The sequence below is a fragment of the Callospermophilus lateralis genome, chromosome 10 (assembly GCF_048772815.1).
Source record: "Callospermophilus lateralis isolate mCalLat2 chromosome 10, mCalLat2.hap1, whole genome shotgun sequence".
Classification (NCBI taxonomy): domain Eukaryota; kingdom Metazoa; phylum Chordata; class Mammalia; order Rodentia; family Sciuridae; genus Callospermophilus; species Callospermophilus lateralis.
Genome location: NC_135314.1, coordinates 84,963,458 through 85,107,636, shown reverse-complemented (window position 1 = coordinate 85,107,636; position 144,179 = coordinate 84,963,458). Strand labels below are relative to the sequence as shown.

Below are 144,179 nucleotides of genomic sequence, written 5' to 3'. Positions count from 1 at the left end.
ATGGTGAATTGCATCCTCAGTGACTTATGATACCCTCCTCTGTCACAGATCCCAGTTCTTTCTCCATCTGGACCCTATCTTACTTTATTGTAATTGCTTGTTACCTTTGTTTCTTTCTTTCTTTCTTTCTTTCTTTGAAAGCAAGATTATACTCTTTAATCATAGAAATAATTTATATTTTAATAAGGACAAAGCAGCATTGATGACAATAAGTAACTAGTCAGTCACCTTTCTTGACTAATAAACTGAAAGCCCTTAGAGAACAGAAACCCTAGCCATTATTAACACCATTATATGCCACAAGTACTTGGCACAGTCTATCACACAACAGAAGTCTAATAAATTCTTATGTGGTGAATAAAGAGTCAAAATTAGAGTTCTTTCTCCTTTTCAAAACATTTTATTTTCAGTATTGAAGATTATTACTTAAAAAAAAAAAATAGAAGCTAAACACAGTAGCACGAGTGTACAGCCCCAGCTTGTGAGGAGGCTGAGGCAGCAGGATGGCAAGTTTGAGACCAGCGTCTGCAACATAGTGAGACCCTGTCTCAAAATAAAAGATAAAAAGGTCTGTGAATGTGGCCCAATGGTTAAGCTCCCTTGGGTTTAATCTCTGGTACCAATAAATAAGTAAATAGAATTTAAAAGAAGAGCTGAGGATATACCTCACAGATAGAACTCTCATGGGTTTGATCCCCAGTACCACAAAAATTAAACAAGCCAGGCAAGGTGGCACTCGCCTGTAATCCCAGCAACTTGAGAGTCTGAGGCAGGATGATTGCAAGTTCAAAGCCAGCTTCAGCAATGGTGAGGCACTAAACAACTCAATGAGACCCTGTCTCTAAATAAAATACAAAAAAGATGTGACCCAGTGGTCGAGTGCTCCTGAGTTCAATCCCTAGTACAAAAAATTTAAATAAATAAATAAATATTCTATCTATCCATGTCTTTTTGCTCTTTATTTTTTATTTTTATTTTTGAGAGAAAGAGAGAGAGAGAGAGAGAGAGAGAGAGAGAGAGAGAGAGAGAGAGAATTTTTTAATATTTATTTTTTAGTTTTCGGCGGACACAACATCTTTGTGTGTATGTGGTGTTGAGGATCCAACCCGGGTTACACACGTGCCAGGCGAGCGTGCTACCGCTTGAGCCACATCCCCAGCCCTCTTTTTGCTCTTTATATACTTTGCACTTATTAAATACTTAATATGTTGCATGCATTACAGAAATGCATTAATTGATGAGTGAATGAAAAACTGGCTTAATAAGAATTATTCTTAAATTTAGAATATCAACTAAAATTTTCAAAAAAATCTAAAAACAAGAGTTGAAAAGCTTTTCAGTCTTAGTCTGTATACAAATATGAATTTTGGTAACATTTTTTTATGTCAAATGGTGTATTTAATAATGTTTGGCAGAGCGGAGTACTCAGGCACACACCTGTAATCCCAGTTTCTTGGGAGGCTGAGACAGGAGGATTGCAAATTCAAAGTCAGCTTTGACAACTTAGTGAGGCCCTAAGCAACTTAGCAAAACCCAGATTCAAAATAAATATTGAAAAGGGTTGGGGATGTGGCTCTGTGGTTAAGCACCCCTGGAGTCAATCTCTGGTACAATAATGATGATGATGATTGGCAAAGGATAAAGAAGCTTATTTGTGCATAAGAGTCAAATTTTATTCAGTGGACTAAATTTGATATTTCTCTCCCTTTCCCTACTCTTGTTGTTTCTGGATAGCAATGTGTCATTATGATTGCTGCAATTTTTAAAATTCATTTGTTGATTTACACAGAATAGAATGAAAACTCACCCAAAAAAAGGGGGGGGGGGGCTAGGGATGTAGCTCAGTCGGTAGAGTGCTTGCCTCACATGCATTAGGCCCTAGAGTGCTTGCCTCACATGCATTAGACCCTAGGTTCAATCCCTAGCACCACTGGAAAAAAAAAAAAAAAAAAAGAAGAAGAAGAAACAAAACAGGTAAACCAGGTCAAATCTGAAAAAAAAAAAAAAAAAAAAAGAAAGAAAGAAAAATACTTACGTATTCTCAGTTGGAACAAATGTCTTCTCTCCATTATTGACCAAATGCATCTACCTGACCTAATGTTCTTTATATAGAAGTAGTCTCCTCTCAACATCACAAACTATATATTTAAAGCAAAACATTTTAATCAAATTCACATGCAGATTCCATGGGCTCTTGCCAGTTCCTCTTATGATAATCCACCAGAACTGTGGTACTGCCATGCTTTATAGACTTTTAGAATAATTTTCTTTGATGCACATTTCATATCATAATGAAATGACTTGGCCTGTTTACAAATGTGTTTTATAAAACCAATTCCCTCTCCTGCTTTATTAACTCTTGAAAGTATTGGACAGTAAAAATTTTGAAAGTTATTTATTTTCTGCCAGATATAGTGGTTTATACCTGTAATCCCAGTAACTAGGGAAGCTGAGACAGGAGGATGGTAATTTCAAGGCCAGTCTCAACAACTTAGCGAGACTCTGTCTCAAAAATAAAAAAAAGGATTAAGGATGTAGCTCAGTGGTGAAGTGCCCATGGGTTCAAACCCCAATACCAAAAATCAAAAAAGAAAGTTGTTTATTGTTTATCTTTTTGGTTTTGACTTTTTTATGTTGGGAATTGGGGAAAACACTGTTAAATTTCACCTGTTTTTTAAAGCACTTTTACTTCTTTTTTTAATATTTATTTTTTAGTTGTAGTTGGACATAAAACCTTTTATTTTATTTTATTTTTATGTGGTGCTGAGGATTGAACCCAACGCCTTAGCATGTGCTAAGCGAGCCCTCTACCACTGAGCCACAACCCCAGCCCTGACTTTTACTTCTTATTCCAAATATATTAAGCAAGTACTACGAAATTTTTATCGTATGTAGTTACTTTTCAAAATGGAGCAATCAAAATTAGTAAAGGCAATAAATGTCCAAAAACATAAAAATTTCTATTTAGAAAATTAGAAGTCTTTTTCTAATTTGCAAATCATCTTTAAAATTTTTAATTGTATAAGTGCACATCTAGTTTTTATAAGTGTATCATATGTTTACAAAGGTTTATAATCAGGTAGTATGGAAAACAAAAGGAATAAAATGTAATAAAATGAACCTAATAACCCATTAGCTCAAAATTTAAAACCTCAGTAGTATCAACTGGTGATGACAAGAGAATTACAAGTTTGAAGTCAGCTTGGGCAATTTAGTGAGGCCCTGAGTCAAAATAAAAAATAGAAAGGGCTGAGGCTGAGTGCCTGGGCACATACCTGTAATCCCAGCAATTTGAGAAGCTAAAGCAGGGGAGTCACAAGTTCAAGGCCAGCCTTGGCTATTTAGTGAGGCCCACAGCAACTTAAAAATAAAAAGGGCTGGAGATGTGGCTTATGGCAGAGCACCCAGAGTTCAATTCCCAGTCAGTACTGAAATAAAATAAAGCCTTACTAATATCTGAGAAGCCTTTTTTATGCTCTTCCCAGATTAAAAATCCCAGGAAGTAACAGCTATTTTTTAATGTCAATTATTCTCTTGGTTTTCTTTATATATATATTAGTTGTAGTTGGACACAATACCTTTATTTTACTTATTTATTTTTATGTGGTGCTGAGGATCGAACCAAGGGCCTTGCATGTGCTAGGCAAGCGATCTACTTTTGAGCCAACAACCCCAGCCCTTGATTTTCTTTATTGAGTGTTAGTGAGTGTCTCACCCATCTCTAAAAGCTTATTGTTTAGTTGAATTTAATTTATTTTTATTTAATTTATTTATTTATTTGCAGTATTGAGGATTGAACCACTGAATTATATCCCCAGCCCTTTTTATTTCATTTTTGAAACAGGTTCTTGTTAAATTGCTACCACTGGCCTGGAATTTACAATCCTCCTGCCTAAGCCTCTTAAGATTACAAGTGTGCACCACCATGCCTGGCTTTATTGTTCAGTTTCCATAAATGAGTAGCAAACCTAAACTTAGATGTACACAGAAAAGACTATATACTGCTACTGCTATATTCATAAGGAGAACACTAACTAAACAGAGTTCATATGTCACAATCTTGCTCCCCCAACAGTTTAAAAGAGCCTTTTTAAGAGAAGTCAGTGAAACCAGGCATGGTGATGTATGCCTATAATCCCAGAGGCTAGGGAGACTGAGACAGGAGGATAGCAAATTCAAGGCCAACCTCAGCAATTTAGCAAGGCCTCAGCAACTTAGTGAGACCCTGTCTCAAAATAAAAAGAGCTAGGGATGTGGCTCAGTGGTTAAGCCTCCCTGGGTTCAATCCTTGATATTAATTAATTAATAAATTAAAGTCAGTGAGCAAGGTCATGAATGAGAACACAAAACATCAGTTTAGACAGTAATGTGGATTAACTTAGAAGACAGAAAAATAATGCAAGGAGTACAGATTTACAAGAGATCACCACTCAATAATATTGTTAAATATAACAGAATATATACATTTTCACATATATATGTAAAATTCTATGAAATGTATTGGCTAAAGGGCATACATTGTATATTTACATATTTTAAAAATCAGAAAGTTTCTAGAAAAGTCTTTTATTTATAGCAATATGCTATAAATGGAAAGACTAAATGGAGAAGTTGAAAGATAAAGTTAGGGAAATCTTTAAAAAATAGAACAAATATATTTAAAAATGGACACTTACTAAATAAAAGAAAATTAGAATATTGGTCTAATAGACAAAATATTCAGATAGTGGATTATAAAAAGGTAACAGGGGCTGGGGATGTGGCTCAAGCAGTAGCGCGCTCACCTGGCATGCGTGGGGCCTGGGTTCGATCCTCAGCACCACATACAAAGATGTTGTGTCCGCCAAAAACTAAAAAATAAATATTAAAACTCTCTCTCTCTCTCCTCTCTCACTCTCTCTTTAAAAAAAAAAAAAAAAAAAGGTAACAAATTAGTAGGAGGAGAAATCATCAGTGAAATAGTTCAAGAACATTTCCCAGAAAAGAAAGACAGGTGGTGTCAATCAACCACCTCCTGCACTACCGCCATTGCTTCTGCCTCTGATTCCGCTGCTGCCAGCCTGAGATCTTTGGAGGTCTTCTTTCTGGGTGCTTCTGCCACAGAAGAGACCGCTGCCTTGGATGCAACTGAAGCCCACACTGCTGCTGACTCCCAGAGATCGCCTGGTGAGGCTGTCCTGACAGCTGCAATTGCAACTGCTGACTGCCTGCTGCTAACAACTATCACCACTACTGCTGCTATCACAGCCTAGAGGACTGCTTGGGGGTGACTCCAGGTTTGGTTGCACATGGCTGCATCCATTTTGAGACACCAGTCAGAGCCTGGAGCCTGGGTGCCAGCAGGTTTACCACCACAAGAGCTTCTGTCTGGGAACTCCAGCTGGGGCCTGCAGGTCCAGTGTGAGGGTGCCTTCAGGTTTGGAGGAGCCTGGGGTCTTCCTGCTGAGAGTGCTGGTGGCCCTTGTCTTGCTGCTGCATCTCGGGATTGCTCTTTTGCATGAGTGTATCGCTGATGGTCTCTCTGCAAGTAAGAGCAGCATTGAGATCTTGGGACTGCAGCGTGGCCAATCCTGAGGTATCTAAAGCTCAGATGGGTGGGATAGAGACTGGGTTTGCGAGAGCTGATCTGGGTTTGGTGATCCAAGCTGATCTGGGTTTGGTGAGAGACATCAGAGTCAGGGCTGAGAAACTGTTGAACACCGACAGAGACAATTCGACTTTCCAGCAAGATTTGTTTTATTTTATTTTTTGATTCACTGAACTCTGTACCATATTTGGAACAGGATGTTTTTTATGCATCAGTATATGGAGGTCGATGATGTATGAATGGTGTTTTGCATTTTTGTTGTATTCCTATGTCTTTAATTTTTTCTCTTTTGGTTGGCATTTTTTTCTCTCTCTTGTCTAGTTCCTTGGATTTTCTTTACAACTTTTCTCCAACCAACAGCCAATCTCTGTCGGCTCCTCTTCCACTCTTCCTGTGAATTTTTACTTCTAGATTCTCTCTTCCTCCCTAATCAATATTTCATACTACACTACCTCTGTTCTCTCATCTACCATTCGAAATTGTAAACTGTTTTAACAAATATTCTGTTTGTACTATAGATAGTTATTAAACTTATCATTTTGGCTTAATGTGAGAAAGCAGTAGACACCTTAGTGGGAGCTATTAGGTTTAAAGATATATATTGTGTACATAGGGTGCTATTGATATTGTTCTCACCAGTAAAGGTGAAGTGCTGGAAAACTTCAGGGACATTATAAGTCTTCAGGGTAGAATTTATCCTGCCTTAGATCCATACTTTTAGATGGGAAAACACACTAACAACATGAAAAAACAAGGGAATAAAGCACCCCAACAAACCAAGATGCTTCAACAACAGAAGCCACTGATGACACAGTAGAAGAAATACTCAAAAAGGAGTTCAGGTTGTATATAGTTAAATTGATATATAAAATAAAGGATAGTATAAGGTGTGAAATCAAAGAAAAAATACAGGAAGTGAAAGACCACTTCAATAAAGAGTTAGAGATGATGAGAAAAAAAAAAGCAGAAATCCTCAAAATGAAGTAATCAGTAAACCAAATTGAATAAATTCAATAGAAAGCATCACCAACAGACTAGACCACTTGGAAGACAGAACCTCAGACAATGAAGATAAAATATATAATCATAAAAGTAGAGTTGAACATGCAGAGAAGATGATAAGAAACCATGAATTATGGAATAACATGAAAAGACCAAATTTAAGAGTTATCGGAATAGATGAAGGAGCAGAGATACAAACCAAAAAAATGCACAATCTTTTCAATGTATAATAGCAGAAAATTTCCCAAACCTAAAGAATGGAATGGAATACCAAATACAAGAGGTTTACAGGACCCCAAAGGTACAAATTTACAGCAGACCCACACCAAGACACATTATAATGAGAATGACTAATACACAGAATAAAGATAAAATCTTAAAGACTGTGAGAAAAAAAAAATCAAATTATATACAGGGGGAAACCAATTCAGATCTCAACTGATTTCTCAGCCCAGGCCCTCAAGGTTAGGAGGTCCTGAAATAATAATTTCAATCTCTGAAAGAAAATGGATGCCAGCCAAGAATTTTATATCCAGCAAAATTAAGTTTCAGATTTGAAGATGAAATTAAAACATTCCATGATAAACAAAAATTAAAGCATTCACAACTAGAAAGCCTACACTACAGAGCATTCTCAACAAAATGTTCCATGAAGATGAAGTAAAAAAAAGTGAAAACCAGCAAAGGGAGGATCTACAATAAAGGGACATTCAACCAAAGGAGAAACTAAGACAAATCAAAAGCCAGAAATAAATCAAAATAACAGGGAATACGAATCATATCTCAATAATAACCTCGAATGTTCATGGCCTCAACTCATCAATCAAAAGATATAGATTGGCAGATTGGATTAAAAAGCAAGACCCAACAATATGCTATCTTCAAGAGACACCCCTCATGGGCAAAGACATCCACAGGCTAAAAGTGAAAGGATGGGAAAAAAACTTATCACTCCTGTGGATTGCGTAAACAAGCAGGGGTTTCCATTCTTGTTTCAGATGAAGTAGACTTCAAACCAAAATTAATTGAAGAAACAAAGATGGACATTTCATACTTCTTAAGGGAAGTATATATAAGCAGGACATAACAATTATAAATATTATGCCCCAAACAATGGAGCATCTATGTACATCAAACAAACCCTTCTCAATTTCAAGAGTCAAATTGACCACAACACAATAATACTGGGTGACTTTAGTACATCTCTCTCACTACTGAACAGATCTAATAAATGAATTCAGCAAAGTAGCAGGATATAAAATCAACACCCACAAATCAAACGCATTCCTATACATCAGCAATGAATCCACTGAAAGAGAAATTAGGAAAACTACTCCATTCACAATAGCCTCAAAAAAAAAAAAATACCTGGGAATCAATCTAACAAAAGAGGTGAAAACCTCTATAATGAAAACTACAGAACACTAAAGAAAAATTGAAGAAAACCTTAGAATATGGAAAGATCTCCCATGCTCCTGGATAGGCAGAATTAATACTGTCAAAATGGCCAGACCACCAAAAGCATTATATAGATTTAATGCAATTTCTATTAAAATCCCAATGAAGACTGACTTCAAAGAAATAGAAAAGGCATTCATGAAATTTATTTGGAAAAATAAAAGACCAAGAATATTGGTCTTTTAATTGCTTTAGCTAAAGCAATCCTTAGCAAGAAAAGTGAAGCAGGAGGCATCACAATACCAGACCTTAAACTGTACTACAGACCTGTAGTTACAAAAATGGCATGGTATTGGCACCAAAATAGACTTGCAGACCAAAGGTACAGAATAGAAGACACAGAGACAAACTCATATAAATATGGTTATCTTATACTAGGCAAGGGTGACAAAACCATTCACTGGAGACAAGAAAGCCTATTCAACAAATGGTGCTGGCAAAACTGGAAAATTGACAAAACTAAGCAAAATGAAATTAAACCTCTATCTCTCACCCTGTACAAAAATAAACTCAATGTGGATCAAAGACTTAGGCACTAGCACAGAGACCCTGCACCTAATAGAAGAAAAATTGGGCCAAAATATGCATCATGTCGGCCTAGGATCTGACTTCCTTAACAAGACTCCTAAAGCACAAGAAGTAAAATCAAGAATCAATAAATGGGATGAGTTCAAATTAAAAAGCTTCTTCTCAGCAAAGGAAACAATAACATGAGAGAACCTACAGATTGGGAGAAAATCTTTACCACATATACTTCCAATAAAGTATTAATCTCTAGGATATATAAAGAACTTAACAAACTTAACACCAAAAATAAATAAATAAATAAATAGCCCAATCAATCAATGGGCTAAGGAACTAAACAGACACTTCAAAGAAGAAGAAACACATTGATCAACAAATATATGAAAAAGTGTTCAACATCTCTAGCAATTAGAGAAATGCAAATCAAACCTACTCTAAGATTTTGTCTCCTACCAGAATGGTAATCATCAAGAATACAGGAAACAATAAATGTTGGCAAGGTTGTGGTGAAAAATGTACACTCATACATTACTGGTGGGACTGCAAATTGGTGCAACCACTATGGAAATCAGTATGGAGATGTCCTCAGAAAATTGGGAATGGAACCAGCATTTGATCCAGCTATCCCACTCCTTAGTTTATACCAAAAGGACTTAAAATCAGCATACTAAAGTGATGTAGCCACATCAATGTTTATAGCATCTCAATTCACAATAGCTAAGCTATGGAACCAACCTAGGTGTACTTCAATAGATGAATGATGAATGGATAAAGAAAATGCGATATGTATATATATACACAATGGAAAATTGCTCAGCTTTAAAGAATAGCAAAATTATGGCATTTGCCAGTAAATGGTCGGAGTTAGAGAATATAATGCTAAGCGAAATAAGCCAATCCCACAAAACCAAAGACCAAATGTTTTCTATAATATGCAGATGCTAATTCACAATAAGGTGGGGGGCACTGGGAAAGAATAATGTTACCTTAGATTAGGTAGAGGGAAGTGATGGGAGGAGAAGGAAGGGGATGTGGGGACAGGAAAGATAGTAGAATGAGACAGACATGTGACTATATGACCAATATGATTCTGCACACTCAGAAAAATGAGAAATTATATCCCATCTATGTATGTTATACCAAAGTGCACCAATGCGTTCTACTGTCATGTATAACTAATTAAAACAAAAAATTTTAAAATAAAAAAATAATAATTGCTGGTGAGGATGTGGGGAAAAGATATGCTTATACATCGTTGATGGGACTGAAAATAAATACAACCACTTTGGAACGCATATGGAGATTTCTTAAAAGACTATGATTGGAATGACCATCTTACCCAGCTATCCCACTCCTTGGTATTAATCTAAAATAATTAAAATTAGTATACTATAATGACATATACATACAAGTGCTTAGAGCAGCACAATTCATAACAGCCAAGTTATGAAACCAGCCTAGGTGCCTACCAACAGATAAATGGTTAAAGAAAACATGGTATATATACACTATGGAGTTCTACTCAACCATAAAGAACAAAATGTCATTTGTTGGTAAATGGATGGTACTGGAGAACATCATACTTCGTGAAATAAGCCAGACTCAGAAAGTCTAGGGACAAAACATGTATGTTTTCATTCATATGTTGAAGCTAGAGAGAGAAAAATGGAATAAAAAATGGGGAATCTCATGAAAATAAAAGGGAGATCAGTAGAATGTAAGCAAGGGTCAAAGGGAGGGGAAAGGAAAGGGAAAGCGGAAGAACTAGGGAATGAAGTTGAGCAAATCATGCCATGTGCAAGCATAAGTACTACACAATACATTCCAATTTTATATATTACTATAATGTACCAGTTAAAAATAAATATATAAATAAATAAAAGGAAAACCAATAGAGTAGAAGAATAAGATCAGGAAAGGGAGGGTGGATAGAAAAAGAAAGTACTGGGGATTGAAATGAAAGAACCTAGGTTATACACATTTATTTTAATTTTTAATTTATTTTTAAAAATATTTTTAGTTGCAGATGGACGCCATACCCTTATCTTGTTTATTTAGTTTTATGTGGTGCTAGGGAGTGAACCCAGTGCCTTGCATGTGCTAGGCACATGTTCTACCACTGAGCCACAAATTCAGCCCTGTTATATGCATTTATGAGTATTTAAAATTAACTCCACTATTATGCATAGCTATAATGCACTAAAAATAAAATAAATGTTAAAAAAAAAAGAAGCAGGACATGTGGCACTAGATTGATAGATTCCATTTAGTGCCGAAAAAATAGATACATCAGATACACACCAAAGCACATCATCAGGAAATTCCAGGACACTGGCTGGGTGTGGTAGTGCAGGTCTGTAATCTCAGCATTTCGGGAGTCTGAGGCAGAAGAATCACAAATTTGAGGTCAGCCTCAGAAATTTAGTGAGACCCTCAGCAACTTAGATAGACCGTGTCTCAAAAAAAAAAAAAAAAAAAGAAAAAGAAAAAGAGTAAAAAGAGCTGGGGGTGTAGCTCAGTGGTAAAGCACCACTTTATTCAATCCTCAGTATCAGGAAAGTAGTAACAACAACAACAACAAAAAATGCAGAGAGGGAATAAACAAATGTTTCTAACAGAGGAGAAATGAAGTCAGTAAGTTCCTGGGATGTTGGTTAAGGGAGATATCAGAATGATAGTTGAAATGGGTGTAATGAGACCAGTTTTGAGAAGGTAAAAAGTCTCTGGGAGAGTCAGGCATGGTGGCTCACAAAAATAATTCCAGTGACTTAGGAGGCTGAGACAGGAGGATCACAAGTTTAAGGTCAGCCTTGGCAATTTAGAGAGCCCCTGAGCAATTAAAGTGAAAGGGTTTAGGAATGGAGTTCAGTAGTAAAGCACCCCTCGGCTCAATCCTAGTAATAATAATAATAAATAACAACAATAATCTCTGGGATAGATTTTTTTTTCAATATAAACCCCTGATAGAATGCTTGCTGTGAATTTATTTTCTTTTCTTTTCTTTCTTTCTTTCTTTCTTTCTTTCTTTCTTTCTTTCTTTCTTTCTTTCTTTCTTTCTTTCTTTCTTTCTTTCCACTGGAGATTGGACCCAGGAGTGCTTAAGCCACATCCCAGTCCTTTTTATTTTATTTTTTTTATTTTGAGGCAGGGTCTCACTAATTTACTTAGGGCCTCACTAAATTGCAGAAGTTGGCTTTGAACTTGTGATCTTCCTGCCTCAGCCTCTGGAGACACTGGGATACTGGGATAACAGACAAGCGCCACCGCATCCAGCTATGGATGAATTTTTTAGTGACCCTTTAGACAATTAATAACTTAGGTTTGTATTACTGCTAAGCAGGTAGGACATTAACCAACTTAAAAAAGTCAAGTGAAAACTGTAGGAAAAATACAAATTCATTCTAGAGAAGTAATTCTCATTTATCTTATGGTTAAAATTTGAATTAATGAATATACTAAAATACTAATCTAGCTTAAATCCAATATGAGAGAAGTGTAGGAAGAGCAATAGCAAGGATGCATATGTAAATAGCAGCAGTAAGGGAAGAAACCGAAGGCCCCTTCTTCTACATTGGGGTGTCAATAGATAATGCCCACACATTATTTAGATATATGGAAGATAGCAAAAATAATAAGCTGAAAATGTAAAAATTTTCCTTTATTCTCTGGGAAAGGAAAAATGGTTATTTAGAGGAATGAGATCTTGAATTTTTCTAAAAATTTCTTGAAAACTAATTGATTCTTTAATAAGGTACAAAAATTAACACTGAAAAAGAAAGAAGTAACTTTTTCAGAAGAATGAGAATCTACCTGGTCTGCTCTGCAGAGAATCCAGGTCTGGGATGCATTGAACATAGAACTGGGAATCCGGGTTCTGGTAGCCCCAGTGGTGAGGAAGAGAAGTAGAGAAATGTTCAGGTGAAAGACATTTCTCAACTTCATATTACTATTCTAGGACCACACGATCAGGTAATTTTCGCACTCTGTGTGTGTGTGTGTGTGTGCGCGCGTGTATGTATGTATGTGTGTTATAGTTAAAGCATTGTTCGGGTTTCATAAATTGACTTCCAGACCACTCACATATAATCAAATCAAGCCTTTATTGAAGCACACAGCTGGCGACTAACCAGAACATAAAGCTGTTCCCCTGATCAGCCCCAAACAATAGCAAAGGCGCTCCTTATAAGCCTGAAAACTGCAAAAGGGAGTTTGGGGGTCTAGCCAATGCAAGCAAGCCAGGTTACAGAAGTGAGAGAGTGCAGTCAAGTGGAGGGAAGCCTAACCAATCACAGTTAGCCCGGTCACCCCAGTTACAGAAACAGAGCCCTGTTACCCTAGTTACAGAAACAATGCCCCATTAGGTAGTTCCGAGTTCTTAAAGGTTTCTATAGCAAAAGGAAAAGAAGATCTTGCCCTGGTCAGGACCCTTCTACTTGGCATGGTTGTTTTACAAAATGGAGTTACTAAACAAAATGGGGTCTCTTTGGCTTGACTATCACATGTGTATGTGTGTTAATAGAGGTGGAACCCAGGGGCACTCTACCAATGAACTATATACTCCAGCGCTTTTTAATTATTTTTCATTTTATTTACTTATTCATTTATTATTTGGGGTCAGGGTCTCACTAAGTCACTTTGGAACCAAGGAGCTTGCAATCCTCCTGTTTCAGCTTTCCTAGTTGCTGGGATTATAGGCATGCACTGGAATTATAGGCATGTGCCCCATGCCCAATCAACTTATTTATTTATTTATTTATATTTTTGAGACAGAGTCTCACTATGTTCCCCAGGCTGGCCTTGATTTGAGGTTAAAGGTATGTGCCACAATACCCAGCTTCTCCCCTTTCTTATCACATTGCTAGCTACTTGGCCTCATCTCTTCCATATTTTAAATATCTCCACTTCATCTTATCATCTAGTTCTCATCGTTGTTCTTGTATATATATTTTTTTCTTGTATATATTTTTTTCTTGTATGGTGATAGAGATTGAACCTTGGCATGGTTCATGCTAAGCGAGTGCTCCACCACTGAGCCATACCCACACTATTTCTTCAGTTTCTCCTCATTTCTTCTCAGTAAGTACAAATAGACTTTTAACCGGTTTCTGCCTTTTCCATTGTGATTTTTCAATCTTTATTTTTCTCTACAGATAAGAATTCTCTTTTTTAAACAACAATAACAACAACAACAACGAAAGAATTATTTTGTTAAGGGTGGGGATATAACTCAATGGTAGAGCACTTACCTAGCATGAACAAGGGCCCCTGGTTCAATCCCCAGTACCACAGACACACAAAATTCTTGTTAAACTCAACCATAATCACAGAGTCTCTCTATCTCCCCATCTCTAAACATGTGATGGCTTGTTCATTTACTGACTTTGTGAGAAATAGAAATTCCAGTGATCCAGGGGCTCAGGTTATGGTTTAGCGGGAGAGTGCTCACCTACCACATTCAGGGCCCTGGGTTCAATCCTCAGTACCACATAAAAATAAAATAAAGGTATTGTATCCAAATACAACTAAATAAACAAAATATTAAAAAAAAAAAGTAAAGAAATTTCAGTGGTCCGTTTTCAGAATACAGTATTTAGCTTAAAATGTAAAATTACTTGGGATATAAGAAAAGCAACTGGAGTGGAGAGCAGAGTAGGAAGGTATAAGCAGTTAACACTGGAGTGTAACAAATACATAGTCCCTTGAAAAACAGAAGGTAAAAGGGAAGGGGCCGGCCTGTCCAAAAAGATAAACTATACATGTTCCAAAATGCACTCACCCCAAGAAGGTCTTCCTGATGCAAGAGAATAGGGGAGGTAGGGACAACTAAAGGTGCATTTCTTTAAATAACCCAAGAGGAGACAGTAAAACCTAGGTGATGTTTGGGAAGATACTACACCCCATGTAGTCAGCCAATGAGGAATCAAGGGAGGAACTCTGTGCACTAGGGAATTAAATGCTGATGGTAACTGCTCTAGGTGTGCCGGCTCATCCAGACACTTGATCTTGCAAGACCATCACTAAAAGCCTTACTTTCTCTGTACCTTTTGTCTCTCAGTCCATTCTTTGGGTTTGGATAGTTGAGCTTGATTCTCACAATCATCATCACCATATTTAACATTTATTGAATACCTAATATGTGACACATTACTATAAGCACCTTATAAGTAGTTTTATTTAATCTTTACATCTGCTTATTTTGTAAAAAGTACTTATTTTCATCCCAGTTTCACAACTGTGAAGACCAGGGCACTGAGAGTTTAAATAATTTGCTCAAGTTTAGAGCTAGTAAGTGGAAGAGCCAGAGAGTTTGATTCTACAATCCTTGATTTTAGCCTTATATTCCAGCTGCCTTTTAGAAATACATTAATTTCAAATTTTTTAGAGTGACTTATTGTATTCTTCCCAAGTGGATCAAAAAATCTATCCATCCATTCACTAAATGTTATTCTACCAGAACATCATGTAAGTTTATTTCAGATGTAACAGCAATGTTAAAATAGATAAGCTTAATTCTTTTTTTTTTTTTTCTTTTTGGTACCAGGCATTGAGCCCAGGATTGCTTAACCACTGAGTCACATCCCCATGCCTTACTTATATTTGATTTAGAGACAGGGTCTCATGGAGTTGCATAGGGCCTCGCTAAATTGCTGAGGCTGGCTTTGAACTGGTGATCTTCCTGCCTCAGCCTCTCAAGCCACTAGGATTACAGATTTGTGCCACTATGCCTAGCAACAAGCTTAATTCCGTTTTTTTTTTTTGTGTGTGTGTGTGTGTGTTTTTCAAGCCAAACTGTATCCAGCTTTCTTAAAGGTATTTTTCATAAACAATCAGAGTATTTCAGACAAGACATGGGCAGACAATCATTAACAGTATACAACAACTTTCAAAATTCCTTCTTGGGTGGGCTACCAAAATCAGAAAGCCACTGAGTAAGCTCTGAGTAATGAAAGTTTAGAGTGAGGGTTGACATTTCACATTTACATGTTGTTTAGCAACTTTTCTTAAGTGACCCTGACTTTCTGAAAATGGCAGAATTATTAATCTGAAGATCCACAATGTAAAGGAACTGCTGCTCTTCTGAGGGACACTAACCATCTCAGTGATACCATGGAAAGTTCAGATTGCCCAACACACCAGTAAAGCCAATTTTGGAGAGTCAGGTCCTTACAGGTCTGAGTTTAGGGGAGTTAACTCTATGTGGATGGCAGAGGGGGAGAGAAGGACATAAAGATGAATTTGAGTTTTCCATATCACAGGCATTTGTGCCAAGGTTGCTATGTGTGACTAAATCAGGGAATGAGGAAGTCTCTCAAAACTAGCAGGGAAAGGTGTTTTTCCCCTCAGCAATCCAGCTTTGGAGCCATTCTACTAGTGTCATATTCTCCCCACACCTTCAAATAAGAACAAAGTATTTTGTGTGCTAACAACCAAGCTTAAAAAAAAAAAAAATCAAAAGCAAAATGAAATTCTGCATTTTTATAAAACTTGATACAAAATAGTACTTCAAACTGTACAGTCACCAGAAAGACACAGTTATCAAAAAGACACACTCGTTTTTACATCTGCAGCACCTCCAGCTTTCTGTGCCTGGTCTGTTTTGGCAACTCCATTTTCTACAGGGTTATTCTCATCCTTGCCAGAGCCAGCTTTTCCGTTTTTTCTTTTGAGTACCTTCTCTCCCTTCTTTGCAGGGGCCTTTTTAGGCTTGGGCTCTGGCTTTCGAGGAGCAGGTTTAGCAGACAACCTTGGGTCCTTCACCTTGGCTTTAATCTCCTGTAGCATCCACTTCAGTCTTTCTCTTGGGCATGGCTGGGGGAGGCAGGCGCTAGATGCCTTAGTTGTAGATGAACACAATACCATTGTTTATTTATTTATTTAAAATTTATTTTTAGTTTTAGATGGACACAATATCTTTATATTTATGTGGTGCTGAGGATCGAACCTTTTATGTGGTGCTGAGCCTTACACATGCTAGGCAAGTGCTCTACCATTGAACCACAACCCCAGCCCCCAAGCTTAATTGCATAATAAATATTTATGAAATACTAAATACAGTTAAATTTTTTTTTTAAAGGGAGCTGTGTTGTAGCATACTTGCCTAGCATATGCAAGGCCCTGGGTTCCATCCCAAGCAATGCAAAAACAAACAACTTCCAAGAGAATATGGGTTGCTGGAAAATATTATTAGTAAAAATGTTGTAAACAATTAAGTATATAAATCTGGTGTGGTGGCCCACACCTATAATTCCAGCTACTAAGAAGCCCTAAGTAGGATGATCACAAGTTTGAGGCCAGCCTCAAAACTTGGTGGGACCCTGTCTCCAAATAAAATAAAAAAGACTTGAGTTGTGGCTTTATGGTAGAGTACTACTACTACTGGTTTCAATTAACAACAACAACAATAATAACAACAATTAAGGATGATGTGGTGGTGTACACCTGTAATCCCAGTGACTTGTGAGGCTGAGGCAGGAGGATTACAAGTTCAAAGCCAGCTTCAGCAAAAGCGGGGCACTAAGCAACTCAGTGAGACCCTGTCTCTAATTAAATACAAAAGGGCTGGGGATGTGGCTCAGTGGTTGAGTGTCCCTGAGTTCAATCCCTGTATCCCCCCCCAAAAAATGTATATAATACAATGAAATAAAAATATTTCAATATTCTATGTGAAAGGAGTGAAAAGTTTCAACTGAACTAAGTTTTCCTTTTTCATTCTTGCAATAATTTTAATCTTCAAGATGCCATTAAATTGCCTTGTGCTCTATAGAAGCTCTTCTTTTTTTTAATACCAGGGATTGAACCCATGGGTACCTGATCAATGAGCCCTATACTGAGCCCTTTTTATTTTGAGACAGATTCTCTTGCTAAATTGCTTAGGATCTCACTAAACTGGTGAGGCTGCCTTGAACTTGCAATCCTTCTGCCTCAGCCTCTCAAATTGCTGGGATTACAGGTGTGTGCCACAACACCTGGCTCACCTGTTTTCTTTTCTAAAAAGTAAAGCCTTGGGGCTGGGGTTATGGCTCAGCGATAGAGTGCTCGCCTCGCAAGTGCAAGGTTCTGGGTTTGATCCTTAGCACCACATATAAATAAAATAAAGTTATTGTGTTCAACTACAACTACAAAAATAAATATTAAAAAAAAAAAAAAAGTAAAGCCTGCCTGGCTTAAGTCCATAGGATACAATACCTTCCTTAGCAAACAACTTGTTATCTGCAGGGTAAATGCAGTCCCCAAATACAGATAAGCAGAACACAAGCTACTCTGAAGCAGGACTTTAGTGACATTTACACAGACAGATCAGATCTCAGAACTCAGGAAGATAATGACAATTCCCCTCAACCATAAAATCAATTAAGAACAGCTTCCACTTAGAACTGGTCAGCTTGGGCCAAAGTGATCTAGCGTTGTCATGAACAATGGGAACTTGAAATTCGTCCATTGTCATCCAGCTGTAGTCTCTGGAAATGTCCTTGGGACACCCTAATGAAATTGGAGAGCGGAAGAGGCACATTGTCCCTTTCTCTGAGAGGACCCAATCTCACCTTTGAAAGTGTTCCCTTCTCCCCATTTCCTATCCCTTCTAATAAACTCATGCTTGTTATTATTCTGAGTGACTTGTGTGAAATTGTTCGCTCTGTTCAGGAGAATCAGTGTTTGAAGGGGGGCCGCTGAGCTGGCTTGGTTTTGTGGCAGTCCCTAGCCCTGTAACACCACCACTCACAGCTTGATCCTTTTACTTTTTTATTAATTATTTGTTTATTTTTTGTGGTACTGGGAATTGATGTGGCTGTGTCCCTGTAGTATGCGGTTTTAAGTCCTTTGTTTATAGACCGAGGGCCTTGCTCATTTTAGATGAGTGCTTTACCACTGAGCTACACTTCCAGCCCCATTATTAAGTTTGATCTCAGCTGTTTATGTGCTTTGTCCATTTTTCTATGGGATTATTTAGATCATTGGTACAAAACATAGCCTTTTTTCTTTCATATGTGTTCTATTTTGTCTCTAGATTATCTTTTTGTGACTGAAAGCTTGGTCCTTGTCCCTGATGCCAATCTAATAATGAGGACATGGTTTTGAGAAAAAGGAAAAAGGTTCATTGCTTTGCTAGCAAAGGAGAAACACAGGGGACTCCTGTCCCAAAGACTAATTCTATCTGTAGAGGTGATTCAGAGAAATGAGATTAGGGAGGAGAGATCAGGAAGGAGAAGATCAAAGAAAAGAAGATCAGGATGGAGAAGGTTAGAGAAAAGAAGATCAGGGAGAAGTTCAGGGAAAAGAAACACTTAAGTTTCAAAGCAGGGGCTGGGAATATAGCTCAGTGGTTGCCTTGCATGCACATGGCCCTGGGTTCAATCCCCAGCACCACAAAAAAAAAAAAAAAAAAAAAAGTCTTGGGGCTGGGGATGTGGCTCAAGTGGTAGCGCGCTTGCCTGGAATGCGTGCGGCCCGGGTTCGATCCTCAGTACCATATACAAAGATGTTGTGTCCGCCAAGAACTAAAAAATAAATATTAAGAAAAATTCTCTCTCTCTCTCTCTCTCTCTCTCTCTCTCTTTCTAAAAAAAAAAAAAAAAAAGTTTCAAAGCCACAAGGGATATAGTCAGAGTAACAAGTGAAGTCTGAGAATCAAACCCAGTGCCTCACACATACTAGGCAAGCACTCTGTCACTGAGCTAAAACACAGCACAAAGAGTTAGGTTACTTTAGCTGGGTGTGGTGGTACCCTTATAATCCCAGCAACTCAGGAGGCTGAGGCTGGAGGATTGAAGTTTTGAGGTCAGCCTCAGTGATTTAGTGAGACCCTGTCTCAGTATAAAAAATTAAAAAAGGGTTGGGGATATAGCTCAGTGGTAAAACACCCCACTGTACACACACAAAAAAAAAAAGTCTGAAAATACACACAAAATTAAAAAGTAATTTTCCTTAATATTGTAACCAAAAGCTTGGTTCTTGTCCTGGACACCAATCCAATAATGAAGGCAAGGTCTTAAAAAAAAAATAAAAAAAGTTTTATTGCTTTGCTAGAAAAGGAGAAACACAGGGGACTTCTATCCCAAAGGTTGTGATTCTGCCTATTCACAGGAACAGGGGGCTTTTACAGAGGTGATTCAGAGAAAATGAGATTAGGGAGGAAGGACTAGGAAGGAGAAATTCAGGGAAAAAAAGAAATTAAGGGAGGAGCAGTTTAGGGAAAAGCAAGATCTCAGAATATCAGGGCAAAGAAGGTCAGGGAGGAGAGGGTTAGGAAAAAGAAGACCAGGGAGGAAGAGGTTAGGGGAAAAGAAAAATATGTGTATGTTTCAAAGCCATATGTAGTCAAAGTATCAAGTGAATACCTGTTACAGTATTATTATTATTATTTGCAGTATTGGATATGGAACTCAAGGCCTTTGCTGAGCTAGTCCCCAACCTCAATATTAATTTCTTTTTCTTCTTCTTCTTCTTGTTTTTTTTTTTTTTTTTTTTTTTTTTTTTTTTTTTTTTTTTTGGTACCAGGGGAGCTTACCCATGGAGCTGCATCCCCAGCATTTTTTTTTAAATTTTGAAACAAGGTCTTGCTAAGTTACCTAAGTCCTCTTTAGGTCACTGAGGCTGGCTTTGAACTTATGATCCTCTTGTCTCAGCCTTCCGAGTTGTTGGGATTACAGGTATGTGCCACTGTGCCAGGCCTTGATACTAATTCTTATATTCCATAGCTAATAGCGTGCTATGATTAAAAATATCAAAGATGCCTATTCAGAATCTGAGTTTTTTTTTTCAATACTTGGGATTGAACCTAGGAGCCCTCTACCACTGAGTTACATCTCCAAGCCTTTTTATTTTTTATTTTAAGATAGGGTCTTGCTAAATTGCTGAGGCTGGACTCCAATTTGTGATCCTCCTTCCTCAGCCTCCTGAGTTGCTGGGATTACAGACATGTTCCACTGCACCTGGCTTGAAATATTTCAAATTATGTCTCTGGAATCAATCATTCATTAACTATTTAGAAAATCAGGCACAATTTATTCTAGGAACTGCCTTTTTGAAAATTTTAAAGTTATTTTAAAATTCTCAATTCTTGGTTTCTTGAAGGAGAACTCTGGTCTCAATTTAGACAAGTTAAAATTATTTTTCAAATATGCTACTTTGAGAATATTCAAAATAATGTTTTACAGATCAATACACCAAAAACAAAAACAAACACAAAGCTAGAATTACAAAAGCTAGTTTTAAGTTCTTAATTGACATTATTACTGATGTAAGTGAAAGGATTTAAGCAGCAGAAACTTCCACATCTTGATGTAACAGAGGTTACTTTATTTATGCATTGAATATAGCTCTTGCTACTCTGCAACTAAAACTTACTTTTTTTAAAATTTTATATTTTATGGTGCTTTTTTTAAATGGGTGTTCAAAACATTACAATGCTCTTGACATATCATATTTCATATATTTGATTCAAGTAAAAATTACTTTTAAAAAGGTCATGTTTCTTTTTCTTCCTCTCTCCCTGCTCCTCCCTATTCTCTCCCCTTCCCTAATTTCAGGGGAAATAGGATTACCTTTCTTCCCTATCCAAGGCAGATTTATCTGTCCTCCAACCACCATAGCAATGCAGTAATCTAGACTTTGAGGATGGTACCAGAATATCTCAGAAATGACTATCTCCCAAATTAGCAAGTGAATTACAACTCCAAGAGAGAACACTTGGAATGTAACCTTTGAGTCACAGCCTCTGGGACTGGAGTCCCCTGAGTTTCTCCATTGATAGCAAAGCAGTAAGCCTTCTTTTTTCTTAAAACTATGTCCTCATTATTGGATTAGCATCAAGGACAAGGACCAAGCTTTTGGTAACAGTGACATTGGTCTGTTTGGGTGTATGACCGTAATATGGGTGGCTCCATTTTGATTTTTAGTCTGGCCTGTTGCAGCAGCTTAGTCCAAAACTATGTCTTCTGTAATTTCTATTTAACAAAGTTTTCACTGCGTGCTTACTTTTATTGTTAAAACATATTTTTCTATTTAATTTATAATTTAAAAATTAACAATACTGGTTTTTATTTTTTATTAACTCTCTCTCTCTTTTTTTTTTTTTTTTTCAAAGGCATAGCAGAAGTTTATTTAGGAAAGAAGATACACATTCAAGGAAGAATGGGGGCAATCTCAAAAGGAGACACCTTTGGGGTAAAGCAAAGAATATGCAATCAAGGGAGAATGTGGACTATCTGCAGAGAGAGACATAGCTACTTTTTCTTTTTGAAATACTGCTTTTTAATACAGAAAACTTGGAAAACATAGAAAAGCTCAAAGAAAAATAATTCATAATGCTGCTGTCCTAAGAGAACCATAGTTAACATCTTGGTAAAGTCTCTCTCTCTTTTTTTTTTTCCTGAGCCAGGCTGGAAATCAACCAAAGACCTCACACATTAGTCAAGTAGTCTACCACTAAGCTATACAGTCAGGCCTGTAAAAGTCTTTATAATACATTTTCTATCTCTCTCTCTGAGATATTCCTTCTATAAATTAATCTCTACTGGCTGTTGATTATTCCATGGTATAGTTTTAAAAAAATGACATCTTAATTTCCAATGATTAAGTGATATGTTCATTACAAAAAATTTAGAAAGTGCAAAGAATTTGAAATTATATTTTTTTGTCAACCATGAATTCACTTAATGGAAATATCCATCATTAATATTAGGAATATTAACTTCCAGACTTTCCAGAATATTAACTTTCCAGACTGTATCTTTCTATAGACACAATTTTAAATGTGATTATGCATTCTGTTTTTGTTTTTGTTTTTTTTTTACTTCTTTTTCTTTTAATACTTTTAATGGTGAATATCTTCGTAAGATGATTTTAAAAAAAGATCTTCCCTCAGTGTGGTGGTACACATGTGTAATCCCAGTGGCTCAGGAGGTTGAGGCAGGAGGATTACAAATTCAAAGTCAGCTTCTGAAACTTAGTGTGGCCCTAAGCAACTTAGCAGGATCTGGTTTCAAAAAAAAAAAGTAGGGCTTGGAATATGGTTCAATGGTTAAGCACTCCTGGGTTTAACCAGTACCAAAAAAAATAAAAGGCATATACAAAAAATGTTTACAGGAATCTTCTTATTCCTAATAGCCAAAAAATGAAATTGACCCAAATTCCTGTAAACTGATGAATGAGTAAATAAAATGATGTAAGGAGCTGAGGCTGTAGCTCACCAGAGTTCATGGTTAGCACTTGGGCTTCTCTTGGGCTCCTATCCCCAGTATCAGTCTACCTCCTCTCCACAAATCACAATAAAATGATGGGTGCCCATTCAGTGGTATACTGTATTTGACAAAAAGGAATGAGTAGCAATGTGTGCTTCTACAGGATGAACCATGAAAACATGCTAAGTGAAAAGAGGTAGGCATAAAAGACCATATATTACACATTTCTATTTATGTGAAATAGCTAGATAGGTAATCTGTAGAGATAAAAAAACAGATTAATGGCTTCCTGGGGGGTTAGGGTGAAATGGGGAGTGAGTACACTTTCATCCCCCCGCCCTTTTTTTTTGGAGTAGTGAAAATGTTCTAAAATTGATTGTGAACCAGGTGCAGTGGCACATACCTGTAATCCCAGCAATTTGGGAGGCTGAGCCAGGAGGATTGCAAATTCTAAGCCAGCCTTAGCTACTTAGTGAGGCCTTAAGCAATTTAGCAAGACCCTGTCTCAAAACATAAGGGTTGGGGATGTGACTGAATGGTTAAGCACTCCTGGGTTCAATCCCTAGTGTATTTCTCTCTTTTTTTTTTCTCTCTCTCCATATATATCTGCAATTTAGCAGATCGTGACAAATAAAAAATAAATAGGGCTGGGGATGTAGTTTAGTGATAAAGCAACTACGGGTTCAACTCCCAGTACCCAAACCAACCAACCAACCAAACACAAACAAACAAATACAGCTGGTAGCGGTGGAGCACGCATATAATTACAGCGGCTGAGACAGGAGGATCAGTAGTTCAAAGCCAGCCTCCGCAAAAAGCGAGGCTCTAAACAACCCAGTGAGACCCTGTCTCTGAATAAAATACAAAATAGGGTTGGGGATGTGGCTCAGTGGTTGAGTACCCCTGAGTTCAATCCCCCTACCCCTCCAAAACAAAACAAAACAAAACAAATTACAAAAAGAATCAAAAACAGGAGAAGAGCAAACCAGCAAGTGTTTAAGAGGATATTTTTAAAAGAACATTTATAACAACACTGAGTACCTTTTGAGTCCCCATTTCCTTTGTGAACCTTTGGAGATGTTTTAAGTGCTAATCAAATGTGTACTTTATATATATATATATATATATATATATATATATATATATATATATATATATATATATATAAACTAGGGAGTGAACCCCAAGGCGCTTTACCACTATTACATCAGTGGTAAACCAGTATTAAACCAGTCCTTTAGCTTTGTTTCTTTGTTTTCCTTTTTGTTTTTCGAGGCAGGGTCTTGCAAAATTGCTGAGGCTGGCTTCGAACTCGCCATCCTCTTGCCTCAACTGCTGGAATCCGTGGGATTACAGGGGTGTGTGCCACCGCCCAGCTCAAATGCCAACATTTTTGAGGGGACTCCAAAAGCTAGGCTAGTGGGCATTCCGTTGGGAATACCCAGTACGAGCAAAGCATCATTTAAAAGTTTTTCTGTGAAAATGATAATTCTACTATAACATCACACATATAATAGAGTCCTACTAGTATTATTTCGTTAGGCATTCCTTTGGGAAAAAGTTGTTTTATTAAATTGCTAAAACAACCTTCAAAGGATCTGTGTCAGGATGCTTTCAGAGTGGGGGGTAGGTTCTGGTGGAATCATACAAGATGGTTCTACTTTTATCTTACTTGTGGAACTGCATGTGTTAGTAAGGGGAAAAGTGGCCTCCTGTTTTGTGAGGTTCTCTGAGTACTTCCAGTAATGAGTATTGACCCAAACTCTGCTCCAGGTTGTGAACACCGCTAAATTGCCCTGAATATACTTAAGTTAAAGTGGTAACAGGTGGGGAAGAAAGCTGGCTGAACTGTGATGGGGTGTGGAACTGTGGAATTTGAATATAATAAAGTCCTTATTAAAAAGGTGGGGGTTCAGAGCGCTGGGGTGGACCCGGTGATTTGCTTGGGTAACTTAGGGAAACCCTGTCTCAAAATGAAAAATAAAAAGGGTTGGCGTTGTAGCTCAGCGGTAGAGCGCCCTTGGGTTCAATCCCTAGTAAGGGGCGGAGTCGGGGGAGGGGAGGGACCGGAGAGGCGGGAGACCAAAAAACAAAAAAACCCAAAACAAAAAGCTAGGAACAAAAAACAGGGTGCAAAAATTTGGGGCATAATAGAATGCACGTTTATGCCTCAGCGGACAATTGTGGTCACCAAAGTTACTCTTCTGAAGGTGAGCAAGTCACTCCGGAGCTGCTAGCCCTTGAAGTTTAAGGGCAGGAGGCCGAACCCTCGTCTGCGAGTGCACAAGCCGGCGGCTGAAGGAGCCGACCGACTGAGCCGAGCAGGCAGCGGGCTCAGGGGGCGGGGACTCAGGGGCGGGTCAGCAAAGGTCGGGCGATTGTGTCGGGAGGCGAACTGGGCGTAGGCGGCGGCGGGCGGAGCCCACCGCGAGTGATGTAAGGAGCGGAGGGATCCCGCTGGGAGAGTCGGGGCGGTACATTGAGACCCCAGGGGTGCGGGGCGGGGGATCCCAATCTCCTCCCTGTTTTCCCCGCCCCTCCCCCCGCCTCCTTCACGCCCCTCCCCCCTCCTCCCCTCTGGTTGGAAAGTTTCTAGAATCTCTTCCCAGCGGCCTTTGCGGTTCCAACATGGCGGAGCTGACGGTGGAGGTTCGCGGCTCTAACGGGGCTTTCTACAAGGTATTGACCCTTTTGACGCTTTGTAGGGTCTTCTGGGGGCTGGAGCGAGTTTGAGGGAGGGTTGGTGATCCCACAGAGTGAAGTTTGGGGTCGGAAGGGCGGCCAGGCCAACGCCAGAGGCCGCAGGGTTCCTCGCTTCTCCCCCCTCCACCCGCGGTTTAACGGTCTTGGGGGCCCAGGCTCCGTTATGTTTAGAAACAACACGTCGGACACCTCTTGCTTTTTTCTGTTCATGAGCCTCCTTCTTGGATGCCGGTGAGGCCCTTGGCGGGCCGGCAAGGAGAAGCCCGGGGCTGCGGGGTGGCTCGGAGCTCCCTGGGAACAGGCCCGAGCCCCTGGAGGTGGGGAAGCCGTGAGAGGAGGCGGTGGGATTGTGTGCTTACACCCGCTCCCCCGCCCCTCGACCCGGCGGAGCGGGAGCGCTCTGCCCACCCCCTCGGGGGGTGCTTCGCGGAATCTCAGGAATTCACCTTTGTATTGTTAGGGTTTGGGGCTCTGGAGCCTTTAAGAGTCTGAAGGGGAAGCGGGGTAGCGACTTGGGGTCTGGTATCCCAGAGAGAAAAGTAGAAAACCTTGAATGTGGCGGGTCGAGCTATTTTTGCGGCCTGGGTAATTGGGCGGCGCCTTACTCTAGCCCCCTCTATTACGGAAGAAAAGAGAGTTGTGAAGATTTAAAACGTGAAATGAATTAGGGAGACAAGTGGAGAGGCGACTAGTTTCTTTATAGCAGTTTCTCTAAGGTGGTTATTTGTTTTGTTTTGTTTTCACGAGGTTCTTTTTGTTTCCTTTGAGAGAAAGGAGGTGTATAACCCTGGAATCCCGGCTGGGATACGGAAGAGGGAATCTGGAGTAATTTGTTAGGGGGCTTCCAGTGTGAAGAGGGAAAGGGGTCACGCAGCTGAAAATAAAATCCAGTTTATTTTTGCCTTAATAAACGGTTCCTTCCTTCGATTCTCCCTTTCTTCCAAAGCATGCCAGAATGTTACAAGATCAATACAAAATCTGCCCAGCTGTTGTCTGTCAATCTCACTAAGCCAGCATCTCAAATGTTTGAGAGTCTTGGCTATTTTTATGAAGGGCCTTCTTCTAACGCACGAGTGTTATACGTACGCAGAATAATTTCTCAACAGATTTTCATTTCAGTGTATCTTTTATCCCACGAGATTTTATATGGTGGCGGTGATTTATTATTTTCAGCGTTTCTTCTTAATCTTTCTTTGCTGATAAGCTCTATGGACTTGGCTTAACTGTCACGTAGTGGGGAATCTCAGTTTGCATCTTAAGGACTCTTCAAAAGTTTCTAGTTTTAAATGTCCTTCGATGGTCAACATAAAGTAAAAACTGCCTGTTGAAAGGTGTCTTCATTATGACCTATTGATGAGTAACTAGTTACATTAGTATTTCCTTCTCTGAAAGACAGCTGGGGCTCAAGGAATGGACTTAACCATACTGTTCTAGTTAAGGTGCATTATTATTGTGCATCATCATCCCCCACCCCTTGTAAAGTTGGAGTTCTATTTATACTGTTTTTGTGTAACCGGTATGCATTTTTCTTTGCATGTTGAAAAGCAAAGTGATTAGCAAATTATTTTGCATCATGTAGGAGAACACTTTTTAGCAGTAGTGGATAATCCGTACAATTTCTTCCCCCCCCCCCCTTTTATGAGATGATAAGTATATTGTTTATAGTCATGTTTTTTTTTCCAGTCAAGTCACAATCAAATTCCATATTGGAATTTGGAAGGATTTGTTATTGACCCTCCCTCAAACTCTAAAAATCTACAGCTTAGATCTGTTCAGATTTAATTCCTTACCCATTTTATCTCACCAACTGAGGAGGTAATGGTAAGCTTGGGAAGGACACATTTAGCCACATTTGTGTACTGTAAGTTTTCACTGAGACCTGTGGAGTTTTATTCTGTCATAATCCTCTTGTATGGAAACTGGAGTCTTTAAGAAATTCAAAAAGAGGGACAGGATTGTGGCTCAGTGGTAAAGTGCTTGCCTAGCATGTCTTGGGGCACTGGGTTTGATCCTCTGCACCACATAAAAATAAATAAGGGTATTGTGTCCATCTACAACTAAAAAAAAATTTAAAGAAAGAATTAAAAAAAAATCTGAAAGAATGAGAATGATGGAGTGGAGAGAACCCTGGATTTGAAGTAAACAGATGAGATTTCTGCATCTGCCCTTTAGCTTACTATTAACTAGCTCTGTACCCTGAGCAAATCTCCTAGTCTCTCTTTGTGTAGAACAGGGATTTGAAGTAGTTCACTGGCCCCCAATATTTTCAATGGCATTGAACTGCTCACTTGGAAAAAATTGCCTTAATACACAGCATTTTATTAATTTTAGCCACTTGAAGTTTTATTTTTTAACTATATTTTTTGTGGTGCTGGGGAAGTATCCCAAGGCCTCACAAAGTTAGACAGGCACTCTACATTGAGCTCCATCTCCACCCCCCCCCTCCTTTTTTTTTTTTTTTTAGTTTATGAGGCAGGGTCTGGATAAATTGCCCAGGCTGGCCTTGAACTTTTTTTTTTTTGTACTGGGGCTTGAATCCAGGGGTATTTTTACCACTGAATTACACCCCCAGAATTTATTTATGTGGATACTGGGGATTGAACTCAGGGGCACTGAGCCACAAGCCCAGCCCTATTTTGTATTTAGAGACAGGGCCTTATTGAGATGCTAAGTACCTTGCTTTTGCTGAGGCTGGCTTTGAACCTGCAATCCTCCTGCCTCAGCCTCCCCAGCTGCTGGGATTACTGGCATGTGCCACTGCGCCCAGCTTTTTTTTTTTTTTTTTTTTTAATTTTTATTTTTTGGTGCTGGGGATTAAGTCCAGGTGAACTTTGTTGAGCTACATCCCCAGACTTTTTTCCTATCAGGAATTGAAACTGGGTGTGTGTGTGTGTGTGTGTGTGGGGGGGGGGTGTTGATTAACCACTGAGCCTATCCTTAGCCCTTTCTGTTTTACTTTTGAGACAAGGAGGGTCAGCCTGAGTTACTGGAGGGGCCTCACTAAGTTGCTGAGGATGGCTTTGAATTTGTGATCCTCCTGCCTCAGCCTCCCAGGTAGCTGGGATTACAGGCATGTGCTACTGCATCTATGCTCCCCGCCCTTTGAGACAGGGTCTCTAAGTTTTTGAGTGCCTCATTACAATGTCCGGCACAAAGCCCTTTAATTTTTGAGACAGGTTCTCTCTAAGCTGCTTAAAGCCTGCCTAAGTTATTGAGGCTGGCTTCCAACTGTGATTTTTCTTTCTCAGCCTCCCAAAGTATTGAAGTTTTAAATTGAGGTTAATTTACTTTTTGAGAGAATGCTGGGGTTTGAACCTAGGTTCACTTTACCACTGAGCTATATCCCCAGTCTTTTAATTTTAATTTTAATTTTGACACAGGGTTTCACTAACCTAATGAGTATCTTAAGTTTCTGAGACTGGCTTTGTGATGTCCTTACTGCCTCACCTTCCCAAATTGCTGGGATTACAGGCATGCACCACCATGCCCAGCTGAATTTATTTTTTTTTACATACAGTACAACAACCTTCTTTCTAGTAGTATTTATTAGTGTGTGGTGGATACTGAATTTCCCACCTCCTTACCCTCCCCTTGCCCCCACATACATGGACATAACATATATGCTTGACTGTAAGTATAAATTGTAGTTGAAGAGTTTCAAAGAACAGGTGTAATCATGCCTTGAGGTATGTAGTCAGTGTAATGCCTTGTGTCAGTGCACTGCAGATTCTGATTACATGAATTGAGCTTGGGTCTGAGATTATAGCTTAGTGGTAGAACATTTGCCTAGCATACAGGGTCCTGGGTTCAATCTCAAGCATTACCCCACTCCCCAAATATTTCACAAAATAATTAGAACCAGTGATGAGATGGACCTTGAAGATTTTACACAAAATATGATGGGCTTTCCCTCCCCACAATATTTATACAAATGATAGCATGCTATCATTGTCCTGTATGTTGCATTTTTACTTATCGGAGGATCAATAGTTCTAGAAATATTTGTTTGCAGCCCTATAAATTTACTTTTGTATTGGGGATTGAAACTGGAAGCACTTGACCACTGAGCTACATCTCTAGTCCCTTTTTTTTTTTTTTTTTTGTGGTGCTGTGTATTGAACCCAGGGCCTTGTCATTTGAGGCAAGCACTCTACTAACTGAGCTATATCCCCCAGTCCTTTTTATTTTTGGACAGGGTCTTGCTAAATTACTTAAAAATTCATTAAGTTGCTGAGGTTGACCTTGAACTTGTGCTCCTGGCTCAGTTTTCAGAGTTACTGGGATTACTTTGTGCCGCAGCCTCGCTAGGCACAAACCATGAGCCACTCAAGCAGGAACAAACTTATTTCGGAACTCCCCCCAACACCACCCATGGCCCTTTCAGGAACCCCACACACCAACCAGAACTCCTCCACTGGAACTTCACCAACCAACACGGACTCCCCAGGAATCCCTGCGAGAACTCCAAAGAGCGGGCACCCAAGTGGACAGCAGGGGTCTATATACAATTGAATATATAGCCTGTCTCAATTCATGATCATCCAGTCACAGCAGTTATACACAGCTTAACTTAATTATCATCATCTTAATGGCTCGCCTCTCAACCATTACTTCTGGCAAAATGCCAGCGGCCATTCTGCTGTGGTTCTCAACAACTTTGCGCTACCACTCCCAGCTAGCCCTAGTCCATTAAATCTATAGGAATGGAAAACAGTGGTGATATATAATTTTAAAGAATATAACTACTTTTGTAACTTTCCTAGCTGAGAGCAGCATGTTAGGGTTTATTATTGAAGATTTAAAACATCTTTTTTGAAAGCTTTATTGTGGTAGAATGTATATGCTGTACTTGATCTTAGGGAAAAGGTTATGAGACATTGTGAAAATGTATGTTATATAAAATTCACTTGTATAATCAAATGCTGATTAAGTGTATTTACAGTTGTACAACCATTGCCACAATCTTATTTTAGAACATTATCAATAAAAAACCTTGTGTTCATTTCATCTTAACATGTTTTTTAAAAATATATATGTATATTTACAATACCTTTATTTTATTTATTTGTATGTGGTGCTGAGGATTGAACCCAGTGCCTCATATGTGCCAGGCAAGTGCTCCATTGATGAGTTGTAACCCTAGCCCTTAACATGCTTTTTAGCTGATGCATATGATGTTAAGCTCTGTGTGTGAGGTGGAGGGAGGAAGGGGTGTGTGTGTGTGTGTGTGTGTGTGTGTGTATACGTGTGTGTGTATATATATATATATATATATATATGGAGAGAGAGAGAGACAGACAGACCGACAGACAGATAGATAATGGGGTCTCACCATGTTGTCCAGGCTGTTCTGGAATTCTTAGGATCCAGCGGTCCTTATGCCTCTTGGGTAGCTGGAACTACAAGTGCTACAAGTACATGCTACTATGTCCTGTGATTCTAAACTTTGTAATAACATTGCATGGTATAGTCTTAGACTGAATATAATTTACTTTTTTGGGGGTGCTGGTGATTGAACCCAGGACTTTGCACATGCCAAGCACATGGTCTATTTCTGAGGTACATCCCCATTCCTGCATATAATTTTAAATAAATATTAAAGTCACACCAGGCTCTGTGACTTGGGAGGCTGAGACTGGAAAATTGCAAGTTCAAAGCCAGCTTCAGCAATTTAGTGAACCCCTAAGCAATTCAGTGAGACTGTCTCTATATAAAACACACAAATGATCTCATGATGTGTGGCTCAGTGGTAAAGTGTCTTTGGGTGCAAACCTGAGTACCAAAAAAAGTCACTTAGTTTCTGACTCATGTAAAGTTAACATGGTATTCCAAGAAAATGTGTAATCTCCAAGATAAATTAAATTTCTTCACTTCTCTGTAGAAGATAGAATTAATTACTTCAGAGCTCTGGGATTTCTGCTTTAACTGTATAATTGACTTACTACAAAACAAATCTCAAAGTATTATGTGCATAATTAATTTCCTTATTTTTATTTATTTATTTATATATTTTTGGTTTTCAGTGGACACAACATCTTTGTGGTGCTGAGGATTGAACCCGGGCCGCACACATGCTAGGCGAGCGCGCTACCGCTTGAGCCACATTCCCAGCCCCAATTTCCTTATTCTTTTAGTTATTTTAATATTGAGTGCAATTTGAGAGTAATAGCTGAATTATGCTGGAGGTATATTATCTCTACTAATGAAGGCTAGAAGTATAGTAGAGGAGTTGTGTTTTGAGTATATACTGGCTTTTCAGGTAGAACAAAATATTTTTGCCTGGCATGATGGTGCATGCTTGAAATCCTAGTGACTTGGGCATGAGGATTAAAAATTTAAGGCCAGCTTCAGCAACTTAGTGTGGGGGTGTGTGCTGAACAAATTAGCAAGACCCTCTCTCAAAATAAGAAAAAGGACTGGGAATGTAGCTCATTGGAAAGCATTCCTGGGTTAAAGCCCCAGTACCCCTACCCCCCAAAAAAGGGGGGCACAAAAATCTTGTTGGTTGATTGTTTTGGGGATATTAATAATTGAAGAAAAGATAGGGGGTGTCTTTTTTTGTGGGGGGTACTGGGGATTGAACTCAGGGGCACTCGATCATTGAGCCACATTCTTAGCTCTGTTTTGCATTTTATTAGAGACAGTCTCACTGAGATGCTTAGCACCTCAATAAAGTGCTGAGGCTGGCTTTGAACTCTAGATCCTCCTGCCTCCACCACCGGAACCACTGGGATTACAGGCAGGTGTGGCAATAGGGGCTATCTTAATGTAAGGGTTCTCTGTTAAATAAGAAATGTCAGATATATGAGTGATTTTAAGTTGTACAAATATAAAATAATGTTTTTTATAAGTGTTAAGGAACTAAGATTTTCCTAAGTGAAATTAAATGATCACAGCCGTTTTTATTTTTATTCATGAGTGCAGCAGCATGTTGTTCTTCGTTGGGGTAGGGGGATAGAAGCCTGGTATCTTCACCACTTAGCTGGTGTTGACCACAATTTTTAAAAGTTAAATGTTTTGAGTTTCTTGTAAAGCTGTTTACATAAGTTCTATACATAATTATGGAACAGTTTGAAAACAAAAGTTAAAAGAAAACCTACCCATATCTGTGATGAGATGTATCATCAAGGGCTCTCTATATGACCAGAAAACAGTTTTTTTCATATTTGTATTTAATGCGCCTGTGTATTTTCTGTGTCATGTATTTGTGTGCCTTTTATAAATAGTTTAAGGAGAGGACATGTTACTTATACCAGATACTGTATATACATTTCACGTGCATTTCCTGCATATTCAGAACTCCATGAGGTATGTCTTGATCCTATTTTACACATTAGGAAACTCAAAAGTGAGGAAGTAACCTATCCAAAATTACACTGTAACTGAAATGGCATTTAACTTTAAGTCTTTCACCTTTTTCTTTTGTACCCAACTTTTTGAACCCAGGGGCACTTAACCAGTGGGCCACTTTGCCATCTCCTTTTTTTGTATTTTCTCTAGAGACAGGGTCTTATTGAGTTGCTTAGGGCCTTGCTAAGTTGCTGAGGCTGGCCTTGAATTTGCTATCCTCCTGTCGCAGCCTTCTGAGCCACTGGAATTACGCGTGTGTGCCGTTGTGCCTGGTTAAGGTTTTCACTTCTGAAGTTCTTTAAAGGAAATCTTAGGTAGTAAACATAATATTTTAAGAAGATAAGGGCAGACAATTGACTTGATTTTATAACTTGAGTTCTCTAGCACAGTGGTAAGAATATAGCAAATTAGCTGGACAGGGTGGTGTAGCACACCTGTAATCTCAACCAGTTAGGAGGCTGAGTGAGGGAGGAGAACTGAAAATTCAAGGCCAGCCTGGGCAACTTAGTTGTCTCAAAAAGTAAAACTAAATAAAGGACGGGGATGTAGCTCAGTGGTGAAACATCCCTGGGTTCAATCCCAATCACCCTACCTCCCAAATGTAGCAAATTAGTCCCTCCCCCAAAGGGCAATATGCATTCCATGATTGAACCCTAATTTTTGTAATTGCTAGTTGTGAGACCTTGAGTTTTTCATCTGCAGTATGAAGCAGAACATTAAGAGCTGTTTATCAAGCCACCCAGACTACTTGTTAGACTATGTGTAAGTACATGTGCATTTCTTATTTAGTTCATTCATCTACAGTTATTTAGTTCTAGTTATAGTCATTTGAGGGTATTGAGGCTGAGTCCAGCTCCATAATATCAAACTCTGATCCTTAACTCCACAGATTATCTCCTTAACCATTAGGATGTGATTCTTTTTGAAGTACATATATGTGGTTTGCTAAATTGTTACTAATTAATGTAGCAGGAGTTAGGATTGAATTGAGATGATTCCCCAAGAATAATTTAAGGTATTGTCGGTTTACAGGAATGTGCTTTTTCTTTTATGATAACCGATAGACACTGAGCCGAAATATGCTACTCTGAATTGATGTAATTGGAAAAATAATATAAAATATCTCAGACATTTTAGTTTCAGTGATATGGTTGAGCCCAAGGCCAACCTGTATCATACACCCAGTCCCTTAATAATTTTTAAATACTGATATATTATACTATTTTAGATATATTAGGTTAAAATATATTAAAATTAATTTTAGCTTTGTTATATAAATGCTCTACTACTGAGCTTCACCCCTGCTTTCAAGTAATTTTGGCTGGGAGGAGGATTTAACCATTGAGCTACATTCTCAGCCCTTTTTTGAGACAAGGTCTCATTTGCTTAGCACCTCTGCAGTTGTCCTGCTTCAGCCTTTGGAGTCCCTTGGTTTGTAGGTATGTGCCATGGCACTTGGCCTCAAGTAATTTTTTTAATGTCATGTCTGTCTCCACCCCCTCCCCCCTTGTGCTGGAAATTGAACCCAGGCCCTTATCCATGCCAGGCAAACGCTGTACCACTGAGCCACATACCCAGCCCAGTGAGGTGTCATCTCTCAATAATTTTGCCACTTAGTATTTTTGAATAACAAAAGGATTGAGAAGAGTTTTTCCTTTAAGGTTGGCTAATAAATAGGAAGATTGTTACTGATGGCTTCTCTGGGACCAAATTTTGAAAAGAGTAGCTGGAACAAAGCAAAATTAATATGAGCCAGACATTGCTTTGTTAATCTGAACATTAGATGTATACCTACCTATGTAATATACATAGGTTCATGTATAACATGTACACGTATAGCAGTTTCATCATATTTGTCCTTAAAGAAGCTTAAAGACATAGTAAAATTAAATCTCAAGCTTATTTAATAGCAGATTTCTGTCCCCATTTCTCATTGTTTAAAACAAGATAACTTGTATCAATTGTTTTAGCTTATCTCATTATCTAGCCTCAGCATTTTTCACTCATCTATTTTGGGAGGATGAGTAAAGAAGTCTCCCTGATGAAGTAAGTAGTTATTGTTGGCAAAAAGAATATGTGTACTTGTTCAATATATTTTAAGGATCAGGCTGGGCATGGTGGTGTATGACTGTAATCCCAGCTACTCAGGAGGAGACTGAGGAAGGAGTATTGTAGGTTCATGTCCAGCTTCAGCAACTTAGTGAGACCCTGTCTCAAAAAAAAAAAAAAAAAAAAATGGGAACTTAACTCAGTGATAAAGCACCCCTTGATTCAATCCTCAGTTCCTGGGAGGGGGTGGGGATGGGGAGATAATTTTAATTTTAAGGATCATGGGGCATATTACTCACGTTTCCATCCACCCCCTTTCTTAATCTGGCTGATTAATCATAAATAAATTGTTTTTCCCTTTTTAACTTTGTTATAGTATTTCACATTATTTTAAAGATTTAAGTTTTGTAATAACTTGTGTTCATTTAGCACAAAGTAGCCTTTGTGCTAAATGAACACAAGTTCATTTATATATTTGAATGAACAAATGAATTAATCTTAGCTCTGGACACTAATTGTTGTGTGATCTTAGTAACCTTATGTATGCACAAAACTATATCCTCAACAATTTTGGCTCAAACTGAACTTAAATAGCTTTTTTAGGGGTACTGATCCTGGTCACTTTCAGATGTTTGTTACAGAACTTTATACACACTTGGAGACTAAGTAAATGGAACCTCAACTCTTTGCAACTGTAATGTTGTAATAGCTATGGGTGGCCATTTGGAAACAAAATTATTCCATTTTAAAGAAGAAATGTTAGAGTAAATATGGTGGTGTACATGTCTATAATCCCAGTGATGGGGGAGGCTGAGACGGGAGGATCCCAAGTTTGAGGCCAACTCAGTAATTTAGCAAGATGTTCAGTAATTTAGACTCTGTCTTAAAAAAATAAAAAGGTCTGGGATGTAACTCAGTGGTAAACTGGCCCTAGGTTCAGTCTTCAGTACCAAAACAAAAAAGAACTGTTAAATAGTTTGTTATTAAGTCAAGAACATTACTAGTATGAAGAAGTAGTAGATATTATGTATTATGCAATCTTCACATTCTTATTGCCCTCTGTTCTTCTATTCAGAATAGTTCAAAACTCAGTGTTAATGAATGCTAACGGCTTGTTTGCAATAATTTTTTCTGTATTAGAACTTAGTCCATAAGGATGCAGTAATTTTGTAATTTATAATATAGTTAGTAAATTTGCAGACTACTTGTAGAACATGTGTTCATCAGAATAAATGTCCATTGATTTGAAATAATTTTTGTTTTGTAGATTTAGCTATATAATTGTTTAAAAATATGTTTCTGATGGGTGTGGTGACCCACACCTGTAATCCCAGGGGTTTGGGAACCTGAAGCAGTAGAATTGCAAGTTCACAGTCAACCTTAGCAATTTAATGAGGCCCTAAGCAGCAGACTCTGTCTCAATATTTATAAATGGGCTGGGGATGTGACTCAGTGGTAAAGCACCCCTGGGCTCAATTCATGGTATGAAAAAAATAAAAAATGTTAACCAAAAAAATGTTCTTTATAGTTGAATGGGGGGTGGGTTACCTGGCATTGAAGTCAGGGACCTTCATTTTTTTAATTTTTAAAAATTTTATTTTTAGTATTGGGGATTGAACCCAAGGGCTCTTAACACTGCACTACATCCCCAACCCTTTTTATTTTGTATTTTGAGGCAGGGCCTCGTTAAGTTGCCAAGGGTGGCTTTGAACTTTTTATGATCCTCCTGCCTCAACCTCCTGAGTCACAGGGTTAACAGGTGTGTGCTACCTTGGCAAGGACCCCTCCCCCCATGGGACTGCCATATTGCCCAGTCTTGTCTTGAACACTGGGCTCAATGATTGATTCTCCTGCCTCAGCCTCTCGATCAGCTGGAACTGGAAGCATGCCTTTGCCTGAATGAGAGATTTTTTGTGTGTGTGTGTGTGTGTGTGTGTGTGTATGTGTATGTGTGTATGTGTGTTGCTGGGGATTGAACCCAGAGCCTTGGTACATGTGAGGCAAGCATTCTACCAACTGAACTATATCTCCAGCCCTAAGAAATTTTTTTCATTGCAGTAATAGTCAGTAATAAATGGTGCTTTTTATTGGTTTTGAATTGCAATGAAGATCTTTTAGTAATGGGCATGGTGGTGCACACCTGTAATCCCAGCAACTCGGGAGGCTGTGGCAGGAGGATCCAGAGATCAAACCCAGTCTCAGCAACTCAGTGAGACCCTGTCTTTAATAAAATATAAAAAAAGGGGCTGGGGATGTGGCTTGGTGGTTAAGCATTCCTACATTCAATCTCTGGTACCAAAAAAAAAAAAAAAAAAAGTCTTGTGAACATGTAAAAGGTTTCTTAATAAAATTGTAGATATGAGATCATTAGAGGTATAAAACTTGTAATCCAGAGTGTCGTGATGTATGTGTATACATATGTGCTATATGGAACAAGTGCTGGTTGACAAAAAGTATTAAAGATACGTCTCTTTTTAAACTGTATGCATGTTGTCAGGCTCAAGGGCCTACCTCTCATCCTTTTCAAGGGGACTATGGGGACTGTTAAATTCCTCACCTTTAGTGTCTCACTAGGGTTTGAACTTGCTGTCCTCCCACTTCAGCCTCCTGAGCCTCTGGGATTACAGACACATGCCACCAAGCTCGGCTAACATTCTCAACTGTTTCTAAAAAAAAAAAAAAAAATTTATGTATTCACAAATACATTGATTTTTATAGACATACATAGGTATGATACATAAGCTCAATTTTCCCCTCACCCCACCCACCCCACTATCCGTGGCTTGATCTCTCTCCCTTCAGTTTCAGGTACTCTTTGTTTTATACCCCAGTACACGTTATTTCAGATTTCTCTCCATGTTCATAGACTCTAATATGTTCAGATACAAATGTATGCCAGGTGTGGTGGCACACATATGATCCCAGTGGCTCAGGAATCTGAAGCAGTAGGATAGCAAGTTCAAAAACAGTTTCAGCAACTTAATGAGGCCCTAAGCTACTTGGGGAGACCCTTTCTCAAATTAAAAAATAAAAAGGGCTGGCGATGTTATCGCTCAGTTGTTAAGCCCCCCCCCCCCCCCGCCTGGGTTTAACCCCTAGTACAGCCCCATAATACAACTTTTCAGCATGTTCCATAAAAATGGAGTAATTTGCAAATTATTTTCATGTGTAGTGTGATTTATTTGTAGTTGTTACATAATTTTCATAAGAATATCAAATTCAACCATTCCCAAGTTTATAGTAATTTCATTGTCTTTTTTTTGGTCACTCTGCATATCTGTTTCCATTAGATTTCAAAGAATAGGAAAGCTTGGTGGAGAACTTAAAAAACCACTACTAGTAAATGTTGACAAACTACTTTTGCCTATTTTTCTGTTGAGGTACCCTTTTGTCATTTTTTGAGATCCTTTTGTATATTGGACATTAAGCCTTTGACTTAACCTGTGACTTAATTCTGGTGTCCCCTTTCCGGTCTTCTTGATGGAATTCCTGGACATAGAAAAGTTTTTATTTTTTTTTATGTTTTTCTCCCTTTAAAGCAATCCTAGTTAAAACAGCTTGTGCACTGATTATACATAGAATTTCTTAGTTATACATAGAATTTCTTAGGTTATTTTGTAGTGTTTTAATTATTTTTACATTGAAATATTTACTACATCAAGAAATATTTTTGCTAGGTACAGTGTGGTACTTGTGTGTTATCTTGGTGACTCTGGAGGCTGAGGCAGAAGAACTATAAGTTCAAAGCTAGCCTGGACAACTTTGTAAGACCCTGTCTCAAAAAATAAAAAAGATCTGGGGATATATAGCTGGTAGAACACTTGCCTGGCATGCACAAGGCCCTGGGTTCAGTTCCCAGTTCTTAAAGAAAGGGAGGGGAGTGGGGGTGTAGCTCAATGATAAAACATTCCTGGTCCCTGGGTTCAATCCTTAGCACTGCAAAGAACAAAAACTGTTTTTGAGTATTCATATAGATAGATGGGCAGTTGTGCTAGCACCAAGTATTAAATAGTAATTCACCTATGAAAAGTTTCTTTTGGGGGCGGGTTGATGCACATGTAAGAATTGAATTAGGTACTTCCTTCTTTACTCATCTATCCCTAACTTCTACAATCAGGATGAAAGGATGACATCTGGCATCCAGGGGGGCTGATTCCATTCTGTATTGATAAACCCTGCTGAGAATTGCTCCAGAGAGTTCTGGGGATGCTCTGAGAAGACTATCATAGAGACCTTAAAGAGGGAACATTGTGATTTGCCTTTTGACAAATAAACTAGTTAGGAGTCTTATTTACTTTATTGCTTTGAGTCTTATTTTATCTACCACATATTAAGTAATGGATATGAGACTTAAATCTTATCAGTGAAACTGCTATATTTTGATGTCATCATTTGGTGAAGTGTTTTTCCCTTGCTCTTATAAGGACTATTTTTATTTTTTGTATTTAACTGTGCAAACAGTCCAGGAACATAAAATATTTACTTTATTATGAATTATTTCAATTACTTAACATAAAAGAGTTAAGGGAGATAATCTCTCAAGATATTTTAAGGAAAGAGGGAGTAGTATTAAGTATTCTTGGCATACTTTTGAGTACATAAGAGTACCACAGCTTAAGCAGCTTCAACTGAAGTTGCCTGGATAATAATGATTACCCAGATCTTGGAGACAGTAAGACTTTTTCAGTCTTGAGTTTTCTCAGACTGAATTATAAAACACCAGAAACAATATTTTCTAAATTCTCTCAACCTTGGCACAGAGGTAATACCATGCATGAGAGAGAAATTAACTCATTATACAATAGTGGATGCCTTATTATATTGTGCTGTATTAGAACCCTGGTTATAAAAGATTGCAGCTGGACATGGTGGCACAAGCCTGTAATTTTAGTGACTCAGGAGGTTTGGGCAGAAGGATCACAAGTTCAAGGCCAACCCTAGTAATTTAGACATTGTCTCAGAGTAAAATAAATTTAAAAAAAGGGGAGCTGGGGATCTAGCTCAGTGATAGAGCACCCATGTGTTCAAAATAAATATAAATAATAGATTGCAAAAATAATATAGACTTTTGCTGTATTCAGATTTTTTTTTTTTAATTGGGGTACTGGGGATTGAACCCAGGGGCACTTAATCACTGAACCACACCCCCAACCCTTTTTATATTTTATTTAGAGACAGGGTCTCATTAGGTTGCTTAGGACTTTGCTAAAATGCTGAGGCTGGGACCATACGTGTAAGGGTATAAAACTGGGAAACGTGATGTTCTGATGGTGGACACATTGATGTGAGGTGTCAGTAAACCAAAGCTAGAGATGTTTAAATTGTTGGAAGTTGAGTTAGAGTCCAGGTAATAAATTTTTCCTGCATAAATATTTGGAAAATTAGTGATAGATCTATGCAGCTTCTTTGTACCTAAAATGTCATCAGTTGTAAGAGGCACTGTTGCTAATTAATGAGTTATGATTTTATATTTTAATTTTTTTTTTGGTGGGTATAGCTATTTAACCCAGGGGTGCTTTACCACTGAGCCACATCATAGCCCTTTTTATTTTGAGACAGAGTCTAAGATGCTTCTGTCTCAGCCTCCCAAGTTGCTGGATTACAGGCATGCACTACTGAACCCAGGACTCTCTTAGTATTATTATGTATACTTTAGAGGTCTCCTTTAAACACTTGCATGCATAAAATGGGAAATGGATGGAAAATAAAATTGGTCAAGCTGGGCACGGTGGAACACGATTGTAATCCCAGTAGCTCTGGAGGCTGAGGCAGGATGATTGGGAGTTCAAGGCCAGCCTCAGCGATGCAAAGTGCTGAGCAACAGTGAGAACCCTGTCTGTAAATAAAATACAAAATAGGGCTAGAGATGTGGCCAGTGGTCATGTCCCTGGGTTCATTTCCTGGTATATCCCCTCAACCAAAGGGAAAAAAAAAATGGTCAAAACATCTTCACATTAAGATGTTTGTTCTCAGCATATCTTTCTGAGTGTCATGGAGTGGATTGATGCTGCAAAGCATACTTTAAAAGTGCTCTCTCCTCATTGGGCACAGTGGCGCCTGCCAAAATCCCAGTGACTCCGGAAGCTGAGACAGGATCACAAGTTTGAGGGCAGTATCAGCAATTTAGTTTAGACCTTAAGTAACTTACTGATCCTCTCTCAAAAAGGGTTGGGGTATTGCTCAGTGGTTAAGCATCCCCTGGATTCTACTACCTTGTAAACCCCCTCCCCCGAAACAAAACAAAACTCGTGGATTTCCAGGGTTTGTTTTTTTCCAAGAATTGACATCTACACTGTAAGGTATCAGAAGGTGTTAACAGACCCACCTTCTTGATAAGAAATGCCAGTCCTTCCTAAAATGATTCTTCATTGGTTTATTGACTGAAGTCAAGGGGTTTTCATCAAGTATTACAGAAAAATTGCATGCAAACAAAGTTTGAGCATATCCTGACTGCCATGTGGATATCAGCTATTCTAAAATTGCCCTCAACTGTAAGAAGCATCCTGATTTCTGAGATTTTAATCATTAGAATTTGAGCTGGGAAGGTAGACTGGGCCAGAGAATGAACCAGTAAGTAAAATGATAATCAGGGGATAGCAAGTGATAATCGTTGTGACAGTTGTTGAAAAACAGAAACCTGAGGTGGTAAATTTTGTGTTAAACATGCCAGTAACTTCCTTTTTCCTAGGCTGTATCTTTTTAATGAGATTTATTCTCAACAATAATCTTCAACTTATGTGTTGGGGGAGAACGAATAGAAGAAAGGCTCTATATCTATAGCATCTAACAAACTGAGCCCAGTGTCTCTAGTAGAGCAGAATTTAATAAGAGTTTATTTTCAGAAATACAGTTTTTTATCTCAAGTTTGCTTTAGGAACTAAACTATCAACTGCTACTTATTTTTGGTTGTTTGTGATGGGGTGTTAATATGAATTCAAGATCTCGCCCAGGTGAATATGTTTTTCTACTGAGCTGCACCCCAGCCATTTATTTATTTGTTTGTTTGTTTGTTTATATATATTTTTGAAACAGGGTCTTGCTAAAGAGTCAAGGTTGGCCTCAGATTTTGGATCCTCTTGCCTCAGCCTATTGAGTTGTTGGGATTTCAGGCAATACTAAGCAACATTTTTAACACTTTGGAGAAAGAATAAAAAGTGTGAAATTATTTTTGACTGTGGTGTCAAATCTTAGAGAAAAATGTTTCTTTAATTCCAGTAATCCATGGCAAAAAACAAAAGAGAAAAATTTTGATACAACTCTTAAAACTAGTATTACTTGAATTGTACCATAAGAATTCTTTGTCAAGTGTGAAGGAAGCAGTATTGTGAATCTGATAGTTTCTTTGCTTGTTCAGGAGAATAAGTGTGAACTGGAGGCTTAGATCCTTGACATCTCTTTTTTTTACCATGAAAAAAATTGTTTTTAAATCATGATAAAAAAATTCTTTTTAAACCATGAAAATTTTTAATAGGTTTTATTTACTCTATTTTATTTATATAGAGACAGGATGGATCTCAGGAAGTTACTTAGAGCCTTGCCAAATTGTAGAGGCTGGCTTTGTACTTGGGATCCTCCTGTCTGACCCTCCCAAGATGCCGGGAATTTCAGGAATGTGCTACTCCACTCCTCTCGGTTTTACTTTTGTGAGTGGAATTATCAAAAAGTTAATGACTGCACTGAGGAATGGTTCCTGACCTCCATTTAGAAAGATGCTACTGTTTCTCCTAGCTTTTCTTTTGCTGTTAGTAGTTTGTTTTGCAATCTGTTTCTCTGACAATTTTGAAATTTAAGCACACTGGGTGCTAGAGTGCATGGGGGCCTGGTTTTGGCTCCCAGGTCTGTTTGGGGGAAAAAAAAATGAAATATAGCATTTGACACTTTGGACTACAAATCTTGTATTTTTGGTTCTGGACTTTGCTTTTCATTCTAAGTTTCACTGTGTGGATTCAAGCTCTTGAGATCTTGATTACAGTTTATGGTCATTTGCGGAGTATTCAGGTTTTTAAGTTTGTTTTCCTTTTATAAGGAGTTTAGTGTTGTAAATTGTGTAATAGGAATGCATTGGTGGTTTTTATTCTTTTCCCCTTTTTCTTTTGCAGTGGTGGTTAATATTCAAAGGAATTTTTCTGGGTGAGGATGATGTTTGTAATGGGTTTAGTAGAATGGTCTCCAAAGGATTTATGGATCTCTGCTTAAGATTTCTTAAGCCATTACTAAAGGCCTCTGATGTTGTTGTGTTTTTTAAGCAATAACTTTCTTTTAAACTAAAGCCCATGTCTTGGACATAACTGATTTTCCAGTTGGGAACTAGATTTTGACGTTTTGTTCTGGAACTATAAAAGGTACCAGTTTTCTCCTGATGAATATTGCTTCCAGAGTAAATCTTTTTTTTTTTTTTTCCTTTTTAATATTATATTGAGATTGGATCTCCCTAGGTTGCCCACGCTAGCCTTGAATTTGGAATCCACTTTCCTTAGTCTCCCCAAGCTGGAATCAGAAGTATGTGTCACTACTACCTCCACTGCTGGACTTAAATCTTGTCATCTGGTTCATAATGATGGAAAGAGCTGCAGAAAGATGAGATTTTTGAACTGGTATTTATAAACTGGGGTATGAAATATAGGGGTTATGTAGATACCCATGTTGTAATTTTTCTTTTCTTGAAAATAAGGGGCTTGGAAGGTTCATAAGTAAAAATTTGTCTATCATAATATAGTGTCATTAGGTAACTTTCAGTCAGGTCCATAATTTATTTTTTTCTGATTTTGGCCACATTTAAAATATCAATCTTTCAACTTTTTTTTTTGACAGGGAATATTGGCAGTTTATTCCATGGAGTGCTTTTACCACTGAACTCCATCTCAGTCCTTGTTATTTTTTGAGACAGTCTTGATAAGTTGATGAGGGTCTCCTAAGTTGCTGAAGCTGATCTCCAGATCCTCCTGCCTTTAGCTTCTCCAGTTGCTGGGATTACAGTTGTGCACCACAGAGCTTGGGCCAGTGCAGTCTTTCAGCACGTTTTTTTCCCCCTTCCCGGCCTGGACTGGAGATTGAACCCAGGGGCACTCTACCACCAACCTACATTCTTAGCCCTTTTTATTTTATTTTATTTTGAAAAAGGTCTTATGAAATTGCTAAGGCTAGCCTTGAATTTTTGATACTCTTCTCTCAGTCTTTTGAGTAGCTGGGATTACAGGTGCATGCCACTGTAAGGCTCTCATCTTCCTACTCTCAACCACATCGCCAGCCAGTCCTTTTTAAATTTTGAGACGGGGTCTTGCTAAATTGCTTAGGGCCTCACCAAGTTAGTTGCTGAGGCTGGCTTTGAATTTGTTTGCAATGCTTGTGCCTCAGCCTCCTGAATAGCTGGGATTACAGGTGAGTGTCACAAAACCTGGTAATTATTGTAGTATTAAAGTAAGCATTTGTGCTTGATATGTACCTGCCTTTCGTTTCCAATTTCAGTGCCTTTAAAATAACAAGGTAGATTTTACTTTATTTTTCTCTAGAATACATACACTCCCCTAACAGAGTGCATATGCTCCCTTAACATTTTAGTGGGATTCCATGGAAATTATAGGTTAAGTTTAGGTGCATTTGGAAACTTACATTATCAAAACTTATATAAGAAGATGGTGCTTTGTTTTTCTAAATTTTCATTTATAATCACAAGTGTTTCAAAGATTTCTTCACATAGGTCCTGTACTTCCCTTAACATGATGATATCCCATTCCAATTTTTATTGAGGGCCTTAGTAAGATTTACTCAGTGAGTAAATTTTTGGTGTGAATAGAATACCTTTTTTCTTTTATTTTTTCAGCTTACTGTTTAAAACTTTTTTTTACATCTGTAAGTGTATTGATTTTTGATTAATTTTCTGCCTCACTGTATCAATAAGGAATGTTTTCCTTTAATTTCTGTTTTAGGGTAGATTGCATTTGAAAAGCTTCACTTAGAGTTCCCCACTGCTCAGGGATTCCTGCTACTTTGTCCAACTGCCCTCTTCAGTGTACATTTCAATTCATGGTATTCCTTTGTGTGAAGTCCTGTTTGCTTTTGTTTGTTCAATCAGACATGGGGATAAAATTTTTAAGATTTTGATCACCCTTCAGATGTGTTATATTGCCTTATTAATTAAGTTATAGTTAAGAGTATCCATTCTAACCAGATATTGGGCTAAATAAGTGACTAAAGTGAACATTTCATAATGATGCTTTGGAACCTTTCCCGTTTGTATATGTATGGGAAGAAAAAAACGTGAAAAGTTTTGAGAAACACAGTAGTCTTATTATCATGATGTATGATCAGAGTTCCCCATTGGATACCTGAAACTGGATAGTATTATTATTTTTTTATATAGATACCTTTTCAAGAAAGTGAATTCAAAATTTATTGCTTATTTCTGGAATTTTCCATTTAAGAGTTTTGGATTATAATCGACAGTTGGGTAAGTAAAATTGTAGAAAGTGAAACTGATGATAAGGAGGGGTCTATCGAGTTCTGGGCCAGATGAAAGGCTTAAAGCCTTTCTGTGCCATGTGCAGACAAATGTGGCTATTGTTAACGGTGCATTTTGACAGTGATTTTTGCTAAAGACCCAACCCTGACTTTTTTGGGTCTATTGTACAGATGACAACCTAGCATTGTTCTGGTGGCTTGGAGAACACCAAAGCACCTTAAAAAATAGTGCCTGTGTGTGTGTACGGCGGGGGCGCTGGGGGCTGGGGTTTTGGCTTAGTGGTGGAGTGCTCCCTTAGCATGCACAAGGCACTGGGTTCTATCCTCAGTACCACATAAATATAAAATTAAGATATTGTGTCCACCTAAAAACCTAAAAAATAGATAGTGCCTGTATTATTTAAATGGACTAAGTGTTAGAGATCTGGTCGTTAGAAGTACTTAGGTCTGGGACTGTGTGTGTAGCACAGTCATAGAGCAATTGCCTAGATTGTAGGGGACCTTAGGATTCAATCCCCCAACTCTGTGGGCAGTGGGGACATAGTAAATATCTTATGCCTATGAATTAGGATTTGACGAGTAGAACATAAGGAATTTTTCATTATATTATAAATGTTTTTTTCCCTCTCAGAACAGGGGATTGAGCCCATGGGTGTTGTATCATTGAGCTACATTCCCAGCCCCTTTTTCTTTTTTAAGACTGATCTCCTTGAGTTGCTGAGGCTGGTCTTGAACTTTGAATCCTCCTGCTTCAGCCTCCAAAGTTGTTGCCTACTAGTAAAAATGTCTTAAGATACTTAAATACTAGGTATTGGGTCTTTTATTTGGGTGAGGGGGCATATTCCAAGCAATTTTAAGTTATAATTAGTACATATTAATTATACTAATTAATGAGTTTCATTATGGCATATCCACTCTCCCTATGGCTTACCCCTCCTTTGACAATTCCCCTGCTTCCTTCCTAACCATTACCCCTTCTTTCCCTTGGTCCCCTTTCTCTCCCCCTTCTACTTTTATGTCATTATTTACTCAAAGCATTTTTTTTCTGGATTTCACATGAGAGCAAACTTGCAATACTGCTTTGTGTCTGGCCTATTTCACTTTAAGTGATGATCTCCACTTTCATCTATTTTCTTGCAAACGACATTGTTTCATTCATCATTGTGGTTGAATAATACTATATTGTATATAAACCACATTCATCTGTTGCATTTAAACTGATTCCATAACTTGGCTGTTGTGAATAGTGCTCTGTAAATATGGTATGTAGGCCTTTTTTGTAGGAGTGGTATAGTTGGATAATACAGTAGGTCATTTTCGTTTTTCTTTTTTAAAGGAATCTTCATGCTTTTTCATAGTGGATGTGTAGTAATTTATATTCCCATCGACAGTGTATATGTTAAGATCCTCCTGCTCTTGTCTGTGCATCCTTACTAGTATTGCTATTTTTACCAGTATTTAAAAAATGTTTATTCCTGATAAGTCATTCTGACTAAACTGAGATGGAATCTCAGCTTTATTTTTTTGAGGGTATAGGGGATTTAACCCAGGAGGATTTTACCACTGAGTTACATCTCCAGCCCTTTTTTATTTTTTGAGACAGGATCTCACTAAGCTGCTGAGGCTGGCTATGAATTTGTGATCTTCCTACCTGATCCTCAGCTTCCCAAGATGCCGGGATTACAGGTGTGCACCATCTTGCCTGGCCTCAGTGTAGTTTTGATTTGCATTTCCCTGATGGCTAAAGATGTTGAGTATTTTTCATTTATTTATTTATTGTTTACATTTTTATTTTGAGAATGGTCTGTTTACCTTAATCTATTGTTTCTTACTGTGGAAAGAAGTTACCAATAAGGATGGATTTCTAAAGGTTTGTTTATAGTTTGTATAAATGTGCGAAATTGACACATTCAGGGGTGTAAAATATTTGTGGGGGAGTGATTAAGCATGGTCTTCCTTCCTTCCTTCCCTCTGTCCCCCTCCCCCGTGTCCCCATACACAAACACACCTACACACCTACACACACACCAAGGTTTGAACCCAGAGGTGCTTAACCACTGAGCCAAGTCCTTATCCCTTTTCATTTTTTTTTTTTTTGAGAAAGGGGTCTCCCTAACTTGCTGAGGCTGACCTTGAACTTGAAATCTTCCTACCTCATCCTTAGAGATTGTAGGCCTGCCCCACCACGATGGGCTAAGCATGGATTTTTAGATTGATTTAAAAAAAATTTATTATGATTACCAGAATTTTCTGTTGGTTTGGAATTCTGATTTGTATTCTATTATACAGACACTAGAAAGATAAGATTCACTGTCCAAACTCAAGTTTCTTTTTGAAGGATTGGAAGTGTTAGTGAGAGTTGAAAATATGACTAGAATCTGATGGTAAGAGATGATTTACTAATTAATATTTATGAACTTGGAAAATTTCAGTTCCTGAAATATTTCTTAAAAATTGAGAATCCCAGTTACATGGGAGGATGAGGCAGGAGGAGTGCACAATTGAGGCTAGCCTAGCAATTTAGCAAAAAAACTGTCTGAAGATCAGAACTGGAGCCATGATCTTACTGAGTTGCTTAAGGGCCTTGCTGAATTGCTGAGGCTGGCTTTGAACTCATGGCCATCCTGTCTCAGCCTCCCATGTAGCTGGGATTCCAGGCCTGTGCCACCACCTGGTGGTTATTAGCACTCTTGAAACGGGAGGTAATCCTGAGTTTTAGGACTCCTGAAGCTATTTGCATGGAAATATGCTGTAGCACAAAGCAGATAAGATAAAAGGTTTGGGACTGTAGAAGAGAAAAGGGAGAAATTACAAAGATAATTCAGTTGAGTAGCAAATATGACAGGACGGAACTAGGAGATTACTTACATTTCTGCCCCTGGTCATATTAAGTTATTAAAATAGTGATAATCGCAACTGTTATTTATGTTCTCTTAGACTTCCTTCAGTTTCAAAGATTTTCTGGGGTTGATCTGCTTTTGGGTTTTTAATCACTGACAGATTGTTTCATGTACATATATACATATATATACATGCATACGTATGTGTAAATATGTTTGCATGTTTTTTCTTTTTGTACTAGAAAAGACCCTTTTTTTTTTTTTTTTTTTTTTTTTTTTTTAAGAGAGAGAGAATTTTTCAATATTTATTTTTCAGGTTTTGGCGGACACAACATCTTTTTATTTTATCTTACGTGGTGCTGAGGATGGAACCCAGTGCCCCGTGCATGCCAGGCGAGCGCGTTACCACTTGAGCCATATCCCCAGCCCCAGACCAATCTTTTTGTGCTTTTTGAACCCAGGGGCACTTTACCACTGAGCCAAATTCCCAGTTTTTTTTTTTTTTTTTTTTTTTTTTAAATAGGATCTTGGTAAGTTGCTTAAGGCCTCACTGAATTGCTGAGGCTGGCTTTGTACTTGGGGTCTTCCTGCCTCAGCCTCCAGAAATTCTAGGATTACAGAGGTATCATCATGCTTGTCATTGTTTTGTAATTTAATTTGCTCAGAATAGTGTCTGAAATATAATAGATATTTAAATATTAGTTAAATATTTAAATTGTTTTTCATTATTTTTTTCTTTTGGTTCTGGAGATTAAATCCAGGGACTCTTGACCATAGAGCTGTGTCCCCAGTCCTTTTGTTTTAAAATTTGAGACAGGGTCTCACTAAGTTGCTGGCTGGCCTTGAACTTGAAGTCCTTGGGTAAGCTATCATGCTGGGCTTTAACAGTTTTTTTTTTTTTTAAAGGAAAGGGAAAAGAGAGTAGATAGAAAAGATACTGTTAAAGCTACTATTCAGAATGCCTTTATACTTTAGGTGGCTACAATTTAATATTTATGACATAATTTAATTGTTCTTACTCTGTCACTTGTTGTGTTGGATATTTATTTAATTTATAGTTTTATGAGGTAAGATACCTAATTAACTATTAAACTGTGCCCAAGAATATGCAAGTGTTAGAACTGAGGTAAATTCTGGCACCAGATTACAGACCTTGACTCTTAGACATAATTCAAAACACTGTACTCTAGTCACAGCACTAAATTCTGACTTATTGAGTCAGAACATATAATCCAAGGATGAACATGTATTTTTTGCTGAATTCAAGATAGGTGGTACTATATTAAAAGTGTGGTTCAGAGAATTTAAGTACTTAAACATCATACATTGCACAAAAGGAGATGAAACTGAAACCCATACCTGCCTAAATTGAAAACCCTATGTTCTTTTAAGAATTTTACATTGTCTTCATAGCTAATTGTAGCTTTATAGGATTATGTAATGTTTAACAATAATGATGAGATTTTAATGTTTTGTTTCTCTGCAGGGATTTATCAAAGATGTTCATGAAGATTCCCTAACAGTTGTTTTTGAAAATAAGTAAGTTTTTTTTTCAACAAAGATTAATTTTATAGAGTGGAAGTACTAATCTGTGTTTGCATGTTCCTACTGCCAGTAAGCCAAATGATTTTGTTTTTAAGTGGAAGTGCATTGGGTGCTTGATCACCTTATGAGTTCAAATAAGCCCAATTTTAGTAACCTTTCACTCCTTTTTCTGCTCCTAGTTTTGTTTTTTTTTTGTTCTCCCCCCCCCCACACACCAAGTCCTTTGTCTTTGCAAAACATGTATGGATTTGATTCAGTAAGTTGTTTTTGTAGAAAATAAATGCAACATCAAGTGATATTGTAATACGCTTAAATTGTAATCCCAGAATTTTGAAATGATACTGTAAAAGTCCTTCCAAATGACTAATATTAGAGAAAATATCAGACCACTTTAACTGCTTGGTTTTAATCAATATGAACTAATTCTACAAATATTATAAGGGCTAGGCAGTCTAAAGTGAGTAAGACAGTAAGCTAGGCTTGGTTGAGAAGACTTATAAAAGAGCACAATTTAATTGACAGTGAAAGAACTGTTCAAATTCCACTTTTAAGCTGCTTCTGGTACTGCCTGAAAAGGTCTTTGCTTGAAGCTGGGGGATTTTGCACACTGGTAGAGTGCTTGTTACAGGAGGTCCTGGGTTCAATTCCCCAAGCACTATGCACACAATATAATAATAATAAAAGATGTTTGTCTACCAGCTGCTTCATATAGAAAGCAGTATTGAGATGATGTCTCTCTTTGAGCATCTACCATTTTGACAAAACTGGAGTGTACTTCCTTTGAAAAGGAAGTACACTCCAGTTTTGTATTTGGCAACTGTTGCTTTACCCAGCTTTGGCAGATAAAGGCCTTAGAACATTTTTATATGCTGGTATACATTCCAGGCATATAACCTGTGAGAATTTAAGAGTAGGGAAAAATGTTTATAGCTTTATCAGTTCATCTTAAAATACAACAGAACCTATCAAGTGAACAACAGCTAAATGAGTAATTTAGTATATTCGTATTTGTTATAAAGAAAGACCACATTTTTCCTAGGTCCTAATTATAATGTATGTATCCATTATACAAAAGATAAATTGAAAAGGACAATATGAAATGTTTTGTAATTCAACTATTCAAAAAATTGCCTTTAAAATTTTGGTTTTTTTTGAATGCTGTGGATCAAGCCCAGCGTTGTGTGCATGATAGGCACACACTTTATTCCTGAGCTAAATGTCCCACCTAAATTGCTGTTTTTTTTTTTTTTTTTGGTACTTGTGAGCATGTGCATGTAGTTTTTATTTTGTAAACCTACTGTGAAACTTTATAATTTTTGACAAATCACATAGTTGTGTTTGAAATAAATTAATCCCACCATTTTTTTGGCAGCTGTGTAAATGTTACATTATTTCAAACCTTAGTGGTTACTCTAAACTTCGTCTCTTATTTGCAGAATAAAGCCGTAAACCATTCTTAACAATGAGTAATTTGGAAAGTAATACACTATTATCAATGTTGATTATTTATAAATTTCATTGAGTCATGTAAAATCTGTTCTACCTCAATGAAATTATTTAAGAAATTATAGTATTAATATGTTTTTTTCCTCTTTAGGGAAAATTAAATGAAAAGCTAACCTGGAAATATATGGCATTAAATATAGACTATATAGCTTCCATTTTAGATGCTGTTAGAATATGTATTTTAAAATTCATTCCTTTTCTAATCCTTCAGTTGGCAACCAGAACGCCAGGTTCCATTTAATGAAGTTAGATTACCACCACCTCCTGATATAAAAAAAGAAATTAGTGAAGGAGATGAAGTAGAGGTATGTGTATTTAAATTTCTTTTCTTGTGGTGCCAACTTTTTGTTTTTAAAAAAATATTTTCTTAGGAAAATGTTTTTAGCTGATAGAATACAAATCTAATTCCTTTCTCTTGGAAATGTAGTGATACTTGAGACTTGGAGTCAGAATTGGATTCGTATCTTGGCTCTGTTGTTTTTAGCTGTGTGAGCTTGATCAGGTTTCTTTTATCACTAAAATTAAAATAATTTGAACATTAAGGATTATAGTGCATTTGAATCGATTTTAAAACAGTCTGGCACAGAACTATGTGGTGTTATTATAGTTTTTGTTTTTCTGCCTTTTTTTTTTTTTTGGTACCAGGGAGTGAACCCAGGGGTGCTTAACCTCTGAGCCACATCCACAACCCATTTAATTTTATTTTTTTGGGGACAGATTCTTACAAAATTATTGGAACCTTGCTACATTAATGGGGCTCTTGCCCCAGACTCCTGACTTGTTGGTATTATAGGCATGCACCACCATGCCTGGCTGTTTTGCTTCTTTTGATTGTTGCTTCAGTATCTTAAAATTTTTGTAGTTATCCTTTATTAATTATGATTGTTAATATAGTTTGTATGTAATCTGAAATGTAATTATTTGAACTGCCTTGTGGAGTATTTTCAATGTCTGGATAAAATTTTTGAAAGTTCAGAAAAAGAAAGGAAATCACATCTAATAGAAAAAATACTGTCCATGTTTTACATTTTCTTCCCCTCCCAAATAGGTCTCATTTGTACATTTTTTTTTTTTTTGTATTAGGAATTGAACACAGGTATACTTAACTATTGAGCCACATCCTCAGCCATTTTTATTTTTTATTTTTATTTTGAGACAGGGTTTTGTTGAGTTGCTGAGGCAGACCTTGAACTTATGATCCTTTTGTCTCAGCCTCCCAAGTTGCTGGAATTACAGATGTGGGCTTATAGTGTCCCCTTTGTTTCTTTCTTCCTTTTTTTTTTTTTTTTTAACATTGTTAGAAATAATGAGGTATTGTAAGAAATCAGTCACATGCTTGAAAGTGGGTGGGCAAGGCAAACTTTTACTTCTTAATAGAACCTGGCTAGCAAGCTTACCTGGTGGAATGTTCCCTGGTTAATATACCTAACATAGTGATGTCTTTCGCCTTGATTGGAGGACTCAGATATAGTCTATGCAGTTGGCTAATTTTAAAATTGAGGCAGTCAAAGGGAATGGCTGTAATTAAAATGGCTACATTTGGATCCAGTTAAGGCTGAATACTATATTTTGAAAATGGCCCACCTGACCTGCTATTTCTCACAGCACTTTAATAGATTTTGAATAGCTTTCTCTCTGCTCACTCTTTGGGTTTGTTTGTTTGTTTGTTTTTTGGGTGCTGGCGATTGATCCCAGCAGTACTTAACCATTGAGCAACATTTCATTCCTTTTTAAGTTTTTATTTTGAGAATGGGGGTCTTGGCCTTGAACTTGTGATCCTCTCTCCTCAGCTTCCAGCTTTATTGGTTATATGCATTACTTTGGCACCTGGCTCAGTGTTCAGTGATCTTGATAAGTATGCCATGTCTGCTGTTACCTAATAAAGAAAGTTGAAAACGAAACTCTAGACATGGTGTCCCACGCCTGTAATCTCAATTACTAGGAAGCCTGAGGCAGAAGGATCACAAATTTGAGGCCAGACTGAGCAACTTAGGGAGACCCTGTCTCAAAATAAAAAAGGCTGGGAATATAGCTCTGTGGTATAATGCTTTGTTCATAATCCCCAGTACTACCCCCTCCCCTCGCTCTTGTCCCCCAGGGGACAAAAAAGTGCAATGATGAGTGTAATGGATATTGAAGATTCAGTTTTTTGGTTTAATTTGTGATATTCCTCATAGATACTTAAATTTGCTAAGTTTTTCCCCCAAGAAGTTAGCTTGATAGTATTGAAGTCATTCTGAAGTTTCTTCTGTGCTTAGTTGATGTAGAATTAAGAAGGTGAACTGGTAGGGTAAGAATTCTTTTAACTTATGAAATGTTTGTTAGGTGAGCTGGTAGGGTAAGAATTCTTTTAACTAATTAAATGTTTGTTTCTGGTAATGAGAGCTAAACCCAGGGCCTTTGTGCATGCTAGTAGGCAAGCACTCTAGTGAGCTGCATTCCCCTTCCTATCTCAATTTGTGTGTGTGTGTGTGGGGGGGGGTGTGTGGGGGGATGGGTGGGTGGGTGTGGGGTATACTAGGGATTGAACTAAGGGGTGCTTAAACACTGAGCTACATCCCCAAGCCCTTTGTATTTTTTGAGACAGGGTTTTCTTAAGTTGTAGAGGCTGGCTTTGAACTTCCATCCTCCTATATCACCCACTTTCTAGGATTGTAGTGTGTGCTGCCATGCTTGGCCTGTCTCAGTGGCTCTATAAACACAATACTTTCTCAGCTGCATAATTCTAAGCACTTTTTTTTTTTTTTTTAACCCAGATATTGGGGATTGAACCCAGGGACACTTTACCACTAGATTATATCCCTAGCCATTTTTTAAATTTTGAAATAGTCTTGCTAAGGTTTTTTTTTTTTTTTTTGGAGGTGGTAGTACTAGGGATTGAACCAAGGGCCTAGTGCATGCTAGGCAAGCATTCTACCAGCTGAGCTATATCCCCAGCCTAAGTCTTGCTAAGTTGCTGAGGCTGGCCTCCAGTTTGTGATCCTCTGGAGTCCCTGGTTTTTATTTCAGGGTATGCCAGTGAGCCTGGCTCTAAGTACTTTTATCTGCCATTATCATTCTTCTTCTTTTTTAGTGATAAATTTCCTTTGAGCCTCTCATAAATCTAGTTATTATACCAGGAAACCAAAATTATAGTGATTAAACCCCTGACAACCTAAAACCTAAATTCCTGGCCATTTTAAAATTCAGCCTTGATTTTAATTATTCTAAGTTCAATGTGTGTTTTTTTTAGCTTTTGCTAATTCAAAATTATTTATGTTTTAATTGTGTCAGGGTACTAAGAACTTTGTTTTGTAAGTAGACCTGTAAATGTAGTCTGGTTGTATTAGTGTTCTTGAGGGAAATGACACTGTGCTGTGGAGAGACACAAGGAAATAGTGGTGAAGTAACTGTTGCAAATGAAGGAACCTGAGGTAGGTACTTGATGGGCACTAAGGATTATGGCAGTGATGTAGCAGATTATTGTACCCTGTTCATTTGGAGTTAGACTGTAATGAAAAAATTTTCTCTATTGTATCTTTAAAAGTATGGAAGAGGCTTGATTTCTTTATTTTTCAAACATTTTTATGAAATTTTTTTCCTGGAATTACAGAATAAAAAATGAGAGATCAAGTGAGGAATGTCTTAGTTATTTTGGAAGTTTCTAGAATTAGAAATGTGTGGAGGTAAATTTTGAGATAGTGTTTTTTATACTTTTTGGTTGTTGTCCAGACACTTATTAGTAGGGAAGGTCTTAAATAAAAAAGCTAGTCTTAATGAGGTACTGAGGATATCAGTATCTCATCCTAGTTCAAATCCGTGGAAGCCTGTTCTTGTTCCTATTATCTTATGTGACCTTCCTCCCCAAACTATGAGCAAAAAACAGGGGTATTGGAGATTGAATAGTTTAGAAATGAAGAATCCTAGATTCTTTCTTTTTACTTTGGTTTTTTATTTTTTAAAATTTTAAAAATAATTTGGCTCCGATAAAATTTGCTACTTTTGTGAATCATGACAAAAAATTCAAGATTTTTTTCTTCACTTAGGAAAATATAAGGAAAAAAAAATTTAAGCCACATGTTAGTTATCATCCATGTTTGCTTGTTTTTTTTCCCACCATTTGTTAGGAATCTATTTAATGTCCTGGGCCATTTAGAAATTCTGGTTGTTTGTTGAACAAGGTAGCTTTTTGAAAACTTACTACCCCTCCCTTTAAATTCAGAGTAGTAAAGCTTAATATATAAAACATGAAATGACAATTATATAAAGCAGAAATCGAATCTATCCAATTTGTGTAGGTGTGCTTGTCACCTGAGTTTAAATCTCATTTTTTAGCTTTTATTGCAGTCACAGTTTTTCCTTTGCATGTGCAGAGTGTATAATTTTTTCAGTTGTGAAAAATTGGACAGTTAGACATTGGAACTACTATTTTTTATTTCAGTATGAACAAAATAGTTCATATTTTGGGATTTTTAGTATTGATCCTTACAAGTTCAGTCGCTGGATCAAAAGCCATGCATATTGAAGTTTTTGGTTGATAGTCTTCTCATTTTTTTGGTGTTGGGAATCAAACCAGGGCCTCATGCTTGCTGGGCATGAGCCTCAGCTCTTTATTTTTCAAGCATGAGGAATTGGGTCCTGCTGTGTTGTTATTCAGGCTGGCCCCATCCTCCTTTAGTCAGGCAATCCCTGTGAGCATCTGAAGAAGATAGGATTTATGGTGCATCCCACTGCACTTGTCCATGAAGTTTTTGTTGTTATTTTTTAATTTAAAGGAAGAGAGCAGGAATTTTATTAAAAGGGAAAGAAAAGGACTTGGAATCCTTCTGGCTCCTGGCACTGGGAGAGGGGCAAGAGTACTCCTGTGGGTTTTTTTTTAAATGGTGCTAGGGAGTGAACTGGGGCGGCGGGGGGGGGGGGTGGGGTGGGGGGGGGTGGGGGGGTGGGGTGTGGGGGGGTGGGGTGGGGTGTGGGGGGGTGGTACTTGACCACTGAGCCACATCCCTGGCCCTAGAGCACCTCACCATTGCTGAGGCTGGTCTTGAACTCCTGATTCTCCTCTCCTAGCCTCCTGAGCCACTGGGATTAAAGGTGTGTGCTCACCATGCGGGGCCCCATGTAGTTTTCTTTTTGAGAGAGAACTTTTCAACATCTTTGTTTATATGTGGTGCTGAGGATCAAACTCTGGCCGCACGTATGCCAGGCAAGTGCGCTACTGCTTGAGCCACATCCCCAGCCCCCCATGTAGTTTACTATATAGGAAATCTTTTTGAAAATTTTCCCTCTGTGGTACTGAGGATTGAATGGGGGTGGAGTGAGAGCCTGCCACTGACCTACATTTCCAGCCCTTTTTGTTTGTTTACTTTTGGTACCTTGACTCAAACCAAGGGATGCTTTTGCTACATTCACAGGTCTCTATTTTTTATCATGAATCCGGGTCTTACAATGTTGCTTATGGCCTCACTATGTTACTGAGGCTGGCCTCAAACTTGTAGTCCAGTCCTCCTGTCTCAGCATCCTGGGTTGTTTGGATTACAAGTGTTTGCCACTGTGACTGGTTTATTTTTGTTTTGAGAAAGAGCTTGTTAAGTTGAACTTGTGATCTTCTTGCTGAACCTCCCAAGTTGCTGTGGGTACAGGTACGCACCACTGAGCCCAGCTCCCTTTCTCTTGTATATATCTTAGAATTTTGCTACTATTATTATACCAGTTTACCACTTTTTCTTTTTTTTTGCCCACTTCCCTCATCAGTCCAGGATAACATTGAAAGCACTAGAAGACAAAAATAGATTTATATAGGTAACACAAATTTCTATTTGAGAGTCTTGATTATATACACAGTAGTTTTTTTAATCCTTCTGGAATTTTGTTCAATAGCAGAGGTAAGCTGATATGTAGAAGAGATACATAAGGCTGAGTGGTGGGGAGGCACCCAGCAAGCAGAGTTTTCATGCTTTTCTTTTGATGTACATCAGTACATCAGTGTGTACTAACCTGGAAGCTCCACCAATGTGGTGTTTTTTTTTTTTTTTTTTTTTGGTAGAAGGATTGAACCCAGGGGTGCTTAACCACTGAGTCACACCCTCAGCCCTTTTTATTTTCCATTTTGAGAAAGGGTCTCGCTTAGTTGCTTAGGGCCTTGCTTAGTTGCTTAGGCTGGTTTTTAATTTGTGATTCTCCTGTCTCAGCCTCCCAAGAAGCTGGGATTACAAGCCTGTGCCACTTTGCCTGGCTCCTCCACTAACTGCTTTTTAAGCAGATTATTTCTGGCTAACATAATAGTCTGTATTCTCTTCTAAATTCTGAATACGTCATTGGTTGTAGTATTTCCTATGAACCTCCTAATCTGGGCATGCTTCAAGTCTCAATTAAACTATCAAAAGTTTTTGCATGTACCTGAACAGCATTTTGTATATTTTAAATCATTTCTAGTATGGCAGAAGTGTAAATATTTGTTATACTGTGTTTAGTGGATGATAAAGAATGACTTATTTTTCTGAATACTTCTGCAACTTTTGGTAGCTTGAATCCTCAGATATCAAGTATTGACTATATTAGCTAATGTTAAATATATTGAAGGTATGGAAGTTGAAACCCAATTTAAGTTTCAAATATTATTTTCTAATATTTGCTATGTTGTTTGGCCATTTGGCCAGTTTCATGATGAGCTCACAGCTTTTTCTTTTGCAGCTCTAGAAATCCTTCTTCTCCACGAAGGGATAAATGCCTTTGATTTGGCTGTTAGTAATAAATTTTAGGACAAAAATGATCCAGGAGACCTCTTTCTTTTCCCTGCCTCCCCTCTTTTGTTTTCTTTCCTTTTGGTGGTGGGGCTTGAAGCCAGGGACTCTTTACCCCACTAAGTTATATTCCCAGCCCTTTTTATTTTTACTTTTTTTTTTTTTTTTTTTGGTACGGGAGATGGAACTCAGGGGTGCTTAGCTACAGAGCCAGCCACCATCTCCCACCCCTGCTTTTTTACTCGGGGGCACTTAACGAATGAGCTATATCCCAGCTGAAGCTTGCCTGGAACTTGTGTCCTCCTGCCTCAGCTTCCCAAGTCATTGGGATTATAGGGGTGTGTGCCATTGAACCTCGCTGGAGAGCTTTCTTTTGAGTTCTCCAGGAGTTGCTTGAGTTGTCTGTTCGTGAATATTGATCATTTCATATGATTTACTCCAAAGTACTTAAAAAATAGGTTGGCTGCTTGAACACTAGGTCTTGTCTCTCTGTGGCCCTTTATGAAACTTATATGAAGTTAGAGCATGTTAAATCAGTGTCATGGTCTGCTAGTGACATAAATAATGTTCACTCTGTTTCATAGTAGAAAGTTGATTTTCCTGGAGCCAGATTGACCAAACTGTATTTTTCTATTGTGTATTGCTAGGAACATGTAACAATGAATGACTTATGTCTTAAATTATGATGTACCAATTAAAAATTGATTTCTTAAAGGTCTAAAATGCAAATGTTTCTTTTAAAATCTAATTAATACCTTTTTATTTGACTTCAAAATGGGAGCATGTTTTTTAAAAAAATCTTTATTATAAACATTTAATGTGTTATTAAATTTTTAACTATTGGTTCAGTGATTGTTTTTAAATTTTTTTTTGGTACCAGGGATTGAACCCAGGGGTGCTTAACCACTGGGCCACCTCCCCAGCCCTTTTATTTTTTAGTTTTAGACACGGTCTCAACTAAGTTGCTAAAGCTGACTTTGAACTTGTGATCCTCATGCCTCAGCCTCCCAAGTTCCTGGGAATATACTAGTGCACCACTGTGCCTGACTTAGTGATTGATTTTTGTTGACCAATGATAGCTGAGAAAATATGTGCAGTTTATAAAATTGAAGTACTGGGAAAATGAAGAGTTCTTTTGATATTCTCTCTCTCTCTCTCTCTCTCTCTCATATATATATATAGTGTTGGAAGGATGGTCAAATCCCTCCTCTTCACATGACTTCACATGTGACATGTTTTGCTTTTTATTGTAGATACCTGTCTTGTTCAGCAAGTAACACAACAGATAACGTTACATACTAAGACTTACATCTCAAGTTGTATATTATTTTATAAGGTTTTCTATTTTAGGTTTAGCATATTTTAAATTAAAAATAATTTGGTTTTTAATTTTAAGGTTTTCTGATTTAGTACAATAATGGGCTTATTATTATGTATGACATGCCTTTCTACTTTCAGCTGTGGTAGATTGTGAGGCATTAAGGTCAGACATATTTTCATTAAAAAGGTGTCTTGTGACATTAAGATAATCTTGAAATTAGATAAAAACAGGAATGAAAATCATTTAATGTGGGTGTGGTGGTGTATGTTTGTAATCCCTGTGGCTGGGGAGGCTGAGGCAGGAAATAGCAAATTCAAAGCCAGCTTCAGTAACTTAGAACCTTAAGCAACTTGGCAAGACTTTGTTTCAGTTAAAAAAAAAATCTTAAAATAGGACATAGCTGTATCATAACTTTTTAAATGTTTTATTTATACAAAAATAAAATGTAAATGTATGGTATACTATCAAAAGATAGGGAGTTTGATTTTTGTAGCCAACATGAAGTTGTTAGCTGTTTTAATTTATTCTTCATAATACCAAGGCCATTGTTAGCCTTACTGCTTGGCAGATGCTCACACTTGGAGGAAGAGCATATATATTGATTATTTTTCTGTTTTGACATACTACCAGTTTCTGGGGGCATAATATTGTCAAGAAAGTTGGTATGAAACTTATTTTTTAAAAACATATCAGCCGTAATGTCAATGAGTTACTGTCATGTAGGTAGATAAATTGATAATCGTATATTCTGAATATTATTAAGCTTGCTGTTTTTTTTTTTTTTTTCCTTTTCCCCCTGCTACTGGGGTTTGAAGCCAGGGCTTATAATATGGTAGGTAAGTGCTCTATCACGGAGCTATATCCCCAGCCCTTTTTATTTTATTTTGAGACAGGGTCTCGCTAAGTTGCCCAGGCTGGCCTTGAACTTGTGATCCTCCTGCCTCAGCCTCCTGAGTCGCTGGGATTACAGGCGAGTTGCTGGATTACAGGCATGTACCACCATGCCTGGCCTAAGCTTGCTTTTCTTATGTGCATTTTCTAGTTCTTTGTGGATTGTTGTAATGATTTAAAATGGCAGATACATAGGAACAGTACTCATGTATTTCATATGTTGGAAAATGGGTCTTTGTGATGAAGCATTCAGTTTTATAGTTTATTATTATTTGTAAAATTTCTTTAGGAAGTCTGTTTTAGAATAAAGTGTATATAAAGTTAGGGTATGGGAAAATGTTAAAAATTATGGTGTTCTATATTTGGTATTTCAAAAGGCACAGTCAAACTTGAATGAAAAATTAACTTTAGGGATTCAGATTGGAGTACCAAAATCAATAATGGTTGCATGCTTGAATTTAGAGATTATTTTATAACAAAGTTGGAAGAACTAGGGCTCATTTAGTGAAAAGATCCTAAAACTAGTGTTTTGAGATTTCATCCTTCCCATTTCTGTCTTTCAATAATGAAACATGGTAGTCTTTACTGAGTTCTATTTGGTTTTAGGTTTCTTAGTCACTCCTTTATTTCTGTTCCGTTTTAAACACTTTCGGTTTGAAGAGACTTTAGGATGTTAGAAGTGATGGGAATTGCTTTCAAGGGTTAGTTTGAGTTAAGTGAAATCTGAGAATGGGAATTTCTATTCCTGTTCACAAATCTATTCAGTAATCAATATTAGTGACATAGTACAGTAGGCTACAATTTAATGTTGGGTTATTAAAGAGATTTTTCTTTTTGGGGGAGGAGTACTGAGGAATGAATTCAGGAGCACTCAGTTACACTTGATTTATATCTCCAGTGATTTGATTCCATACTACTAAATTGGAGCCAAATCAATAGTGGTGTTACTTAGGTTCAGGGACGTAGATTTTGTTGCCTTTATCTTTCAGAACTAAAGTTATTAATGATGCTTACAGAATACATAAATTAGGTAGAAAACTGAATCCAGGTCCCCTTCCCCCTTTTAAATTTTAAGGTGGTGCTGGGATTGATTCCAGGGATTTCATGCCCATTAGGCAAGGGCATGTCCATGGAGCTGCACCCCTAACTTGGTGAATACATCATTTTAATATTTAGTGAGAATTAAAGCCACCAGCCACTTGAAAATAGTTTCTCTTCTGCAAACATGCTACCTATGAATTAAGTTTCTAGAAGGTTAAGCTTTGATGGAAAGAGAATAAAAGAGGTTTAAGTAATTTAATATTATCCTTTTAGCAAATCAAGCTTGAGGTGCCCAACCACTGAAGTATAGTGAAGTTCATATTAATAAAATATAAAATGTAATTCTGTTTTTGATTCCATATTCCTTGTTTTGATGATACGTAAACCTAAAATGGATAAAGTTCTCTAAGTATAGCTAAGTATAGCTATTTGTGATTCTAAAACTCAGTACGTCTGGTAAATATTGATATCACATTTTAAATATTTTTCTGAAAAGATCTGTTGTTGTTGGGCACTGTCTGTATGCCTGTAATCCTAGTGACTATAGGAAGGCTGAGGCAATAGTGTCTCTCAAGGTCAAGGCCATCCTCATCAACTTGGAACCTGTGAGACCCTCTCTCAGATTTAAAAAGGGTGGGGGTATGTGGCTCAGTGGTAGAGTGCTCCTGAGTTTAAGCCTCAGTAGTACAAGGGAAAGTACTATAATAAAGATCTATTGTTGTTACTTCTCATTTTCTAGTTCATTTTACATTCAGATTATCAGAATGCAATACTTGAAAAATAGTTTGAAACAGTGTGGGTTCAAATTTTATCAAAGATTACGACCATTTTTTTTGTGCTTATAATTATGGCATATTTTTGTATTTAGCCAATTGGATTGACTAAGCCTTTAAAAATTTTATATTCAGCATCTGTCATTCTAGTCAACTTTAAAGACTGCCTTTGGCATTTTTCTACTTAAGAAGTAATTTTTGGTGCACAAGAATACTATCCTGTTTTCTGGAAAACAGCATGTTCCAACTCCTTATCAGATAAATATTTCACGTGATGAAGTTCCAGTTGAGTGTTTAAATGAATGAGAATATTACCTTTCTTTTTTTGTTCCTAGAAATAAGTTGTTTGAGGACATTTATCTAGGATGCTGTCATGTGAAGGCTTCATAGTCTGTGACATTTGCTTTATAATTTCACGTTCATCAATAGAATGTAGAGTGCTGCTGTTTTTTTGCCTTCTGGTTCCTGTAGTAATTGTGTCTTCCTGTGTAATTTTTTTTTTAACTGTGGATAGAAAATAATAAATTCCAAATTCTCTACTATTCACAAATAATAGAAAGCAGCAAAAAAAGATGGTATAGTCAGTGTTTTGGTGCTTTCTTAAAAGATGGGATACTTGAGGCTATGCAATCAGGAAAACTGATAGATGGTGTGATATCCTTTTAGGTATTGCCATCATTCTTAAGAAATCTTTAAAATAAAAAAACTGGGGTCCAACTTGGTAGTGTACTAGCTTAGCAGGCCCAAGCACCAATAAATAATAAAAGCTGAGACTAATCAATGATGATGAAAAAATAAAATATTTCAAGATAGAGGGAAACTAAGATTGTTAGATTTATTCATTTTTGGGGGGATGGGGCACCAATGATTGAACCCAGGAGTGCTTAACCAGTGAGTCAATCCCCAAACTATTTTTTTTTTTGAGATAGCCCCAGCAACTTAGCAAGGCCCCATCTTTGAACTTGTGATCCTCCTGACTCAGTCTTCTGATCTGCTGGGTTTACAGGTGTGCATCACCATACCTGGCTCTACTTAGATTTATTGTAAAAGGGTCCAGTATATAACATCAAATTAGAAGGTAGAATGAGTTTTATTCAGTTAAAATTTGTGGAAGATCTCTAAGAAACAGTAAAAGTGATGAAATATAGAATAATTAGATCTTCTCAAGATAAATTAATGTGCTAAAATTGAGTTTACAGATCCTGATTGTAACATTGGTCTTCCTGTTTTTTTCACCCCATAGTTGCCTCGCCACCCTCTCCCATCATGTGATACAATAAAAGTTGATCTTTAAGAGTCAATCTTTACTAGGAATTGAACCTGGGGTGGCCTACTCCTCAGCCACCATATTTCAAGACAGAATCCTTCTAAGTTGCTGAGGCTAGCCTGGATCTTGATCCTCCTTCCTGAGCCTTCTCAATTACTGGAATTACAGACTAGAGCCACCAGTTCCCAACTGATTGTTATTAGACTTTGTTTTATTCATTTTCTATTCTAGTATTCCCACTACTTCAAGGTGTCTTTTTTTAATTGAGGCTATAACCCAGGGCCACTTTATCATTGAACTACAAACCTCAAATTTGTAATTCTCCTGCTTTGAGTTATGTGGATTACAGGTTGTGCACCACCACACCCAACTGATCATTATTAGGTTTTGTCTTAATTCATTTACTGTGCCATTATTCCCACTATTTAAACTATTTTTAAAATGATGTTGATAGGATTTCAGGCTTTCCATAATGTTTATTTGCATGTTTGGGTATTGATACCATTTGTAGACTTCCCTAACAACTTCTGCATAGGCAGTCCTAGGTCCTGTAATCAAGATATTTGTGGCACACTGCTTTGTTTCTTTCCAGCCAACCACTTGTGTATATTAAAATACATTATGCAAGGTTCTGTATCATAAGGAAAATGATAAGCTACTGATTTGCAGAAGAGATATTTCTATTGTATGTTGTTTATAAGAATAACAGGCAATGTTGCTGGGTGGGACTGCTTTCAGTCCTAGTACTGTCAAAAAACCAAAACAATAAACAGAAAATGTCTGTGCACGCAAAGATGTGGGGCACGTGTGCGCACACACACACATACACACACACGCACACGCGTGCACACACAACCAAAAATAACCTAAAAAACCCCACAATACCAAAACTGCTGATGTTAACATTTAACATTTATAAAGAATATAATATCTATATAGTTGGCTAAATGGACTAAAAGAGTAATTTTTTGTATTTCAGCTCATCATTTTAATATGTTTGGTTTGGGTTCAAAGGATCTAAATGTCATGTAAATAAATTTAAAATGGGGTTTATCATTTCTGAAAACAGCTTTTCATTTTAATGAATAATGGTGACACAGACTGTAGTACCTGTAATTTTCTTTCTACCTTGTAAGAAGCATTTATTTAAAGTAATGTTTATATTTAGTAAGTCCAAGAAACCAGATTACCCAAAAAAGTATTCAGGCTTATTTTTGAAGCAAAATTTAAGTGTACTTAATACTTTTTTAAAGTTCATTTAGTATGCCAGTTTCGATGACATTTTCTTTGTTTTAGTATTTGGCATATATAACAAGCCATTTTATAATGTTGAAATCTTTTGGGATGAATGGATAAACACATTTCCCCCACTATACTTCTCAGGTATATTCAAGAGCAAATGACCAAGAACCATGTGGATGGTGGTTGGCTAAAGTTCGGATGATGAAAGGAGAAGTAAGTGATGTTGACACTTGTTTCTTGATTGTTTTCAAGGAAATATCTCAGCTCTTGATTTCTGTAAATTTTATTCTAGCATTCAATTTTTGTTAATATTAATTTTTTTGGTTGTAGGTGCATACAGTACCTTTATTTTATTTATTTTTATGTGGTGCTGAGGATCAAACCCAGGGCCTCACACGTGCTAGGCAATCGCTCTACCACTGAGCCACAACCCGAGCCCTCCAGCATTCAGTTTTATGCCTAAAAGCCTACCTTAAATATAGTTGATCTGACATTTCAAAAATTCATTAGACAGTGAATTTTTTGTTTGTGTTCTATGTTGGCAAACACCAAAGCTGCAGAGGCACACCTCAAGCCTGTAAAGAACACCAAAGTTCTTATTTGTAAAAATTTATAATCTAGTTAAGGCAAGTTAGATTGATACAACTAAAATGGGCTTAGTATTTATGCTAGAAGGAGAAGAGTTTACTGGTTAAGCTGAGCAAGGTAATTATAATTTCATTTAAAGTTCATTATTTTTGTTCAGAAGGGATTTTTAAAGTATTTTGATGTCTTTTAGTTTTATGTCATTGAATATGCTGCTTGTGATGCCACTTACAATGAAATAGTGACATTTGAACGTCTTCGGCCTGTCAATCAGAATAAAACTGTCAAAAAAAATACGTTCTTCAAGTGCACAGTTGATGTTCCTGAGGATTTGAGAGAGGCGTGAGTAATTTTACTATTGGACTGCTTTGTGAGGTTTTTTTTTTTTTTTTCCCCCTGCAGAACAGTATTTTTTTTTTCCTCAAACAGTCAAAACCTTCTGATGGGAAGCCTTTTTAATAAACAAGATTTTAATGGGAGATGTCAAAATGAAATATTAAATTTACATTATAACCCTTCCCTAAATTTAATCTGTTAATGAAATCTTAATATCTGAATTAATTTCTCTCTAGGTGTGCTAATGAAAATGCACATAAAGATTTTAAAAAAGCAGTAGGAGCATGCAGAATTTTTTACCATCCAGAAACCACGCAGCTAATGATACTGGTAAGATAATAGCATATTTTAAGGTAGCTAATTAATGACTTGCATAGATCTTAATAATTAGATATTTCGAAAATAAAAGCTTAAGGTAAACATGTATAGTGAATTTATTAAAACAGTGTAAGAATTTTGGCAGCTATAAAGTGTTAATTCCTTTTGATCTTTTCTGGTGTCAGGGAAACATAAAATTGATAATATGACATTTTAAAAATTGTAAAATTTTTAATGTGTGTTATATTCTGGATTTCCCTCCTACCCAAACTTACTCTGATAGCAGATAATTTAGAAAGGAAAGTAAGATTATTTAAGAAAAGGGGAATGTTACCTAACTTAGGGGAAGAAGGAGTGTCAAAAGTATAATAGATGAAATTAAAGAAGATAGTATGTGTAGATTTGTGTTTGCGTTATCTTGAAAAACATTTAAACTTTTGAGTGATTAATTTGTTTATAGTCCGCCAGTGAAGCAACTGTGAAGAGAGTAAATATTTTAAGTGACATGCATCTGCGAAGTATTCGTACAAAGTTGATGCTAATGTCCAGAAATGAAGAGGCCACTAAGCATTTAGAAGTAAGTGAGTTTCTGATTCATTGTGGGGTAGGGAGGGGAGCATGGGAGGAATGGAGGAACTCTAGATAGGCAGAGGGATAGGAGGGGAAGGGAGGGGGGCGTGTGGGGTTAGAAATGATGGCGGAATGTGATGGATATTATTATCCAAAGCGCATGTATAAAGACACGAATTGGTGTGAATATACTTTGTATACAACCTGAGATAGGAAAAATTGTGCTTTATTTGTGTAATAATTGTAATGCATTCTGCTGACACGTAAATAAAAAATTAATAAAAAAAATAAATTTTTCACTATTGTTTATAAAGTAGAAGTATGTTTATTTTTGTGTACCTTTATTTTTATAAGTATGCTTTTCATCTTCTGTGGCCTGTTTTATGGCTAATATCTGGAGGTCATAGAAGAAGGACTATATATTTTATCAGACTTCCTTTTGCTAAATGCCTCTTGATTATTTTGTTGTGGCTGAGATACTAGTTGTCAAAAGAGCTTAGAGACTAAACTAGGGTTGCTGAATTACTATATACTGCTAGTTCTCTACTCTGTGTTTACCCCTACTACTTTTTTTTTTCTTTTAAACTACCCCTTCCCTGTCAGTCATGTCACACTTGTTGAGTAACTTAGATAACTCATGTAGGATATGAAGATTAGGTGAGGGAAATTACATTACTTGCAGTATCCTCCTTCCCCATAGGCATGCAATTTATTAATATTAAGCCTGTTGTGTCTGTGCTATCTCTTTTCTCATTTTTTTTTCCACTACTATTCTTGCTCTTCCCCTTGCCCTCACCCTTCCTACCTCTGAACACTTGTACATACAAACATTACCCCCCCACACACACTCCGAATTGAACCCAGTAATAAAGTTGGAGGCTAATCTCAACAACTTAGTGGGACCCTGACTCAAATTGAATAATAGAAGGGTTTGGGGATGTAGGTCAGTGGTAATGTGCACCTGGCTTGAGTTTCTGGTACTATAAATAAATAGTGTACAAATAGTCTAGTCAAAACATGTTTTTGCTTCCATTTTTTTGTGACACCAAATGAGTTTCTTTTAAGCAATTGAAATTTGGCCTTAGTTTTTTTTTGGTTTTGTTTTCAGTTAAAGAAACTAGTAAAATACATGAGAAAATTTACTGTCTCAACTTTTAAAATTTATGGTTCCGCAGTGTTAAATGTATTTATATTCTTAAAAAGCCCATCTTTAGAACTTTTTATATTATAAAGCTGAAATTGTCCCATTTTCACAATAACTTTGTATTTTGTCTTCTCTCCAGGCTCTTATAACCAACCAACCTTCTTCTTCCCTCCTTCCAGTCTATTTATTTTTTGCTTAGTGTTTTTTTTTTTTTTTTTTTTTTTTTAATAGAGGTCTTACTAAGTTACTTAATGGCTTGGCTAATTTGCTGAGGCTGTCCTTGAACTTGACTTATTTCACTTATCAAAGTAATGTTCTTAAAGTTCATCCTTGTGTATGTCAGAATTTCTTTTCTTTTAAGGTTAAATGGTACTGTATTTTATGTATCTGTGACATTTTGTTTATCCATATTGGTTGTTTTCCACCTCCTGACTATTTTGAATAATGCTGTGAGCCTGAGTGTATAAAAACTGTTTTGTGTTTGATTTCTTGTAAGAAATTCTATTTTTTTTTTGTTTTTACTAGTGCACAAAACAACTTGCAGCAGCATTTCATGAAGAATTTGTTGTGAGAGAAGATTTAATGGGACTGGCAATAGGTACACATGGTAGTAATATACAACAAGCTAGGAAGGTTCCTGGAGTTACCGCCATTGAACTAGATGAAGATACTGGAACATTTAGAATCTATGGAGAAGTAAGTTATCTCTTCCTGCGTGAGCTTTTACTTTATAGCATATTGTTTATATAAATAAGTTGTTGATGGACCTTTTATTATTTATTTATTTGTATGTGGTGCTGAGAATCAAACCCAGTGTCTCACATATGCCAGACAAGTGCTCTACCACTGAGCCACAACTTTAGCCCTGTTTAATTATATTTTATCTGTACTTTTCATCTGTCAAAGCACTTTTTAAGGTTAAATTTATGCATTTAGAAGCAATTACTATAGTAGTCATTATTTAAGAAGGTGAATTGAGGGGGCTTGCCAAGAATTGTGATTCATAGGGTTTGATCCCCAGCACCACATAAAATGAAGGTATTCTGTTTATCTACAATTCAAAAAATTTTTTAAAAAATTGAAGTTGATTTTATAAGAATTATTGGATAATAAATGAGTAGCATTTTCAGGTTTTCCTTAACTGCTTTTCAGTTTCTTTTTTATGCTCATTACAAATAATTTATCAAAAAAAAAAAAAAATTCTTTTGGGGAGGTGCTTGGGATCAAGCCCAGGGCCTTGTCTTAGGCAAGCACATTACCATTGAGTTGTTTCCCTAGCTCAGACATTCAAATACTGTTTTCAGCGCTTTCTGTATGTCAGGCACTGGTAATATTAAATAGCATATGATACAAATATCATTATATAACTTGAATTTAGATATTAATTTGTCACTTGTTAACTGTGACATTTAAAAGGATAGAAATTAGTAGATATTTAAAAATATGTACCTAATAGAATCAAAACCAGTGTCTCACAGTGAGATTATTTTTAAAATTTGAATAAATGGATTTTTTTAATTGATGAAATTTCAAGCCTTTCATTTCACCTCATTTTGTATAATTCTGACAAAATGCTTTGTTTTTATTTCTGAAATCTTTGAAAATGAATAGTGTGACATAGTCATTAAGATAGGCTTTAGAGCCATACTCTGTGGGTTGGAATCCTGTCTTTACCATTTAGAATGGGCTTAAGACAAGTCACTTAAGTTCCTCGAATAAGTGTCTCTTTATAAAATGATGATGATGATGATATATAATGCTATTTACCTTTGTAATTTGCTTTGGTGCTGCTGGGAATTGAGCCCAGGACCTTCAGTGCTAGTTAAGCACTCTACCACTGTGCAACATTCCTGTTTTTTTTTTTTTTTTTTAATGTTTAATTTTGTTTTGGTACTAGGAATTGAACCCAGGGGCACTTAACCACAGAACTACGTCCTAGCCCTTTTTATTTTGAAATAGGGTTTGGGTAAACTGCTGAGGCTGGTCTTGAACTTGGAATCTTGCCTCAGTTTCCTGAGTCACCTGGATTACCCAGTGTGTCCCACTATGCCTGGCTTCATATGGTTTATTTTATTTTATTATTGTGTTTGGTATCAGGGATTGAATCCAAGTGGCTTAACCCCTAAGCCACATTTTGAGTAAGTTTTGTTTTTTATTTTGTGTCAGGGTCTCTTGTAAATGGGATTGTAGATATGCACCACTATGTCTCACTGCATTTAGTTGATGATGGAGTGAGCACACAATATATTTGAGCTGGGGTCATTAAAAAACAAATATTAAAAGAGGAAGTAACTACAAAAAATAGAGGTGCATACCTATAATTCTAGGGATTTAGGAGGGTGAGGCAGGATTACAAGTTTGAGGCCAGTTTTAGTAACTTAGCAAGGTTATAAACAACTTAATGAGATCCTGTCTCAAAAAAATGAAGAGGCTTTGCATGTAGTCCAGTGGTAAAGCTCCTGGATTCAATTCCTAGTATTCCCAGACAAGGAGGAAGTAACTTTTATTGAAATCTGTGAAATCTCTTAAAGACATCTTCCCTTCCAGTTTATTAAAATTACACCCATTAAAAACTTAGAGGGTTTTGTAATCTTATTATTAGGTACTTCTTTAAATGTGTCTCTCCAAAAACTTAAAATCACATACCCTCCCTGCTCCTGGTACTAGGGATTGAATCCAGTGGCGCTCTGTGCCACTGAATTACATCTCTTTAAATATTGAGGCGCAGGGTCTGTATAAGTTGAGTAGGCTGGCCTTGACCTTGTCATTCTGCTGCCTCCAGCCTTCCCAGTCACCAGGATTACAGGTGTGCATCATACCTGGATTAAGATTATTTCTAATGTTGAACCTAAACAAAAAATAGAGAGTCTTAGAAAAATTAAAACATTATTATTTTAAACACACACCTGGAGAAATGCATCATGTAAGTAGGTTATGATTGGGTTAAAGTTTGGCTGCTCAGTAGCTGTACAATAGAAGTAATTTGAACTATTGTTAATATTGTCAACATATAAAATGGGACCTTAGAAATGCCTGCCCTTTTTAGGTTTTAGTAGTATGTCGGGTTTTTTTTTTTTTTTTTTAAGTACTTTGTGTAAATTACTTACACACTTCAGTGGCCTCACCAGAATTTCTTAAGTACAGCATAATTCAGAATTTTCTTTTTGTCTTATTTTTGTTTAGGATTATGTGCTGCTTCAAGACCCTAACAAAACTTTATTTTTCCCACATTTAGAGTGCTGATGCTGTTAAAAAGGCTAGAGGTTTCTTGGAATTTGTGGAGGATTTTATTCAGGTTCCTAGGAATCTTGTTGGTAGGTACTTCTAATAAATGTTAAAAAGTTAAATATTACTTACAGTGAATTAATTGAAATCATTCTTGTAGTCTGATTACTATTCTATTTATTGCAATGTGGAATAACTAGATAGCAAAATTTATTTAATTATTGATCGATTGTTTTGTTTCTTGTCATTGTCATATGTTAAAAAGTAAAAATGTCTTTTTTCTCTACAGTGTGACCCGATAATAGTTCCCACAATTTTTGATAAACAGTTTGTCATTATAGTTTTTTTGTTCATCCTTGGGGCTCTTTCCTATTCTTGATTTCATGTGTTTTTATCATTCATATGTGCACCAGAATGGTTACATTACTTTTTGAGAATTGGTTGCGACTGATTTTTTTGTTTAGTACAGAAGAAAAAAGTAACTGTGGAATAAGAGTAGAGTAATAAACTTATTCACAGTAGGTCCTGAATTTAATAATAATAAGTTAAGTTAAAGGCATATGTTGAGTCATGGACAGGAGAGAAAGGTGATGATGATATGAAGGGAGGTTTCACTATTAAGTATTTATCACCTTTAATGAAAATTATTTTACCCATGTTTATAAGTTAAAGTGACAAAATATTTGGGTTTAAAGTTATGGATAAATTAGCAGGGGGAAGTTAGTAAATGGCTCTGATTAATATGTCATTGGTTTTTGCTATGTCTTTTTAAGTGCCATTTTATGGCAAATGGGATGGATTTGGTTATGTGTTAAGTACTTAGGGATTTTCCTAAATAATGTAAAATGAAGCACCAACATAATGTGGAATAAGTTAGTGGTAAGGAAATGTTTTATTTCTTCATTGTCTGTATACTTTTGACCATAACAAATTAGTTTTAGCCTTTTGTGCTCTGTTTACATGATGACTCCTATTCAGTCATTAGGAATTTCTTAGCTTTAGTTATTTTGTTAAATTCTGTAGTACAATCAAAAATAGTAAGAATTTTAAAACACTTTTAGACTTAAATGTTATTTTTGTCCATTATACTTACTCAAGAACCAATATACTGCAGAAAAATAGTTTATAACATAGAATTTGTTTTTTGTTTCAACAATTAGTTATGTAAGAAGATTTTTAATTCTGCTTAATGTCAAACGTTTGAAATAGGTATGTCGTAATGCCACTTGATAAGCTCTGCTTAAGCAATTCTTGGAGTACCAGTGGTTATTAAAGACTGAAAAGCTGGAGAGATGAGATACTAAAATTGAATAAAAGCTTGAAGAACTTTGTATGATTTTAATAAATATTGATACAAAATGTTATCAAATGATAATTGTTGAATGAAATCACCCTGGCAAACTGCTTTTGAAAAGCTTATGTACTTTTTTAGTCATTTAAATCACACTAAATCATGAAATTATTGGTATTTTTTGGGTGCTAACATTATGATAGCTTCTTTGTAAGACATGATGATTTAACTATAGAAAGGTTTTCTCATTTGTAAAAACAAATTAATGGTAGAGGTTGGGAAAGGGAATCAGTTTTTTTTTCCCCCAATTCAATTCTGAGATAGTCTTGGTCCAATAAAGTTTGTGGTATTGGTAATTATGAATATAAATTCTTAGTATTTCAAAAATAAGGAAATGGGATATATTTGTGATGCTCTAATTCTTTTCTTTATTCATATATCAGTGAAGTTACGTTAGTTTATTATGTCTCTGTTTTCTTCCCCTATCCTGTCTTGGTTAGCTCCAGTTATGTATGAATTGTGTTTTCTTAAGGACATACATATTAATTACAACTTCCTTCATAGGAAGTGCAAATGGGGATTTGCATTTGTTCCCATTGGTGAAACACTGAAGAATAGTATAAAAATTTCTGTTGGTTGTCATGTATAATACTACTATCATTCCCTCAAGTATTTTATGGGTGAAACAGTCTTGAAAAAATAGTGCATTCTTTGAAAAAAAATATAGAGCATTCTTTGTCCAAGTAAATAGAAAAAGAGGACCACTTGGTGGATAAGTTCCAGAGAGGATTCCTTTACCCATTTAGGTTCCCAGAATTCTAGAATTTGACTCCCCCTACCCCCAGTTCCTAAACCAAAACAAAATATTGTGTCCATATTGGACCGGAAGCCCTTTACTTCTTAGAAGCCTTCCTTTAATCACTTTACTCTATCCCTTTGAACATTTATATTCAATGCTCAATTTATACTACAGGTCTGCTTCAGTTTGTCAATTTGCTCTGGAATTATATTATGGAAATGATCATTTAAAATATTGACAGTCTCTGGTGGGACTATATAAAACTTGCAGGTAGGTCCCTGCCAAGGACCCCAGAAGAATGATGAATGTTTACTCACCACTGGTATAGTTCATAAGAAGGAAGAACAAAGATTTTGATTCTGGGGGGTAGGATAATGTTCTTTTAACCTGGTTTTTGTTTTTCGAACAGATAATTTGCTTATTTTTAGCAGGGTCAAGGATGAAGTTGCTGCTTGAGCCTCACTGTTTTAACATGAAGGTTGCTTTTATGTGCTACTGCTAGGGCTTCTCTGAAGACTTAAATTATGTGAATTCCCTATCCTATTCTCTCTCTCTCTCTCTCTCTCTCTCTCTCACTTTTTTTTTTAAATCTGTTGCTGCTGCTGTTAATTTTAGGGTTACTGGGAAGAAAGTTAAGAGTAGGGAAAAGAGCGAAAAAATCCATTATAGTTAAGCTTTTCCTGTGTTGACCAGTTTGTTTTCATTGTTCCTCATTCGTTCTTCAGTGGAAATTGTTCTTTCAAGGATGCAATGGGAAAACTTACATTTTAACTTCTTTCTGCCAAAATGCAGCTAAGATTTTTTGTGAAAATAATTTGTTAAAAAATATAAATGGGGATGTGCATTGATTAAAAAATATGGGGTTGCTCTTAACTTTATATGGGATATACATCTGTTCCATATAGTGAAGGTTACCAAAATATTTACTTTTTACTAGGTAAATACTACCTGGTGTTGCTTTATTATTATTATTATTATTATTTTTGTGTTAATCTTTATAACTAGATAGTAAGTTCTTGGGGAAGGAGTCTTCACATCCCCGTTTGTTTCTCATGTCATTATTGTATGTTCAATAATTGCTGGTTGACAGACTGATAATGATAAGTCAACTATGGAAAAGGTAAATAATTTGAATTTTATGTCATTTTACTATATTTCATACCTAGCAAGGTAGCAGGAATATTGTATACATGTTATGTATTTTTATAAAACTATGAAGTACTCGATTTAAAATGTAGTACTTGTTAAATGTGAACATTTTATGGAAGAGAATGTTCATTTTAAAGCGATATTCGAGGCAGCTATGTTGTGGACAAACAGAACCTTAAAAATAAAGGCAAAATTTCATAATTTGATAGTTTTGAACAAACTAATATGCTTAATGCCAAATTAAAATAGTTTTATCTTTGCTTTTATGTAAGTTTTGAAATGGGTTAGAGATGATTGATATTTTTGAGAGTGAAAAATGATATTATTTTAAAAAGTCTGAAAATTGCTTACGCATGACCAGCATTGTCAATCTCAGTTAAAATGCATTGACATACTGAAGAGAAAGAAATTTCAGAGCGAGGATAAAATTTATTGGTAGTCTGTAGGTGAGTTAGTTGCAGGTAGAAAGATGGATCTTGTTGGTGAAAATTTGATAGCAAGTTAGATGTTACTTGGGCTTATGTTAAATGGATATCTAATGTTTTTTAACTTGTATTTGTTTTGTCTTACTAAAGGAAAGGTAATTGGAAAAAATGGCAAAGTTATTCAAGAAATAGTGGACAAATCTGGTGTGGTTCGGGTGAGAATTGAAGGAGATAATGAAAATAAACTACCTAGAGAAGATGTAAGTACAGTTGTATTCATGTTCTTTTCTTGGATGACTTAGCATGTTATATTTTGAAAATCATTATGGAAACAAGTTACATCTGTTGAGCTACTTAACTCTAGTTACATCACTGATTATAGGAGCCTTGGGTTTGTCAATACTATTTTAAAAAAATTCTTTTTAGTTGTTGATGTACCTTTATTTCATTAATTTATATGTGGTGCTGAGAATCGAACCTAGAGCCTCACACATGCTAGGCAAGTGCTTTATTCCTGAGCCACAACCCCAGCCCAATACTTTTTTTAAAAGCCATTTATTAATACAAACATTTTAGTTGGATCATATTAATTTTTTTATGTTTTTTATTGTTTTGTTCATTTTTTGTTGGTGCTAGGGATTGAACCTGGAGTCTTTACATAAGGGAGTCAAGCAGTCTACTACTAAGCCACATCCTCAGCGCTCTTTTTTATTCTTAGGGTGCAAAGTTATAGTATTTGATTCTCAACAAAACAGTCTGTTGTAAAGGAATTTTTGATTAAATTCTCCTTGTTCTTTTTGTAGAACCTGAAAATGTTCATCATTTTTAATTGAATTTTTCATGCTTTTATGTTATTAATTCTGATACCATCTTTCTCAAATTTCTTTTTCCATCTGTCTTCTCACATGGTGATGTTTTTCCCACAATTGTTGTTGACTCTTTTGTACATTACTTCATATTTGTAGATTCAATGGCCAAACTTATACACTTGACTTAAGCATTGGTATCCTTGAATATAAACTAAGGATTTTCTCCAAAATTATTTCCCAGAAAGAATACGCTTATAGTTTCTTAGTTTTGCACAATAGAGTACTATTTGGGGTGGTTGTTAACTGTTGGATAGAATCTGTCCAATTAGTACTGGGGATTGTATCCAGGGGACCTTTACCATTGAGCTACATCCCCAGTCCTTTTTATTTTTTTATCTTTGAGACAGGGTCTCACTAAGTTGCTGGCCTTGAACTTGGGATATTCCTGCCTCATTCTCCCGTGTTGCTGGGATTACAGTTAATCATTGTACATGATTAAACAGTTGGGATGTATAAAATAGGTATGGATGAGGAAATGCCTTTCTGTATTAGAAGCTTATGGTGCTAAGATCCAGCCTGGTTATGGTGTTGGAATGCATGATGTGTAACTTCTGATGTTTTTATATATTCTTTGAAAATTTTTGCAATCCTGGGAATTGAACCCTGGGCTTTCTAGGTGTTAGGCAAGTCCTTTATCACTGAACTACATACCTAGTTAACAATATGGCTTTTAAAAAAATTGTGGGAGTTTCAGAGAATTTATGTATGCCAGGCAAGCATGCTGCCAATGAGTTACCTATCTGTCTAGCACTCTAGCCTTCTGATATTTTTAGGAGAAGAAGGAAATATATGATGCACAACATTGTTATTTTTAAAATGAAATTTGAATGTTGTTATCGGGGATAACATTTTATAACTTAACATTTTTAAACTGGAGACTCAGTTTATAACTAGTTAACTGTGAAGCCCTACTTGTCCCCTGCTTATATACCATAGTAATAATGCTTATTGGTATAATTGGGCATTTAATATATATATATATATATTTTTTTTTTTTTGGTAATGGGGATTGAACTCAGGGGTGCTTTAGAAATAAGCTATACACCTAGCTCTCCCCCCACACCTCCCCTTTAATTTTTGAGACGGTCTCACCAGGATGGTTTGTTCAAATTGCTGAGGGTGATCTTGAATTTGGGATTATCATGCCCAGTTAAGTGCATTTTTTTTTTTTTTTAAAGAAGAAAGTTTTTAACCCCCAAATGTATTTCTCTGTTATTTTTAAAAATCTTTCTGTTCTGAAATTCATTCTCATAAACAAAAGCCTGGGTTAGTCCTTGGGTTCAGTTTAGTATCTGGGATTAAGTATCTTTTTTTCCTCCTTTTACCAGGGATTAGACTCAGGGACACTGAGTCTAATCTGCCAATAAGCCACATCCCCAGTCCCCTTTTGTATTTTATTTAGGGACAGGGTCTCATGGAGTTGCTTAGCGCCTCACTGTTGCAGAGACTGGCTGCGAACTTTGAATTCTCCTGTCTTAGCCTCCTGAGCTACTAGAATTACAGGCATGTGTGTCTGTCAGACTCTTTCTTGTAGTGTTTTTTGGTATCAGGTATTGAACCCAGTGGCCATCAACCACTGAGCCACATCCTCAGCCCTTTTTTGTATTATTTAGAGACACAGGGTCTTGCTGAATTGCTTAGAGTCTTCCAGGTTGCTGAGGCTCACTTTAAACTCACGATCCTCCTGCCTCATTGAGCCACGGGGATTATAGGCATGCACCATCATGCCCAGCTGTTTTTTATTTATTTATTTAAAGTGAAAAAGATTTTTTATTACAATTTTGACATCCTGGAAAGGGCAAAATAGAAAGGAATTAATTCAGTGGTTGATAAAAGAACCTGTTCTTAATAGTAATTCCTTTGTTTATACATTGTGTAAGTATTTACACTCTGTAGGTAATATATTCTTTTTTTTCCTAAATAATTTTTTTAATTGTACATGGACACAAGATCTTTATTTATTTTTATGTGGTGCTGAGGATCTAACTCAGTGCCTCATGCATGCAAATCAAGAATTGGGCTACCACTCCAGCCGTAAGTTATACATTCTTAATGTCAGGAATCCCTTCCTGTAATATGTTGATACCTGAAGAGCTTATCTGAGCATATGCTATTAGGGACAAGTTGGTCAAATTTTTAAACTCATTTTCATAGTGTACATCATGTAAGGTTCAGCATCACCCCCACAAATATCTTTCAAAAGATAGACTTTTATGATATAAATGTCTCCATCTTCCTTGGAACAGAGGCATATCCCTATAATATTCCCAGTGCCTTGGGTGGTAGAGCATCTTTTGGGTGGGAGTATTCTTTGAGTTCAATCCCAGCAGCAATTAAAAAACAAAACAAAACAAAACAAAACAAACACCTTATTGTTATCCTACCCACCCAAACAGCATCCTATGCAGTTTAGTGAGATATTGTCAAGAAATAAAAGTTAAAAAAAAAAAAACTGAGAATGTAGCTCACTGGTAAAATAGCCCTGAGATCAATTTTGCATTAATGAACAAATACAAAACTCTACTCAGTTTCTACTTAGGTTTGTCTGTTTCCTTTTTCTATTTCCTTTTTCTTTAAAAAGAAAAAAAAAAAAACTCATATTGATTCTAGGAGTGTTTAACTACTTAGCCACATCCTTATTACTTTTATATCTGTTTATTTATTTTTTGATATAGGGTCTTGCTAAATTGCTTCGGATCCCACAGAGTTTCTTAGTCTGCCTTTGAATTTAGGATCCCCTTACCTTAACGTCCCAATAGTTTTATCTACTATAGCGCTTGTTTTCCTCTAATTCTGAGTATCAGTGGATTTTAAAAGTCATGAGTAATCATTATAACACTTTTACAATTTTCAACCAGTGTGTTTTACTTGTTTTTGGTATTGGAGATTAAACCCAGGGGCCTATGTTGCACGTTTATAATCTCAGCTTCTCTGGAGGTGGACACAAGGAAGATCATGAGTTCAAAGCCAGCCTCAGCAAAAGTGAGGCACTAAGCAACTCAGTGAGACCCTGTCTTTAAATAAAACACAAAATAGGGCTGGGAGTGCGACTCAGTGGTTGAGTGTCTGTAACTAAGTTCAGTCCCCCATTACTCCAGCCACCAAAAAGAGAAAGAGAAAAGGGGGGAGAGATTGAGATTGAACCCAAGGACTTCTACCCTTGAGTTACATATTCAGTCCTTTTTTAGAGATGTGGTCTTGCTGAGTTGCTTATTTACTGAAGCTGGCTTTGTATTTGGGATTCTCTTGCCTCCGCCTCCCGAGCTGCTGGGATTACAGGCAGGGAACACTGAGCCCAGTTACCCTCAGTCCTTTTTATGTTTTATTTTGAAATGGTCTCATAAATTTGCTCAGACTGGCCATGAATTTTGGTATCCTGTTTTTTCAGTTTCCAAGTAGCTGGGATTACATGAATATGCCACCCCATCCAGCTACTTTATAAACATTTTATGCTTACATTTATTCTCTGTCTGGTGTGAAAGTTCATGGTCAGATTGATGTCAGATTTTTAGCTTAATATAAAATGGATAGTTAGAAAATCAGATTAAATTAGAACTCAGAACCTGACATGATTTTTTAAAAAGTGATTTCTTAAATTCTTAGCACATACATGCTGAATTATGACAAAATAACAAGGTGTTGAAAATCTTGAATATTTCAAATTATGATTTTTTTTGCCATGGTACCCACAAATGTTGACATTTAGTAGATGGTTGTAAATTGCTGTGTGTTTTTGAAAAGTTGAAGAAATTGTTTTTCTTTGATTTTTCTTTAAATATTACATACTGAGGACATTGTTTTTTCCTTTTTATTTTTTTTAATAGGGTATGGTTCCATTTGTATTTGTTGGCACTAAAGAAAGCATTGGAAATGTACAAGTCCTTTTAGAATATCATATTGCTTATCTCAAGGTTTGTATATTTGCTCATATTTTTATATATATCCTTGCTGCATTTAGTATGCAAATGTGTCTTTACCATAAACAAATATAACATCTGCCCATTAAACAATTTCTATTTCTTTATACTGTTTCAAGTCTTTATATTCACCATTAGTGTTGCTCAGTTTTTATTACATGAGAATTTAAGAATAAAAATACCTTCTCCATAATAAAATGGCTTTATGTGCATTGCTTTTCCTCTTCTGAGCTTTTAAATTTCTTTGCTTATTTTTTATTCATTTTATTGGTTGTTCAAAACATTACAAAGTCTTTGCTTATTTTTTAAAGAAATGGTCACTTCTAATGTTTATAAGAACTTGTCACTTTATGCATCTGCATGCTTTATATTGGATCATTTTGTTTTTAATTTAATATATGCAAATAGTGTACAGAATCAGAAATGAAGATAGGCTTCTTTTGGTAACTTTGAAATCGGCTATACTATCCTCATAGACATCATTAGAGAGAAAGAGACAGCGCATGGGCGCCTGTGCGCTCCTCTGCATGATGCTAAGTATCAGACCCGGTCCCCTTACCTGTATTCTACTTATAAACTATTTCCCTACCCTTATTTGAATTGATACACAGAGAGCAAGGGTTTTAGAAAAAGAAACTCTCTAAATCAGTAAATCTTATAGTTGTTATTTTCTACTTTTTTCCTTTTGTTTCTACTTTCTTTCACTTGTTTGGTATATAGTAATATCAGTTGCTTTTATGCTTTCAGTATGCTTTCTTTCCAGTCTCCTATCATTGCTGCTATGTTAATATTTTGAATGCACCCCTTAATGTCATTTCTTTAAAATTAATTATCTAATAGTTATCAATCCATACTGGCATTCTAAGCCAATTTATAAATTTTGACTTATTTTTTGATGCTGGGGATTAACTTTAGTGCTATGCTGCCTTTTAGCCAAGAGCTTTATCTCGCTAGATATTTTGCTTTTACATCCTGAAGTAACTTCAGTTTCTGAATGATCAAGTCTTGCTAGGCCACCCTAGGTCCTGACTCATGTGTTACTACTTTGATAGGAAAGTAACTTTGTAAATAATAATTCCATTCATTTAGTAATATTTTAAGTACACGAGCACAATATCTGGTAATATTGTGTAATAGCTATTTATTATATAAGCAAGTTTAACCCTGTCAATATCCATCCTCCCACCTGAGGGGAAAGAGTTTCATATCTTCCTTTAGAATAGCAGTGTGGTTGGCATACTAAGATAGTCAGTAAATGTTTGAAGGAAATTAGCAGATGACCTTGTTAATTGTATTTACTATGAACATAATACTGATTTATCAAATAATTGGTTAAGGTCACAGATTGTTTGGTAGAGGACACAGTTCTAGCTCTAGGCTTTAAGAAGACAAAACTATATATATAAGAAGACTTGTCCCTTTGTTTTGATTATAGGAAGTAGAGCAGCTAAGAATGGAACGCCTACAGATTGATGAACAGCTTCGACAGATTGGTATGGGTTTCAGACCTTCTTCCACCAGAGGGCCTGAAAAAGAGAAAGGATATGCCACTGATGAAAGTACCGTCTCTTCTGTACAAGGTTCTAGGTCTTATAGTGGAAGAGGCAGAGGTCGTCGGGGCCCTAATTACACCTCCGGTTATGGTAAAAAGCATTTTTTATTTTTGTATTTCTATTCTAATTTAGGTGCTCCAACACATTTTGTTTATAATTAGTTAGTTCATCACTCTTAACTTGGTTTTTGAGGATGAAATGTAGTTCTGAGATATGTCTTAATAGTTACAGTATACTTTATGTTAATGATAGCAAAAGGTATGTAGTTCCAAGCAGTTATGTAATATAAAATGAAGCATTTTTTAAAGGTGGTAGTTTATAATCCTGATTTTTTCCCCTGATTTTTAAATACTTAGATGAATATATATAAAACTGTTTCCTAATATTTCCCTAGTATGGTTTAATTTCCCACCAAAAACTTAGTGCTAGGAATCCTCTTTTGCCAACCAATCCTCCAAGTAAAAATGAAAATATTCTAATTACTAGACCAAGATGGCATATAATAAATCTCTAATAGCTTTTAGAATATAATTCAGTGTCAGGTGTGGTGATGAACACCTGCAATCCCAGTAACTCTAGAGTCTGAGGCCGGAGGATCTCAATTTGGAGGCCAACCAGGGCAGTTGTCTCCACCAAACAAAAAACCAAACTTGGGTGTGGCTTAGTGGTAGAATACTTGCCTAGCATGTTTGAGACCCTGGTCAATCCCATTATATCCCCCACCTCCAGAAACGGACAAATACGCATGTGTTTGTGTGTGCACACGGTCGGTCTGTGTGTCTTTCTGTCTTTCTCCCCACCTTCCTCCCCCCTCCCTCCATTGATTTTATTTGGCAGATTTGAATATTAATATTTTGCATGTGGAAATAGTTTTATAACATTTTATTAAAATGAAGTCTTTGTTTAAATGAGCATAATTAATATTTTTATAAAATGTATTTCATTTTGAGGATGGGGCCTAATCTAAGCAGAAAGGGGCCAGTGGAGTGGTAATAGTTAACAATTTTCTAATCCTAAATTTTCATTTATTCTTCTTCAGCTTTGGAGTTGTTCCATTTTTCTTCATTTGGACTTGGATCTTAGCAGTTACCTGATTCTCCTCTCTTCTCCTCCCCACCTCAGTTTTCTTTCTTTTCTCTATTCTTCATTCTCTGTGCTCATCTTGTTGTGAGAAATATTTTATAAACATTTTTCAAAATACGAGGAATTTATGGAAAATATCAATAAGTGCAAATTTTCATTGTGCACATTGCAAATTTAAATTTTATGTTTTAAGAGTATAATGATGCTAGGGTCATATTAAACTTACACTGTTTCATTAGTGTAGAATCGGAAAGTTAATAGTTTTATTTGTTCCCTTTAGCATCATATCCTTATATGTCTGTGCTTTGTTTTCCTGATATATTTCATTTTGGTAAAGCCTCATTGAAAACTTAAAAACAAAATTTCAGTTAAGTGTGGAATTGTTTTAACATGCAAACAACTGGGCATTGGAAACCATTACTGTATTCCTGAAAGCATGCTTAATATGAAAAATAATATAAATAATTACATCGAGTTGCATATATTCTGATTGATTTTTGAAATATAAATTACCAACATGGATATAATCATTTTAGCTTTTTGGATCATGAGTATGATGACTTCATTGAAGAAATTTATTAGTCTCTGTGAGAGGCTTATTGATGAGCATTCCCTCATTAGTAAAATGTTCTTTTGGAAAGTAGATTATTTATGAATTGGAGAAAGCTATGCAAATTCTTCAGCAGATGGCAGTCTTCTGAATCTTTACAAAACTCGTCATAACATTGTATTTCTTGAAATAGCTGTTGAAATTGAGTTAGCTTGAGGAGTAAAAGCCAGATATTCTTGAATACTTCTTTTCAAAAGGATTTTTAATTCATAATATTTGTTGAGTCTATAAGAAAAATTGTTAGTGTGGCATCGCTGAAGTTATTAGGTGCCTTACCTTGAATGACATCAAAATTGATCACTTTCTGTTTCAGTGGCACAAAATATATCTTTTAGTAGATGACATCTTGGATTTGATGAAATATAGTGTTTTTAGTTTAACACTTAAAACCATGAAGTGATGGATGCGGAGCACTTTGATAAGGTGTTTTTTTTTGTTGTTTGTTTGTTAAAGGAGTTTTAGAAGGGGGAAGTCTGACTTCAAATGTGGTGAGAGGCAAGAAGTTGTGTTTATTTGTTGAAATCACTAGAAATTGGAGCGGTGTCAAAAACCTATTTTTTAAAAAATTATGATTTATAATTTTATAAAACAGAGGTTGGAATGATTGAAGTGATTCTAACAGTGTTATTTATTTCCTGTTGCTACTGCAGTAATTTATTGTATACTTAGAGGCTTTAACAACACAAGTTTATTATCTTAAAATACACTTTCAGAAATCTAACCTAGTTCTTCTGGGCTAACATTAAAATTTTTATTTGATAAGCTGGGTTCTATTCCTTTTTGGAGGCTCTAGGAGGGAATCTGTTCCTTTATCATTTCCAACTTCTAGAGACTACCCCTATTTCTTAATTTTTGGCCATTCTTCCTGCATGTAAAAAAACATTAACCAGTAAAATCTCAAGTTCGAAGCCAGCCAGCCTTGTAATTGCAAGTTTGACACAGTCTCAGCAGCTTAGTGAAAACGTAAGCAACTTGTTATATCCTTTCTCAAAATAATAAATAAAAAGATCTGGGGATGTAGTGCAGGGGTAAGGCACACCCCCCCCCCCCACATGCACACATCATAATAATTACGGAGAATTCTAAAGCTACCATTTTTCTTTAAAGCTAGAAAGGTTCTTTATTTTTAAAGCTTTCCCCCCAATCCTAGACAGCCTTCTCTCTTGTGGTCCTTACTTTGTCACATTTGCAAAGTCCAATCATAACTTTTGAGTGTTTAAATATGAATAAAGCTGAGCACTCTCTATTTATTTAGCTTTTTTGACCTCAGTTTGTACCTACTGAAATTAATACTTAGATTTTGGGTTAAGTTTAAGGAAAAAATCTCCTTGCTTGTGACCCTGGACTTCATAAATAAGAATGTTATTTTTTTCCCTTCAAATTTAGGTAATATTTTCAGGCAATATATAGATTTATAAATAAATTTCAGGTTTATGTACTTTAGACTTTTTTCACTATTCCTGAAATTTGATTTCATTTCCAACATTGATGACATCCTTAAACATTTTTTTCCTTCCATCTGGTTCTCCACCTATTTTCTATAAGTGTTAAGGGAGATTCATTTTCTTTCATGAGATTCTCATTACAGAGAAAGACTTGAGAACAAATAATAGAAATTGATGTATTTTTTTTTCCTAAAGTGTAATTTCAGCTAATACCTTTTAACCCAGTCTTCTATAATTGACCAGTTATACCCATATTTTAATAGTACATGAAGAGAAAAGGGAAGCATTGCTGAGTTATCTTTAAAGCAGAAAGGAAGTGGTAGACTTATTATCAAACTTTATTTTTCATTCACTGTCCCTTGTTACTTTTTGTGTCTAAAGTGCTCTTGTGTTTTGCTTTTATTATCAAATGACTAGAAATTTCAAGCAGCATTAAGGTACTTTGTGAAATCTTACTTGCGAGTTGAGCAAATGAGTTTCAGAGGCATGAAAAAATTTACTTAAGCTTTTTGGGCCATTTAGAAATAAAAGATGGAATTCTACCTTTTATATAGACTAGCTTTAAAGTAATTTTGGGGTGAAGGCAAGGGAAAGTAGAGAACTACTCTTGACACAATGCATGATTAATACACAGTGTTTCTATGGAAATAAGAGTAAGGAAGAGAATGTTTTCAGTTAAATTGGTCTGACGCTAGAAATTGACCTAGTCTCTGAAGGAGACAGATTTGGATATATGCAAAGAAGGATGTGGCATGTCAGAACTACAAAAGAATGGAAATAGGTGGGCATGGTATTGCATGCCTGTAATCCCAGCAACTCAGGAGGTCCAGGTAGGAGCCTGGCAAGTTGGGTAGCTTCATCAACCCTAAGTAACTTCAGAAGACCATAAAAATGAATAAAAAGGATTGATGATATATCTCAGTGATAAAGCATCCCTTGTTCAATTCCCAACAAATTGTGCGCACACCCACAGAGAAAATTGTGAATGAGTATTGTAGCAGTAGAGTCTATATATCTGATTATTTAATTTCAGTACGATAATAATGATAGTGTAGAAATTTTTGCAGTTTGAAGGTCACCATTAAATAAACTGTTAGTAAACTTTTAAAATCATGAATTTCCATCCCACTGTTAGTGTCTTTGGTTACATTGGTTGTTGAGAGCTATCTTTTCATAAACCTTAAAATTTGTTTAGTGATTTTTTTTTTTGAAGCTATCATTCTAATTTGAGATGGTACTAAAACATGCTATTAGTTATGTACAGTCACTGAAAAATATATTTCCAGCAATTTAGGTTAGTAAAAACCTCAATGGGCAGAAACTTTAACAATGTTCATATGTATATGTATATATATTTAAAAATATGTTGTTGTAACTGGACATAGTATCTTAATTTATTTACATGGTGCTGAGGATTGAACCCAGTGTCTCACACATGCTAGGCAAGTATTCTACCACTGAGCCACAACCCCAGTCCTTAAGTATATTTTAATAATGTGTTTTTTCTATAATTGTTCTATTAGCTGTTTTTATACATAAAAACAATTCATTTTATTATTTGTCTTGACCAGTCCATATTACGCTATTAGTAGAGTATAAATGTCATTAATTAATAAACATCACATGCAGTTGGCTTTCTTTGAATCAGACAATTACTGTGCTTATTTAAATGATACTTTGTAGGGAACAGTTTTGAAAAAAATTGAATCTTTTTTCTCCCTCCAAATAAAGCATTCTCAAATGGTTTGTGTACTTTTCTTTCCCAAGGTACAAATTCTGAGCTGTCTAACCCCTCTGAAACAGAATCCGAGCGTAAAGATGAGCTGAGCGATTGGTCATTGGCAGGAGAGGATGATCGGGAGAGCAGACATCAGCGTGACAGCAGGAGACGCCCAGGAGGAAGAGGCAGAAGTGTTTCAGGGGGTCGAGGTCGTGGTGGACCACGTGGTGGCAAATCCTCCATCAGTTCTGGTAGTCTTTTATATACTATGTTAGATATACTTTGTCCATATACATTCTTTGTAAACTGTATAATCCTACAAAAGCTAATTTATTTCTCAGGGCCACACATTCTTGGAAATTTGTTTCTACTCACTGTCTTATGGAAAATAGTAGACCATATAGCAGAAAGGTCCTGTAGAGTATTTTTCAGTGAAGGTTTACTTAAAGTACTCAGGTCATAACTTTATAGTTGGACTGACTTTCCTTTTTTGGGGTCAGGTGTTTATTGCCAGCTAGGTGGCAAAGAGTCTAATTGGAATGTTTTTCTTGTTTTCTGTAGGTGTTTTGAGTTATTTAATTGTTTGCCAGATAGATCCAGAAAATCCCGATGCACAGATTATAAATACTTCTGTATATTTTAATATTGAAAACTAACTGAAAAGCATTCTCTGCTATAATATGTACTGTTTTGGAAACGGCAAAATTGTGACATCAGTTCTATCTTGAGAAACTGAGCTGTGACAAGGAGTGCATAGATGACTAAAGATTGAGGTGTATAAAACAACTTTTTACTTAAAAAAAAATTTAATGCTTTTAAAAGTTTTATGGAGTAGAGGTGTTGCCAATAATGTTCTTTATGAGCAGATTGGGCTGGAGAGAAGATTTGCCAGGGATATGTGGACTAGGTTATTTCAAGGATAATTAGTATATTTGTATAGCCATTTAAGTAAACATTTCTTAAATGTTGTATCTATTAAGCTTATGTAGTATTTTATTATGGAAGAAATATGTATATACATTCAGTATATGTTAAGTATGCTTACAAATTATAAAAACTAGAACAAATTAGTACAAAATTATTGCATCTGTTCTAGGTTCTTTCTGATTCCACTGTAATCTTCGTTGAATCCTAACTTTAGTTTTATATTTTATAGGCTTTCAGGAAGGTAGTTTTTATATTTTAATATATTGTGCACTGTTACCAAGTGCTTTAAAATTATTGAAGCCAAATTGTAAAATAAATGCACTTTACCTAGTGTTTATAGTTAGTAGATAAGCTTTAGTGTTTTTTGTAAGCATGCTAGTTAGCTGTTATGAAAGTAAGCTTAGGAAAAATCATGACTTAGGTGAATTTCTTCTATAATTTGCTTGTTGGAGGCAATAAATGCTCATAGGTAAGATGGGTAATTTTCTTTTGAATTATATCTTCAAAGTTTTAACTTGTCCACACTCACACCACCTTCTTGTTTCATTCCTAGAGTTAGAATATAAGTCAACATTTGTTTCCATAACTAGTTAGAATTTCAACCTTAATTTGATCTTTTGTGTGGACTTGTTTTGATTAGTTTGTATTTAATAGATTCTTTTGTTACATCATGAAGTACAGGTGCTGAGTGTATATGCATTAACATGACATCAAAGGAAGTCCATAAATGGTATAAGAGCTCTCAGAAGTAATTTATATTAGCTGAATTTGTATTTTATTTTATTTTCATTTCTCAAGGGGTAGGATTACCTTGGAATGTCAATGTCAGAATTGGCAGAATTACATTATATCTCAATGTAGTCATCTTTAAGTACTGTGAGGGATAGGTTTTTTGGATCTCCTACAAATAAAAATCTGGATGATCAGGCCCATTAAAAATACAACATGAGAAACTGCATATAGCCAGAGCACATCTTCTCACATAGTTAAGTGATCTTTAGGTAATCTGTAATATCTGATAACAATGTAAATGTTATTTTAATAGTTATTTTGCTGTATTTAGGGAATAGTGATGGAAAAAGTCTATACATTATATACTGGTGTATAGACAAAATAGTTTTCCAAATATTTTTGATCTCGGGTTGGTTGAATCTTGCAGATAGAGTGTGTTTCTATATATACATGTGCAATTTTTAAAAATAAGTCAAAGGAAATATTAGGAAGCTAAATGTCTGCTCACTTCTGCTTTATAATTTTCATCTCCATTTATATCTTTTTTTATTTAATCATCCTTGTTATCTTCCAGGTAAAACAGTGATACCGAAAACATTTTATTTGAAGACTATGTTTTTTATTGGGGGATATTAAAGTTTATTTACCTTTAGTTGTTGTAGATCAAAACATTTCATAACTGCAGCCCTCTTAAACAAATATTTCTTGCCTCTGACATGAATATAGTGCTCAAAGATCCAGACAGCAATCCATACAGCTTACTTGATAATACAGAATCAGATCAGACTGCAGACACTGATGCCAGCGAATCTCATCACAGTACTAACCGTCGTAGGCGGTCTCGTAGACGAAGGACTGATGAAGATGCTGTTCTGATGGATGGAATGACTGAATCTGATACAGCTTCAGTTAATGAAAATGGGCTAGGTATGTAAGCATTTAGGGAAAAGATATAAATATATAAATATGTATATATACATACATATAAAATTGTAAAATAATTGTTATCAAATTTTTTTGAAAAATATGCAATTCTTAAATGACTTTTTCTAGTGTTTCAAACAAGCTATGTAGCTTTTAGTCTGTTTTGTGTGTCTAGTTCTCAGATTTGTTATAGGTATTTGAAACTGGGAGCTTTATTATTAAAGTGCCCTTTGATGCCATTAAGTCAATACAAGTATTCCAACTGCTTTTATAGTTTCCATACTAAAATCAAAGTCAAACTTTCAGCTTGTCTTCTTAAAATTATTATAAATGGTACTAGTAAAGGTTTATATATCAAGAATGATAATTAAGTTTTGAAGGGCTAAAATGTCATTAATATTGGTAAATACTAAACCCCCTGTTGCAGTGGAGAACTTTAAATGATGGTAATTTAAGTTCAAGGGTTAATTTTATTAGGTGTCAAAACTTTTTTTTAATTTCCAGGGGATAATCCCATCTTCAGTCTCCTTGGGTTGCTTTGAACTGTATAATGTTTATCCTGTCAATATTGTTCTATCTTTGATGTTTAATTAAAATTTTCTCTTCCCCTTCTTTAAATAAGGAAAGAAATACTTTTTTTGTTTGTTTGTTTTTTTTTTTTTTTGTCAGAATAGTTCATGGTAAATTTTGCAATTGCAGATGATAGTGAAAAAAAACCCCAGCGACGCAATCGTAGCCGCAGGCGTCGTTTCAGGGGTCAGGCAGAAGATAGACAGCCAGGTAACTTGAGTGGACCTGTTGACATCAGGTCATAAGCATGAAAAAAAAATGTCCTGTGTCTGCATTCTAAACATATTTACATGTGTACACGTGTGCATATATTGAAAATTTGCACTGCATAAATTGTTTATTCAACTAATGAGACTACTACTCTTTAAGAAAGTACATTTTTACCTCTCAATGTAAATGTTTAGTAATCAGTCTAATTGAACTAATGTTGTATCTTAATCTTTTTACACAGAAATACTGTTGAGAAAACCATTAGTTTGTTAACTTGATGTGTTCTTCATACTTGAGATGGGTCGTCCCAGGCACTATTTTGTAGGTTGTAATTAAGATTGATAGGCAAAACTGGGCAGATTTTGCATGGTGCCTGCTTACTATACTGGATTCAGAACCTCATTTTTGTGGGAAATGTAATACCCACAGTTTAAAAAAAAATACAAAAGAGAAAAATACCTGTGTCCTATTCCTCATTGAGGAATGCATGTTATACTTTTGGTTTTGTTGTAGTGTGTTGTCTTTTCCTTTACACCTACTAACTAGTGAAATTAATAGTATTTACTTAGTTTTACAGTGTTGATTTATTTTCTGTAGTCATAATTTTTAGTAGCCACAAATTGTTTGTTCCAAACATAATTCCATTTCTCATGTATAGAGAATCACATGTATATTCACCATGAAGAAATTGTGTGCACCACAAATAAACCCCTTTCAAACCAGTTTTTGCATTCTTTCCAAAAACAAATTCTTTCATGTGTTTTTCCAAATAATGTAAATTCTAACATTTTAAGTTAGTGGTTGTAGAAACTCTTTGGAAAACCGCATAAGATTGTTAGTTCCCATTCTGGAAAGTTCGTGTTTTAAAGATAGTGTTTCTATTAGTAAAGACAAAACTGTACAGAAAATGTTTCTTTGTACACTTGCCTTTCCTCACTTAGTCTTATTTCTAAGACTATGTATTTCACTTTTTAAAGGTTGCAACAGCATTTCCTATCCTTATTTTATAACTATGAAAATTTAACCTTATTGGTATGTTGTTAATAGAATGAATTACCTCATAATTTACTAATGAGGTAACTGGTCTAGAAGATTAAGTTAGTAGAATTTGTTGAAAATTAGAATTTTCTGAATGGTATGAATATAAATTTTCAATATTTTGGACATTTATTTGTCTTGCATTCCGCATCTGTTCCTATTTTACTCTGTTCTTTGGGATTAATGTGTTTCTTTTGAAATGCCTTACATTCTCTTGTTTGCTTCTTCAGAAAAGATAGGGACACAGATTGGGTGAAACAAGCACCAATTGTTTTCTTTGTTCCTGGCAGCAGTTTTAAGGGGAGACAGCTTCCATTTAAAGTTAATTGACATTCTTTTAAAAACATCTTCACTGAATTTATTCTCAGTTGCTCAAAATTTCTTATTACACTTGGTATAAATTAAGCACTGAACATTTTTTTTTTTACTGTAGTTAGAATATGACAGTCCTATGATTGTCCATCAGTTTCTGGACTCCCTTAAAGGAAACTCGAATCCAAATGATACTACATACATTGTGAAAAGATATTAGTATGTATTGAATACTTAAGGACCCTTCTGTTACAAGGATTGTCTACGAACAGGTTTTCCTTATTTAGGGTGATAAGGGAGGGAGCACTTCAGCTTAAGTGCCTCTTAATGATAACTTTTTAAAGAATATTGTTTTATCTGTATATGTAGTGGATGAGAGGACTTAATGAATTATTTCAAGATGTATATAAATTTAACAGTATTCCTTTGTGTTTAGTAGAATCTTAAGTTGTTTTCATGATGAGTTTTCTAGGTTTTACTAAAGCCTGAACTGTAGGAACAGAAAATGTTCATTGTGCTGCTCCCCAGACTATGGCTAGAATAAGTCTGAAAATCATTTTGTTACCATGTATATAGAAGTAATGAAATATAGACTAATAAAAAATATCCCTGTCACCAAAATTGTAAATTATTACAAAATATGTTTATAAATTCATTAGCAATGAATTTAAGCATAAAACTATTTTGAAATATTTAAAATGTGCATAGTGAGTTTCTTGTAATTCGGAAGAAAAGAGATAGTTTTAGACTTCACTTCTAGTGGTTTTCTAATAAATGATATATGTTTGGATCTAAGTTGTTTTTTTCATGCCTTTTAAATGATTCTTTTATTTCCTATAAAGTTCTTGGATTTTAATCTTGGTACAGTGAATAATTCATAATTAAGAAAAAGATATCATAATTGCTATCCAGCTTCTATCAAAATGATTTAGTTAGCGCCATATAATTAAACCTGATGTATTAGTTCTCCCCATATTTAGGGACTCTAAGCAATTTAAAAATTATTTTCATTCTTTACATAGTTAACTTGCTCTCATAATTTGAAATGCACACTTTAATATATCTGGGATTTCCTGAAACATTTTGTGATAGAAAATAATTATTTCAAAGAGCCCTGTTTTTTTCTTTTTTTTTTTTTAAATTTTTTTTTGACATTTCTTCAAATCAGTGAATTCTAAGTTTGAAGTTCTTGTTGAGAAAAAATTGAGATATAAAATGAGGCTAGTTCACCAAATCTATAGAACAGAGGTCACTTATTGCATGCCAGTCAATATTAGGGTATTTTCTTGGGTTGGTTCTTTTCTAATCCACTAATTCTGCTTCTTTGCAACACACACACATTTCAATTGCTACCTAGCAATACTGACAAAGTGGGGAGCGGGGAGGTGGTGACTGATTTCACTTTGGCTCCTTTATTAATCCTGAACAATGTTCACATCTTGAGAGAGTGGTGGTTTGTCATCTTTAGCTTGCTTGTACTTTTTTTTAAACCAGGAAATCAGATTGTTAAATCAGAATAGTTTCTGTTTTGAAACATTAAGATGGGATCACAAAATATCACACTTGGATACCATAGTTAGGCAGAGTAAATCTTTTGAAATTTGCAAAGTTAAGTATATAACCCCAGGATTTGCACCAAATTTACCCATTTTCTTCCTACTAATAATTGCAAACACCCGTTTGAGCGTAGAACACCACACTGCATGAGAATTTACTAATTCTTGGTTGTGGGTTTATATACCAAATATGTCCCACAGCCTTAGATTAAATCCAGAAGGAAAGAGTTGGATTCTCGGGAAAGAGGACTTCAGATTTCCTCAATTTCCAGCTTGAAATTCTTTTGTCGGCACTAAAATCATAGGCACATTTTTCAAGCTTCGTTTTTAGTTTAAGGTGGTACCCAGCTTAACATTTTGAAATTGGGCTATCCACCATTAGTTTATTTTAATAGTGAATTATTCTTTATCCATAAATAAATTTTAGAAATATTTTTTCAACACCTGTAATTTTTTTCTCATCTTTAACAGTCACAGTTGCAGATTATATTTCTAGAGCTGAGTCTCAGAGCAGACAAAGAAACCTCCCAAGGGAATCTTTGGCTAAAAACAAGAAAGAAATGGTAAGGAGACTTTAACCTGTAGGGTTTAAAAATTATTTATTTATTTATTTGTTTTGTTGTTTTGTTTTTTTCGTTTTTTCCCCCCTTTTTTTTCTTTCTATGGTCTAGCTTTATTATTATATTTATTTTTATTGTATGATCACTTGTTCCCCCAATTAGATAAATACTCTTGTAGGTAAAGAACTCTTGATTTTGTTCTTGGCCCCAGGTAACTAAAGATACGTATGCTTGAGCTAGAACTGTTTTTCAGCTAGAACTTTTTAGCATTTATAAATTTCAGTCTGCCCAAAATGTGGGTATAGCAGTTTGCTTCATTTGATGAGCAAAAAGTTGTATCACTCTTTTCAGTAATTGATATAAACTTTTAAAGTTTGAATTCTTTTAAGTGCTGTCAGAAATTTGATATGACTTTCACAAAAAGGTGAGTGATGATTTTCTTAGGATTTTTTTGTTGTTGTTGTTTCTATTCATTTACATGGTGAATTTTCCAGTGATTTAAAATAAAATTAGGTATAATTTTCATTAAGTAGTATGCATACTGTTGTGGTTTGAGCACTCATAGGTACTAGAAATTCTGAGTTGACAGACCCAGAGAGTGGAATATACTGGTATTTGTTGTAAATTTTAAGAACTTTTTAATTCTTTGATCTACTATGGCATACAAAATTTAAGTTTGTATTTCATCAGCTAATTAATGTATATGTAGACATTTTCTTCCTCCTCAGCTATAGATTTCATTTATGAAGAAGTTGAAAAAGTTGTCTCCCTTTGGCAGGCAAAAGATGTGATTGAAGAGCATGGTCCTTCAGAAAAGGCAATAAATGGCCCAACTAGTGCTTCTGGCGATGAAATTACTAAGCTACAGCGTACTCCAGGAGAAGAAAAGATTAATACCTTAAAAGAAGAGAACACTCAAGAATCAGCAGTCCTGAATGGTGTTTCATAAACTGAAGAAGTTCCTAGTTTACAGTTCTTTTACATTACATTTACAATAGTGCTTGTACAAGCTTGCCAAAGATAGAATATGGATCGCCAGTCTTTACATCGCACTTTCAGTTCCTCCATTTGGAATTCAGAAAGGGGAGGGATCCTGAAGAAATCATATGTTAAACATACTTTGACACCTACTGTGTTATAAAATATATCATCAGATGTGCCTTGAGAATAGTATATGTAACATTAAAAAAAGTTGCTGGCTATAGGAAATGTTATTTTGTTTTCAAAATATGGAAGAGATGGGGGAGGTGGGTGGGGTGGGTGCCCTAACGTAATATTCTTTATGAAAGCATTAGCTGCTTTTGTTACATTTTTAATAATATGCAACCACTTCTTCACCTGAGGAAACCTAGAATGAAATGCAGTCTAAAATATTTTGCACTGAATTGTAATTTCTTCATTAGTTTAGTCTGGAAACTGGTCTGTTTTAATGTGTTTTTAAAAATGCTTTATGTTGAAGAAAATCTGCAGACCACTGGAAGACATTTGTTATCGCTCATCTGCAGGGACACTGGGTGAAATTGGCAGTGACTGTTCCTACATTGAGGCTTTGTTTGATTTATTTATTAAAGTGTACAGTATTTAAAAATCAAACATAGCTTTAGTTAAAACACTAAGCTGAATTAGTCATGTCCATCAGACATAACCTGAACTACTGAAAAGATCAATTTCCAGAAGGTTTGTTCTGTATAAACTACATGTTAGTCTTCAGTAGAGTATCTTTCCCCTTTTCCTTTTTTTAAAATTTTTTTTTTTTTTTTTTATTTTGGTTGTTTGATGTGCAATATGTTTTTGTATGCAGGTAGTAAATAAACTTTGATCTTCCATTTGCTGATTTTTAACTTTCTACTTTTTATGCCAATTGTTGTAAAGTAGTTGGAACTACTTATAGGCCTAGAATAGTATTCTTTGATTGCTTTTAAAAAGCATCTACCCTTGCTCATACATAGAATTAAAATGTCAGTTGGCTATTTAATCATTTTGAATCTTCAGAAATCTTAACAAAGTTTAGTCTGTTAAATGGTTTAGGTAGTTAACAATACATTTGATATTAGGGGGAAATCTTTGTATCAAATTCTGATCAAAGGAATATTAAGAGTTGGGTGGTAGAAGTCAGATTTTTACTTTTGCCTTTAATTCTCTATTGAAAATTATTTTTAAAAATTATGGTAAGCAATTTTTGAAAAAGGAATAGGTCAGCAGTTTGCCTTTTGAATTACAAGGCTATAATTTTGAATGATTCATTGAAAATAAGTATTTTAGCCAGAAGGCTCAATTTCATGAACAGACTTATGTGAAATTTAATATAGAGTAATAATTTATGTAACTAGTTGTGAGGTCAAGTGAAATGTGCATTTGTGGGAGGGTTTTTCTCTATGATGTCACAGGGATCACTGAATGAGAAGGGATAGTCACTCAGTTTTGTCATTTGGCAGCTAAAATGATTTTTATGTGCATAATTTGTTATGTGCATAAAAATGTGATTTTGATTTATATGAAATAAAGGATAATTCAGGGTATAGTTAAAAATGTACAGTTTGCCCTGCCCATGTGTGTGTAACCTTGACCCTCAAATATATTCTCAATGAGGTTAAAATGTGCTGGTTATCCATTTTTTTTCCCCTGAAAACTTAGTGGTTCCTGATAAGTGATAATTTTTAAGTAATGTATGAGTTTTTCTATTCCTGCAGTTTTTCTATTCATATTCTGATTTTTAAAAACTACTCTTAAACCCATCTGTTAAAGTTAAAAACAAATTGTTGGTCTTTTGTTAGTTCTTTTCCATAAGTGGATTATAAATTAACTATAAAGGGCCCTCCACAATTAGTTTTATTTTCAAAAATTTTATGGTGCTGGGGATTGGATCCAGGGCTTCTGAGCTATGTCCCCAGTTTGTGAAGAATTCTAATTAATCCCCAAATTGGTAAATGTGGTATGAAGAAAAAATGTTTTTTTCATTTTCTTCCATGCAGAACAGTCAGATTCGCTAAAGTCTTTTTTTCATAAAGATTGTTCCATTGGAAAGGAAGAAACTACCTTAAAAGTGAGTATAGTTGAATCCCTTTATGAGAGTAGCAGTATTTAGTTAATCATACTTTTAAGAAATAACTTGAGATTTCATTTAGTTTAGAAATGACTACACTCAGTGATTTCTTCTTTAAAAAAAAATGTCCTGAAGCAGATTTGGGGTGTGCATACCTTAGATTGTTTTAAACAAAAAACACTCAGATTCAGATATATTAGTGAAAAGTCCTCTCCCCTGAAAAGTCATCCCCCTAGAAGTAGTTTGATTCAGGTTGCCTTTTAAACTTTGAGAGGCATCTATCCTTGGCTGCTATCCTAGTTAGATATAATGGGGAGTACTTGTCATATACACTAAATACAAAAGGAAAACAAAGTAGAAATGGAAGATCTTGTGCATCTCAGTGTTTTCAGCATATATGTGAAGTCATTTAGAACCTGAACTATTATGCTGGAGCTGAAGATTAGGGGCAGGGATGGTGTGATTATTCTAATACCCTTGGGTAGGCTAAGAATTCTTTTAGGTATGTTTTTAAAGCCTTTTAAAAAAAACTGTTCTGGGAGGTGTTGCCTCTGACTAGATATCATTTGTCTTAAGTACAAGGATATGTGATCTTATATTTGCATGTATTTTAATGTGAAATTCACACCTTAAGTACTGCTTTTGGAGAAAGCTGAGGGTGATTGCTTAGATGAATGTTTTTCTTTTGGTACTGAGGATTGAACCCCCAGGGATGTTATATCCCTCGCCCCTTCTCATTTTTGAGACAGGATATCATCAAGTTGCTTTGTACCTCACTCAGTTTCAGAGTGTTAAATTTGAGGCTGGCTTCAAATTTCTGCTCATCTAGCCTTAGCCTCCCAAATCTCTTGATTTCAGGTGTGCACCACTGTGCCCTGCTTAAAGGAATGTATTTTAAAAAATAGTACAGGTGAAACTTAGGTAAGCAAAAGAACTGAAGAATAATGAAACATAAGCTGTGGTTAAGTCAGAAGCAGCTGTTGTTTTTTTTTTTTTTAATTTTTGTATTCTGGATCTTCATAGATAATAGTCATTCTTTCTAGGCAGGTTCCAACACTTAATTAAGCAGATGTCAACAGATGATTTTTGTTTGTTATTTGACCAGGGTTTTAGAACAGAAGAGTGTCTATCAAGTTGCTAGGTTAATTAAAATTTATACTTGGATTTGGAAATTGTGCCATTTTTGTCACATGCAGGCATATTCATGCCTTTTTGGAGGTAATTTCTCTGAACTATGTTTATAATTATACTAAGGAGAAATAAATGGAAAACTGGATACATTGCATCAAGCCCTGTGCCAGTCAGATGGTTAATGTTATTGGAAATTACAGTAAATGAAGATTACTTTGTTTTGGTACCAGGGATTAAACTCAGGGATTAAATTTAGGCACTGAGGCACAACTCCAGCCTCCCCCAGCCCCCTATTTTTGTTTTTAGATTTTAAGATAGGTGCTAAATTGCTGAGGCTGATTTTGAACTTGGAACCCTCCTGCCAACATGTACCACTGTTTCCTGGCTGGAAAATTACTTGAATTTTCTATAAGTCTTTTCTATTAAGTCTTCTTGGATAGGATATTTGTTTTGTTAGTACGTCTCACTCTAGATTCTTAATTTTTTTTTTTTTTTAATATTGATAATAGTGAATGTACTACTACTTTAAGAATTTCAGTTCCTTATTAGGTTGTTTGTTTGAATGGACTGTAGTTTGCTCAGAACTCATTATTAACCTATGGTAATATTTTGGGTTTTATTTTTGGTACTGCTGTAATAAAGCAGTGACTATAATATGCTGTAGTCAGATTTTTGGCAAGTTGTGTTAACTTGAAACTGCCCTCTGCTGGTCCATGTGTTGAACAAGAGAAAATTGCCATGTAATAGTCAGAATTTAAAATCTATGAATAATTTCCTGTAGTTCAACCTAATTGCACATTTTAAGTATGAAATTCAGTAGAGCCCAGGCATCCAGAAAACTTCTGATTACTGGATGATGGAGGTACATATAATCTGTAGGAAAACCTTTGTTTTTAAAGAGGTTCTTCTGCTGTTCCTAAAATAGAGGCTTGAAAAGTCCACTGGGAATAACTAATTTACCATATTCCATTTGTCTTTTTTCCTTCTCAGATTCAAATAGATGTTATAAGTTAATAGTACACAGTTGGGAACTACTATTTTAGTTTTGCCTAATTTTTTTCTCTGCCTCCAAGGAGGACTAGACTGACTAGTTGGTGTTTCCAGGGCTGTTTAAATATTAAGTTTAGTCTAATCATGTGTCACAGAGTGTAACATTAACCATATGTCTTGTATTCTCATAAAGAGTATGTTGAATTAAAATGATGTGTTTTACATGTATCCATTCCCAGGCATTTCCAGTTAGGTAAGACTGCTACCTAAAGATGGCCAAAATACATTTTCTATCTTCCTAGCTCTTAAATGCCCCACTATTAAATGCACTAAATAGCTTGAATTTCTATTTCAGTGTTTTTTGTTTTTTTTTCCTTAAACCTCGGTAAAATATTTTCTGTACTTTACCTTTTTAAAAAAATTTTACACTTAGTGAATTATAAAATGCAGCTACTACTTTTTTAGATTAGGGACCATTTTCATAAAAATATTTTCAGTAGTTTTTCTAAACAAACCAATTTATACTTGTTGCCTGGGGCTTATACTACAAATCAGATGAGCTTTATCTTTCAAATGACTTTTTCTAGGGGGAAAAAATGTTAATATGTACCAGGTTATACCATAATACTGGACTGTTACCTTATTGTGCTCAGATATAATAGGTTAACAGGATAGAAGCACTACTTATATTCTGTTTCTAAGGCAACAGTAGGCCCTGAGCATAAAAACAGCACTGTGCATAACTGCAACAATTAAAAGCAGAGCTTAGCTCATTTATGTTTCTTGGTACTCAAGGTTATTTAGTTCATACTTTACACAATCTAGCATTTTAAATAGTGTTTTTTTAAACTTATACCTCAGATTTCTTCCTATAGTACACTTTTTTGAGCCAACCTCTGACTTCTCCACAGAAATAATATGTTGGGAGGGTTGTTTGTGCTTGATGCATGTTATATTTTATATACATACAAAAAACCTTCCATAGGCTTTTGCAGAATGCTTTTTGTAGGTCAGCTCTCAGAGTTGAAGTAGAATTCCGTTTTCTATCCTATAATGCTTAACCATGAATGAATGAAGCATGGTGCTGCAGTGCATTTTATTTTTAAATATTTCTAATGTAAGGTTGTTACAGTAGAGCATACATTTTCAGTGGTGAACGCAGTTTAGCACTTCAGTATGGCAATTAACATATTTAGGCTTTTGCCTTATGTTAAGGTAGCTACTGAATTTTTTGTAATTGTCAGTGATTTTGCTTCTAGTTTTCTATATCCTCCTGTTTAAATAAGAAATTAAGAATGATAGAAAACCATTTTAAAAATATGATGAGCTGAACGTACAGGTATAGTGCTTATATGCGACCTGTTTTTCATAAAAGTGTTCTCAAATATTTGTGGAATGACATGTGTCCTCTGGAATAGTGGTCTGCATGACTTTTTCTTCAAGTACTTCCATAAGTCCTATCAGTTGCAAAATACTTACAGGCAAGATAATTTTGTTAAACAGCGAGGAAAGAGGTTCTAAGGCCATTAATAGCCCACTTTCATTACCAAAAAAGAAAAGCAGCTTAGTACTTACCTCCTAATGATGTCAACACTGAAAAAAGTGAAAGTGTAAAGGGCACACAATCCTTCCGTATGTCAGGTCTGTTAAGGTTGTGGATAGTAATTTCCCCAAAATATTTATTGAGAGTAACTAGAGTACCAAGTTATAAATGAATATAGTGAATTGGATCAGACACCCAGAGGTTAATTTTACTTGCACTAGCTGTGTAATCTCAAAAATTATCTCTTGGGTTTTTGTTTCCCCAGCCATAAAATGAGGAATCCTCAACGTTTTCAGATTGGCCATTTATCCTTCATTTTACAGATGAGAAAGTATGAGCCCTCAGTAGAGAGAATTTGCTGAAAGACATATAGCAATGATTACAAATATCTGATTTGAATTCTGCATCTTGTTTTCTTTAAGGGTGTTTTATCATACTTTTTTGGGAAGACAAGGATAGGTGGTTTGAGAGTGAAACAAGGGCCTTCCTGCCAGTGATCTATACACCAGTCCCTTCCTCTCAAAATCTATAAACATCAATTGGCAAGGAAAAAGTTCTCAAAATAGATTTTTAAGGACAAGTACTAGACTCATCTTGGTATAACCAAGGTAAATATGTTTGGGTTATCGGAATTGTGAATGGTACCACGGTACTGAGTGCGTGGAACTCTTGATCTGAGAAAGATTTGCCTTTGGCATTATCTATAAACCATACAGTGACAATGCTTTAGCACAATGCTAGCAGATTTTAAAGATTCTAGTATTTTATATGAAAATACCAATTAGAAAAACTTTGTTTCAGTCACATTTGAGTCAAATTACCCACTATGGTCTACAGCCCTCACATGTTATTTAAAACATTTTTTGCTTATAGCTTTCAATTAAGTATGGATTCTTATACTTGAAAATGGTAAGCCTAGAGAAAATAAACGTATGAAAGAAAATTGAGGTCTCTTCCTTAGTATTAAAGTAGTTTCTTAATACCTGTGGTAAAACAGGTATGCTATTTGTATTAAATACTTCAAAGTATTTGTATCTACTATATTAAGTCTGTCTTTTTTTATAATTAATGCTTGATTGCCTGAGGGCATATTATCACACTATTTGTGGAAAATGGACTGATATTGTCTCCTCTTTAAGCTCTTCATGGAAAGTTTATTAGTCCAAAAAACTGAAATAAAAGGTTAGTAAGCCATAACACAGCCAGTCTTCTTTATTAGTGGATTCCTTATTTGTGAATTCACATACTCATTGAAATTTATAACTTCTAAATCAATACCTGTGACTTTGTCATTTTTGAACATTTGCAGAGTGGCAAAAAACTGAATCACATCATGCATTGAAACAAGGCAGTCTTGTGCACACTTGTTTCAGCTCTCATACTTTGTGGGTGTTTTTTTTTTTTTTTGTTATTGTTTTTGGTGATTTCTCTGTTTAAGATGGCTCACAACCATAGCAGTGAAGGATTATCTAGTTTTCCTAAAAGCAAAAAAAAAAAAAGGCTATCATATGCCAAGTGTGAGTTATATAGTGCTGTTGAGTGAGTTCAATATTAATTAAAAAAATATAAAATAGGGTGTCTTGAAATAGAAACACAAATAAAACAAGTTTATGTATTGATCAGTTTGTGTAATATGACCAGAGACTTTAAAAGGAGCCTGTATTTCCCCTAGTAACAAATGGTTTAGAGTTTAGTAATTCAATGTTCACAATGACTTAAAAGAATGCAAGTGCTGTGAATACAATAGGACTGAATGTATCTTTATCCCCACCCCCACCCTTTGACATTACACAAAGCCTTAGAAGCCAGTGCCTCCTTATAACCTACAGATTTCATCAGATAAGGATACTGGGAGGAAAGTAAACCAAAGAGCTATTTCAGCACTAAATTTGGTTACTGTCCCTATTGTCATCCTCAAAACCTTTGTCTTCTACGTTAAAGAACTTTATAATGACTTAGGTAAGTTTAGATAGAAATTATTGAGGATCACTGGCTAGTTTACTATAGATGTTTTATACAGGTTGTTAAGACCCTTTCATATTTTGTCAGACTGTTAAATTGTCTGCTGTGAAATGTCATTGAAATTAGTGTATGAATTCTAAATAGTCCAAGACATACAATATTTTAATGTTGAGTGAATTTCAGTTTCACTAATGATGTTTAAACTTGATTATGACTATAAAAAATCTGAATTACGTAAAAAAGAAAAGGGATAATTGATCAGTGGTCAGTATGTCTTTAAGAAACTAGCTGTATATAAATAATTCTGATTAAAAACAGACCTGTACTCAGAAATCTTTCATATTTTCATAGTTTTACATACCTAGGACATTTCTTAGGTCAGAGCTGTTGCTAAATTAAGAATTCAAGTAGGCCAGTAGTATCTTGAGTAGTTTTTCCTCAAAGGTAGTAAGAATTACCTGCTTCAACAGTTTGTGTGCAACTCCATAATATTTTAGTCCCCCATTAGACTGGCTGCTTTAGAGCAAAAACCGTGCCTTAAGAGCACATATGGGCACCATATGTCAAATAATAAATGAGTAATGAAGAGTAATGAATAATGTTTCTCCTAACATCACATGTATCTTTCTGTAATTATTGAATATTAATCTGTAAACACTATAGTCTGATTTTAAAAATCCTCAAATTTGAAATTATACCAAGGCTTTTATTTTAGCTTGTGGTTAATCATTTTTTAAAAATTGGAGCTCTGAGGAGTTTTATTATAAAAAAAAAATCAGTACTCATATACATAAATTCATGAGCATAAAATCCATCGTACATTTACTTCATTTTTTAGCTTGACCTTCTAATAAATCTTTAGCTTCATTGATTTTGGCTGCTATGTAAGGAGATCCTCCTACAGGAAGAAGAAAAGGAATAGTTATAAAATGGGCTTTAACCTTCTATTCAGTAAAGTTATACTGTGACTGCAACTTGATCATCAAATACATAATGTAGATGACCAGTGGTCAATGAAATAATTCCCCTGAGAGATTTCCACAGAAATATGCTTAAAAACTGATAGGGTTTTTAGCAATGCCACATGTGCTTTTATTTTGGTACCAGGGATTGAACCCAGGGACACTTTACCACTAGCCACATCCCCAGCTCTTTTTTGGCTAGTAACTTACAGTCCTGCCTCAGCCTCATGAGCCACTGGGATTACAAGTGTGTAATACCATGGCTGGCTGTATGTTTGCTTTTGAAATCCTATAAACCTACTTATCATGAGTGAGCATCATTTTCATATTCTCAAAGGTTCTGTGTTGGAAGGACCCCAGTTTACTTCACATCCTTCCTTCTGTCCTTTATGGTTTTTCTAACAACTGACCTTTCAAGATGTCCTCTATAGCTGCTGTACTGCTATTCTGCTGGGGCTGTATGGATCAAAGACCACCAAACACCGTTAATGGGAAACTTTGTAGAAAAAGATGTTTATGGGTTATACCTCAGATCCAGAGTCCTGAAAGGATTATGCACTGGGTTTTTGTACTCTTGTCATTCAGAGGAATTATTTGATTCCAACAGAACCAGTAATACATACCCTAGGCAACCTGCAGTTCAAAGTGTCCAAAGTGGAGGTGTGTGTGAATCAGTTTCATTAACTGAAATTAACATTGATTGTGAATGTAGGCCACCCCACACCCCCAAACCTAGTCGAATCTGTGACCATCATTAGTAGCAGTGTCATTTCATCACAGAGATATCAAAACATTGTTCATGAGCAAATTCAGGCATTTCAACAGCCAAGGATTATAAAATTTGTCAGCCCTGTGTGTTGCATGCCTGTAATCCTAGCTATTTGGGAATTTGAGGGACTTGTAAGCTCTAGGCCGGTTGGAGCAACTTAGACCATGTCCCCAAATAAAAATGGGTGGATTTTCAATTCAGTGGTAAAATTACCCTAGGTTCAACCCCCAATCGGGGAGAGGGGAGGTTGGATCACTCCAACACATTAAGTGATTACTTACCTTTATCTGGGTGATTTAAAAGCATAATTCGTCGATGAGCATCTCTTATTTTTGCTTTATTGGCTGTAGGGCTGATCAAAAGAGGAAAAGGTATCACTTCAGTCTACTTTTGGATGATGTAAAAAAAAATGTATATGAGGGCTAACTAAATGAAACAATAGTAAATCAACAAAACAGTATGAAATGAAAAGTTGCTTTGGATTCTCAACACAAAAACTGCACTTTCACAAATGCATTTCTCTCTCTCTCACACACACACACACACACACACACTTTTTACAACAACCCTTTTATTGAGGAAAGGAAATGAAGACAGGTTTTCACCACTAAAATATCTTAAGTTACAGAGAGCAATATTATGCTAATCTGTAAGGTTTCTTTCAGTAAATGAAAAAGTACTGCTTTCCCAGGGTGCTTTTCTCATTTGACTGGCAGGAGTGTCCAGACATTAAAAACACATGGATGGAGCAGCAGGGTTCTACTGATACAAATCAATTCTCCAGGGATAAAATTCTCCCTTTTTTTGTAAAAAAAAAAAAAAAAAAGCAAACGTGAGGAATGTTTACCTTACACCTAGTATTAATGCTGCTTCCCGTTTTGTCATTTTCATTTCAAACCCACCTCTGTAATAGCCACCACTGAAGGCCTGAAAGAGGAAATGCATTCATAAGGAAAGATTAATAAACTGTTTCTTAAAAAAGCAAAAAGTCTAAAGAGTCTGTCCACAGAGTTAGATGAAAACTTGACATTTCAGAGAATAATTTCCAATTATTTCAGATTAATTAGTAGCAAAAAACATTTAAGTGACTATTAAAACTTTAATCTTGGGAATATGTCAAAGGCACAGTATTAATGCTAGTTGTTTGAGAAGTAAAGGGAGGACCATTCCTAGAAAGCCATATTCTAGATAAAAATTTTGATCAATACAGTTTAAAATAGAAGTACATTAAGAGGAGGATTTGGATGGAGGACAGGGGGCATACTGGAGTTTGAACCCAGGGATGTTATAAGCTACAATTACCAGTCCTCCTTTTAAAATTTCATTTTAGATAGGATCTTATTAAGCTGCCCAGGCTGGGCTTCAACTTGCAATGCTCCTCCATTAGTGTCCCAAGTATCTGGGATTAGAGCTGTGGAGATCTTTTTGAGATAAAGGAGTCCTAATAGATTAAATAGATATGCCATGTTAGAGCCAAGGTCACACACTTAAGAATGGATCACTTTCAGTCCCTCTGTGCTTGTGATGCAGAGATGAAGGCAAAAATGTGATAATGTAAAAAAGCAAAGTGGTAATTAACTTTCATAATAATAGAATTACACATGCCCCAACAGACAACATTTGATTTCTTAGTGTAGCATAATTACAAAGTTTGCAACTACTACACCCTGTATAGGAAGCAAGAGAAGGGGTCCAAAGTCATATTCTGACTTTGTGGGTGTTTGGAAATTCTCTCTTCAAACTATGGTTCTACACTTCAAACACAGGCAGCAAAGTTAGCAAAAGCACAAAAAATGTTTAGTAAGTCTTACAGATTTTGGTAGACTTTGAAAAACTTGTTTTACTTGAGGCTCCATGTGCTTCATGGCTTGTAAAACATAACGGCCTAAAACCAAAAGTAACAGGATAAGTAAGTAAATCCCCAGTCTTCCTACTTCACTTTCATCCCCAAACCAAAAACAAACCTGCAAATCCTGCAGCAGCAATGGTCAGTCCAACTGCTACCACTGTACTGGCCTGGTAAGGGGGAAGAAAATTAAGCATTTACTTTTCCAATTCCTACCCTTATCATACCCATTTCCCCATCCTAACTCGGTACAAGTTTCATTTCAATGGGAGAAGCAATCTTTTCAGGTGAATATATTCTATCCAATGGTCCTATAATACTATAACTTTTATAATAGATGCATTACAAAGGTATCATTTTCACTGTGTAAATATCAGAGGGTAAGTTGACCTAATATTTACCTCTACAACAGTATTATTTACCTTTACAACAGTGAAAAGAATGATTCCCTTCCTTTGAAAGCTTATTTCAAGAAGTTTAAATTTCAATCATGACAGTGAAATAAGACTGATAGAGGGGCTGGGGTGGTGGCTCAGTTTGTGCAAGGCCCTGTGTTCGATCCTCAGCACCATATAAAAATAAAGGTTAAAAAAAAGTATGATAGAAAAAGTAAAACTGTGTATAAAGGGAGTTTTCAATGCTAAAAAATATAGGTTTAAATAGGCAAAGTCAGAGTGCTTTTGACACTGTCCCGCCTCGTAAGAATAGAGAAGCCCAAATATTTTCGGGAAGCAGGGAAAATGAATTTTTGTCAGTAGCACCCAGAAAGGAAGGACAGAGCAAAGTGAAGCAAATAGCGGGAGGATGTATTCGATAATATTAAATGCATTTCTACTAATCGCCAAATTGACGGTAGTGTCTGACTTGAGAATTCAAGAAACGCCTTCGTGCCCAGGGCTCAGGGACCACGGACCAAGGCTGGCGTCCCCTACCCAAAGACAGTATAAGAACACAAAATCCACGAGGGGTGCGCTGACGATTTTGTGTCCTGGAGGCTGTGACACTCCGGGGACCTAAACCTCCCGCCAACAGACGCACTAGGGAGCACAACTTTGCTTCACTCCTCCGAGGCCAGGAGCTGAGGCTCAGGCCTGGGCAGGAGATTTCCCGGGAGGCCAAAGGTTGAACTTACCATGGCTCAGCTCGGCTTCCTTGCTTCCACCAGGAGCGCGGTTCATCCCAGTCCAGAAGACAAGGTCACCACCATATGCCTTTACCGGAAAGCAACGCAATCACCGAAGCAACCTCAAGTTCTCAAGTCCAGAAGCCCTGTGAAATACGGCAGGAGCGGCCGCCAACTAGGTCGGAAAATTGTCGTAAAAGTAAACGCGAAGCAGGATGTAAGGTCCCTCAAGCAGTGGGCGGGAGGAAACCGAGACGTTGGGTTAGTGGAGGGGTGGACGGATAACCTGGGCTAAGGTTGGGACTTAAGGGTGTCGTTTGTCCTTTGCTTCAAGACTGTTGGGATTTGGAAATTATTGTCAGGAGGGCATGGGTTCTGGAAGAGTGAATAAATAGTGGGAAACCTTACCCCAAAAGAGTTTCTTTTCCTACGTATTACATTGCGTTGCCATTTATGAGATTTTTTTAAAAACCAAAAACCTGTCAAAGGTTGTGACTGCACCTAAACATGCTGTGATAGATTCCACCACGAATCTAAATAAATATGTAACAACCTTGTGTAGCAAACCACATGTCCCAGAACACCAAACAAATTTTACTGTTTCAAGTGTTGCTGGGTGGAGTTCTTTTATTTAAAAGAACTTAAGATGCGACTTGACAGCACTTTCTGTGAATGGACTTTTATTTGCGGAATGTGATTACTACTTCATAGACAGTTAATAGCTGGTGCGGGATCTCAAATTCCTACACTTGAAAAGTTTTATTTAAAATTTCTCTCCCTGTCCCCCAAATAGAATGTAGGGTTGTCTGATGTTCTTTTAGGGCATCAGTTTCGTATATCCCTAATTAAAAGGAGAAAAATAATAAAGGCAATAATGGAAGTTTACAATGCAATATTTGGATGGCTAATATAAATTTGTAGTTGCTTACCACTTAGAACTTATAGAGTATTAGAGCTGGGTTGTAACTCAGTGGTTACAACCCTGCATGCACGCCTAAGGCCTGGGTTTAATCCTCAGCAAACGCATAAAAATAAATAAATAAAAATAAAGATATTGTGTCCATCTACAACTAAAAAAATTTTTAAAAAGAACTTACAGAGTGTTAAAAATATTCATAGTGCAATTCTGTTTTGATAAGTTGGTTGATTTATTAGGCAAATATGCAAGTAAGTTGGCTTTCTTTTCTTCATCTATATAAATAGTTTGCATTTGGGTCTCTAAGAACTCTTCTGACCCTAAGATTTTCTCATTTATTGTCAATACATGATTTCAAGTGATATCTAGCACTGAGACACTAGTTTGAAGTGTACATCTTTTTCCCTGCTCTTTTATGTAATTTTTTTGGGAGGGTGCTGGGGATTGAACTCATGGGTGCTCAATCATTGGTCCACATCTTCAGCCCTATTTTTTTTTTTTTTTTTTTTTTTTTTTTAGTGACAGGATCTCACTGAGTTGCTTAGAACCTTGCCTTTGCTAAGGCTGGCTTTGAACTTGCGATCCTCCTACCTCATCTTCCTGACTCACTGGAATTTTTTAATGTAATTTTTAACCCAACAGTTGCAAAAGAATTAATCAATGGAGGCTTAAGACTTTGGTACCAAATTGGCTGAAACAAGCTAGAATGCTATCTGGAAATTTGTATTATGCATATTTTCAAGTGTACAAACTATGGCATGTGGTTTGTGTGTGTGAGAAACAGCTTTCCACATGCTAGTCTCTAAAAATGAGATAGATAATACAGCAACACACTTTGTTGAGGTGATCAGATCCTGATTCTGTCCTTACTTCTTTGAATTGGACAAATTATTTCTGACTGAGTTTTTCATGTGTAAAGCAAGGTCAGTGATGATTACTTTGCCATTTTTTTGTGTGAGGTTGGAGATTATGTACATGATGTGCCTTGCACATAGTCATCACTTAGCCTGGTACCTTATTATTATGAGACAAGCCACAGTATAAATTGGTATGCAAGGCTTTCCTAATTCTCATGACACCTCACTTAAGGATCCAAATTGATAAATATCTTTCCTACCTGCTAAAATCATAGAAATACGCTTTAAAAACAATCTTCAAATATATCCCTTAACTGATGAAAAATCATACCTTGCTATTTCTAACTAGTGACTGCCAGCATTTCTTGATTTGTTGATGAGTCATTTCCATGTGGTAGGCTAACTTTTGAAATTTCACTCTAATCTGTCTTCATCTCATCCTGCTTGGTGTGTAAAATCTCTTTCTACTGCTCTCTTAAAGGATACATGTTGAGGTACGTATAATCCAGAATCATCTCTCCTTCTAAGAACTCTTAATCATAGCATCAAAGAAAATGTTCACAGGTTTCAGGTATTAGGACCTGATATCTTTGAAAGCCATTGTTTACTACAGAGAAGAAGAGGGAAAAAAGAAAGAAAGAGGGATAGCAGGAAAAAGAGATGAAAACTGTAATCTCAGGGGATTGGGAGGAGGATGCAGGAAAATCACAAGTTCAAGGCCAGCCCTAGCAATTTGAGTAAGTAATTTAGAAACTTGCCTTAGAACTCTGTCTCAAAATAAAAAGTAAAAGGGATGGGGATGTGACTCAGTGGTTGAGAGTCCCTGGGTTCAATATCCAGTACCCTCCCCCACCCCTCAAAAAAAAAAAAAAAGAAAAAAAGAGGAAAGAACTTGAGCATGTGTACTCAATTTTTCTGATTTGTTAGGCAAGTAACTTCTTGAGGAATGAGAGGGATTAGCTGAGAGTTTTCTTCTTGCATTATGGCTTTCAAATATGTTTTGATTATGTAAGAAGTACATTTTACATTATGACCCCGAGAACAAATACATACTGGTGTGAGGATGTGCATGTGTACGCACACACAGATAAATTCCCATAATTGAAATTTGTGTCTTATGAGACAATACCCTAATTTCACGAGATACGTGCTTGTCTTCTCTTATTTTTTTTTTTATTAGAGCTTTATGTTTATACATAGTAGTTGGGGTCATCCTGACAAACTCATACTTGCATAGAAACCAGTTTCACTTTCTGTCCTTTCCCCTCCTGCCCCCTTCTCCTTTTTCTGCTCTACTAGACTTCCTTTCATTCAACTATTAATTTGTATTTGATTGGATCTTTATCTTTTCCTTTCCTTACCCTTTCCTTCATTTTACTCTAGCTTCCGCATATGAGAGAAAAATTGGAGATTTGAGTTTCTGAATTTAGCTAATTTCAGTTAGCATGATATTCTCCATTTCCATCCATTTACTGGCAAATGCCATAATTTCATTGTTTTTTTTTAATGGCTGAGTAGAACTCCATTCTGTGTGTGTTATGTGTATATATATATTATAACTTCTTAATCCATTTATCTATTGATGGACAATTGAGTTGCTTCCATAATTTAGCTTTTGTGAATTGTGCTGCTAAAAACATTGATGTGGCATGTCACTGTAGCATGACGATTTTAGATCTTTGGGGAATATACCCAGGGATACCTGGATCACATGGTGGTTCCATCCCTAGTTCTTTGAGGAATCTCCAAATTGCTTTCCAGAGTGGTTGTCCCACCAATAATGTAAAGTATTCCTTTCTCTCCATACCCTGCCAGTATTTATTCTTGATCATTGCCACTATGACTGAAGTAAGATGAAATGTTAGTGTAGTTTTGATTCATATTTTCTTGATTAATTGCTAGAGATGTTTTTTGAGTTCTTTGTATATTCTGCATTTAATCCCTTGTTGGCGGAGTAGCTGACCAAGAGTTTCTCCCATTTTCTTGGCTCTCTCTTAATCATTTCCTTAGCTGTGCAGAAGATTTTTAATTAATGGCATCCCATTTATTGATTGTTGGTTTTATTTCTTATACTTTGGGTGTCTTATTAAGGAAGTCTGTGACAGCACCTATATGATGGAGTGTTTACCTTGTGTTTTCTTTTAGCAGTTGTAAGATTTCTGATCTAATTTCCTAAATCTGATCCATTTTTTATTTGACTTTTGTGCAGGGTGAAAGATAAGGATCTAATTTCATTTTTCTACGTATAGCTATCCAGTTTTCCCAGCACCATTTGTTAAAAGACTAGCTTTTCTCCAAGATATATTTTTGGTCTTCTGTATTTTATAAAAACAAAATACTAGGAAACCTGTTAAGTTCATAGCCAACTTGAAATTTGACTTGAAATTTGGAAGGCAACACTGTACAAATATCCACAAATGGGAAATGTAATGCCAGGCAAATATTTTCCCTCCTTAAAAACTATATGCCAGGGCTGGGGATGTGGCTCAAGCGGTAGCGCGCTCGCCTGGCATGCGTGCGGTCTGGGTTCGATTCTCAGCACCACATACAAACAAAGATGTTGTGTCCGCTGAGAACTAAAAAATAAATATTAAAATTCTCTTTCTCTCTCTCTAAAAATATGTAAAAAAAACACTATATGCCAGACATTACCTTACACAATTTCATTTCATCATGTGGAAATAACATTCATTTTTGTTTTTCAGATGAGGATATTTTACTGACATATTTTGTTTTTCCCTTCTCATCTCCTCTGTTTCTATCCTGCTCTGTGCCCTAGAAGAGCACAAATTCTTAGGAAATGACTTTAATGGACTGAATCAATGATCATTTTTGTCTTCTGGCTTGGGGTTCAGTTAGGTCTATGATTAGAAGTTCAGAAGATAGGAAGAAAGTGAGTTCATGATCTTTATTTCTCCATCTCTCTTCCTAGCAGTTGCCTTAGGCTGAGTGAATTTGTCCATTGAAGACTACAGCTCCTTCTGTGTGTAGGTTCTGGTAATTACTCCAAGCCTTGCTCCTTCAGATTCCCCTGGCTTGTGTTATTAGGCACAGGACATTTCATCATTGTTTTCCAGTGAAAACAGTCCAGGCCTTTGAAAACAGTCCCTTTATTCAATTCTCCATTTAGCTATGGTCTGAATGTTTGTTTCTCAAAAATTCATTCATTGAAACCTAATTACTACAGTGATGGTATTAGGAAATGGTGTCATGGGGAGGTGTTTAGATCATGAGAGCAAACCCATCATAAATAGCATTTATGTCCTTAAAAAAGAGGTCCACAGAGAGACCCTCACTCCTTCCACCATGTGAAGACCCAATGAGAAGATGTCATATATGAGTAAGAAAACTGATCCTTACCAAACATGGAATCTACTTTAATTTGTACTGAGATTGAGAATATGGCTATCTATGCAGAAACAGGCTGTCACCAGACACTGAATCTCCCAGCACCTTGATCTTGAACTTCTCAATCTCCACAACTTTTGTAAATACATATCTGTTGTTTACAAGCTACACAGTCTGTGGCATTTTGTTATTGAAGCTCAAACAGGCAGTGCACCATTTGTTTGAAGCAAGGATAGTGAGTTTTATAAGAGGCTATTGCAATAATTGAAGTGGGAGATGATGGTAGCAATGAAGGTAATGAAGTGTCTGGATTCCTTCTTTTATTTTGAAGATATAGTTGATAGTTTGCCGATGGATGCAATATACTGTGTGAGAGAAAACAAAGAAATCTGCAGTGGCTACAAAGCTATTAGCGTCAGTAGCTAGAAGTGTAAATTTGACACTTAAAAATGTCAGAAGAACTTCAGAAAGAGCAATCAGGGAATGGGAACTATTATCATGTTAAGTTTGAAATGACAACTAGATATCCAAAGAGTTTTGTCAAGTAGGAAGTTGGATATACAACTTTGTTAAAAAAGGTCTGGGAATCATCAGCCTCTATATAGTCACCAAGGCCATAGAACTGCTGAAAGATGTATTGCATGAGTGGAGAGAGAAGAAAAATAAACGTTTTGGGTTATGTCCATGTATGGAATTTGAGAACATAAGGAAACCCCAGAAAATTAGATTGAAAAGGGGTGGGCAGAAACCAGGTGAGTATGGTTTCCTGGAAGCCAAGTGAAGAAAGTATTAAATGGAGGAAAGATTGATTAACTATGCCAGTGCTGCCAATAATCAAATAAAAAAGACCAAAAATTGACTACTGGAGATCAATGTGATGTTTATGAGAAGTTCTCTGATATGAAGGGAACAAAAGTCTTATTGTAGTAGTTTTAGGAAGCCATGATAAGAGATAGTGGAATACAGATTATAAGAATACAGATTATAAGAATTCAAAGAATCTTTGCTGAAAAGGAAACTAGAGAAATGGATAGTACCGAGAGGAGGAGGAGGTAGTAGAAAAGAGTTGGCTTTTTTGCATTTGGCACATTTTGCAAGGTGCCACTGAACTACATCCCCAGTCCTTTCAATTTTTTTAAAAAAATTATTTACATATATATTTTTGGTTAGTGATGGATGTTTATTTTATTCATTTATTTATATGTATTGCTGAGAATCAAATCCAGTGCCTCACACATGCTAGGCAAGTTCTCTACCACTGAGCCACAAACCCCATCCCTTTTCATTTTTTTTTTTTTTTAAGACAGGTTCTTGCTAAGTTATTGAGGCTCTTCTCTAATTTGTAATCCTGCCTCAGCCTTCCAGTTGCTGGGATTACAGGAATGTACCACCATGTCCCACTGAGTTTTTTTTTTTTAAGATGTAAGAAATAATAGCATGTTTATTGGTCATAGGAATAGATTGTAGGGGAAAAATTGACAAATTTTATCAAGTTACATAACTTAAGAATAAAATGTAGAGGCCATTTTTCTCAAGAGCTTTATTTTAGAAATGAGGAAAATGAGCCACAGAATGTTTGACTGACTTCTAAAGTCCTTAGGGTCCAGTAATAGCTTGCCGTTTTTCATTTTTTCAGATATGTATAGTGTTGGGTCATAAAATATCCTTCAAGTATATTTTCTTACCACTATTTTTAGGGATTATCTAAGATCATTATTAATGGCATTCAAGTTCCTAACTAGCAATCATTAAGCCCAGTGAATCTTTTGTAGGCAGCTATTCACATAATGCTGTATGTAAAGGCTCTTTGCCTAAAACTCAGTGGTACTTAATAAATCCTCTCTTCCCTTGTCTTCCTGTTTTCTTCCTTCCACCCTTCTTTGTCTCTTGTTTCCCTCCTTTGCTCCAATGATTTTGTCATCTCCTAACAGCATATTATTGGGAATTCATCCTATTACTCCCTGCTCAAAATGAATATTCTTGGTAAATAATCATTTTGAGCTATGATCAACAGATTCTTCTATTAATTGTGTTAAGAGATTATTTTGATGTTGTAACTAGCAAAAGGAAGAGTTTAATTGGAGTAAAAAAGAAGGAAGAAAGAAGAACAGATTTAGAATTCAAAGAGATTGAAGACAGGTCCAGATAGGAGTCAGATAATAACGTTGGCATTGGGAAGAGGAGAGAATGCTGCGAAGTCAGAATGAAAAGCCTACAGTCTAACCACTTTTTTCCAGTTGGCCCCATATGCACCCAAGTCAGGTAATGCCGCTCTGCTCTGTGGCTATTATAAAATAATTTATGATGATTTCTCCTGTGATTTTTCTCTCTCTTTTCTTTATTTCATTTTTTCTCACTGCATCTGTTTTAGTCTGACTTACTGCTTTCATTTCTAATTGCAATAACTGTTGTCCTTGCTTAGCCTGGAGCATATGAGTGGTGAGTCAGAGACCAGGCTGACAGTATATTTGTCCAGAATGATAGTGTTCAGGTGACAAATTTCTGGATGAAGGCTCTGTTCTTTCCTCAGGCTGTAAGGGAAGGCAATTGAGATACCTGGAATTTCAGAGGAAATGGGAAATTGAAGTAGCTTACATGCCTTTTCACAAATGGAGATTTCCCACCTGACCCTCCATTTTATTCCAGCTTAGCTTGAATTTTCCTGTTGTCTTTTTCAGGCCTTTTCCCCCTCCCTGAGAGAAGGTTCCAATTGCATGCAAAGCTTTATACATTTAATAAATTGAGCCCTCCCTGCTGAGCTTCCAGCAAATGGAACTGACCAACAGAGTAATCTGTGTAAGTGCATCTTGTGCCTGGACTAGACAGACAAGTACAATTATTTGATTGCTATGATTGCCACTAAATGAGGGTGAACTACTGTGTCTGAGATTTGTTGGTGAATATAATTAATAATATAGTGTCATGCATTAATAACATAGTGCCATGTGAAACAAAGCTACAATGGAAGGTCTATGTGAAGTTCTACTTTAAATCACATTTTCAGAGAGCTAGATGATTGAGGAGATGAGCAATAATATAGCAAGATGTCTTTAAGCACCAGCTTATGAGTTTCATTTGATTTAGGGGGAAGTTAAGAGAATATACATTGTTGTTAGAAGTTACTTGGTGGTCACAATGAAGTATGGGATTCATCCCTAACTAATTGTTATAAAAATTACATTACTGTATTGCTCTACTGTGAAAATTTATCTTCACTGTCATTATTAGAAGAAAGGCCAATGCCAAAAATCAGACATATTTTTTTTGGAACTGTAATGTCCTTAGTAATTACATTGTTCACTTCCTTAGCCCAGAACCACTCAGCTCTTCCAGGCTTCCCTTCCATTTCTTCCCTTGGTAAATCTTATAGTCCTTTCAAATGGAATTTGTCACTACTATTCTCCAAATGTACTCTAAAGTCCACTGCTCCCTGGGCTTTTAGTCAAGTCATTCTCTTTTCTAAGTGCCATTCCCCCATCCCATCTTTGTCCTTCAGTTAAATGTTCAAATCAGATGTACCTTCTACCATGTTTTCTTTGTTCATTAAAGTCTGGAACAGGTGTTCATGACATTTTTTAAAATATTTTTTTATTAGTTTTAGGTGGACTCATATCTTTATTTTATTTTTATGTGGTGCTGAGAATCAAACCCAGTGCCTCATGCATGCTAGGCGAGCACGCTACCACTTGAGACACATCCTCAGCCCTGTTCATGACTTTTTAATATAAAGGAACAGATAGTAAATATTTTAGGCTTTTGGGGCCACATGTAATTTTTATATTACTTGCTTTCATTAAAATTTAAAAACCATCCTTGTTCGTGGTCATTCAAAAATAGATTACAGAGCCAGATGTGGTGTACTTCTGTAATCCCAGCTATTGGGAGGCTGAGGCAGGAAAATTATAAGTTCAAGATCAGTCAAAGTAACTTAGTGAGGTCCTAAGCGATGTAAGTGAACCCCATCTCAAAATAAAAAAAAAATAAAAAGGGTTGAGGAGATAGCTCAGTGGTAAAGTGCCCTGAGTTCAATCCCTGGTTATACTCTCCCACAAAACAACAACAAACTATGGGATAAATTAGGCTCATGGGTCAAAGTTTGTAACTCATAGTCTAGAGTGATCTTTTCTTTCTCTGATCTTCTGTATAATTTTTTGATGCTACACTACTAATTTTTTTATGATGGATAGAAGCTATTAATAGATAAGTTTTTTCTGCACTTGACTAGAGGTCCTTGAGTGAAGAAATCATGTCTCAAATACTTCTTTTTATTTCTTACATGTATTAGAGCATCTAAACAGAAAGTACTTGAAGAATATTTGTAAAATAAGTAACTTATTGATAATATTTTCCATCAAGATATTTTCAACTCTTTTAAGCACTTCCTTATAAAGAGGTGTGTCTTCCACCTCCATCCTGTCCATGGACGCTTTAGTAAGGTCATGTACCCTATAACTGCAGTGGGTAATTACAGAATATTGTTTTTATTTGTTAAACATTGCATTCATTGAGCAGTTATTATGTGCAAGGCACTATTCTAGGCTCTGAGAAAACATCGATGGAAATAGACAAAAATCTCAGCCCCTGTGTAACTTTGCAGTGTAGGCTGGGAAACATCATGTTATTAGGAGCTCTCCTCCTAATATGTCTCAACTTCACTTTCCTGTTTTCTCAGGTCGTTGACTTAATAATAGTATTTGCCACTTGGTTTATCAGGGTGCAAGAAATAATAAAAATTGTAATAAAAGAAGCTGACATTTATTATATACTTAAGACAATTATAGATGTTATCTTTTATTGTACAGTCACTTAAGGAATTTATAAAGCAATTAACTGCATTTAGTTATTTTGTTGTCAATCTGAATAAACTGGTGATCATAACTGTCACTTAACCTGGATTACTGAAGTCAAACTAGTCTACTAGAGGCAATATTTTGATCAAAAGATAAATTTAGCAACATTATGTAAAATAGGCATATAGAGCTTAACAATTGGTGGTAGTTTAAAAGAATAACTTAGCTAGTAGGTGAAGTAGTAAAGATTGGACTTAAGGTTTATTTGAATCCCAGGTCTATGATCTTCCTAATGTAACCAAAGTAATAATGATCATTTGAGTTTTATTCTGGGCACAGAATTGCATTGAAATTAACAAAAATGAAGCAAAAATAAATATAAGCAAGAATCAAAAGCAAACTACACACACAATTATTTGAAAGAAATTAAGATATTTTGTGGCAGTCTCCAAGAGGGAGTATGTTTGCATGTGTGTGAGTGTGGTACTGGAGATTGAAACCAGGGGCAGTCTATCACTGAGCTACATACATCCCAGCCATTTTTTATTTTTATTTTGAGAGAGAATGTTGTTAAGTTGTAGAAGCTGGCCTGGAACTTGTGATCGTTCTGCCTCAGCCTCCCAAATCACTGGGATTTCAGGCATGGGCCACCACACCCAGCTAGTAAGTTCTTACTATTCAGAATTTCCTTACAGTCTTCTTCCCTTATTGCATCTTACCTTTCTTTCTTCTTCTTTTTTTGTGGTGCTGGGGATTGAACATAGGTGGCTTTGCATAGTGCTTTACCACTGAGCTACACCCACTGACCTATTGCATCTCTCTTAATGTCTGCCTAATACAAAATTAATTGCCAGAAAAAAACCTCTTCAGCTATCTTTCAGTGCTGTTTGTCCAGCTCTTTTTCTTCCTGAGGTTTCAGGAACCACTCCTCAAGCTATTTTATTCCTTTATTCCAGTCACTCTGTCCATTCAAGTGTTTTTCCATTCCTTTTTTTTTTCTTTTTGTTTCTCCCTTAAATGTGTACTCTGGTAGGTCAAATTCTAGGAGGACTCCAAATATTCCCATATAATGGTATATACCCTTTATATGATTCCATCACCTTGATGGTGAGCTGGAACTTTAGAAACGGTGGATGGTCACCTTTGCTTAGATTACATTATATGGTAAATGTGTTAAGATGTTCACTCCTATGGTTACATTACTTTGTGTAAAACAGTGTTGTAGCAGACTAGATTGATAGTCTTCTGCTTGCTTTGAAGAAGTATCCTGTAAGTTGTGAGAGGTTCATGTGGCTAGGACATGAGGATGAGCTCAAGGAGCTCACAGCCTGTAAGAAAATGGGGTCTTCATTTCTACAATTGCAAGACACTGAATTCTGCCAACTTGAATGAGGTTGGAAGAGGCCCCAAGTCTCGAATGACATCATACCTTGATTTGAGCCTTGTGAGATTCTGAGCAGAGAATCCAGCCACACCTTGCCTGGACCTCTGACCTAAATGAATTATGAGATAATAAATATTATTTTGTGCAATACATTTATAATAATTTATTACACAGCACTAGAAAATGAATACATGCACATTAACTCGGTTTATGTAATAAGGTCCAAAAACATTTGGGGAAAGAGCGGTTGTGATTTCCCTGCCACACCATCAAAATACATAAAAATTACACCTGAGGAATGTGTAATTCTTCTATTACAGTAGTGAGTCCCTATAGCTCTTGTTGGATGAAATATTTTATTGATGTTTGTTAAGTCCTTTTGATTTGCCACATTTTTTAGGTCTGAAGAGTCTACCAAGTTTATGTCTTGATGACCTATCTATTGGTGAAAGAGTTGTGTTGAAATCACCTAATGTTATTGTGCCACAGTCTGAGTCTTTAAGTTGAGTTGTGTCTGTTTTATGTACTTAAGTATATCAACATTTGGGTCATAAATCATATACCCCAAATATCAACCATCAAATGTTCTTTTTTAAAGAAAAATTGTTTAGTTGTTGATGGACCTTTATTTTATTCATTTATTTATATGTGGTGCTGAAAATCAAACCCAGTGCCTCATACATGTGAGGCAAGTGTTCTACCACTGAGCCACAAACCCAGCCCAGCTATCATATATTCTTGTTGGATTGTTCCCTTTTCTACTATGAAGTAAACTTCTTTGTCATTTCTGATTATTTTTGGCTTTTAGTCTACTTTGACAGATAGGAGAGTATTGACCAGGAATGGGAGGGGAACTTGTTGTTTTGGAGTGTGTATGAGCCCTGTGCAGAGAGGAACTCCAGGCAGAAGCAAAAGGTTTTGCTTGAGTTGAGGGCATTAGCAGTATTGTTCTGATTCTCAACACCAACTGAGACATTAAAAAGGCCACAAAAGGATCTGATACAGAAGACTTTGTGGGAATCAAATTCCATTTCAGTAATTTGGTGCTGTAAGACTGAGACCGCAATGGCAACTCAATAGGCAACTAGAATTATGATCCAGAGTGTGTGGTAGAACTTAGAACAGAAAAAAAAAGAATTTAGTATATAAAATTCAAATTTGGCAGTCATCAGCCTAGAATTAAGATTGATACCCTCAGAAACAGAGATACTAAGTTTTTAAAAATAATGACTATAAATTGCAAAAAGTTATATTGTTTTGCTGGGCATGGTGGTATACACACACACACACACACACACACAGAGAGAGAGAGAGAGAGAGAGAGAGGAGAGAGAAGTTATATTGCTTTAATTTTTTTTTTGTGTGTGTGGTGCTGGAGATTGAATCCAGGGCCTTATGCATGCAAGGCAAGTACTCTACCAATTGAGTTATTTCTCCTGTCCAGTTACATTGTTTTAAATACATAAATCAAGAATTTTTTTATTCTTGAACATATTCCTGAGTTGGTGTGACCCAGATCATGTCAAAATTGACGTATTCTGTTAGGCAGGGCATAAAGAGCAGTGAAACCGTGACCTGAACCCCACTGAAAGTAATCTGTCAGGTAGTGGAGTAAGTAATAGATTTATTGAGGGTTAAGGAAATAATAACAAAAAATGAAATTTAGAATTTAATTAGTCCAAATAATCAGGAATATCATTTACAATAAAGTAGTCACAATAACTGGTGAAGACATATGAGCTCAGTCTCAAATACAAGAGAAAACTCTTCAGAGATAATCAGGGGTAAATTTGAAGCTAAAAGATTTCTGCAAACTTTTCTTCTTTACTCACTTTAGGTCACCTGTCTGTCAGTGAGGAGTTTACTTCCTGGGCACTGGGAAGTCAACTGTCTGCCTGTCTTCCTTCCTTCCTTCCTTCCTTCCTTCCTTCCTTCCTTCCTTCCTTCCTTCCTTCCTTCCTTCCTTCATTCCTTCCTTCTTTTTCTTTCTTTCTTCAAGAAAACAATTTATTACAAATAATGTTCAGCTGGATGGTGGTGCCTGACTGTAATGCCAACTAGTTGGCTGAGGCTGGAAGACAGCAAGTGCAGAGAGCCTGGACAACCTGGAAAAGACCCTACCTCAAAAATGGAAAGGGCTGAGTGTATAGCCCAGAGAGCACTTGATGAGCATGTATGAGACCCTGGATTCAATCTCCAGCACTTGCCACCACAGAGTGGCACGCAGGGCGGGTGGTGGTGGTGGTGGTGGTTTGATGAAGACCTAGGGACATAACAGAGTGGTAAAGTGCCCCTTGGTTAAATCCTGCACAAAATGTTCAGAATGGGGGTGTGACATGCCAGAGGCTTTGCCTGGCATACATGAAGCCCTGGGTTTCCTTTCTAGCACCACAGAAAGAAGTTCATCTAGTGAGATGTGGCTGGGCTGGGGATATACTCCTGTAATCACATGGGCTTGGGAAGTTGAGGCAGGAGGATCCCAAATTTAAGGCAAATCTCAGTAACTTAGAGAGATCTGGTCACAAAATAAAAAGGGCATAAAAAGAGCTGTGGATGTAACTTAGTGATAGGAGCACCCCTGTGTTCAATTTCCAATACCGAAAAAAAAAAAAATAGACAATAGGGGTTGGGAACTGGCTCAGAGACAGATCTCTGGTATGACAGTGCTCAAGGTTGTATGTTCAATTCCAACAGGATAAAAATCTTGACTATAGCTGGAGGGAGGTGAAATTGACTTGCATGTTTACATCTGGCAACTGTACAACTTCTAGCAGCCCTTCTTCCTCTGAAGACCTCTATCCTCAGGCACTGAGCCATTTTCAGATGCAGATCTTGGCAATGCCTATGACTCCTCAGGTCCCCCCATTCCTAGTCTCTTTTGGGGATCGAAGGCACACAGGAACCCAGAGAACATCTGAAGTTTGTAAAAAAACTAGAATTCCCTTTGTAGCTTAAGGGCAAAGATTGGAAATTTCCCAAGTTGAAACATTAATGTCAAAAACATTGGCTATTAGGAGTTAATAGCTCAGGTCACGGTTTCACTGCTATTAGGATAATTGTGTTGGGAGTTAAGTGTCATAGCAGGGTACTCAGTATATGCCCTCTAGGGAAAACCTGACCCCTTTCCACCCAGTGGCCTCTGTCTTGTTTAGTGGTGGGCAGCACAGAGTGGGGTCCATGAGACCAGAACTTTCCTCTATCCCTACTCCCATCCTTTTTTGTTCAATGTATTGATCTTATTTTGAATTTAAGAATTAGCTTACTGTGGGGGAAAGAGGCCTGGCATTTTTGTAGGACTGGACAGCAGTGTGGAAGTCAAGGAAATCCAGAAATGTTTATCGTGCAGGTCAAAGGCAAACAGGCTCCCAGAGCACCTTCCTCAAACAGTGTCTCTTGCTTCTTTCTATTCTACTCATCACCCCCCATCAGCTCCGGACTTCATTCCACTGCAGTTACATTTATCATCCTCACTGGACCTGTTTGTTCTGTTGATATTCTTTGCTACAAACCTCTCATGAGGTGATGTTAGTGTATCCTCAGTTGCCTCCATTCCACCTGTTGTGAACATGGGGCAGGATGAAAGAGATAAAGATTAAAGATGGAAGAGAACCCTGCCATGTCTTTCTGGTAAAGATGATGTGCAACAAAGGAAGGGGACAGAAATACCAATGTTATCTCATACGTAAATGATGAAAATGTAAGCATTTTAAATGGAGATAAAGTATTAGACGGTGTTTTAAGTGTTTCTAATGCTTTTTAAAGATGATCAACATCAGGTGAAGCCACCAAAGAGAGGATATAAAGTTGAGTCAAACTAAAGAGGTAGTCACTGGGAGAAAAATGGCAACATGGTATTCTTTTCTCCCCCCCCCCATAGCTTTATTGAGGTAAAATTAAAGTGCAATAAAATACACATACTTGAAATTTGATCAGTTTTTGACATATATGTAATTAATACAATCAATATGAAAAGTATTTTCATTTCTTTTTAAAATTTGAAATCATGTGTGTTTCCTGCATGGTTTATTACATTAGAAATCAATCACCTTAAAACACATAGAACCCCAGCCCCACATGTCAACTATTTCAAAATTAAGTGGCACACTTATGTTTCAGAGGTCAAGGAAGAAAGCACAAGAAAAGTAAATAAAAAGTGCTTTGAACTAAGTGATAATAAGAGCTTAAAATATCAGGATCTCTGGAATAAAATGGTACTCAGATGAACTTTTATAATTTAAAGTACTTGTATCAGAAAGAAGCTAGAACAATAATCAAATTATTTTCATATTATGTAGGAAGAAGGAAAATATAAGAGCAGGAACAGAAATAGAGAAGAAATAATACAGCTAAAATTTGATTTAAAAAAAGTCCAATCAAGAAAAAGCCAAGAACACAAAAATTCATATCAATGGAAAGGGAGCTATTAAAATAACCCTACAGCTAAAAACATGCAATGGAGGAAGGATAGCATCTTCAACAAATGGTGCTGGGAAAATTGGAAATCCATATGCAACAAAATGAAACTGAATCCCTTTCTCTCGCCATGCACAAAAGTTAACTCAAAATGGATCAAGGAGCTCGATATCAAATCAGAGACCCTGCACCTGATAGAAGAAAAAGTTGGCTCTGATCTACATATTGTGGGGTCAGGATCCAAATTCCTTAATAGGACGCCCATAGCCCAAGAGTTAATAACAAGAATAAACAAATGGGACTTACTTAAACTAAAAAGTTTTTTCTCAGCAAGAGAAACAATAAGAGAAGTAAATAGGGAGCCTACATCCTGGGAACAAATCTTTACTCCTCACACTTCAGATAGAGCCCTAATTTCCAGAATATACAAAGAACTCAAAAAATTAAACAATAAGATAACAAATAACCCAATCAACAAATGGGCCAAGGACCTGAACACTTCTCAGAAGAGGACATACAATCAATAAGTACATGAAAAAATGCTCACCATCTCTAGCAGTCAGAGAAATGCAAATCAAAACCACCCTAAGATACCATCTCACTCCAGTAAGATTGGCAGCCATTAGGAAGTCAAACAACAACAAGTGCTGGCGAGGTTGTGGGGAAAAGGGTACACTTGTACATTGCTGGTGGGACTGCAAATTGGTGCGGCCAGTATGGAAAGCAGTATGGAGATTCCTGGGAAAGCTGGGAATGGAACCACCATTTGACCCAGCTATCGCCCTCCTCGGACTATTCCCTGAGGACCTTAAAAGAGCATACTATAGGGACACTGCCACATCAATGATCATAGCAGCACAATTCACAATAGCTAGACTGTGGAACCAACCTAGATGCCCTTCAATAGATGAATGGATAAAAAAAATGTGGCATCTATACACAATGGAGTATTATGCAGCACTAAAAAATGACAAAATCATGGAATTTGCAGGGAAATGGATGGCATTAGAGCAGATTATGCTAAGTGAAGCTAGCCAATCCTTAAAAAACAAATGCCAAATGTCTTCTTTGATTTAAGGAGAGCAACTAAGAACTGAACAGGGGGAAAGAGCATGAGGAAAAGATTAACATTAAACTGAGACGAATGAAGGGAGGGAAAGGGAGAGGGAAGGGAAATTGCATGGAAATGGAAGGAAAACCACATAGTTATACGAAATCACATATATGAGGTTGTGAGGGGAAATGGGGGTGGGAGGGAGAGAAAGGAACAACAACAGATGAGGTAGAGAGGGAAGATGGGAGGGGAGAGGAGGGGGGATAGTAGGGGATAGGAAAGACAGCAGAATACAACAGTCACTAATATGACATTATGTAAACTATGTGAATGTATAACTGATGTGATTCTGCAATTTGTATTTGGGGTAAAAATGGAAAAGCATAACTCACATGAATCAAATGTATGAAAGATGAAAAAAATAAAAAAATAATAAAAAAATAAAGTTATTAAAAGATAAAAAAAATAACCCTACAAGTGCTAAAATATATTAAGGTAAATATACAATTGTATGTCAACATATGTGATAGCTTGCATAACATGGTCTAAATTAGAGCAGGATCTGTGTGCAGTTGAGAAGAAAGTATATTCAGTCATTGATGGATGAAATATTCTATATATATTTGTTAAGTCTAAATTATCAATTGTATTTTTTACTTCTATAGCTTCTTTATTTAGTTTTTGTTTGGAGGATCCAAACAGTGGTGACAGAGGCAGGTTAAAATTACTCAGTATTATTGTGTTGTGATCTATTTGATTCTTGAAATTGAGCAGGGTTTGTTTGATATATGTAGATGCTCCATTGTTTGGGGCATAAATATTTATGATTGCTTTGTCTTATTGACGTATAATTTCCATAGGCAGTATGAAATGGCCTTCTTTGTCCCTTCTGACTAATTTTGGCCTAAAGTCCACTTTATCTGATATGAGGATAGAAACCTCTGCTTGTTAATGCAGTCCATGTGAGTGATATGTTTTTTTCCCCATTGTTCACCCACCTTGCTGAGAAGCTGCTTGCTTTTTTTTGCAACATGGAGGAAAGTAGCTCAGGACATGGCACCAGGAAGTAGAAAGAGAGAGACACTGAGACACTCTCCTCACCATGGATAAAATATGGTATTTAAAGTGAACAGTGAACAATATAATGTAATGAAGAGTATAATGAAAAGTGAGAAAAGAATTGCTTTTAGTTTGTTGGAGAATATTAGAAGAACAAAGGCAAAACTTCAGAAGTTTATAGCTCCTTGGCCCTTTAACCTTTCAATTGTTCCCATCCTGTATTAGCTTTTTCACTGTGGAGACCAAAAGATCTGACAAGAACACTTTTAAAGGAGGAAAAGTTTATTTGGCCTTTCTCCCTTCTTGGGTCCTCAAAGATATATTGACTTAAAAAGGGTTCAACAAGACAATTGTCACAATGAACCAAGAGCCTCAGTATCTTATTCTCTGTCCTACCCTAAAATTGTATAGGGAAATGAATTCACCTTTTAAAATTACACACTTAATATTTTCCTTGTCCTATTTTCATGTACTAGGTTTTACAACATTTGAAAATTAATAGTTCAGTCAGAATTTATATCATTATCTTGTTATCTAATATAGCAATGCCACCAGAGTTGCTTAGGATGGTTTGCAATTATAATAAATGATCTAACTAATTTCTTATTTTCATACACCTCAATTTAAAATTTATAATTTACTTCCATTGTGAATTTAGGCAACAAAGCAGTAATATTAGCAATGCCTACAACTGTCACCAATGGAAATCTCATATATCTTTTAGCATATCAAAGTTACCATAGATATTAAAGTATCATTTATATACATCACTACTTCCACTACTTCAAACCAGAGTATTTAAAAATAACTTATTTAGCGTTAATAAGAAAGCATACTTACGTTGCAAATTAAAAAATTATCAGCTTTATTTAAGTATAATATATATTTTTGATCCTATGTACTTTACTTGACGTATTTAAAAATCCTCATATTTTTTTCTTTTTTTTAGAATTTTTTTTTTAATATTTATTGTTTAGTTTTCAGCGGACACAACATCTTTATTTGTATGTGGTGCTGAGGGTCGAACCCAGTGCCGTGCGCATGCCAGGGGAGCGAACTACCGCTTGAGCTACATCCCCAGCCCCAAATCCTCATTTTTAAAAGAGGTCCATAGGTTGGTTTCAATAGACATATCTGTGGTGAAAACAGGGTTAAGAATCCCTGAAGTTTAGATTCTTTTTTCTCTCTTCTCCCACAATTCCTGATAATCCTATAGTTTCCCTACTACCATAGGCCCATGGAATCCAAATTTCCTCTGGTCTTTGCACAGACTTTGGCAAGGACACCTCTGCTGGGTCTCTGGTTTCCTTGCTAAGTTCTCTGAAGTCCTACTATGTACGACACTGGGCACTGACAAAACCGGTGCTGGAAGTCACTTGATTCTGCAGTCCACAAGCTGTGTTATCTAGGTTAATTGGCTTCTTTTCCTAAGAGTTCTACTGTATAGTCCTGACAGAAGACCATGTATATGACTATGTAATTCAATGAAAACTGTGTTTCTTTCTACCTCTGGAGTTCATGTTTACATGAGAACATAAAACACTTAGACTTCATCTTATTTTGACTTTATGACCCAAAACTTTAAATATACAAACCCTTTTTTAAACAGACTCCCAGCTGTGCTCAGCTTTTAGTCTTTTTTTTTTTCACTTTCTGTTTTTTCAGTTCCAATTTCTAATTGATCACTACCTTTTGTTAATTACAGCTTAGCATTCTCTCTCTCTCTCTCTCTCTCTCTCTCTCTCTCTCTTTTCAATTTTTAGTACAGGGGATTGAAACCAGGTACTTAGCCACTGAGCCACATCCCAAATCTTTTCATTTTTAAAAAAAATTTTTTAGACAGGATCTTGCTAATTTGCTTAGGACCTCACTGAATTGCTGAGGCTGGCCTCAAACTTGTGATTCTCCTGCCTCAGCCTCCAAGTCACTGGGATTACAGATGTGCACCACCATGCCAGGTTACAGTTTTGCATTTTCTACCTTTTTTTCATCTTTTCTATTATTACTTTTGTTTAGATCCTCATCATCTCTTGATTGAACTGCTATCAAAAAAGTAATTTATGGAAAGAGTGTGATGGAGTAACGTGGGTTTTTACTGAAAAAAAGTATATTTTAGTTGCTTTAGTGGGAGAATTTTCTTCTTTTTCTAGGACAGAAGGGGTATTGAACATGAACTCTGAGGCATATGCTCACATGCAGATCCACTGGGGTAGTGGAGTGGCTCTTACTTCACAGATCCCTGGCAAGAGTCAGGCATAGATTCAAGGACACATTTGGCCTTATAATCTCTAAAAGTCAATCTAGTACAAAGTACATTCTATGTTAGATTTTCTCATCCTCAGGTCTTCCATAAAGTTTTTTAAAAGTGTTACTCTACTGTGAAATTGAGGGGAAGCATTATTTCCTCTCCAAGGTTGGAGGAGGAGATATGAACAGAGACTCAGGTGAAATTATGCTCAGCTGAACAGCTATCTTCAAAGGAGTTATCTCAAAGAAGCAGTGCTACAAGGATGAGATGAGCAGGCAAAGCAGAAGATGCACAGAAAATTATTGTGGAGCATGCCTGTGGCACAGCATTAGCAATCTCCCAGAAATGCTGGAAGTGGCAGGAGCAAGAGATGCACTTTCTACCTCCACTAGTGGACAAGTGGGGCCATATCATCATGACTTGTTTAGGAGTAATCTCTGATAATATGCACAGGCTGCCAGGCAGACAGCAAACACGTTATCTATAGTGTATAATTTTGAGTTACTCTAGATATCTTTGAAGATTAGTAAGGATTCACTTGACTCACAGATATGTTTATTTACAAATAAAATTCATCTCTCATAATTCAGTTGATAGTAAGGCAATAAGTCAACTCAAATCCTCTCCTCCTCCACTTTATTGGGAAAGGTGATAAAATATAAAAAAATAAATTATAACAACATCAGGAGAATATTTATTTAAAACTGGGTCATACATAAAGGTGTTAGATTGGAAGATTTTCTCCGTGCCAGTAATTTAATTGAATCAATAGGACTATAGGCTTTCTTTTATAAACTCATTAAAAAAGCATCATTATTTCCTTAATTTCTTATGCTCTTGTAAATGGTATTAAAATACTTTTAAAATTGAGATATAATTCACATGTCCTAAAATTAACCATTTTGAGATGTAAAAAAATTTAGATTTTTAGTATATTCACAGAGTTGTACAACAATCATCACTATCTAATTGCAAAACATATTTATTATCCCTCAAGGAAATTCAGTACCCTTTAGTAGTCACTTTCTATTGTTCATTCCCCACATTTTTGGCAAGCACTGATATACTTTCTATTTCTCTATATTTGTGTATTTTGTACCTTTCAATAAATGGAGTCATATATGATCCTTTTTGTTTGACTTTTTTCCCCTAAGTATGATGATGTTTGCAGGTTTTATACATGTTATAATAGTAAGTCAAAGTTTCTTCATTTTTTTTTTTTAAAGTACTGGGGACCAAACTCGGGACCTCTACTTACCAGGAAAGCACTCTACCACTGGGCTATCCCACAAACTTGTCATTCCTTTTTTTGGCTCAATAAAATGTTGTTGACTGATTATACAACATTTTGTTTGTTATCAGCTGGAAAGATTTGAGTTTACACATTTTAGTTATTATGAATATATATAATAATGCCACTGTGAATATTCCTGTATGATTTTTGTATTAAAAGTTATTTTCAATTCTCTTAGATATATACCTAGGAGAGTAATTGCTAGGCCATGTGACAACCCTATGTTTAACATTTTGAGTAACTGTCAAGTTTATTTTCCACCTTGGGTGCACTATTTTGTATTCCCACCAGCAATATCAATATATTAAGGCTGCGATTTCTCTGCATCCTCACCAACCCTATGATTTGCTGTATTTTTCCCCTTTTATTAGAACCATCTCACAGAGTGTGAAGTGATATTTCATTGTGGTTTTGATTTGCATTTCTTTAATTACTAATAATGTAGAACTTTTTTTTTTCATGTGCTTATTGGCCATCCTTAAAAGTTTCTATTCAAATCCTTTGCCCATTTAAAATATTGAATTTTAAAAAAATGTAGGAGTTATTTAAAAATAATGTAGGCATTATTTAAAAATAATGTAAGAGTTATTTCTTTATTTTGAATATTAGATCCTTGTTGGATATATTATTTGTAAAGAACTTTTTAACATTTTGTGGATTATCTTTTCATCTTTTTAATGGTATTCTTTGCAGAACATCAATTTCTTGTGAAGTTCACTTATTTATTTATTTTTCTTTGGTTGCTTATGCTTTTGGATGTGATATTTAGAAAAACATTGTCTAATCTAAGGTCATAAAAATTACTCCTGTTTTTGCTTTGGTAAACATACTTTTACTTCTTTAATCCATTCAATTTTGTACCTGATATGAGAAGTTGAATTCTTCTGCACTTGGCTATCCAGTTGTCCCAGCAATATTTCAAAAAAGGCTGTTCTTTTACCATAAAATTGCCTTGGCACTCTTGTGGAAATTATATGACCATACATGTATGAATTTCTACCAGGACTCTCAACTTATTCCATTGATCTTTATGTATACTTTATATTTATGCATTAATTTGATCACTGTAGTTTTATAGTATATTTTAAAGCTGAAAAGTGTTAATCTCCAAAATTTGTTCTTTTATTTCAAAAAATTTTTTGGGTACTATTATGTGTCTCTTGTAACTCCATTTGAATTTTAGACTCATTTCATTCATGTTGTTAAAAGTTGGAATTTTGGTAGGTATTGTATAGGACCTATAGATAAATGAAGAGTATTGATAACAGTATTACATCTTCCAATCCATGAATATGGGATATCTTTCCATTTATTTTGGTCCTCTTTAATTTTTCTCAACTATGTTTTATAGATTTCAGCATATAGGTTTATTAGTTTGCTATTTGATGCTATAACAAAATATCGGAGGCAGGCTAATTTTGTAAAGAAAGCAGGATTATTTAGTTTATAGTTTTGGATGCTGAAAGCCCAAATAACATGGCACAGGGACTGGTGAAGGCCCCATAGTGGGTGGAGGGAGTGATTATGTGGGAGTAAGCAATATCATTTTCAAACAGGAAATCAAAGAGAAATTTGGGTCCCACATTCCCTTTTAAGATCATGTCCCCACTTGACCTAAAAACCTAGTAAGTTCCACCTCTTAATGGCCTACCACCTCCTGTCACCACACTGAGGATCAAGCCTCCAACATCTTTGAAAAGACAAGATGAAAAGAAGCCTGTTCCTGTGCCAATTCTCTGGGAAACCTATCTGGCTTACCCCTGAAGGTAATTCGCAGCTGTCAACTAATGGATTTTATTCCATTTTTATAACGAGAATTTAAACAATGCTTTTCAGTGTTGTTGATTTTTCTTACATATAATGAACCAGAAAGACCTTGCTGTGTGACCCTAAACAAGTCCTCTCATCTATGCCTCACTTTCCACCAGTGAGAGGTGGAGGATATAGCTAAATTTCTGAGACTGGCCTTGAACTTGTCTTCCTCCTGCCTCAGCCTCCCCAGTTGCTGGGATTACAGATCTGTGCTACCATTCCCAGCTCACAACATCCTTGTGAGTTTTCCATGGACACAGTCTGCAGAAAAATGTAGGCCTCATGTGTTGTCAACTGCTGACAGCACAACCTGGAGATAGTGCCCCTGTGTGTGTGCCTTCCAGGTTCAGTTCTGGCATCCCTCAATCAGTGGCCTTTAACAGATCATCAGAAACCTGTACATTAGAAGTGGTGTGGCTGCCAACAACCAGCTCTTGCTATCCAGCAACCAGATCACCCCAGTCATCAACATCTTGGTAGAAGATATAAATACCTTCTCTGAGGATATCTAGTACACACAGGTGCCTGTGGCTGATATATCCATTGTGCAGCTCTATGACTTCTTTGACCCCATCTTCAACATATCCACAGTGTGGAAATAAAGCAGGGCTATACAGTGCTAAGCTTTGCTGCTGACATGAACTGCTTAATTGGGCTTTGTGCCTTGCCTACATCATGAAGTACCATGCCATGTCCCTGCTGTAGGGCTACACGTGGACCATGTAAAGCCAGCCCATCATCTGTTTTGTTTTGTTTTTATTTTTGGTACTGGGGAATGAATCCAGGGGCAATTTACATTAAGCTATAAACCAGTCCTTTTTATTTTTTGAGACAGATCTTGCTAAGTTCCTGAGGCTGGCCTCAAACTTGCAATGCTCCTGCCTCAACCTCCCAAATCGCTTGGATTACAGTGTGTGCCACTGTGCCTTTTTCTTTTTCTTTTTTCCTGGTACCCAGGGACACTTAACCACTGAGCAACACCTCCATCCCTTTTTTTGTATTTTATTTAGAAACAGGGCGTCAATAAGCAGGCCTGGGTTTTGGGAGCAGCTCATCCAGTATAAGTTACAGCTATTTGGTAAGAATACTGCTAAGGTCTGTAAACAAGTCAGAATGGCACCTGGTATATTGACAGAGAACTGTTAGAGTCTGTAAACAAGTCTGCATGGCGCCTGGCAAAATGCCAGAGGGAGTGGTTTGTGAAGTAACAAAAGCGAGCCATTCAGTGTGGAGATTCCTGATTGGTTGACTGCTATATCTAGTTTATGCTAATTAAGATAAGCTGAGCAAAATGTATAAATACCTCTGTTATCCTACAATAAATGGCTCTCATTCCTGCTGCATCAACATACACAAGTTATTTGTCACCCCCCCGGTTATTTTGCTGCAGCCGGACTGCGGCAGATGGTGGCCCGTACGGGGAGCCCCGGGACACTCGGGGGTAAGTGACGAAAAAAGCTGCCTGTCCATAGATAGGACGGGAGCAATCTGCTCGTCCCTATGCAGATAAGGCGAGAGGAATAATGGCCATTTCGAGAAAATGGAATAAGATTGATGCAGTATGTTTGTGTCTTGTTTTGTCTTGAAATGTTGTATTGTCTTTGTGACGAAAATATGGAAGGGGTGAGAAGTAAATTGATAAGAGAAAAAGGCACCCCAGTGGAATCAAGAATAGTAAGGGCATATGTTGATAAAAGCCCAGAAACTCTAGTCAGAAAGAAAAAGAAAGTTCAAAAGAAGAAGGATTATCAAGAAAAAAGTTGCAGCAAAAGGCTATTACTAAATACTTTTCGATACCAAAGGGTACATGAAACGACAAGGCGGCTGCCACCTGCCCAAGCAAGAATTTTCCAAGCGGCAGTTGCCGGCTCTTCCCCGCCCCCCTGCCCCGGGGGAGCGGATCACCACTGCGAGCCCAAATGTAAACCTGACCTGGAGGCACAGTCTCGAAGGCTTTTGCTCCCTGTGCCCGGAAGCAGTTTGAGTCTGGGACTCTCCCCAGGGCCATCTGGGGCTGCCGGGATGCTACAGCTGGCAGAAGACGCTACTGGCGTCCCTGAAGTTTGATCATTTCCAAGGCCAATAACTACAATGGGTCTCCCACACCTGGAGGCTGATGAATAATGAACACTATTAAGGCTTATTTCAAATGTAAAAAACCTTGAGATAATGTACTAAATTGTTCAGAAGGTTGTTTTCTTAGTGAAATGCTACAGGATTTTCTTTAGCCATCCGGAGTTCCTGCCTTCGTCCCGGTGAAAACAAAGGTGAAAGAATTTACAGTGTTGCTGAGAACCGGAGGAAACTTTGGCTGAGAACTGAAAGAAACTTCGGCTGAGAAACGGACGAGACTTCGGAGCTATTGCTGTTTCTGCTGCTACAACTTAAGCTAGCTGCCTGCAGAACTTGCCTGGACTATGATTTACCTGGACTGTGAGTTAATCTATTGAGACACTGCTTTATCTGGACTGAAACAACAAACTATAATCTACAACAAATTGTAACTTGGTATCTTTGCTAACGGTGTCATTGCTGGTATAATTTTTCCTAGGGCTTCTTGCATGGAGCCATCAATTGGCTTGGTATTGTAACATTTTGTATCCTCCCTTTCTGTTTCTAGCAGGTTATTTATGGTGTTTCTGTAAAAAACACTATGGTCATTATTTAAATTAAACAAAAGGGGGAAATGCTAAGGTTTGTAAACAAGTCAGGATGGCACCTGGTATATTGACAGAGAATTGTTAGAGTCTGTAAACAAGTCTGCATGGCGCCTGGCAAAATGCCAGAGGGAGTGGTTTGTGAAGTAACAAAAGCGAGCCATTAAGTGTGGAGATTCCTGATTGGTTGACTGCTATATCTAGTTTATGCTAATTAAGATAAGCTGTGCAAAATGTATAAATACCTCTGTTATCCTACAATAAATGGCTCTCATTCCTGCTGCATCAACATACACAAGTTATTCGTCACCCCCCGGTTATTTTGCTGCAGCCGGACTGCGGCAAATACTGTGTTCATGATCAAGTCCCCAGTGTGAGTGATCCCTGACATCTATGAGAAGAAGGTCAGTTTGATGATTCCACTGTGAATCATTCCCTAATCCCTGCTTTAGGGTCAGCATACAGACCTCTTGTTCATATTATACCAGGATCAGAACTTGAACAATCTATCTTTGTTGATACAAGAAGACACCAGATGATGCCTTTTATAAGGGCAAGAAAAAAGGAAGAATTGCTACAGATTTTAATCTTATAATCCACATCTTTAAAGATTAAATTTATTAAACTTTTAGATGGTGACGATAAGTTTTCTACCCCAAGAATGGCAGGCCTTGGCTGCTGGCCAGATGGTGAAGTGAGGCAGGGGATACACTGGACAGAGACTGTGCTCCAATGTCTGTGGCAGGTCTGGAATCCTGATACCCGTTTTCCCCCAAGCTGACCAACTCTGAAATAAATCTGCTATAATCCCACTTTGTTCCTTCAAACCCAAAGCCAGAGCCTTAAGCATCATGGTACCCCCCCGAAATTTTCACAGTAAGTATCAACCTCCTGGTTAAGTAGCCTTAAAGCAGTGTGTTCTAGGAACCCTAGGGGTCCCAAGTAACCACTCTCTGGTTTTCTAGATCAAATTTACGCAGAAGATAATTTTCAAATAAAGATTCCATTGTGTAAAATTTTTTAAAGATCTTTTTTTTTCTTGAATGCTATTCTATGAGACAAGGTCTTAAATTCACCACCCATCACTCTTTGATAAGGGTGGCTTGTGACAGCCACCTTATTCTCTAGGGCCTGTGATAACAGGTCTGACATCAGGCCTCAAGGGATTTAGAAAGGCTGGACCTACAGAACTCAGCCCTGTCACTACTTTCCATGTGACCTGGGTCCTCTGGGAGTCTCAGGGTCCTCATCTGTGAAGATCAAACAATACCACAGAGCTGAGTCCAGTGTATGCTTTGTGCTTAGTGTAATGGACAGCTCTCATCATGAATGGTATCCTTCCTCATTGGCCCTGATGTCCCAAGTCAAGGCATTCATTTGTATAAAGGCATTTCTCCTTCTATGTGTAGTCCTCTCTTGTTTACAAGTGCTTTTCCAGAAAGTCACTGTGTGGGGGAAAAATGGTCCAAATACTACCTCAGAAGAGGTCTCAGCTCAGAAGCATCTTTAGAGTTCCCACAGTTTAAACCAGGTGTGACCTAGGGATCCTGAAGCAAGGAGCACAATTCCAACTTCCCTAAAAAGACCTTGTTGTGAATTGCTAATCATTAGAGCCAATAACCCGGTCTGACTGATTACTGGGATCCACGGGAGCACATGTCAAAGGGACAAACCAGTGGGCTCCACCAGTAGACCCTGAAATCCAGGGTTGCTAAAAACCCCTCTGTAAGACCAGTTGTTCCAATTCAGAGCTTCATAGACAGCATAGGAAACAAAGAAAAATGTAACTTCACTTGGTAGCTTGGTGCAGAGCTGTGTGTCCAGAGACCAGTGGAGGCCAAATTCCCCTTTAAACCTACCCACACCCAGAGCTTCTACAAAGGGAAAGCCCTAGGTGCATTGCCATAGACTAATCTTATTTTACAAATGGGAAAACAGGCCCACAAAACTACTTTTCTGGCAAAAGACCACATGGAAATTTAAGGCTGTTTTTTTTTTTTTTTTTTTAAATTTGATACTGGGGATTGAATCCAGGGGCACTTTACCACTAAGCTATATCTCTGTCCTCTTTATTTTTTGAGACATATCTTGCTAAGTTGCTGAGGCTGTCCTCAAACTTGCAGAGCTCCTACCTCAACCTCCCAAATTGCTTGGATTATGGTGTGTGCCACTGTGCCTTTTTCCCCCCCAGGGACACTTAATCACTGAGCCATATCCCCAGCCCTTTTTTGTATTTTACTTAGGGTTGCTAAGTTGTTGAGGCTGGCTTTGAAGTGGCTATCTTCCTGAGCCACTGGAATTACAGATATGAGCCACTGTGCCTGGCTTAATTAGTCATATTTGTGGGTTTTTGAGGGGCTGGGGATTGAACCCAGGGCCTTGTGCATGTGAGGCAAGCACTCTACCAACTGAGCTATATCCCCAGCCCTAAATTGGCCAAAATTGTAAGACATAGAATTCATCATTTAAACCATTTTAAAGTACAATTCATTGGTATTTAGTCTATTTACAATGTTGTGTTAACATTACCATATAATGCTACAAAATTTTCATTACCTCAAAAGGATACTTGTACTAGTGACTCACTCTCCATTCCCTTCTACCCTCATCTTCTGGTCAGTACTAATCTGCATTCTTTCTCCATGAACTTGTCTACTCTGGATAGATCATATACATAGAAAAATGTTACTTATGTTTTTTTTTTGGTCTAGCTTCTTTCATTTAGCATGATGTTTTCAAATTTCAAGTATGTTGTAGCATGTATAAGTACTTTAATCCTTCTGATGGAGAAGAATGTCGTGTCATATAGGCATACCACATTTTGTTTATTCATTCATTAAATGGACATTTGGATTGTGTTCACCTTTGGCTATTCTAGTTGCTGCTACTAGAAATTTTCATGTACAAGATTTTGTTGGAATATATGTTTTCATATGTATTTAGCAGTGAAATTGCTGGGTAACATCAAAAATCTATTTTTAACTTTCTAAGGAACTGCCAAATTGGTTTTCTAAGTCACTACACAATTTTATATTTCCATCACAGTTCTGCAATGAGAAATTCCAAAAGCATCTGAGAAAAAGAAAAAAGAAAAAAAAAAAGAGAAAAGAAAAGAAAAAAAAAGGAAGAGAAAAGAAAAGAAAAAGAAAAAGACAAGCTCCTGAGAAGATTTCTCAGGAATCCAAGGGTCAAAAGAGTTTTTTGAGGATAAGATCCACATTCCCCCTTCTGGGCCACTGCCTGAGCTGGTAAGTGGAAGACAGTGAAAATGGGTTAAAATGCCACAACATTCTTATCAAAATTTAATAGCTTCTTTTCTTATTAAGTATTCCTTTGGTTTTTGTAGCTTTTTAGATTCTAGAGTTCTGAAAGTGTTGTTTCTAACATTCTTTGTCAGCTTAATTGTTGCTCTAATGGGGAAATAGAGAGGTACCTGCCATGTCATTTTTAGTTATATCAATCTTACTATTATTTTGGTTTTTTTGCTATATTAATTTTATTGTTTTTATCAGTCCATTAACTTGGTTCAGCTCAAACTAAAAATGTGATTTTCATTTTGAACAGTAATAGCTTAAATTTTAGTTCAGTTCTTTTAACCTTATCTGTGCTGATAAGAGTTTGTCCTATGTAAACATGGATCAAGAAGTGGCATTTGGGCAGACATTTGGGCAGAGCTTATGTACAGAGTCTGGGATACTCTTCTCTGACTGTCTTCTCTTTCTGGTATGTGTTTTTCTTTTTCCAAATATTGTGGTTACTTTGATGCCTAGAGAGGCGAGTTCATAGTGAATCCTACTGACTTTAGCACTTCAAGTCAGTGAGATTGTGTGTTTCTTTCTAATTTGTAGTTCCCTAATGTTATGAACTTGGGCCTTAGTTTTTTGACTTTTAAAAAATGTATTATTTTACTGTGGTAAAATACACATGGTACAAAACTTACCACCTTAACTGTTTTAAGTGTGTAGTTCAATGGTATTCAGTACATTTTAAAAATATTTACCATCATCCACTTCCTTCACCCTTTTTATCTTACAGAACGGAAACTTGGTACCATTTAAACAGTGACTTCCTATTTCTTCCCTGTCACAACCTCAGCTCCTAGCATCTACCGTAATTTCTTGTACTCTATCTCATATAAATGTAATCATAGAGTATTTGTCTTTTTGTAACTGTCTTACTTTTGTACCATGTTTTTACAGTTCATCCATGTTGTAGCATGTATATGTTGAGAGCCACAGCCAAGTCGGAATGGCCCCTGGCATTTTGCCAGAAGTAATGGTTGAGAGGCGAGCCATTAAGATGATGCTGGATTGATTCAATTGTATATAGATCCCTGCTGTCCTCCTCGGGCGCCCGCTACTTTGAAGTTCCCGTTGAGTTCTCGCTGGGTTCCGAGAGTGAGTGAGCACGCAGCCTGGTGGAGGGAGTTCTGGTTGGTGTGTGGTGTGTGCCAGAGAGGAGCCACATGGGTGGCATTCGGGAGAGTTCCTGGGGAGTGTGCGTGGAGTGCTGTTGGAGTTCAGGCAATAAAGTTTCCTGTTTGAACATACAAATGCTTTGTGGTGGCTCGGTGATTTGTTCCCAGCCGGACTGTGGCATTTGGTGGCCCATGCAGGGAACGCCTGAAGCTTGGGGGTAAGTAAAATTGCTTGCCCCTGAGGGAAGGCGAAAGAATGGGTGACCATTTCAAAAAACAGTGTGTTCTTGTTTTGATTTCTTTTGTTTTTGTTTCAAGCTGCCTGTCCCTAGAACTTTCTCAGGCAAACTGGGGAAAATGGTTGGCTCAAGGTTTGAAGTTGTTCACCCCTGAGATAGAGATAGAAATAGACCATGAATATACATTTCAAGAAAATAGGAAAATTGATACAATGCATTTTTGTTCTGTTTTGGTTTCATTCTGTTTCGGTTTTGTTTTCTGTTATCTTTATAGTAGAAATATGGGATCAGAAATTAGTAAAAAAAAAACCGAAAGAGTGTTAAGTAAATTGTTAGAGGTTCAGACTATGGTAGAAATCATGTTAGATCAAGCAAAAGAGAAGATCTCTAGAGCTAGTCAGACAGAGGAAGAAAATTTAAAGGAGAAAGGACTATCAGGGAAAAAGTTACAACAGGAGGCTGCTACTAACATCTTTCTATCACCAGAGGGAGTAAGTGTCCAACCAACAGCTCTACCTATGGGGCCCCCAACCCCCGTAGTTGATAGATGGGATCCTGAGACAGGACCTCAAAGATTAGCATACCCTGTAGTTGAGCAGGCAGGAGGGCAGCAAATTCACCATGCTTTAGATTTCAAAACAGTGAAGGAGTTAAAAGAGGCTGTAACAACCTATGGTCCCCAAGCACCCTTCACTGTAAGCATGTTTGAATCCATTACCAACTTGGACATGACGCCAGCAGATTGGGCTAGTATGTGTAAAGCTGTGCTAAATGGAGGGCAATATTTGTTATGGAAGGTCGCCAATGAGGAATTTTGCACGGAGATGGCTAGGCGATATGCAGCAGCCGGTTATCCTCAGAGAAATCTAGATATGTTGTTAGAAAAAGAACCTTATGAGGATCAGCAGCAACCAATTAGATATGATCCTGCCATATACTCACAAATTGCTGAAGATGCAGTTAGAGCATGGAAGACTTTACAAGGACATGGAGATTTACAAGGTCAATTATCTAAGGTAATACAAGGAGGTAATGAACCTTATGCTGAATTTGTAGATAGGCTTATTCAAACAGCTACCAGAGGTTTTGGGGATACAGAGCAAGCAATGCCATTAATTAAACAGCTAGCCTATGACCAAGCAAACAAAGGGTGCAGGGAGGTCATTAGACCATGGAAACATGAAGATTTAAACACATATATGCTGAAGGCCATAGCTGAGTTGGGATGACGCATGGCATTTTTGCCAGAAGTAGTGGTTGAGAGGTGACGCAAGCGAGTTTTCTCGGAGTTCCCATTGAGTTCCAGTTGAGCTCTCACGGGGATTCCCGGAGAGTTCCCATTGGTTGGGGAAGTGCCGGAGGAGGGATATTTCCGGTTGCTGGTTCCTGGACGAGCCGCGTGGCGTTCAAGAGGATTCCCAGGGAGTGTGTGTGGAGTGTGCTGGTGGAGTTCAGAAATAAAGTTTGTTCCTGCTTCAGTGGCTTGTGATTTGTGCCCAGTCAGACTGTGGCACATATATTAAATTATGTAGAGACACTAATGAACAAGGGCAAGTCTTGGCAGCTGCAGTACAACAGGCTTTAGATGCCAGGCCAAAAACATGCTACAATTGTGAACAATTGTAAACATTTTAAAAGGAGTTGCCCCATAGGAGGAGGGTTTAACAAACTAGGTATCAAAGGGGTAGAATACTGGGTATTTGTCCACGATGCCATACAGGGAGACATTGAGCTAATGAATGCCATTCTCAAATCACCATAGAGGTTACTCTGTTATCAAAAAACAGACAACGACCAGGTGTTTACCCACGATATCGTGGAGAAAGGCATCGGGCTCCATTGCAAAAAACGGACAGGGGGGCCCAATGCTCCAGGGCCCATGACCACAAATATACAGGGCACTGGAAGAACCCAGCAACACCATCAGGGTAGTGCCCAGGACACATTATCCATAAGATCTCTCATCAGACAAACCAGAGGGAGCGCAGGGTTGGACATCTGCGCCTCCGCCAGAGCAGTACTAACTCCAGAGATGGGAGTTCAAATCATTCCCACAGGAGTAAAAGGACCTCTTCCCCAAGGAACAGTAGGCTTATTGTTAGGACACAGTTCTTCTACTCTAAAAGGACTTATGATAAGTCCTGGGGTAATGATCCTGATTATGAAGGTGAAATAAAAATTATAGCTAGTTCTCCAAGAGGTATATCAGTAATTTCACCAGGAGATAGAATAGCACAGTTATTAATAATACCCAGCCTGCATGATAAATTTTCCAGTAGTACTATAGAAAGAGGTTCCGGGGATTAGGCTCCACAGGTGTAGATTGGGTTATGTTGTCTTTAAATTTAGATTCTCGCCCAAAGCTAAAACTAAATATTCAAGGACATGAATTTAATGGGCTACTGGATACAGGTGCAGACCTTAGCATCATCTCTCATCAAGAATGGCCAAAACATTGGCCATTACAACAAGCCACTCAAACGCTTCGAGGCCTAGGAGTAGCAACTAATCCCCATAGAAGTGCAATGGTATTAGATTGGAAGGATCATGAAGGATGTGAAGGAAATATATAGCCATATGTATTGGATCATCTTCCTATAAATTTATGGGGACGAGATGTCCTAGATCAATTAGGTTTGACATTAACAAATAACATCAATCCAAATGTGCCCACTATTATGGCTAGACAAGGATTTAGGAAAGGAAAAAGATTAGGAGAAAAAGGACAAAGTATAGTGGCGCCAATACAAATAGATCAAGAAATAGATAGACATGGATTGGGTTTTCAGGAGGGGTCACTGAGACAATAAAAATTACTTGGAAATCAGAAAGACTAGTGGGTTCCTCAGTGGCCCCTGACTTAAGAAAAGATACAAGCAGCCCATGACCTGGTCAAACAACAATTAGCAGAGGGACATATACAACTTTCCATATCTCCCCATAATACTCCCATTTTTGTCATTAAAAAGAAATCTGGTAAATGGAGATTATTGCAAGATTTAAGAGCCATTAATAATGAGATGGTTATTATGGGACCTACTCAATCGGGGATTCTTCAATTGTCTGCTTTGCCCAAAACCTGGTATGTTTTAGCTAAGATATTAAAGATTGTTTTTTTTTTTCAATTCTAATTCATCCTGAGGATAGTCCACGTTTTGCATTTACTGTCCCTGTGTTGAATCATGAAGGTCCTGATCAGAAGTATGAATGGAAAGTACTCCCTCAAGGGATGGCTAACAGCCCAACTATGTGTCAAATTTATGTTAACAAAGCAATCCAGCCAGTTAGAAATCAAAATCCTGAACTACAAATATTTCACTATATGGATGATGTATTGTTAGCACACAAAGATAAAAACACATTGCTAGAATGTTATGCCACACTTACAAACTTATTAAAAAATTGTAATCTAGAGATAGCAATAGATAAAGTACAATTAAATTTTCCAATTAATTATTTAGGAGTTCTATTATCCTCAACCATGGTCCGTCCACCAAAAATTCAAATACGAGTAGATTAACTCAAATCACTTAACGACTTTCAAAAGTTATTAGGAGACATAAATTGGATAAGGCCTTTTATAGGCATACCTACAGGAGAGTTGGGACCTTTATTTGATATTCTAAAAGGTCCATCAGATCCGAATTCACCCTGAATGTTAATGCCTGAAGCAAGAAAGGCATTAAAAATCATTGAAACATATATGGAAAATATGCATTTGGATAGAATTGATATAAGTTTGCCTTTTTTATTTATTGTACTACTGACAAAAAATATTCCTACAGGAGTATTTTGGCAAGAAGGTCCATTATTGTGGATACATTTATATTATTCTCCTAACACTATTATTACTAGGTATCCTGAGGCTGTAGGACAATTGATACTCAAAGGAATAAAAGCAGCAAAGGGAGTGTTTGGAATTTCTCCCAATAAAATTATTACTCCATATACTATGGATCAAATTGATGAGTTAGCTAATGAATTAAATACTTGGGCAATAATCATGTGCAAATCTAATGTTTCATTTGTTAATCACTTACAATCTAATCCTTTGCTCTTTTTGGTCTTCTCATCCTATAGTTTTTCCAAAAATGACAAGAAAAACACCTATCATGAATGCTCCAAATATATTCACTGATGGGTCAAATGATGGTACAGCAGCAGTAGTTACCCCTGATCAAACTTTTACATTTTTAGTACCCAAACAATCAGCTCAAAAGGTAGAGCTTAATGCAGTATTACAAGCTTTTGTGATGTTTAAAGATTCTGTATTTAATTTATTTTCTGATAGTCAGTATAGTTAATGCTATAGTATTCCTTGAAGATGCTGGTAGGATTTCCCCTTCCTCTACTGTTTTCTCTTTGTTTTCCACTATACAAAGTCTAATCTGGGACAGAAAAGATCCATTCTTTATAGGACATGTCAGGGCACATACAGGATTGCCTGGAGCCCTTAGTTTGGGCAATGATTTAGCAGATAAAACTACACATGACATACATATTTTTTCTACACTAGAAGAAGCTACAAATTTTCATAAAAGGTTCCATGTCAATGCTAATACTTTACAAAGGTATTTTAAAATAACTAAGGAATAAGCTAGACAAATAATAAAACAATGTCAAAATTGTGTGACATTTTTACCACAAATTAATCTTGGACTCAATCCTAGAGGACTGATACCTAACCATATTTGGCAGATGGACGTCACACACTTGCCAGAATTTGGAAAATTAAAATATTTGCATGTTACAGTTGTTACTTCTTCCTGATTTTTGATGGGCTCTCTTCATGCCAGAGAAAAACTAAAGATATTATAGCTCATTGCTTACAAAATTTTGCCACTGTGGGCATTCCAAAAAGTTAAAAACAGATAATGGTCCTGGCTATACTTCTACTTCTTTTAAGCAATTTTGCTCATCATTTGGCATTACTCATATATCAGGAATCCCATACAATCCACAGGGACAAGGCATAGTTGAAAGAGCTCATCAAACTATTAAAATGTAGTTATTAAAGCAAAAAGAGGGAATTGGGAAGGGGTATATATCCCCCAAAGATAAACTTAAAATAACCCTTTTTATTCTAAACTTTTAAAATTTGGATTCTTCAGGGCTTAGTGCTGCAGAAAAGCATATGTTTCCAAAAAATGTACATAAGCCTAAGTTACTATGGAAGGATATCCTAACAGGACAATGGAAAGGTCCTGACCCAGTGATTGTCTGGATTCGGGGGTCTGTTTGTGTGTTTCCACAGGGAGAACATTAGCCGATTTGGATTCCAGAGAGACTAACTAAATTGATTTCTACAGACCAAAAAGAAGATGACTTGGCTCAAATCCGTAACAGCTGATATCCTTACATCTGCAACAGTGGTTCTCCCAAACCTGGAGGCTAATGAATAATGAACACCATTAAGGCCTATTTCAAATGCAATAAAAACCTTGGGGCTTGCTTGTGGGAATACCTTCAGACCCATATACAAGTTACAGGAAAAAGGATGGGATATCCAAAGAAGAGTCAAACCCAGGTGGTAACCAGGATGCTTTTTTCAATATCTATTTTATTATTGCCTTTTCCCACATCATGAAGTTCTATTTTATTTTTTGAGCTCATACAGACCTAGGTTAATGTTTTTCTGATTGGTTCTATTTTTTGACTGTGGAGTTTTTAAACATTGCAATGGAGATTTCACCTGTGAAAAGCTACAAGGCCTTTACTATTGTCTTATGTGTTGTATGTTATGTGTGCACACTTCTGTTTTGTGTTGTATGTCTGTATGTGCATATGTCCATATATCATATATGAGGAGCGCTCATGAAAAAATGGATCCAAATATTTTTTTTATTCACATGATTTAAATGGTTTAATTTAAATTGGGTAAACAGCTGTTGAGGATTGTTTTAATATGTGAACAAAAAAGGAGGTTAACAGATCTGTTTGTTTACTTTCACCTTTTCTTATCATTATATTTAATAATTTTGTTCAGGATAATGTAAATTGTTCAGAAAATTGTTTTCTTAGTGCCTGCTGGAATGTTACATAATTTTTTTTTAGCCATCATTGCCAGAATTCCTATCTTCATCCCAGTGCTGGTGAAGACAAAGATGAAACCAAATTACAGCTTCTTCAATAGCTATCACAGTAAACTGTATAAACTGATGCATCAATGAATAATAACTCAACAAGTGATGCTCAATCAAGGAGTCGATTTACTTTGGGAGGAGTCGATTTACTTTACTTTTTTTTTTTTTTTAAGATTTAGGAATTCTCTATATATTCTGAATATCAAGCCCTTATAAGATACATTATTTGTAAATCTTTTCTTCCATTCTGTGGGATGCCTTTTTTACTGTATTGATAATGTCGTTTGATGCATAACATTTAAAAATTCTCATGTAGTCCAATTTCTCTGTTTTTTCTTTTGTTACCGGTACTTTCATTTTTATTTTTTTATTTTTAAAATATTTATTCTTAAGCTTTAGGTGGATACAACTTCTTCATTTTACATCTATGTGGTGCTGAGGATCAAACCCGGTGCCTTGTGCATGCTAGGCAAGCACTCTACCACTGCGCTACAACCCCAGCCCTCGTTTTTAAATTCAGAAAAACCACTGCCAAATCCAGTGTTATGAAAGTTTGACCTGTTTTTTTTTAAGAGTTTTATAGATCTTTGATCTAGTTTGAGTTAATTTTTATGAAGGACATAAGGCAAGAGGTCAGTTTTATTATTTGGCATATGTGTATATAGTTTTCTTGGCACCATTTGTTGAATCAGTTTTTTGCCTTTTAAATAATTAATTTTTTCATATCTCTGGTTATACACAAAGTAGAGTCACATCATTTGTGTCTTCATATATGTACTTAGGTTAATGATATCCATCTCATTCCACCATCTTTCCTGTAATCCCAGGAACCTAGGAGGCTGAGGCAGGAAGATCACAAGTTCAAGGCCAGACTTAGCAATTTAGTGAGGCCTTAAACAATTTGTCAAGGTCCTGCCTCAAAAAGAACTGTATATGTGGCTCAGTGGTTAAGTGCCCTTGAGTTAAATCCCTGGTACCAAAACCAAACAAACAAATAAGCAAATAAACAAATAACCCCAAAACATCTACATATCAGAGAAAACATACAATCTTTGGGTTTTTGTAATCGGCTTACTTCGCTTAGCATAATATTCTCCAACTCCATCCATTTACCTGCAAATTCCATGATTTTATTCTCTTTTAATGCTGAGTAATATTCCCTTGTGTATATAAACCACAGTTTCTTTATCCATTCATCTACTGAAGGCCATCTAGGTTGGTTTCACAATTTAAATATTGTGAATTGTGCTTCTATAAACTTTGATGTGGCTGTGTCACTGTAGAATGCTGTTTTTAAGTTGTTTGGATATAGACCAAGGAGATGGATAGCTAGGTCAAATGGTGGTTCCTTTCCCAATTTTCCAAGTAATCTCCATACTGCTTTACATGTTGGTTGCACCAACTTGCAGTCCAACCAGGAATGTATGAGTGTGCCTTTTTCCCCACATCCTCGCCAACACTTTTTGTTGTTCGTGTTCTTCATAGCTGCCATTCTGAGTGGAGTGATATGAAATCTTAGAGTAGTTTTGATTTGCATTTCTCTAATTGCTAGAGAAGTTGAACATTTTTTCATTTTGTTGATTGATTGTATATCATCTTCTGAGAAGTGTCTGAAGTATTACAGTTTCTATCCTATAATCTTATATGTCCTTGGCCCATTTATTAATTGGGCTATTTGTTTTTTTTGGTGTTAAGATTTTTGAGTTCTTTATATATTCTAGAGATTAGTGCTCTATCTGATGTGCATGTGGTAAAAATTTGCTCCCAGATGTAGGTTCTTTATTCACCTCACTGATTGTTTCTTTTGCTGAGAAGAAGCTTTTCAGTTTGAATTCATCCCATTTTTTGATTCTTGATTTCTTGTGCTACAGGAATCTTATTAAGGAAGCTGGGACCTAATCCAACATGATGAAG

The 144,179-nt window shown here is 36.4% G+C and overlaps 2 protein-coding genes and 1 pseudogene across 10 annotated transcripts; 2 read left to right on the top strand and 1 right to left on the bottom strand.

The window, feature by feature from the left end:
• Positions 1-25,204: 25,204 nt before the first annotated feature.
• Fxr1 (FMR1 autosomal homolog 1) lies at positions 25,205-98,410 on the top strand. 8 transcript variants are annotated; one of them, XM_076867781.2, is made up of 18 exons: positions 25,209-25,431; positions 49,639-49,691; positions 51,415-51,508; positions 64,599-64,670; positions 65,236-65,384; positions 65,615-65,708; positions 66,157-66,273; positions 67,936-68,106; positions 70,646-70,724; positions 74,450-74,559; positions 78,993-79,079; positions 80,521-80,578; positions 80,666-80,728; positions 85,544-85,747; positions 87,882-88,082; positions 88,779-88,859; positions 92,237-92,328; positions 93,104-98,408. In XM_076867781.2, the coding sequence occupies exons 1-18, from the start codon at positions 25,381-25,383 to the stop codon at positions 93,272-93,274; spliced, it is 1,947 nt and encodes a 648-aa protein (XP_076723896.1). In that variant the 5' UTR covers positions 25,209-25,380; the 3' UTR covers positions 93,275-98,408. The 8 variants fall into 8 exon arrangements, with proteins under 8 accessions (XP_076723894.1, XP_076723897.1, XP_076723895.1 ...); XM_076867778.2 differs by adding an exon at positions 46,916-46,998 and having other exon boundaries at positions 25,376-25,431; positions 80,521-80,728; XM_076867779.2 differs by having other exon boundaries at positions 25,205-25,431; positions 80,521-80,728; positions 85,580-85,747; positions 93,104-98,410.
• A 3,269-nt stretch (positions 98,411-101,679) lies between these two features.
• Positions 101,680-105,850, bottom strand: Dnajc19 (DnaJ heat shock protein family (Hsp40) member C19). Of its 2 annotated transcripts, XM_076867786.2 has the most exons (6): positions 105,704-105,809; positions 104,690-104,741; positions 104,537-104,610; positions 103,573-103,652; positions 103,007-103,077; positions 101,680-101,892 (listed from the first exon to the last, which is right to left on the bottom strand). In XM_076867786.2, exons 1-6 carry the CDS (start codon positions 105,704-105,706, stop codon positions 101,822-101,824), a joined length of 351 nt encoding a protein of 116 aa, XP_076723901.1. In that variant the 5' UTR covers positions 105,707-105,809; the 3' UTR covers positions 101,680-101,821. The 2 variants fall into 2 exon arrangements, with proteins under 2 accessions (XP_076723901.1, XP_076723902.1); XM_076867787.2 differs by lacking the exon at positions 104,690-104,741 and having other exon boundaries at positions 105,704-105,850.
• Positions 105,779-131,954, top strand: LOC143407889 (dual specificity protein phosphatase 18-like; annotated as a pseudogene).
• Positions 131,955-144,179: the final 12,225 nt, after the last annotated feature.

Bases quoted from the DNA above. Each gene is read 5' to 3' on its own strand.
- Fxr1 (XM_076867777.2), top strand. From the start codon at position 25,381: ATGGCGGAGCTGACGGTGGAGGTTCGCGGCTCTAACGGGGCTTTCTAC. The intron at 74,560-78,992 runs GTAAGTACAGTT...TTTTTTTAATAG, and splicing joins ATAAACTACCTAGAGAAGAT to GGTATGGTTCCATTTGTATT. The intron at 80,729-85,543 runs GTAAAAAGCATT...TTCTTTCCCAAG, and splicing joins TAATTACACCTCCGGTTATG to GTACAAATTCTGAGCTGTCT.
- Dnajc19 (XM_076867786.2), bottom strand. The intron at 104,611-104,689 runs GTTTGTTTTTGG...TTTTGGTTTTAG, and splicing joins TGCTGCTGCAGGATTTGCAG to GCCGTTATGTTTTACAAGCC. The intron at 103,078-103,572 runs GTAAACATTCCT...TCTTTTGATCAG, and splicing joins GCATTAATACTAGGTGTAAG to CCCTACAGCCAATAAAGCAA.